At 40.9% G+C, this 128,652-nt stretch overlaps 6 protein-coding genes across 8 annotated transcripts; 5 read left to right on the top strand and 1 right to left on the bottom strand.

Moving 5' to 3' along the window:
- The first annotated feature begins 6,028 nt into the window (after window positions 1–6,028).
- LOC117259132 (zona pellucida-like domain-containing protein 1) lies at window positions 6,029–11,484 on the top strand. The gene is made up of 11 exons (XM_033630366.2): window positions 6,029–6,096; window positions 6,349–6,477; window positions 7,361–7,587; window positions 7,734–7,924; window positions 8,068–8,140; window positions 8,221–8,318; window positions 8,434–8,517; window positions 8,608–8,779; window positions 10,545–10,650; window positions 10,735–10,758; window positions 10,851–11,484. The coding sequence occupies exons 2-11, from the start codon at window positions 6,384–6,386 to the stop codon at window positions 11,006–11,008; spliced, it is 1,227 nt and encodes a 408-aa protein (XP_033486257.1). The 5' UTR covers window positions 6,029–6,096; window positions 6,349–6,383; the 3' UTR covers window positions 11,009–11,484.
- A 43-nt stretch (window positions 11,485–11,527) lies between these two features.
- LOC117259133 (uncharacterized) lies at window positions 11,528–13,274 on the bottom strand. Of its 2 annotated transcripts, none has more exons than XM_033630367.2 (4): window positions 13,182–13,274; window positions 12,942–13,000; window positions 12,762–12,855; window positions 11,528–12,656 (listed from the first exon to the last, which is right to left on the bottom strand). In XM_033630367.2, the coding sequence occupies exons 2-4, from the start codon at window positions 12,988–12,990 to the stop codon at window positions 11,801–11,803; spliced, it is 999 nt and encodes a 332-aa protein (XP_033486258.1). In that variant the 5' UTR covers window positions 12,991–13,000; window positions 13,182–13,274; the 3' UTR covers window positions 11,528–11,800. The 2 variants fall into 2 exon arrangements, with proteins under 2 accessions (XP_033486258.1, XP_078023222.1); XM_078167096.1 differs by having other exon boundaries at window positions 13,159–13,183.
- A 4,287-nt stretch (window positions 13,275–17,561) lies between these two features.
- Window positions 17,562–57,158, top strand: LOC117260235 (uncharacterized). Its single transcript, XM_033632177.2, has 34 exons — window positions 17,562–17,837; window positions 17,909–18,132; window positions 19,921–20,082; window positions 23,407–23,586; window positions 23,885–24,005; window positions 24,090–24,182; window positions 24,285–24,483; window positions 25,733–25,895; window positions 27,245–27,433; window positions 27,602–27,776; window positions 29,397–29,539; window positions 30,517–30,693; window positions 31,021–31,130; window positions 31,227–31,384; window positions 32,893–33,120; window positions 33,845–34,183; window positions 34,266–34,414; window positions 34,676–34,925; window positions 36,283–36,453; window positions 36,590–36,747; window positions 36,942–37,082; window positions 37,417–37,558; window positions 37,768–37,919; window positions 38,189–38,314; window positions 38,563–38,752; window positions 39,783–39,857; window positions 40,430–40,558; window positions 42,676–42,738; window positions 42,833–42,949; window positions 47,302–47,453; window positions 47,908–47,994; window positions 53,477–53,623; window positions 53,832–54,029; window positions 54,213–57,158. The coding sequence occupies exons 1-34, from the start codon at window positions 17,723–17,725 to the stop codon at window positions 54,300–54,302; spliced, it is 5,313 nt and encodes a 1,770-aa protein (XP_033488068.2). The 5' UTR covers window positions 17,562–17,722; the 3' UTR covers window positions 54,303–57,158.
- A 7,274-nt stretch (window positions 57,159–64,432) lies between these two features.
- Window positions 64,433–92,953, top strand: ttc12 (tetratricopeptide repeat domain 12). Of its 2 annotated transcripts, none has more exons than XM_033632179.2 (21): window positions 64,433–64,604; window positions 65,046–65,200; window positions 65,498–65,519; window positions 67,580–67,657; window positions 67,775–67,896; window positions 68,844–68,903; window positions 69,340–69,411; window positions 69,823–69,883; window positions 71,669–71,857; window positions 76,750–76,819; window positions 78,281–78,369; window positions 78,811–78,979; window positions 79,511–79,606; window positions 83,419–83,482; window positions 83,597–83,731; window positions 83,819–83,911; window positions 84,301–84,369; window positions 86,473–86,583; window positions 87,791–87,890; window positions 88,135–88,363; window positions 90,436–92,953. In XM_033632179.2, exons 1-21 carry the CDS (start codon window positions 64,553–64,555, stop codon window positions 90,503–90,505), a joined length of 2,106 nt encoding a protein of 701 aa, XP_033488070.1. In that variant the 5' UTR covers window positions 64,433–64,552; the 3' UTR covers window positions 90,506–92,953. The 2 variants fall into 2 exon arrangements, with proteins under 2 accessions (XP_033488070.1, XP_033488071.1); XM_033632180.2 differs by having other exon boundaries at window positions 86,473–86,574.
- Window positions 92,954–101,658: 8,705 nt separating this feature from the next.
- On the top strand, window positions 101,659–107,254 carry LOC144462684 (uncharacterized). Its single transcript, XM_078166800.1, has 5 exons — window positions 101,659–102,302; window positions 103,177–103,410; window positions 104,642–104,798; window positions 106,030–106,159; window positions 106,430–107,254. The coding sequence occupies exons 1-5, from the start codon at window positions 101,659–101,661 to the stop codon at window positions 106,618–106,620; spliced, it is 1,356 nt and encodes a 451-aa protein (XP_078022926.1). The 3' UTR covers window positions 106,621–107,254.
- Window positions 107,255–116,760: 9,506 nt separating this feature from the next.
- On the top strand, window positions 116,761–125,199 carry ankk1 (ankyrin repeat and kinase domain containing 1). Its single transcript, XM_033632178.2, has 9 exons — window positions 116,761–117,127; window positions 117,350–117,632; window positions 117,747–117,898; window positions 118,237–118,286; window positions 119,600–119,755; window positions 120,637–120,761; window positions 122,736–122,769; window positions 123,268–123,508; window positions 123,785–125,199. The coding sequence occupies exons 1-9, from the start codon at window positions 116,943–116,945 to the stop codon at window positions 124,815–124,817; spliced, it is 2,259 nt and encodes a 752-aa protein (XP_033488069.1). The 5' UTR covers window positions 116,761–116,942; the 3' UTR covers window positions 124,818–125,199.
- Window positions 125,200–128,652: the final 3,453 nt, after the last annotated feature.

Consider the following 128,652-nt stretch of genomic DNA (forward strand, 5'->3'; position numbering starts at 1 on the left):
GCTTTTCACAAAGATTATTTGTGCTAATTGCATTTGAAAAAGTGACTGATTTGTATATTTGAGGGAACATTTAAAAAAATCATAAAATAGACGTATGAACAGGCTTGTTTTAGTCCTCTTGGAAGGCCTTTGGTAGGCCACTGTCAGATTAACCTGCCAGGGGGCCGTAAAGCAAGAGCGACCTAATGGGCCCCATTAACTCCTGTGTCTCCTTTTCCGTGCCGTTTTCCTGTGCCAGAATACTACCTGGACCTATTTGCTACGTGGCAATGTAATTAAACACAGAATAATTAGGAATGTCATAAAACTTCAATTAAAAGCCTAGTGCCAGTTAAACGCCCAGTCCCTTTTACAAGTCTGGTGTGGCTACACATTATGACAAATAAATGTCTGTCTCAATTAGATGCCTGGTCTGGTCGCAAAACACTTAATTTTTTTTTTTTTTTTTTAAATATGAAATGCCTTAACTCTCTCTCTCTGATATTCTGTCTGTTGGAGCTAGATCAAATGATTCATTATCTAAAGCCCTTACACAAGTAATATTCATTCTGGTTTAAATAAATAATTTGACTGTATTTCCAGATACAACTGAGCAACAGTTTTGTGCGAAAGGAATTTAAGGCCTGTCCCATATTGACGCCTGCCCCAAATATAGGCCTATTGATTTCAATGATTTAAGCAAATAATAGCCCGGAAACCCCCAAAATAAAGCCTTTAAAAACTAGATTTTGACCCAAATACCTTCTGCCAAGACCTCCAGATCAGAGTCCTCCCTAAGGCCATTATCACGTTAGATGATGCTACATTTAAGAGGGGTATACTGCTGCACAAATTAAATAAGCAAAGAGTTAACATTCAGTACCCCCAGGGCTTTTTGGGCCCGGTAGTGGTTGCCCACTCTGCCCACTTGGTATTCCGACCCTGGTGGTGCAGAACAAAACATGTTTCTCTATTTACTGTTGATGACTTAATTTTTGTGTCTTTAGTAATTCCTGATTATTTGTCCTTCTTTTTTTTACAGGAATGTATGAATGGTGTTTTTCTGAGAACCAAGTGCACAACAGCTTTCACTGTGCTGCCTATTCATTGAGGGGGAAGTTGTGTCTCTTGGCTTGCACTCTTCGACACTGGTGAATCACAAGTCTGTCAGAGGCTGTCAACAAAGCATTAGAGCTGTATCTAACTTTGGCCAGCAGGTGACAGCAAACTACTGATGAAGTACTGAATCTGCTGCTGTCCAATGACACCAGCGGTGATGAGTAACTAAGTATATTTACTCAAGTACTTTAATTATGTAAAAATCTGAGGTTGAATGTTTCTGCTTTATGCTATTTCTATGCAAAGCTTCTACTCCATGACATTTCTTTTTCTTTTTTTTTTTTTAAAGATATTTTTAGGGGCATTTTTAGCCTTTATTTGATAGGACAGTCAAGCGTGAAAGGGGGAGAGAGAGAGGGAGTGACATGCAGCAAAGGGCCACAGGCTGGAGTCAAACCTGGGCCGCTGCGGCAACAGCCTTGTACATGGGGTGCCTGCTCTATCACTAAGCTAAATGATAAGTTTATAAAACACCAGAAAATATTAAAGATTAAACCAACAATTCCCAATCTTTCTGACTTGTAAATTTATAATTTTTGTCTGTCTTGTTGTCTTGTCTTCGCCAAAGACATATTTATTTTATTTTTATCTAAACTTCTCTGATGGTTTAATTTGTATAACTGCTCAAATGATCTAGTATTTTACAAGTATTATAAATATGAGTTGCACAACTTGTTTTTTTCTTTCTCCCATTAATCACCTCATAAGTCCTCTGATTTATCTTTTGACTCTTTGGTAGGACCTGACCCGCAGGTTGGAAACCACTGGACTAACACACCTAACTATGGGGTGCCGTTTGTAAAGTGGCTCCCGCTGAAAATAACATCAACATTTTGCCACATTTAGCTTCAAACAATGTTTAAAAAAGTGTTGTGAATTTTTTAACGTCACCTTTTACCACACTTACAGCAATATTTGTTAACTTAGAAATATATCAAATAGTTAAATCTAAATATTAAATGTGGCACTTAAATGTTAAATGTTAAATCTAAATCTAAATCTAAATCTAAATATTAAATCTAAATCTAAATGCTAAATCTAAATCTAAATCTAAATGTTAAATCTAAATATTAAATATAAATATAAATGTTAAATCTAAATGCTAAATATAAATATAAATATAAATGTTAAATCTAAATGCTAAATATAAATCTAAATGTTCTGGGTGAAACTAAATATTTGGCTAATATGCAAATTCACACTGCCGGTCACTGGAAGTACCAAAATACAAGCTAGAGATGGTCAGACTGTGTTTATAGAATCAAATAACGAATTAAAACCAACTTATCGGGGGAAATGGACACTTGAACATACATTAGCGTGATAATAACTACCTAAAATAACAAGAAACGTGTTTGGAGAAATTTGATGTGTACTTTGAGTTGTTAGTGTCCCTTCGGAGGGAATCACCTTGTTGTTTACAAATACTTCCGGGTAGAAAACCAACGTAGTTTAGCTACATATATATATGCATATCTCACATTTTTCATGTCACTATATCACCGTTTAGACTAATCTGGTGTTTGTAAAGTCTATAAACACAATGATTGAACAAACATTACTATCACGTTCTGAAATTAATAACATGGTTATTGTAGATTAGCCGGGCTAACCGTTAGCTGTTAGCCCCGTTAGCGGTGTCTGTAATGACTCATTAACTCTAAACGGTCCGTGAAAAAAAATATTTTTTTCCAGTAGATGTCTTAGTTACAACATGATTGAGCTAACTGGAGTAGTTTCACATTGTATCTGACAACGGGAGGCTTTTAACAGATGACGTCCTGATGTTAGCTTTGCTGCTGCTGCTGCCACTGATGCTTTCTAGACATCGTGATTTCCCAAAACTGAATAAATACCACACATCGCAACACAAGCACACTAGCTCAATCATGTTGTAACTAAGACATCCGCTGGAAAAAAATATTTTTTTCACGGACCGTTTAAGAGTTAATGAGTCATTACAGACACTGCTAACGGGGCTAAGAGCTAACGGTTGTTAGCTTAGCTTAGGTTGTTAGTCCCTCCGAAGGGACACTAACAACTCAAAGTACACATCAAATAAAATTTCTCCAAACATGTTTCTTGTTATTTTAGGTAGTTATTATCACGCTAATGTATGTTCAAGTGTTCATTTCCCCCGATAAGTTGGTTTTAATTCGTTATTTGATTCTATAAACACAGTCTGACCATCTTGAGCTTTTATTTTGGTACTTCCGGTGACCGGCAGTGTGAATTTGCATATTAGCTAAATATTTAGTTTCACCCAGAACATTTAGATCTAACATTTAACATTTAGATTTAGATTTAGCATTTAGATTTAGATTTAATATTTAGATTTAACATTTATATTTAGATTTATATTTAGCATTTAGATTTAACATTTAGATTTAGATTTAGATTTAATATTTAGATTTAACATTTAACATTTAGGTGCCACAATTAATATTTAGATTTAACTATTTAATATATTTCTAAGTTAACAAATATTGCTGTAAGTGTGGTAAAAGGTGACGTTAAAAAATTCACAACACTTTTTTAAACATTGTTTGAAGCTAAATGTGGCAAAATGTTGATGTTATTTTCAGCGTGAGCCACTTTACAAACGGCACCCCATACCTAACTTTATATAAAGGAGCCAAAAAAGCTACAGCAGTAAAAATGCTACTTATACATTAATGCGTCAGTGTTAACAGTCTTTATATTGTCATATATAATAAAATATTAGTTGCGGGGGACAATGTTCTGCCAAACAAATACTTTTACTTTTAATACTTTGAGTACATTTTGCTAATAATTCCTCTGCACTTTTACTTATAAAACTACTATATCAATAAGAATATGAATGCAGGCCATTTACTTGTAGTAGAGTATTATTACAGGGCTGTTTTGGTACTTTTACGAAAGGATCTGGATGCTTCTTTTAACACTGAATGACACTAATTATTGTTTCTTCAAGAACAAATATTGCTACACAATATTTAGAAGATTGTGATTTGGTCCCCCTGATTACAACATAAAATTGTAAAGGACTTTTGGCAAAGTTAAAGATAATTACACCATAAATTGATGAACAAGAGGCACAAATTGGTGCATAAAAATTCACCATTCATTAAGGGATCTACGCTGCCCTTTGCTTCACAGGTAAGCAATGTGCACTTAGACAAAAACTCTTCTGCAACTTCGGAGTGTTGCATCTATTTTTACACATTTTCACCCAGTTAGTTGTCAGTGTGATGTGCTTTATTCGCACTCTGGGGGTCATTAGCTGCTTTAATGATCTGCTTTACTGGAGATGCCCACAGAGTACAGTGCTGTGTCCTCACAAGCTTCCCAGTGTATCCTCTTTCTTCCATAACTAAAAATGTGTCCTGCCTTGGGCCTTGTTTTCATTGTTTTCTAGTGTGATTGTATATCAGTAACCATTCTCACACTTGGTGAAAGGACGCAGCAGAGATGCACACAAATCATTATCACAGTACACTGGCAGTCAGTCTAAATTTGAATCCCAAAGTAACCATATTTTCCTACCCATAAAGGTTCACTTAAAAGTGGAGATATATGGCTGTCTTTGGGGGGTGACAACATGTGATATGCAATACACTCCGTGACATTCACGTGACTATTTCATACATGGGTGATTTGTGGTTTATCCTGGCCTGTCAACCTATGGACAGGTGAGCAGGTGACAGGTGATTTTCCAGACATCTCCATCCAGACATTATCTCTGAGCATGTAGTCAGAGGGATTATACAAAATGAAATGGAGAATGTGATTAGAGTGCAGAAGAATGGCTGGCGACTTGTTGCCAAATAAGTGTCCTGGGAGGTAATCCTCAGACCCAGACGAAGACTGAGGAGATTGTAAAGGAGTGACGCATCTGTGGATAGTGTAACAAATGTCTCCTCTCACCATGGGCACTTTGGCAAAAACAAAAAAAAAGAACCCACTAGAACATTTCATACAGTGTTTCTGAGGAACAATGGGGCTTCTCGAGTGAACAGCAGCAGCTGTGGCCCATAGCTATGTAGACTATCTGCACTGCAGCTCGGTGGAGACAATAGAGGAGAGAGGGTTGACATGCAAGGGAAATTAACAAAGGTCAATCCTGGTTGGCTGAGGACTTCTTCGCTTGTGGCAAACATGATCACCTTTCAAGCATTCGAGGTGGTTCATTCTCAAGACACGAATCCCTTTAGTGAATCTCTGCACAAAGATTTTGAAAAAGGTGCTTCTTCCTTTTGAGAGTAAAGAGTTGATGATTCTGAATCAGTAGATTTGTATTTTATTTGTAATGCAGCATCTCAGTCATTAATCAAAGGGGCTGCAGTATAATCTTTTTTAAGCATAAAAAATGAATTTTATTCTGCAAGTTTTCAGTCACTGATTTACTGTAGCGTGCTAATAAATAACCTGCAGGTTTTTAGTAACGTTCCCTGAGTTTGGTGAGAAATTGCTGGTGAGAAATATATGAAATGTGGATGAAATCTGATCATGGCCAATAATTATGTTGATAGTTTCAAAATGCATCTCTTTAAAGACCTGAATTACATGTTTATTTACCAATAAATATGTACATTGCATCAAAGTTTGAACCTCATTTGTCTCAGCACAACCAGCTCACAACTTTCATCTTCCATAACTGTTTTGATGGAGGGAAACCTGAAACAGCAGCTGAAGTTAAATGGAGGGATCTGTGTCAAATCCCACTGACAGATTAATCTGCTGTGCTTAGATCTGACAGTGAACCCTGCCAGGAGCGGCTGCTGTCTGAACGACAAGTCACAGTAGAAACGTGGAGAAAGTGTGTTTACTTGTGTGTGTGTGTGTGTGTGTGTGTGTGTGTGTGTGTGTATATGTGTGTGTGTATTTGTGTGCATAGGGATCTATATTTAGTTGGAGGGAGGGCACACCTCTGTGGTTTTAGGTGTCTTGAGTCAAATTCTATAAAAGCCAATGTGCACGACTACTTCTGCAACACCTGCTCAGGTAACCGCTAAGGTAAGTCTCTTTTCAGGTTGTCTCATGGGGCTACTTGGAAATTTATTGATTTTAAATGACAACATTTTGGGGTCATTTTTAGTCTTGCAAAACAAAATTTACAGCACAATTTGATACTGAAAATAAGGATCACATCCAAAATCTACTTTCAAGAATTGTGTTTTTTCTAAACAATCACTTTTTGTGCATCTGCTCTGACTCAGTGCAAAAAGTCCTTAAACTGATTTCTTTTTTTCCTCCATCTAAATACAGGGTTCATCAATCTGACCGAGCCTCCTCCAGACAGCATGATGCTCCATCACTATCTCCCTCTGCTGGTGGTGCTCCTGCAGCCAGCTCTGTGTCTCTACAACTGCTCATCTGAATATGAGAGAACCCCAGGTTGGTCAGTATTACTTTCACTGAGTCAGATGGTTTTGTTTTATCTGAGCATTCTGCACAAATCAGAGCAGAGGGTATTTGGTGACAAATACAAATTGAGAAAATGACTTTTTTCCTCTAATGAAGGTTGTAGCTGGTAACGTTTGTGAGAAGTATCCTTTTGTCATACTTGCTGAAACACAGCAATTCTAATGACCTTTCCGCACATGAACAAAAACGACCAATCTGAGCCCAGGAGTTTCTAATGCAGCTATCAGTCATGCCAATCAGTGCATGTGAACTGCGCTCACACTGTCAAACTAGGCAGCAATGATGTTTTCAGAAACATATTTTTGTGTACTGTTTATCTGTAAAATGAGAAAGTTTGTTAGGCTGGTGGTTTCAACACAGTGGCCGGACCAACTTTCTTATTTTACAGCTAAACAGTGCACTAAAATTTATTTCAAAAGAACCTTTGAGGTGAAAAATAGGCAGAATCTTGACTCATATTTGATCAGCGCTGCTTAGTTTGACAGTTCACAAGCTGTAATTGACATAATTGACAGCTGCGTCAAAGACTTCTTGGCTCTGATAGGTTAGATTGGTAGATTCTCACAAATGCCATTAGAAACAGTAGAAAGAGGAGGAGGAAAATGATTTTTTTCACAGACTGTCTATATTATGTATTTCTTTTAGAATACAGTGACAGTTTCAGCAAATATGACAAGAAGGGAGAAGGCATAAAAGTTACCAATTGTAGCTTTAATGTTAGAAACTTTTCTTATCTGTGTCTCTGCAGCAGCAACTGGATCATCATATTAATTTTCCCTTTGAATCCAATAGGAAAAAAACTCTCACAATGTTAAAATCTCCTCCTTGGCTTCTCTTTTCCCGTCTCTTACAGACAGCTCAGACATGACAATTGACTGTGGCACCACGATGATCACGTTGGAGATCAACCTGTGCACGGCTCAGTGGGCAGGCTTCAACACCACTGACCTGGCTCTGAACGGGGAACACAACAATACAGACTGCCAGGGCTCTGCTGACACCAGCGTGGACCCTCCAATCATCCGTTACAAGCTTCCTGTTAACCACAGTCTGGATAACCCCTGCCGCCAGTCTCTGCAGGTCAGAGGATGTTGAATGATGTTGAAATACTAGACAAATAGTTCCAGGGATTTTACTGCAACAGGGATTCAGATAAACTTTATTTAGAGTTATTATGTGGCAATATAGAGTAAGCTCATGTGTTTTTTTTGTGTTGTCTTGTTCAGATTGTGGATGAGAACCCAGATCCCACAGGTCCCTTCAGCAGCTTCTCAAGTATCCAGTCAGTCATCATCACTGGGTACATTGACACACCCAGATCTGACCAGGGGATGATCAGCTACTCCACAGACCTCTACTACCATTTCTCTTGCCGCTACCCGCTGGAGTACCTCATCAACAATACAAAGATTGTGGCGTGAGTAACAGTTCATCTTAATAAAAACCTACATTGCGCAAAAAAGATTTGTCTGTGATGATTATTTAGTTGTAAATGTACCCTTTTGCATCTTGTCTGAGGCAACACATTACATGTGCATCCTGTTTTCCATGATTTTTTAGCTCTTCAGTTTCCGTGGCGACTGGCACTAATAATGGAACCTTTATTGACACACTGCAAATGAAGGTTTTCAATGTAAGTTGGCAGCCAGAGACACACTACACTGTAGAGCTATTTTTCTTGACTTATTTCGCCCTGACGTCTTGTTTCTCCAGGACTCTGACTATACCCACCCGTTAGAGGTTCCTTCAACAGGACTTGAGCTACGAACCAAGATCTATGTGGAGGTCAAGGCTGTTAACCTCACAGGAAAGTATGTAAAAGTCCGTTTGGATTAGTGGATGCTCATAGTGAATGTGCATAACTGAAAACAATATTGAAATGAAAGTGAGTGTTTTCTAAACTGTAACTTATTGTCCTCTTTTTAGTTTTTACGTACTGCTGGATCACTGCTTTGCCACTCCTACCCCTTACAACGTATCACACACTGAGAAGCACAACTTCTTCACCGGGTATGGACGCACACATTATTAGCGTAGCTTCGTACATCGGGGAAATATTATAACTTTAACTTCACTTTCTAAAATTCTGCTCTCCTCCAGCTGTAATGTGGAACAAAGGACATATGTGACAAGTAATGGCGTTTCCAAGATTGCCCAGTTTTACTTCGACGCCTTCCGCTTTGTTCAGCACCGCGACCAGGCCAAGTCCGTCATCTATCTACACTGCATACTGAGACTCTGTGAGCCCAGCAAATGTCAAGAGCTGCTCGCTGTAAGTTGAAAAGTCAAGAACAAATGAGTCTGTTTTAGAGGTCCAGTGTGTAGGATTTAGGGGGATATATTATGGCAGAAAATATTCATAATATATTAATATATTATAATATAATAAGTATGTTTTCTCTAGTGTATAATCACCTGGAAATATGAATTGTTGTATTTTCTTTACCTTGGAAAGAAACAGTTATATCTACATAGGGGGTGGGTCCTTGTCCACGAAGTCTGCCATGTTGCACCATCATGTTTCTACAGTGGCCCAGAATGGACAAACCAAACACTGGCTCTAGATAGGGCGATTTAGGTTTTCACATCAGCCACTGTAGTTAGCAGCTCCTCTACGACTGCAGTGTTGGAATGAGAAACTATTTTATTCAATGTTTTTACTGGTTTAAATCACCAGATCCATTTGTTTTAGAGAGGAAGAAACCTCTGGAGATAATTTGCCTCCCGATAAAAACCTCTGTCTGGATCTTAAGTTATCAGAGAAAAATTGCCTCTCTGCAATGTGCTAAACGGTGTTGAAGAAACACTGATTTGTAATGTGCAACTGCTTTATTGGGTAATTTTATGGGGTTTCATTACCTGATTAGTTTGTTTTGGAGAGTAGTAGCCTCTTGTGAAAACCTCCTGAACAATGAACACTGAAGGAATTCTAACACTAGATTTCCACTGGATGCGTGTCCGTTGCGGAACGGCAGTGCTGGTTATCCGCTGCGTGCGCCGCCGTCCGTCAATACCCACTGGCTGCGTTTGCTGTGCGGAGCAGTGCAGCTGCGCCGGAAGACATCTCTGTGCACTGCCGTGATTAACATCTCATCATCCATGGTGTTAACGGGGTGAAATGACGTCTGAAAACCTCTGACCTGTTGACTTCAGGCCTGCCTCTGCCCATTATGTAGTTTTCAAGGTGTAGTGCAGGGAAATATGATCCGTGTGAACACTGTGTGTTTTGTTTTGAAAATTAACCGACGTTTTATCGTGTTTCTGTGCACGACTTCCTGCCCCTGCTCTGTGCTGAATTGTTGCGTTGTGCTCCGGCGTCCAGCAAAAATAGAAGTCCTGCATATCTGTTGCGGAGGGCTCCGGACTGCCGGAGCTGTGATGGAGCCGGAATGCAGCACAGCCGCAGCCGGTGGAAACACACACATTGACTAGAATTGAATCCTATTGGCTCCACTGCCATGCCGGAGCGGAGCTGCAACCAACACGCATCTGGTGGAAATAGGCCGTAACCGGGAGAAGTTTAAGCTTGTTGCAATCTGCAATCCTTACCACTAGATGTCACTAAATCTCCCTAAATCTTACATTGCTCCTTTAAATACGTTTGAGAAAGTAATGCCAAAGCAACTTTCAAAAATAACCCACGGCAATGTTTCTTAGGACAAACATTGATAAAAATAGAAATCTACAGTTTAGACTTAGACATTGCATTGCTGCAAACTGTGGAGAAACAGCATCGTTGCAACATTTATTGCCTCATTAGATTGCTGACAGTATAGAGAGGTAACAGGAAATGTAGAGAGGAAGGTTTGAAACAACATGCAACACAGGTCCTTGAACAGATCTGTTCTGGGGACACTGTGGTTCATAGTTGCACCTTAAATGACAATCACCATTATGATTTCTTATTCTATCATAAAATATAACAAGTAAAGCACACATTATTTCTTACACATAAAACGTGTATTGAAAAGCAAGAGTTTTACATCATATAAATATATAAATCAAACCAAACCTGACAGGATGTTTGTTATTTTCAGGGTTGTAATAACCAAAAAAGAAGAAAAAGATCTGTGACTCCTTTTGGAGAGGAAGGCAACGACTCTGCCACTGTTACAGTTGGACCTCTTTACACTGCTGGAGAAGGTAAGATGCAGTAAAAACACTGCTGTAGTGAACTACAATAAAAACTTTTTCACTGACTCTCTTTCTTATCTTCCTCTATTAAAGACAGACCAAATGCTGCTGCCTACAGTGAGTATATTTTGATCACACTCCTCATTAGAAATACATTTTAATATCTTGAAGAAAAACGAATCTAAATTAATCTCCCCTACGTGTATCAGGTAATAACATGGCATCAGAGAGGGATGACGTGAACATGCCAGGCCTGGTGGTGGGGGTGGTGTTTGGCTCGGCTGCTGCTGTCATGCTGGTTCTGGGTGGCTGGTTTGCCGTGAAGAAGTTTTACTGGTCGGGAGGATTACCTCACGCCTTTGACTGACGGATCAACTGCCGAATGTCTTCACCTTGTTGCCTCATACCATATTGCAACTGTATGGTTGTTGCGAGAACATTACATCTGATAATGTTGTGATTTGTCAGGAAACCCTGGAAACCAAGCAAATACGCTTATATCTTATGTAACCTCTTCGGTCTATACTTGATTAATCTGCACTCAGATTTCATTTATCGGTTATGAAGGAACAGTCAAACCTGAGCTATGTGTAAAAAAAGAAACTTTAACTATGTAAGCTTTTGAAGAGCAGAGTCATTTTAATATTTCATGTTGTTTTAAATCTGCTCTGATAATGACCTGCAAGTCTGCCCACTGACAGTCTTACTGGTTTTTGGGTATCATGTACAGAATCTCATTGCTGATAGCACTTAAGATATATTTTTGAGCGCATAATATAGTTATAATCTGTAGTTTATTATTCAGATCTGGTTTGTACATAATAAAAATCAAGTTTAAAATTTGCTTGGCATTGTACTCTGTTGTTATATAATTAAGAAACAACAATTTGTATCATCAATAACTTTACTCACCACAAGCAACATCTTTTTACAGGGCTCAGTGAATGCATACTTTTTACATTTACACACTTATTCACAGACAGAATGAAACATAAATCAAAACCAAACACTCATAAATATTTACAGGCTACTTACTCTGTGAGTACAGTGGCAAACAACAAATGCATGGACAAGAATACAACTCAAATGATCCACTCTAAAGGGTCATGACAGCAGTTATTTGGTAGTTTCTTGTACAAATGAACCCCTGTCTTTGACACTACACTGAGTGCAGAATGTCTTGGATCAGAGCAGAGAGTTTAGCTGAGAAGTCCTCCTGCAAAGAGCCACCTGGCTGCATGGACGAGGAGGAGGAAGAAGAAGACAGAAGAAAGTCTCCCTGGATTTCCAGTTTGTCTTCCAGCCCCTGAAACAGCCTCTCCATCTGGGCCTGAAACACTTGGCTTTGCAGAGCTGCATTTTGGCAAAATCGCTCCATACTGGCCATCACTTCTGCCGCACCTGGCCATGCAGCTTCCAGCAGAGCAGCAAGCTCTGCTTTGAGAGCCCCTACCCTATTCTGTGCCTCCCCCCTCAGAGAGCTCACTTCCTGTCCCAACTTAGAGCTTATGTCCTGCCAGAGCTCAGACTTGGCTGCCTCTTGTTCACTAGCACTGATCTCTTTCAGATGTTCGATCACCCCGATGGTTTTAGTGTGGAAGTCGCTGATGAGGTCAGCCACCTTGGAGCTGCTGTGCTCCAGCGTCTGGCTCATCCATTTGAAGGCTTCTTGGTACAGAGCAGGACTGGCCTCTGCCTGAGCCTCTGCTGTCTCCAGCCCCTGCAGATAGAGGCTCAGCTGGCCACACAGGTCTTGAGTGTTGCTGCTGAGAGAGCTCTGGAGCTGCTGGGTAAGGGGAGCCAAGCGCTCTCTCATGCTGGCCAAGGTGGAGCTGAGGTGGGCTGGCGATGGAGACAACCTCTCCCGCAGCTCGGTCAGCTCTTGGCGCAGACGGGTACGCAGGCGCTCTGACTCCATGTTGAGTTTGTGTTGCATCTCCACCGCCACAGGGTTTGTGCTGTGATCGTCTGTGTCGTAAAGGTCACTGCTGTCGATGTGGCTCTTGTAGATTTTACTGAGCAAAGAGAGAAAGCAGCACTCCACTAAAATGTGTTTTGATATTGTTTCTCTTGGGTGGATGGATGCACATTCAGGTCTTAAAAGAGTTTACAATACTTACTCCACATCCTTTGTGAGCTCTGTCTTGTCATGAGCCTGGTTGGCCTTTGAATCAATCCAGGTTGCCTCCCTGGTGTTACGCTGGAGTGGGTATGCTACAGACGAAGAAAACATTAATGAAAAAAAGGAAATATGTTGCAAAATAAAGGGTATTAAACCACATTTAAGGAGGAATCTATACCTGAAGTTGTCAAGAATGACAGGGCGAAGATCACGACTTTTAGATGCATGATTACCGTTCTGCGGAGCGACAGATGAAAAGAAATACATAAGAATTTCACATTAGACCAAACAAATGAATCAATACTGAATATTTCCAAATTAATAAATGACATATTATTCCTTTGACATGCATTCCCTTCTCAGTCTAAGACGGAAAACAAGAAGAAGATCAATACGTGGAGAAGTGGCTGGCCTTTACCTGAGGATCAGGGGTCTGCAGAGAGACTTCTCCTCTCATCTGACTTATAAAGGTCCTTGTTATCAGAGCAGCTGCCCAAACTCTGCCTGTGTCAACAGTCAACACGTGGAGGGTCACACTGATGACAGAACACAACATGCATAATATACACACACATGCACACACACCCACACACACACACATACAGAGACCATGTTAACAGCGCCCACTGTTGAACCTTCATAAAACGTAACAACATTCTCGCAGCATTGATTCAAGGACATGCAGTCATGTCAATAAGGATACAGCACTTTAAGATAGTGTGTTAACAGAAGAAAGTACTATGGTGAAAAATAGGATAGATCAGTTTTATTTGTCACATATGATTTAAACATGTATAAACCAGTACAATATGCTGCAGTAAGATAAGAATACTGTCATAATAATGATAAAGAAAGACTCATCAAGGCCTTTGTGCTCTTAATCTGAAGAAAAATATGAAAACTAGGCAGAAGTTTATCAGAGAGACCTAAAAAGGTTCAACAAGTTCAAGTTTGTGTGTCCACAGCTAGATAAGAAAGGTGGCCGGATTTCGTTTTTACGTCAAAGCCCCACTTTGCCAAGAACCAGAATTGTACGAATGTTTACAACGGGGTCACTTGTTTGACCCACCGTGCCTGTTGTGGCTTTTTAAGCGTTGTGCAAGATTGGAAGTGGGTTTTTAATGTTTTGTATGTTTTAAAATTGTGTAAGAATTCAGTGTATCCAGTTTTGGAGCAGCTCATGGAGCATTGATTATGAAGGCTGGTTTTGGATGTTTGACAATCAACAGTTTACACATCAATGTTTGTGCTGCAAGTCAGGACGGAGCAGCTCAAAAACAGGACAAGTAAACACTGGTGAGTGTGCTAAATTCTGTGTTTTTCTCTGTTTTATCTTTTTATCAACAAAACAAGAAAGGAGTAAACCAAAAAGTCAACTTTAAGTGGATTAATGAGTCTTTGTGCTTATTTACAGTGCATAGTGTGACATTTCGGCATTTGTCTGCATTGTTCATAAAATGAATTTAAACAATTATTGATTTCTTGTTTATGATCTTATTAACCTGCACAGCATTTGTGAATGCGATGTGGAGGGTTTTTGCACCAGTGACATGGATATGTAGGTGAAAGTTGAATCCTCTTCAGTTAGGTAAGTTACGAGACGTCACTGCGGGGTCAAAGTCCATGGCTACCGTGATGAAATATGTAGGTTATGCCACTTATCCAAAGTCCAACATTTATTTCCATATAATAACAGAGTGAGTCAGAGTTAGTAAGACTTTGATTACTATACTGTACATAAAAATAGCACTGTTGGCTGCTTCTTGCAGAGGTACAGTTGGCTGTTGAACAGGGAGCAACATTAACACACAGCATGTGCTCACAGAAGGACTTGTTATGCACATACATGAATGCACACATAAGCAATTGGGGAAACTGTTGTTTTAAAATGACTGGACAGCTAAATACACTTTGTTTCATAATAAGCTTTGGCTGTATCGTGTCTTTCATTTGAATACGGAGCAGAATTTGGCCACTTGAGGCCGGCTCCAGAAGCCAGTCAATCCCAATTTACAGCAGAAATAAATGTTTACAGCCTGGTTCAAAAAAGGTTTAGGTCTACAGCTAATTTCAACATTCATGACAACTGTATGGAGGGTGAATTTTTATATAACTCACCCATTTACATTTTATTATGGTTTAAAGTTACACATACAGTACAGGCCAAAAGTTTGGACACACCTTCTCATTCAATGCGTTTTCTTTATTTTCATGACTATTTACATTGTAGATTCTCACTGAAGGCATCAAAACTATGAATGAACACATGTGGAGTTATGTACTTAACAAAAAAAGGTGAAATAACTGAAAACATGTTTTATATTCTAGTTTCTTCAAAATAGCCACCCTTTGCTCTGATTACTGCTTTGCACACTCTTGGCATTCTCTCCATGAGCTTCAAGAGGTAGTCACCTGAAATGGTTTTCCAACAGTCTTGAAGGAGTTCCCAGAGGTGTTTAGCACTTGTTGGCCCCTTTGCCTTCACTCTGCGGTCCAGCTCACCCCAAACCATCTCGATTGGGTTCAGGTCCGGTGACTGTGGAGGCCAGGTCATCTGCCGCAGCACTCCATCACTCTCCTTCTTGGTCAAATAGCCCTTACACAGCCTGGAGGTGTGTTTGGGGTCATTGTCCTGTTGAAAAATAAATGATCGTCTAACTAAACGCAAACCGGATGGGATGGCATGTCGCTGCAGGATGCTGTGGTAGCCATGCTGGTTCAGTGTACCTTCAATTTTGAATAAATCCCCAACAGTGTCACCAGCAAAACACCCCCACACCATCACACCTCCTCCTCCATGCTTCACAGAGGGAACCAGGCATGTGGAATCCATCCGTTCACCTTTTCTGCGTCTCACAAAGAAACGGCGGTTGGAACCAAAGATCTCAAATTTGGACTCATCAGACCAAAGCACAGATTTCCACTGGTCTAATGTCCATTCCTTGTGTTTCTTGGCCCAAACAAATCTCTTCTGCTTGTTGCCTCTCCTTAGCAGTGGTTTCCTAGCAGCTATTTGACCATGAAGGCCTGATTGGCGCAGTCTCCTCTTAACAGTTGTTCTAGAGATGGGTCTGCTGCTAGAACTCTGTGTGGCATTCATCTGGTCTCTGATCTGAGCTGCTGTTAACTTGCCATTTCTGAGGCTGGTGACTCAGATGAACTTATCCTCAGAAGCAGAGGTGACTCTTGGTCTTCCTTTCCTGGGTCGGTCCTCATGTGTGCCAGTTTGGTTGTAGCGCTTGATGGTTTTTGCGACTCCACTTGGGGACACATTTAAAGTTTTTGCAATTTTCCGGACTGACTGACCTTCATTTCTTAAAGTAATGATGGCCACTCGTTTTTCTTTAGTTAGCTGATTGGTTCTTGCCATAATATGAATTTTAACAGTTGTCCAATAGGGCTGTCGGCTGTGTATTAACCTGACTTCTGCACAACACAACTGATGGTCCCAACCCAATTGATAAAGCAAGAAATTCCACTAATTAACCCTGATAAGGCACACCTGTGAAGTGGAAACCATTTCAGGTGACTACCTCTTGAAGCTCATGGAGAGAATGCCAAGAGTGTGCAAAGCAGTAATCAGAGCAAAGGGTGGCTATTTTGAAGAAACTAGAATATAAAACATGTTTTCAGTTATTTCACCTTTTTTTGTTAAGTACATAACTCCACATGTGTTCATTCATAGTTTTGATGCCTTCAGTGAGAATCTACAATGTAAATAGTCATGAAAATAAAGAAAACGCATTGAATGAGAAGGTGTGTCCAAACTTTTGGCCTGTACTGTACTTAAGGACGTTTTGAGTGACAGGCTGTCTGCTGACAGTGTCCTCAGCTTCTCATTCAGATCTACCCCTTGCTCAGAGCCAGCCTCCTGCCTGAATATGATGCCTCCTGGCTCCAAAAAACCAAGAGTGGCGGCTGAAATGGTGAACTCGGGGCTTCATAATGGGAGTCCACAAACCAATGGGTGACATCACAGTAGCTACATCCATTATTTTTTTTTACAGTCTGTGGTCTTCACATGTAAAATGTCCCTCAAAAAGACATGTAACAGCCAAGAAGAGACTTGAAATGATCACATATGAATCACAAAGAGACACAAAACAACTACAAAAAGGATGCAAAACAGTTGCAAGACTTAGGGAAGGGGCAAAACAATGATAAAGAGACAAAAACGGACCACAAGGAAACACAAAATGACCACAAACAGATACAAAATGACCACTAAAAGAAACAGAACCACAGAGAGATGCGTTATGATTACAAAAAGACTCAAAATAATAACACAAAAAGACTCAAAATAATAACACAAAGAGGCTAAATAATCATAGAGTCTGTGTGTCCTGCTCCAGTGGGGGAAAAGTGGTGGGGTCCTCTGCATATCTGGGCCCATTATCTCATAATCCACCCACTGGGCAGATATCTGAGCATGAGTTTCAAAGGGAATTCAGCAGCTGCTGTGATGCACATAGTGCTTAATAGACCCCTCTAAAGCAAAGCTGTGTTGATGTACTTTGGGGGCCAAATCTTTAATCAGTTTCATGGCAGGATTGAGAAGAACAAATGCAGTAATGTGATCCGGCACCATCAGGCAGCCTTACACTCTGTTTACCCCGTCACTTTCCACCAGCACCCAGTCCCTCCACTGTCACTGTCACCTTACCCCACAGGCCTCATAAATCATTCAACAGGCCACTGAAAGTTATGCAGACTAACTAGCCCGCTGCTTACCTCGCAGCTCTATCTACCGTCAGACAGATCAGGTCATGTGTGCGGGACTGCAGCAGGCAGGAGAGGTTTATCAACAGGATGAGGCTGCCACAGCATCTTCGTAAAAACTTTGTTGGCTGTGACCAAAACAAGGCAGGCAACCAAGAGACTGTTGACAGATCTTGGATGAAGAATTGAAAATGTCTTGAGGCTGGAAAAGAGCTGGGTTTCTTGTGCACCATATTAACAATGCTCAGGAGATGCAGATGCGAGAGTTTCAGGTGGCTGAGTGCTGTGCTCCTTTCTCTGGTTCATGGAAACAACTTCAGTCAACAGTTCCAGGAGAGGCCACCCTGTCAGCCAGGTAGGCTGTCCCATCTGCACACAGTGATCGTTTAACAATATTTTTGTACCTATTTTATTTATTTCTAATAGGTTTCTACTGCCCTTTGGGGAGCTTTACCCCAATGCCTTGTCCCAAAGGAACCTATGGGCCAATTGCTGGTGCTGTGTCCACTGACAGCTGTCTGAAGTGTCCTCCTCACCACTACTGTCCTAGAACAGGCCTGTCTGCCTCCCTGCCCTGCGGCCCTGTGGCTCAGCAGCCTCTGTCTGGTCAGGAGGCCTGTGTCTGCCCAGGAGAGGGACAGAGTTTCCAGGTGACAAAGTGTTTTCACATGAGCATGTGTGTTCCCTCTGGTGTGTTTTATGTGACCATGTAGTCCTTGTTTTTGTATCACTACCACCTGTACTCTTACAAGCTCTTCCTTTCTTTCATAAACCCAAAGATCTGTATTTCTCATGCCAGTGTTTTTTATCGTGTCACACTTGAATCCTGGGATACATTGTGCACACTAATATGAGAAGAGCTTTCTCCCCGAGAGGAAACTTTAGACTGGACAATCTGTAACTTCACGCTGAAAGAGCTCAAGATCAATTTCGCTTGCAGTAGGGTCTTGTTTCCTAGTCTGTTGCAGCATGCATGGGTGTTGAGTTCTCCACTCATCAGCTCATAATAAAGAGAGTGAGATTTCTTTCTCTGACTGTTGTCTGGTTGTGCCCGGGCTAGTGTGAAAACTAGTTTTGAATGAATGACTGAATGAATGAATGATGGAAGAAAGGAAGGAGGGAAAAACAAATGAAGGAATGAATGAGGGAAAGGAGGAAGGAAGAAAGGAAGGACAGTAAACAGACAGAGGACTCAATGAAGGTAGAAGGAGAGAAAGGACAGAAAAATGGATGAGGGGACCAAGGGAGGAAGGAGGGAAGGAAGGAAAAACATGAGGGAATATACAGTATGTAGGATGGAAGGTAAAAAGGAGGGAAGGAAGCAAGGGATCACTGAAAGAAAAAAGAGGGAATTGAGAAAGGAAGGAAAAACAAGAGGGAACTGATGAAGGAAGGTAAGAAGGAGGGGAAGAAGGAAGGGATCACTGAAGGAAGGAAGGAAAAACACAAGGGAACTGATGAGGAAAGGTAAGGTAAGAAGGTGGAAAGGAAGGAAGGTAGGAAGTAATGAAGGAAGGGAGGAAAACAGATGGAGGAGTCAATGGGGAAAGAATGGGATAAAGGAAAGAAAAATGGATGAGGGAATCAAGGAGGGAAGAAAGGAGGGAAGGAAAAACATGAGGGAATATATGTAGGAAAGAAGATAAAAAGGAGGGGAAGAAGGAAGAGATCACTGAAGGAAGGCAGGAAAAACACGAGGGAACTGATGAGGAAAGGTAAGGTAAGAAGGTGGAAAGGAAGTAAGGAATGAAGGGAGGAAAACAGACGGAGGAGTCAATGAGGAAAGAATGGGAGAAAGGAAAGAAAAATGGATGAGGGAATCAAAGAAAAAGGAGGGAAGAAAGGGGGGAAGGAAAAACATGAGAGGCTCGATGAAGCAAGGAAGGTACAACCGTGGAAAGGAAGGAAGGAAGGAAAGAATAAGGAAGGAAGGTAGGAAAACAGCTGGAAGAGTCAATTAGGGACGAAGGGGAGAAAGGAAAGAAAAACAGAGGGAATCAAGGAAAGAGGAAGAAAGGAGAAAAGGAAAAACCCATGAGAATTGATGAGGGAAAGAAAGAAGGCAAGAAGAAGGGAAGGCAGGAAGGAATCGTTGAAGGGAGGATGGAAGGAAGAAAGGAAAACAAGCAGGGGAGTCAGTGAAGGAAGAGGGGGAGGAAGGAAAGACATTATGAGGGACTCAAAGAAAGAGGGGGGAGGAGAGAGGAGGGAAGGAAAAACATAAGGGACTCATGAAGGATGGAAGGAAGGAGGGAAAACCAGATGAAGGAATCCATTAAGGAAGGACAAAAGGACTGAAAAACAGTAGGGAACCAATAAAGACCTAAGGATGAAGGGGAGATATATTGATCAGGGTATTAGGTAACAGAGTGACCTCACTGTGACCTGCATGCAGTATTATACAACACAGTGCCTGAACCCTGCTGCTTTTTCTACAGACCAGTGATGGGCAGTGCCGCTGCACCATCGGCTACCAACCTGCCAACCAGGGAGATGCATGTGTACACAAACTGTACGATGTCTGTAGAGACGGGAAAACACGCACACAGTATGGAGACTGCCTGGACAGATATCAGTGGTCACTTCAGTGCAGGCAGCAGGTTAGACCTCGTGCAGTCATATCACGCATAGTCATGCACACGAGAGCAAAGGTAACAGGAAACTCATCTTGAACGTCAGTTTGAATGATGCTTTATGACTTTGATGGACTGTGACCTGTTTACAGAGCACACAGACAAAACATACTCCACAATGAAATACTACACAGTAAAAATATTTTGGTGCAAGTAAAATGCTGCTTGCAATTGACAGAAGTAAAAGTATGTAAGTTTAATCAGGAAAATGTACTTAAAGCATTAAAAGCAAAAAGTCTCAATGCAGAAAATAACCCCTGTGACAATGAGGTGTACTCTAAATGTTTATTAGAATCTTATTACTACTAATGTATTAATATTAAAGCATTATTTGTATTTTCCAACCAATAGTCAAAACCTCAAATCTATTAAAAATAAATTAAAATGTATTAAATATATATGTATATATTTGAGAAGCTGGAACGCTGAAATGTTTCACATCTGTTCTAAATTAACATTTAAATGTAAATCTAAATGTTAAATCTACATCTAAATGTTAAATCTAAATGTAAATGTAAATCTAAATGTTAAAGCCACAGTGTGTAGGAATTTCTCCCATCTAACGTTGAAATCATATAATGTATTCAAACAGATGGCGCACTCTAGCGCCTCACTGTTTCAAACACGTATTGCAACAACTGTAGCCGCTGTGTACCAAAAAGCTATGATAACACTGATGAAACCATGTCATCCGATACTACATGGAGTATTCATTCAGGCTCCTACACAGACACGCGACGCGAGTTGACAAACCCCCTCCTCACCATGTTGGCTGTGTTTACAACATAGGACTGTTGGGGCGGATGTAAATTGAAACCAACCAATCACGTCTTGTCCTTTGACAACTGACAAGTGGCTCAACCTCACACACCTCATCCCTCTCCTCGCATTACTGCGCCGCTAACAGCTGTTAGTGGCCAGCGGCACTACTGCCGCATAACAAAGTCCCACTCTTTGAGCATAATGCAGGATCATGTATTATGCAGCATCACGGGAGACGGAATCCTCGTCGCCAAGAAAGTGCAAAAGGGAATCAAAAAGGCAGCGTGACCGGCGAATTAAAAAAACAAGGGTCAGCATTGGGGTTGCCTTTCCCAGGTAGAGAGAGCTGCTGAAGGAGAAAGGTAATACAATCACAGGCCAGCGCTAACAGTGGCTAACAGCGGCTAACAGCGGCACAGTGATGCGAGGAGAGGGATGAGGCTGTTAGCGACTGGCCGCTAACGGCGGCTAACAGTGGCTAACAGCGACGCAGTAATGCGAGGAGAGGGATGAGGCTGTTAGCGACCGGCGAATTAAAAAAACGAAGGCCCACATCAGGGTAGCCTTTCCCAGGTAGAGAGAACTGCTGAGGGAGAATGGTAATGCAATCACAGGCCAGCGCCGCTGTTGGCTGTTAGCCGCTGTTAGTGGCCAGTCGCTAACATCCTCATCCCTCTCCTCGCATCACTGCGCCGCTGTTAGCGCTGGCCTGTGATTGCATTACCATTCTCCCTCAGCAGCTCTCTCTACCTGAGAAAGGCTACCCCGATGTGGGCCTTCGTTTTTTTAATTCGCTGGTCACGCTGCCTTTTCTATTCCCTTTTGCGCTTTCTTGGCGACAAGGATTCCGTCTCCCATGATGCTGCATATGCATGATCCTGCATTATGCTCAAAGAGTGGGACTTTGTTTCAAATTTGCCAGGGTAGTAGCGAAGCGCCTCTTGCTCCTCTCCTTCGGCTCCTCAGTCACGCAGTGCTGGTCTGGCTCTCAACGAAAACGCCGAAGGCGGTGCTGTATGTCCCTTGCTGGCGGGTGTATTCTCAAGATGGCGAAACGTAATGGAACCCCACAGACGACTTACCTGCACAATGTACAAACAAATCCGAAATTCTCCTTGTACGAGAATAAGTCAGATTATTGGTGGAGGTAATAGTACACCAGTGATGACATATTTATGAATGCAGACATCATTTTTTGCCAATAAACAACTGAAAATGTTACACAATGTCCCTTTAAGTCTAAATCTAAATGTAAATCTAAATGTTAAATCTCAATGTTAAATCTAAATGTAAATGTTAAATCTAAATGTAAGTCTAAATGTTAAGTCTAAATCTAAATGTAAATCTAAATGTTAAATCTAAATCTAAATATTAAATCTCAATGTTAAATCTAAATCTAAATGCTAAATGTTAAATTTAAATATACTTGGTGAAATATTTAGCTAATATGCAAATGCACACTGTCAGTCAAACCAAACTAATGGGAGAAAATTAACTTATTAATTTATTGAACATACATTAGCGTGATAAGAACTACCTAAAATGACAGAAACCATGTTTGGGGAAATTTTATTTGACGTGTACTTTGAGTTTAATATTTATATAATTTAGATTTAACATTTAACATTTAGATTTAGATTTAACATTTAGATTTAGATATACAGTAACATTTAACATTTAGATTTAGATTTAACATTTACATTTAGATTTACAGTGACATTCAACATTTAGATTTAGATTTAACATTTAGGTTTAACATTTGACATTTAGATTTAACTGTGACATTATATTTAACATATTTCAAATACTGCTGTAAATGTGGTAAAAAGTGACTTTCAAAAATTCACACCACTTTTTTAAACGTTGTTTGAAGCTAAATGTGGCAAAAAGTTGCTGTTAATTTCAGTGCAAGCCACTTTACAAATGGCACCCTATAGTTTAATTCATAAGAAAACACATTATATAAGCTCTTCATATGTTTTGTATGCAAAAATCTTCTTTTGTAAAGTAACTAGCAACTAAGGTTGCCAGATAATTTAAGTTGAGTAAAAAGGACAAGATTTCCCTATAAAATGCAGAGGAGTAAAAATATAAAGTGGCATGAATGTACAAGTACCTCAAATTTGTACTACAGATGGTGCGTGAGTAAATGTACTAGGTTATATTCCACGGCTGACAATCACAGACCGAGCTGATGAGTACAACCTCGATGTCTTTGCCCTTTTCCTCCATGAACTTGGCAACAGTTTATCTAGGAAAGGTTTGTATCAGCCCAACTTAATATTTAACCATACACTGCTTCCTTTGACTGTCGGTCAGCGAGGCCTTCACCACTCTCACCGCACAGTGTTTATTTTTGTCACTGCCCTCCATTGCGGCCTTTTGAACAAATGACCTTACACCTAGTTACACACTCCATCCGAGCATAAGAATGCTGCCAGTTTTTTAAATGATTTTAAAACACTCAGACAAAAGCTGGTCCAAGCAGAAAAAAGTATTTTCTTGATTTGTCTTGGTTGCTTTCTGCAGGTGTGTCAGTCTGCAGAGGACTACAGGGGTTATGATGGAGAGCTGGGTCTGTGTGTTTGCAGAGAGCCTCCTGGAAGAGCTGCGTGTGTGGGCCTGTGCAGGACAAGGCCAGCCTCTGAGCTGGAACTCCGCTGCCAGTCCAGTGGAGACATGGAGTTGATTTGGAGTTATGATGGTCAGGTGAGTGAAGGCAGCTGCGGATTTACATACACTAACAAATTAATGCACAAAAAAGGAAAGAAAGTGTTTTGGGTCAATAAAATTAAAGCTAACTGTACCCAGGAAGTGTTCCTCTCATGATATCCATGCAGTGTTTCTACTGAATAAACATAAAGAATAGTTTGTGTTACACTACCTGGTCAGACAATGCAGACAAAACACAATGTCGTCTTTATCGCACCAGCAGTGAAAGTGCAGGACGAGCGTCTCTTGTGTTGCAGTGACCTATAAATGCTGAACATCGCTATTGTGTGTGCAGGTGTTGAGCGTCTCAGGCAGCGTGCTGGAGACGTTTTTTAAACAGTGGGACTCCCCGGGGACTTCTCTGTGCGGCAGCTATCTTAACTCCTCACATGCTGTATACATTGTTCAGACAACAGGTATAGACATGCAAAGTAGCTGTCTGTCTGCCTCTGTCTCCTTTTGTCCGTCACATCTCTCTCTCTGTTGTTGTCTGATTGCAGAGGCAGGTTTCTTCGGCCTCCTCGACGGCCTCCCGAAGGAAGTGCAGCAACTGTTTCCTGTCACCACACAGCAGGACACTCAGAGCTCAGCGGGCATGTCATATCAAAACACCAACAGTGATGATGGTTTATTGTCCACGCAACATAACGAATTATTGCTTCAATGATGATGGTCCTGTGTTGTTTTTTTTTTAGAAGGAGATTCTGACGTTCTGTGGAAGGATGTCGAAGTTGCAAATATCAGTCTTGTAAGGAGAGAAATTAATTCCAGCAGAAGTAATGAAGAAGCGAGAGAAACAAGTCTAAATGGAGTTTTGAACCCCACAACATGTCTCCATTTGGGCGACATTCTACTGTTCACTGTTGACACACGTCACTATCCTCAGTATGATCTGTAAGTCAGATGCTAGCCCTACAAGTTTTCCATGTCCATTTTTACCTATGAATCTGTGCTTTGACCAGAGATGGGGACTTGAGTCATTGTGACTTGGACTCGAGTCGACTCGAGTCGCTGTTTTGATGACTTGTGACTTGACTTGACAAAAAATAAAAGACTTGAGACTTGACTCGGACTTGGAAGTTAAAGACTCGGGACTTGACTTGACTAGAGACACGATGACTTGAATGACTTGAGTGTTATTCACATCATGTTTTCGGTTAGAATATAAAATTAATAAATTAATTTAAAAAATAATGTCGATTACCCGGTAGGAGCACAGGCTGAGAATGGCGTTATCATGATTGGATCACTACCCTGTCAATCAGTCATCCCCTCTGTACGTACCTTACGTGTTTATTGGAGAAATAGGCCCTCTTATATCAGATAGGCATCAACATGTCAGCGGGAGGGGTACCGAGGGTCATCGTCTTCGGCTTTCGGAATTACCATTATTACGGCAAAAGACGAACAGCACAATGCAAGACATGCGGCATAAACATCTCGGACAGCCAGGCGACAACTTCAAACTTTGTTCGTCATTTGAAGAGCCATTCTGCCCAGTAAGTGCTTGTCAATTAGCTAATATTATCTGGTTAGTCGGTAGTTAGCTAACGTTAGCTTGATACGATACGGGGGTGGGGTGGGGTGGGGTGGGGGGGTGGATTGGTTTGGTGGAACTTGTTTTTTAATTTATTTGCTAACATTAACCCCAGAAAACGTGAGCGAACATTCCAACCAGTTCATCACAAGACCGGCTGTACGTTTTATGAATGAGCAACACAGGATTAAATGAGCTAAATGGGTGATTTTGGCCGCTGCCTTGGTTAGTGTGTGTGTGTGTGTGTGTGTGTGTGTGTGTGTGTGTGTGTGTCATCCCTGCAAAGTAAACATTGAAGCAATGAAGTCAATGTTTACTGACAGTTACTTATATCTTTTCTTTTCACTTTATTAAGATCAGATTCTGCAGGTAAAATTACAATAATAAGGTGACTTGACTTGGACTTGACTTGACCTATTACAGGACTTGACTTGACTTGACATAACCTGTGACTTGACTTGACTTGACTTGACCGAGAAAAAATGACTTGGGACTTACTTGAGACTTGAAGGTTAAGACTTGAGACTTACTTGAGACTTGCACATGTGTGACTTGGTCCCATCTCTGGCTTTGACTCTACCTTACACCTTACTTCATGTCTTTCAGTGACAACTTGTACAACACAAACAGGGATTTCGACTGGGGTGCATTCAGACAGCTCAAAGAAGAGCTGACTCTGTCTTGGACTCCTCCCAGCTTCTTTGCAGTGGTGTTTAGCCAGCCTGGAGTTTATGTTTTTACACTGAGCAGCCATCGGCACAAACACATGGTAACTAAATTTGAATAACATAAGCATTAAAGAAGTGTTTGGAAGTAGCTCAGTCCATAGGGACTTGGGTTGGGAACCGGAGGGTCGCCTGTTCAAGTCCCCGTCCGGACCAAAAATATGGAGCGTGGACTGGTAGCTGGAGAGGTGCCAGTTCACCTCCTGGGCACTGCCGAGGTGCCCCTGAGCAAGGCACCGAACCCCCCAACTGCTCAGAGCGCCTGTCATGGGCAGCCCACTCTGACATCTCTCCACTTAGTGCATGTATAGGTCCAGTTTGTGCATGTGTGTGTTCGGACCTGTGTGTAATTGACAACAGAGTGAAAAATTGAATTTCCCCTCGGGGATTAATAAAGTATATTAAATTAAAAAATTAAAAATAAAACGGGGCTGTCTGCAGTAGAAGGATGCAAATACTATTGATACTGGTGCTATATGACTAAAAAATCACAGAGGAAAAGGTCTGTGGTATTGCTTCTGCTCAAAAGGTAGAAAACCTACAACTACCAGAATGCACTGTGTGCAATAAAAGCTCCTGCTGGTGAGTGATGTAATGCGAGCTTGGCCATTGCCCACAGGAAACAAAATGGCAGCTAGCTGGTATCTATCAATCTTGAATTACAGTTTAACAGTGAGCCAAAATATGTTTCTGAAAACATTTTAGGTGAGAAGTAGGCAACACAGTAACAGAATCTTAATTCATATTTTCATCAGGATGGGGGTGATGTGGTCACGGGTGTGCGAGTGTGTGAGAAGACGAGCAACTGAATTGTGGATATATTGTAGTTTCTTGAGAGTTTTGGATGATGAACTGTAGAGGAGACTACTGCAGTAATCAAGTCTGGAAGTGATGAATACATGAATGAGGGTCTCTACAGCTGAAAAAGAAAAGGTTTGGACAGAGTTGGGCAATGTTTCTGAGATGAAAGAAGGCTGTTATGGTGATGTGTTTGATATGTTGGTCAAAGGAGAGGGTTTGATCGAGGATGATATCAAGGTTATGGACATAGGGGGAAGTCCGTCACCTTGCATCCAAAATTCCACACTAAATGCATTGAGTATTCCTTACTGCTTTCCTGAAGATAAAGTACTTGTACCAATGTACTTGTCTGCCAAGTCCTCCCTGTATTCTCTTTACATGGTTTGCAAGGGGTCAAACATGTCACAGGGTGTCTTTAAGTTTCCACATCTTGGTCTATTCTTGGTCCTTACATCACATCTTACATTACAAATTCCTTAATTTTGGTCTTTGTGAAGCAAATTCTAACATATATGTGAATTTACAACACCTGGATAATTAAACTACTGTCACATATCCCCCCTCTTATTGCTCTCTAACTCTTCTTACTCAGTATGTGCGGGTGATGCCTGCAGGCGGCCAGTGTTACGAGCCTGGTCCCTTCTTCCCCACCATACCTCGTCATGTTACCAGGGTGGGAATCAGCAGGAGACGCAACCTGTTACTGAGGCCAGATTGGCTGGTGACCGGATGGCTGCTATTTGGAGCTGTGGTCATCCTCTGTTTATGTGTTACACTGCTGGTTAGTGAACATACACAGAACACAAATACATTGCAAGGCTTTTGATCATGGAGAATTTCCATTACTTTTTAAGATTGATTCAAGATATCGGGATAATATTGGGAATCATCATTATTTAATTGTATTAATAAAATTTACATATCATCCCATGCCTAATCTCATGTGAAGATCCTGTTCCGTGAGTATGGATGGCCTGAGAAGGAGCCGATCAGAGCACGGTATCGCTTGTTGCAGTTGGCCTACCACATGGACGACTACTCATCCAAAGGATCAAGGGTGATCTCACATAGGAAGATTCACCGAAACCATCAAGCCAGAATGACACAAGACTCCATTCAACCAGGTCTACACACACTCTCGCAGAAACGCACACACACACACACACACACACACACATGCACATGACCTCTCAACTCATTCATTTGAAAGCCTAAAGGCCAATATGTTACGTAACTTGCATTCAAACATAATCTGCAGCACGTCAATGAATGCAGCCGCAGCGTGCACACATAACACACACACACATGCATGCAAGCACACTTACATATACACAGAAACACATTGATACATTGTTGGTCTTTGAAGACCCTTGTGGCTTCTTATGTAACGCTGACAGTGACCTGGGGGTGTTGCTCCCACCCGACCAATTACTGTTGAAAAGGCTCTTGTAACATTCCTGACATCACGTGCAGTGACAAACAATAAGAATGACAACAGTCCAAATGTCACAGGACTTAGGAAATCCCCTCAGATTACTGTATTTTGAGATGGCACATTTTATGCAATCGCCACTACAAACGTTTTTGGCCAAAAATAGGGCCTTCTTAAATGGCTTGGAGAGAAACAAGTGTTTGCTTGTAATGTAAAGAGTGAATTGATTTATTAAAGCTTCTGATGTGCATACATTAAGAAAAAATACACAACAAAAATTAGAGTGTATGTACCATGACATGCGGAACAGGTAGGCGAGGCGTTCCAAGCTCATTGATCTCTCTCAGGCAGCACATCATGCACGCTTTTAAAAGTTCTCCTCAAGAGATGTGCCATGTATGACTGCGCCAGCGATAGCTATGGCTGGAAGAATGATGCTTTTGGGTTGTCCTCAGGTCTCGTTCTCACATAGACGATTTCTTCACACAACATGACTGAATTGGTCAGATTTTGATCGTCAAAGGTCAAAGGTTGAGGTCAATATGACCCTGCATCCATCTCATTCTAGTGAATGAGATATCTCAAGAACCCCAGGAGCATTTTTTTTTCCTTCAAATTTGGCACAAATGTCCACTTGGACTCAAGGATGAATTGGTTAAAATTTGGTGGTCAAAGATCAAAGGTCAAGGTCACTGTGACCTTGTCTGTCTCATTATTGTGAATGGGACATCTCAAGGATCCCTTGAAGGAATTTCTTAAAATTTGGCACAAACATCTACTTGAACTTAAGAATGAACTGAATTTATTGGTCAAGGGTCAAAGGTCAAGGTCACTGAGACCTTACCTATATATGATATGGTATACATATATGTATGATTTCTGCCATAACTCAGAAATTCCTATGCCAATTACAGCACAATTTCAATGGTTAACAGGATGATAACATGATGAAGTGATGACATTGGACAAAAGGTCAAAGGTCAGCTTCACTGTGACATCATAATGTTCTGCAAAATCACTTTTTTGGCCATTACTCGTCATAAATCAGGAACACAAGGGAAGACATTTGGTCAGATACTGACTTGGTGACATTAATCTTGGGTGCTCACTTTGAAACTGTGCTGATTGTACAAATCTTCTGTGCTGCCAGGTTGAAGATGTGTGTGAAGCGTCCATGTTTTCACAGACATGGATGTAAACTCTAACTGCCACTTGACAGGTTTGTGGAGACATACAAACGTGAGGCAGTAACTCTAGTTATATTCTACTCATCTTTCTCCCTCGGTCTCTTTGTGTATCTCTCTCATGACAGCAGTCTGTGCAGACACCTTGGAGGAGTTCTGGGATTACGAGCACCAGGTGGATCTGGAGGCATTCAGCAGCAACACCTTCTATAGCCTGCTGCTCAAACAGAGTCTGTCTGTCACCACGCGGCTGGGACAGCTCACCACCGAGGCCTGTAGCTCTTAGTTTATATGCAAAAATAACACTATGTGAAAGAATTGACCCCCTCTTTTTCAGTACATGATGCATATAATCAGTCTCTGAAGTTTCTTCCCATGCCTGGGACACCAGAAACTCCCCTTTTGATTGTTTTACAAACAAACAAATTGATGTCTTAATATCCTATATTACACATTCCTCACATTACTGTTTTATGAATAGTTCATGCGTCTGTGCTACTCAAAGCCAGGTGTTTTTTAAAGCAACATCTGCGAACAAAGCCCCAAACCCTTTCGTACCACTGACCCCTTCTTTGTCAACATGCAACACTGCCCCTGGCATCATTTTAGTAATGCGTGAGGCTTCTGCCCAACCTGCAACATATGTTGAGTGGGAATGAAAAGGATCATGCTGTTTTATGCTAAGATAAGATAACCAGCTGCTGGCTGTAGCTTGTAATTATGGTAAAATATGACAGTGGTATTGATTTCTCATCCAGCCCATGTTATATTGTCTTGTCTTATTAAGTCTACTTCACATACCCTGATTTCTCTGAAGCACAGGCTCCATCCAATAACTCAGCTTTTATCTTTATCTCCTTTTCTTTTTCACCTGCTACTGTCCCTTCTTCACTCATAAGGTTATACTGTATTGAAACATATTGGATGTCACATTGGGATGCCTCTGTTCTTTGTCACACCGTTCTCTCTCCTGCGTCCTTCCTGTTTGTGCCACCAAATTGTTGGCTGCAGTGTAGTTGACAGGGGTTGTTGTTACAGCCCTCAGGACAGCTGAAGTGATAAAGATGTAAAAAGAGATGGCACACCTCACACCCATGATCATCCCACAAACGTGCACGTCTCACCAGTGTTACATGTGTGCTAGCCGCATGGGCGTGGGGTCGGATGTGCGATTTGATTACTGTGATTTTATGAAAACAATGTGGCAGTCATTTTTTTGTTTTCATATGTGTGTCTGTGTGTATCCAGGTGAAGGAGCTATATCAGGGAGTGCTTGGGAAACTGCAGCTCCTCCACCCACGCCTGATCACTGAGGAGAGGATGGGGGAGGGCTATGAGAGGGTGAAGAGGGAGGTGGAGAGGGAGGTGGTGCGGCGGAAGACTCTGGCCTCACAGCTGAGGACTCTGCTCGACAGCCAGCTGCAGGTTTTTATTACATTACATTCCCATCTGTGCATCTCCCATTATTACATTATTAAAAAATGAGGAAAAACTAAATCAATCTATTCTAATTACAAGGACAGTGGACAGTAAAGATGAAGAGACAGTGTATGTATGTGTTCGAGACAGACCTTAAAGACACAGGAATCTTTCTCAAGCTGCAACTAACGATTGTCAGTTAATCCTTTGGTCTACAGAATTTCCGAAAATCCTAAAGCCCGAAGTGATGCCATCAAATTGTTTGTTTTGTTCAAGTCACAATAACTAATCAATAAATTGACTGATCATAAACTGCTTTGCTGTTTTCTTCAGGTGCTGAGGCGAGAGCAGCAGGCCCAGCAGAGGGTTCACAGTGTGCTCACAGCCCAGCTCAGAGAATGTACCAGACTCCTGTCCAAGATTAACAGCAACCACCAGCAGAAGTAAAGCTCCCATTTACCCTTTGCAAAGTGTCACAAACAACAAGCAGAACAGAGTAAATACCCTTACATCTACAATCTCTCCTTTCCCATGTTCAGTTTGATCCAGAGGCTAACGTCCCTGGTGGATGAGATGGGAGAGCTGGTGTCAGCGGAGTGCCAGCGTCAGGGGGCCTGGGGGTTTCTGGGTGAGGGTATAGGGGCCAAGCTGCTCTGCCCTGACACTGGAACTGTGCTGACCAAGGACCACATCTTTGGTGAGTCCAACACCCCTGAGTTGGACATAGGTGGTAATGAGACAATGGGCCTCTGGCTGGGCACAGATATGTAAAGGCCTCAACACCTGTCCCAACCTAGAGATCCCAACTGCCAGTAGGGGTCGCCAAAGCTTCACATGGGGACATGAGGCCTTCTTGATTTTAAAGGGTGTAACAAAACTTTTTTAACATATATATTATTGGTCTGTATCTCAGCATTTCATTCATTTATGTGAAGAAAACTATATGAGACTGTTGTTTTTAAAGCATCAGTAAAGTAGGCAGTTAAAATACCCAAAGAGCCAACAGAAAAATGACCAAGCTTTAGAGAGAAGGAAACACTGAGTCTGTCGAAAAAGAAGCATATTAAGCATTAATAATTGTTAGTAATACAACAAAAAAAATAAATAAAATAAATAAATGTGTAGAGAATGGTATAAAAAGTTTCAAAAAATACCAGGAAAATTAATCTCTGATGCAATATTCACAGGAAATCATCTGCTTCAAAGCACTCATTTTACACAAACTTCCCACAGCTATTGCATCCACTATTTGGGTTAATTGTAAAGTTTACCAGCTGTTCTGCATTGTTATTGTAATGCATTGAATATGATATGAAATATCATCTTTCACTCAGTCAGGGGTTGTCAGTTTACTCAAAGTGGTTGGGAACCACTGCTATATAGGAGCCAGACGTTATAGTTGGTCCTCTTTTTGTTGTTGTGTTGCAATATCTTTGTGGTCAGCGTGAGTCTCTTCTTGATTGACACGTGTTAAGGCCTTCACCTGTCTCAGCCTGGCCTTCATCCTTCAAAAGCTCCATCCATAAATCTTAGAGAAACAGCACCATCTTTTGCTAAAAATGTGCACAACAACAAGGTGGCCTAAGTGAAAAAAAAAGAAAAAAAGAGGCACACATTTGGTTTGTATCCTCCATACAAGTAGTACACCTACACTTTCCCAGCATTACTTTACACCCACACAAGTCCATATATTGAGTTTTCTCTAGTGTAACACCTACCTTAAATAATGTAAATTAAATGTCAATCAGCGCTTTGCCTTTCCTCTGCCACTACACCTGGACTGTTAGGACCCAGGCAAGCATGTCTACAGGAGTGATCACAGATCATGAATGAGGCTGACACACCTGTGCTCCATGAGCCTCTTAACAGCTCAGGTGCTCTCACCTTGACTGGCCAAATTTTGCCTGGGTCGTATAGTGTCCCCCTGCTACACTAGGTACATTATTTCTCCTGTAACAGTTAGCTCATAAAATGGAATATAGGTATTTTAAACAAAGCTATCGCACCAGTTGGAGGGTTAGAGGTGTACCAAAATGATGGAGACACATGCTTTTCTTCTTGATCCAAGTTTTTACACTGCAGTGATCCATTTAAGCAGAAATCAGTGTGGCAAGCTGTCCACCCAGCATGTGACTAGACTCACATTCAAAACATCTTAAATCATCAGCTTAATAATTAACAGTCTGTCTTTCTGCCTCTCTCCAGGTCCTGATGGGTCTCTGCGTGTCAGTCGGGCACTTCACTGTGATTCAGTCACAGGCCTCATAAGGCCAAATGCTCACAGCCATATGCTGCTGAGCAGCGGCCACACCATGGCGGTGCCACCTGATTTCTTCGTCCACCCACAGACCAGCAGAGTTATGCCCATAGCTGGCAACGTGGCCTACGATCCTGCAAGCTCTACTCTAGTGTTCACAACTGACTCATGCACAGGTGATATGATGAGTGCTTGTGGGGTTTGAGGGATGATTGAACCAGATAAAGAGGAAAAAGGGATGCACTGATACTTTACACTGGATAACTGGTCAAATATACACAATATAAAATAACACTTAGGTGTGCAGTTTGATGGCAGCTAAAATTCAAACCACCTACACCTTTAAATAATATCCATTAGTTAATACTTTGATATCAGCCCCATAAAAACACATTAGCTCCTTTCTAGACTCTTGGCTTTGCAACACCAAAAACTTTTTTCTCTGCAGTTGTGGTCTCATCTTAGGAAGCAGATGTTTCCTTCTTTTCCGCTTTTTGCTCAATTCAGGACTTTTTTTTTGTTATTTTTGACACTGCTCACTTGTGCTTTCCTCAAAAAAATTGGAAACAAAAAAAAAAGTATGCAGGTGATGGACTGGCCTGTGTTTAGTATTGGGAAGTGCATGTGTCGTGGGAAATTGAATACTGCCAGAATACAGTTTCGTGAAAAATATTTCTATCATCTGTGTTTTAGATTTCTTTTTTCTTAAAACTGATTATGCATACCAAATGATCACAAGTAATTTAATATTATCATGCCCATTCTCTGTGGTTTCCTAAAAGGCATTTGTAAAAGTGGAAGAAATCAATAATTGAAATGGAAAGTGGTTAAGTTTGCAACACTCAGATCATTGACATTTTCAAGAGTCTTTTTTTACAGATTAAACTGTGCTTTTCTCAGGAGACAGCAGGAAGTGGGACAGTCCTCTTCTTCCTTTCATTCCCTACCCAACCTCCTGCCACTCAGACCAGCCTCTGCCCAGCACCCGGCTCAGAGGCCTCAAACCGGGCCAGAGACTGCAGCTGGGTGTCCCCATGGCAGACCCAGACACAGGGGTCCCAGTGCCCATTCTGGCTGTAACCATCCACCCCCAGACAGGACTAGTCTACCCATTGGGAGGGGTGCATGTCTGTCCCCTCACCCGCCTCCCTCAGCCGATACAGATTGGCTACCCCATGCTGGACTCCAGGACAGGGAATGTTGTGCTCACTGTTGGGGTCAGTCTAGATCCAGTCACAGGTCAGTGCTGCGGTTGAGTCTTCAGCACAGCCCATGTCGAGTTTATTTTATCTTCAGTAATTTGTTCTGTGTGTTTGTGTAGGAGCTGTGCTGCCAGTAGGTGGAGTTCTGTTGGCCGAGTCCTTCATCGAACCTCTGAGTGGGCGGATGGTGAGAGTAGGGGGGGCCAGCATACGCGCTGGGCAAGCGGTGCCTAACGCAGGAGGATACCAGGCCCTTCTAGACAGCAAGGTGCTCGATTAGATTAGATGCTTTTGACTGTGTCAAGTAAGAGGAAACAGCAGATGTTTAAATTTCCAGTTTTTCCTAAGCACCTAAAAATCTTCCCATGTTCACAAAAATAGTTTTTGATCTTGAAAGTAGCGGTGGAGAAAGTAATCAAACCACAAGGTCTGTTCAGGAGCTGTTTCTAGAGGCTTACTATTACTGTAATAAATGAATACTATGAAAAAGAAAAAAGAACTTGAGTGAATTTAAACTTTTCTCGATTAGGTTCTGGCGGTGATGTTCAAAGTATTGGAGCTCCTAAAGCCACTAACTGAGGAGTGGGGGTCGGACCAAACTTTGCAGCACCACCAGGGCAGCGAGAGAGGGAGCGGTCGACAAGATAATTTCCTCAGTGTAGCTAAGGAGCTCCAGCAGGCCTGGGGAAGGAGCCTGCACTGTCAGCTGCAGCTGCAGACTAGGTTGGGTATCCTGCTGAACTGGGCTGTAGGTCTGCAGCAGGATGGAGGCATTCTGGGTGAGGAAATGCGAGTGAAAGGGAGTGTGGATTTGAATTGTCCCCCGAGGGCAATACATCACAAAGTCACTTTTTAAAAATATCCCCCTTCTGTGCTCTGTGCTAATGTGGTCCTTTCCTGCTCCTCCTTTCCGTACTGTAAATGAAGTGCTCTCTTTTATTTCCTGTGCCACTGACTAATCCATCTTCTGCTTTTCTCTAAACTATTGTGTTTAAGGGAGCAAACACCCCCCACTTTTCCACTTATACCTTTTCATTTTAATCTTTGCTTGGCTTTACTGCCATAAATCTGCACATTGCTGTGAAAAGAACGTGCTACTTTGTGTTTGTTGTACTGGTTATCTGTTTCTTTTTCATACCTTTGGTTGTGATTGATAATATGTTAGATAAAGTACTCTAGATTTTCAAAATGGTGTCCTTACGTGCCTTCTTCTACAGAGAACAAAAAGGCTTTTAGGCATAAAATTACATATGTATGTTAACTTTTAAAAGGTTTCATGAGCCTGAAGGGTGACATTTTCTTACCTCAAACACTTTTTGTATGACCTTTAGTTGTCATAAGTCCACCCTCCACAGTTACTCAGCATGTGGCCTGCTCCTCCCACATAATCTTATTATAATGGCACATATATTACACTTATATATAGCCCATATCCATATTTTCTTCTGTTTCAAACATAGATACCGTGAACTCAAAAAGATAAAGACATTTAAATTCATCACACTGCCATGACATACAGTACATCAGATTACCCACAATGCTGTTTGACCATGAGTTTGACAAATCTGTTTCATCCCACGAAACTGGCTAGTTTAATATGAGTCTATGAGTCTTTTTTTAGTTGTTTGAGCTCCTGACACATCAATAATCAAATTATGTCAGCACTGAAACATTGTCGCTCTGCTCGAGGCCGATGCCAATCTGTCCTTCATGACAGGCTTATCTTGTTCTCTGCATAATTTCAGCTGCTGTGTTCTTGTGGTCATGTGTGCTCTGCTCGATAATCTGCTTCTTAGTTTTGCTCCTTTTAGTGTTCAATATGCTTTGCCAGATGTGCCGTGAAGTCACAATCATGTCTGTAACATGTGCCTTGCTCTGTCTGTATTTATTTTTGCAGTTACTTTTGTTAAGAGGTTGTTATATCTTAGCTAAATAAACAGCACTATAGTAAAGTAAAGTTAATGTAAAAACTGTAAGTAGAACTACATATGTACCTCTGTGCCTCTCTTACTTGCTAGAAACATGTTGGCCATACAAACTTGCAGGAATGCTTTGGGAAATAAATATTTGAGTACTGTATCGTATTTTGTTTCCTCCACTCTAACCTTCTGACCTCTCCTGTATCATTCACACCAGGAGAGATGCCTCTTCCAGGTTCAGATATGTGTGTGCCAGCTCTGCTGGGGCTGGAGTACCCTGACCCTATGGGGTCTGGTCTCTGTGTACCTGTGCTGGGGTATCAGACTGACCTTGTCTCTGGGACTATTATACCATTGGCAGGGACTATGGAGGACCCTGGAGGTAAAGGTACTGTACTGTGAAACTCAAGCTATTGCACAAGTCACCCGACACAGTTTATCGAATTCACTTTTAAATTCTATTAAGGAGTACGGAATCAAACAAGTTGTACCATTTTCGTTGTCTATGCTGTTGCACTTCACAGGCCTGGTGGCCGTCCGTTATGGATCACAGACTGTTGACCCAGTGACAGGTGTGTTGGCCACAGTGGTTGGAGCCAGGCTGGATGTGTCCAGGAAAACCATTGTACCTGTAACAGCTTCCTACTGGCTAACAATGGCAGACCAAACTGATAGTGTGCAGGTGGGGAAGTAACTGAGAGAAGTGTGTGACCGCAGAGAACAAAAGCCATGCAACTTTCTACCTGATTATTCAAGTTTGCAAACTTGATCAAACTTATTCAAGTCTTTACTTGTTTAAACATTTTATTTTGCAGCACACTGAATTCATTTATATTGAATCTGTACACCTGATGCACTTCCTTTTGTTGCTGGCAGGTAGAGGCGCTACAGAGAGAAGTGTGTGTGCGAAACACTTACTGGCAGCAACAGAGGCAGCGGGAGGAAGATATTGTCTCTGACCTGGACTCAGCTCTATTCCAGTGTCTCTTTAGAGGCACAGAAGCAAACTCTTATCAGGTCAGTGGAGGGGAGTTTCCTGTTTTGGTTGTACATATCATCTATAGCCTGGCCTCTGAGTATAGGAGGGGGAATTCAAAGTGGATCAGCCTTTTGAACATTTGGAAATGAATAAAGGGATGTATGAATGCTGGGGCAAACAGCGTTAGAAAGTAATTCTAGAGAAGCTTTTCATATCCTGCTGTGAACTGCAAGTTTATGCATCGGTTTAGGGCAAACTGCAAAGTCACTATATCGCTGTGTGAGTGTGTGCATGTGTGTTTCCCATATTTCAGTATGCAAATATGTGCCTCTACTTTTCATATTCCAAGAATAGGTGTGTACTCTACTGCAGGTCCAGTGGTCAGGGAGACAGCTGAAGGAAGCAGCCGTGGAGCTGCAGGATTCAGCACAGACCGAGGCGCAGAGGAGAGCAGCTCAGCGCTCCCACTTGGCTCTGATCTTGCCTCCGCATGTATTACACATACTCACACAGGGTAAATTGTCTGGCAAGCTGGCAGAATGAAGAGCATGAGGGAAATTACACTCATGACCCGCACTGCGGTTATATTCATCACTTGCCAAAAGAGAGACACTTCATGCCAGCGTCTCATATCGCACCCTTCAGTTGTGTAGTAATTAACATAATTTGAATGTTCAGTATTTTATTTGGGTTGGCTCTGTGCATTGCTGTCTGTGTGTTTAGGTGACGAGCAGGAGTGGGATCAGCAGTGTGTCTGGCACTCAGAGCTCGTGTCGGGCCTTGATAAGGTGGACGTTTGTATGGAGCAGCTGCAACAAGACAAAGAAAAATGGACAACACATGGAGGAGACTGGGCCACAACCCTCCATGCTCTGGTTAGAGTAATCCATTCCTGGTTTGTTTTTTTTTTGGCCCTGTAGCTTAATTGATGACTGATACACTTTGGTCAGATGTTCAGCTCCCTCTCATGTCACCAGTGCCAATTGCATGTGACTCATAATACTATAGGGAGCTCTAAAGAGTCCGGTAATTGAACTTTGACGCCAGCCCGGTGCTATGAGATGCACTCTGTAACACTGTCATCTAAATGTAAATAAGACTTCATGCTTCTTCTCAGACAAGCCTGTGTTTATTCCTCCTCCAGGACAGAGAGCTGAGACAGAGAGAGTTGTGGGAGCAGTGTTGTTCCAGACAGACAGAGTTGGAGGCTGCTCTTAACGCACTGCACTTTGTCAGACACCTTTCGCAGCTCCATGCCGACACTACTCAGGTCAAAACACACACAGACACACCACATAAATAACACTGAATATAAACAAACTTAAATATGTAATGCAGGGAATTGTATGTGTGACTTTTTACACCATTCACTCTGTTTATCTAAACCTGGGATGAACAATCAAAGCCAATTGGGCCCAATTATATAATCACTGAGAGTTATCAAGAAGTTGAGAAATGTTTGTTTTGATTATCTTTGCTGTGTTACTCTGAGCCACCTCCCTCTTCTTGTTTATCTAGGCAGTACTGTGTGGGAACTTTTGGTACAAGGAATATGGTCTGCTCCAGTGCTGTGGACACAGACCTTCTGCGGAGGTCGTAGGTTCGCTCCAGCAGATGGCTTTGCCTCTGCTAGAGAGACTGAACCAACTCCTGGAAGACAAACAGCCTGCCAGCTTCTCCCCCAACACCTGCAATCAGCACATTTCTGGTACCCAATCAGTATCAGATAGGAGTACTATATTTACTACATGATGGGGGTGCTAATATGTAACTAGAGGCAAACATTTCGATATTTAGTACATGCAGTTCTGGAGAAAGCACACATTCTTGTTGAATAATGGCATTCTTTGGAGGTCAGACTAATTTTCTGCTTCACTCTGTGTCATGGATCCGAGGAAGTGAAGTGTTTTGATACACAATCTCTGAAAGTGCTATGCTGCAACCAAACCTTCCTCGTGCTTTTGCACACATTTTGCTATGGTAGCCAAAGGATAAGGCTGGTGTTAGTCTATATTTTTCTTATTGCCAACAATTCCCATGAAAAGACCAAACCAAGCCCAATGGTTTTTCAAAATACTTTAATTTTTATAAAGGATTCAAAGATCACATTAAACAGGATCAAATGATACATTTGTTGGGGACTATTTTCAGCTGTGTATTAATACACATTTAGTGCTTCAGTGAGTATTTACAACAGCGGGATAGTGGGTGTGGGACTGACTCTTAACAAACTACAGCACCCATGTTTACTGTAGTAAAGACTTATGTCACCCAGTGGGGCTTGTTTATGTGTTTTTAATAGTTTTAAAAAATCAAAGGAGCTCTTTGGCGCAGAGTAATTAACCACCGTATATCAGACTTTGACTAAACAGACAATACTTGTTGGTACTGCAGGAACAAGTCAGCTCTTTTCATGGGATTCTTAAAATAAGAGAGGCTCAAACATAGAGTTCCACATTTGAGGTTTTAATCTCAAGCACAAGCCAAGGAATTGGTGCGTCATGACAATTTACAGCGTCTGACAAACAATCATTGTAGGCACTGTAGATATTTACCATCACTTGAGCTACTGTTTCCTGTTATTCAGATAACAGGAATTGTTCTGGGAGCAATCACTTCCCCTCACATGTCTCATGTCAGGGCCTCTGGCTGAAGTCACATCACGTCATATTGACAATAAGAAAAATAAAGACTATTGGCACGTTTATCCTTTAAGAATGATTTCTGACATGTTTCAGGTTTGTCCACAAAGCAGGCATATGGGCTGGAGATAGCCTCCAGAGTCTGGACAGCCTCTGTGCCTGTGGTGAAAGGTAAGTGCTTCTCAAGCTGCTCTGTGATAACATTTTGGTATATGTGTGTGGACGGAGTGTACGAGGGGAGAATGCGAGGAAATATTGTTAGGCATACTCATTGTCAAAATGCAACAGGATAGAGCAGCGAGATGAAAAACAGCCACTGCGTCATTAAAGTGAACCCTGTCGATGTGTGCTGGAGTAAGAAATCAATAGCTCCATTGTGTTGTTCTGTTTTTTTTAATGTCTCTGGAGATGAGAGATAGTGTAGAAGGAAGTAAGAGAACAGTGAGGAATCGGGTGATTATGAATTTGACAAGTGTAAGACCTTATATTTATGGTTTATGGCAGGTACAAAAACCCCTCAGGTGGGTTTTACAGTGAGGAAGAACATCAATACTATATGTTTCTATCAAAACTAGCACTCTAACATAAAGTGTGTTGTCTTAATAAAACATGTCTGAAGTCTATAGAGAACTAAAGTTGCACAACAAAGCCTCACATCTGCTTGACAAGATACTTTGACCATCTTGGCTTGATTTCTGGCTTGCAGTGGTTTCCAAGGTCTGTGATTGTTTATGTTTCTAAAGGAATCTCCACCCAGTCTTTGAGGGAGCCTGCCAATTTGGCTCAACCCCAGGACGCTGATTTGCAGGCCAGTTCGGCACCGACACACACCTCACAAAGACACACCACATCCTCTGGCATTCACTCCCAGGGTGAGACAGAGCACGAATTATACAGCAGTAGCCTACTGACTGTAAAACCCCTTTGACCCGTGTTGACCTGTGCTGTGCTCTACTTCAGTGTTGTTTATATACCTGTTGCAAGTTTTCTGCCAGGCTCAGGTAACTCCCTACTGTTCCCTAACCACCTCATTTTTTATCATCCAAATTATGCCCTATGCCCAGCATCAGAGACAGCACTTCCATAACTGAATTAAAGTTAGGGTTTAGGGGTTAGAGCCAGGTGTTAGGGTTACCCATATAAAATCTGTCTACTTGAGATACTGTGCTTAACAATATTGATAACAGGTAGACAGTCAAATAGGGGTGAGACATTACCTTACTGGTGGAGGTACTGATCTGAGGGAACATGGCTGACAGTGAGATGAGAAGATAGATATCACTCTCAAATCTGGGACTGACAGGGGAGAATAGCTCGTCCAAATCTGATCAGAGGTAACAAAACCCAGAAGCACTCAAACCAGTGGAAACTGTGGAGAGTCACCTCACCTGCTTGAGAAACAGTCCACTACGTATTGCTGAAAAGATTCTAATCTGATCGAAAATGACAATTTAGACAAATCTTCCAAAAAACCTTTCTCACTATCAAAGACCATAAATACTCACATCACATTGACCTCGTTTGATCCTTAGCTTCAAATTTCCCTCCACTAAATCTTTCTTTTCCTATGTTCATCATACATATTCATAAACTGATGTCTCTCTTCTGGATAGTAGACTATTGTCTGGGGTCACCTCATCTCTGACGATGCCTCTAATTCTGTCGATGTAGACTTTAGACAATATGGTAAACCCTTCAGACATTGGCAGTTCAGCACAGGTATGTGAGCTAACGAAGCATTAAATCAGTTTCTTGCAAGACAGATATCTTTTATCTTTCAAAGTTAATGATACCCCTGACATCTCTCGGGGCCTTTGGGAGGCTCTCAAAGCATACTTATGAGGGCAAACTACTTCATAATGCTTTCTTATGAGGGAAACTGAGAAAGCCAGGGCTACAGAGGAACTTTTTAGATTGCATAGCAGCCCAGTCTCCAGTCTCTATAAAAAATGGTTGCAGCTTCATATGGAATTTGACTTATTATTGACAAACAAAGCTGAACTTCAACTACTTAGGTCTAAGCAACACGTTTTTTTTGAGATGGGGCACAAGGCAGGTAAAAGTTGAGGAGAATCATTTGGTTAATTCCTCTTCTATTTGGGTAACACATGGTGTTCTGCAATGCAGGATTCTTCACAGAATTCATTACACAAATGCTACATTGGCCAATATGTTTCACAACAGAAGCGATGTCTGTTACAGATTTAAACAGTTACCTGCCAATCTTATTCATGTGCTTTGGTCCTGCCTTGAGTTAACTGAGAGTTGAACAGATATATTCCAAACTTATCAAACCGTAATCCATATACCTCTGGACCCTTACCACCCGACAGCTATATTTAGAACTGGCAGGAGGACAGCCTTCCTGTAGCCATGCATAGGGTCATCGCTTTCACTACACTGATAGCCAGATGCCTTATCCTCCCGAAATGGAAACATGTTTTCCCTCGCAGCAATAGTAGATGCATTGTGGAGGTCCTGCATTGCGTCAAGCATGAGAAAATTAGATTTTCCTTAAAAGGCTCCCTACGCTGCCATTTTTTTTCCTTAACTCATTTATTCATTTCATTTCATTTCGTGTCCTCTGCTCATGTTGTGCTCTTTGTTTTGCCGCTCACTTCCTTGCATGCAAGGTCTCATGGGTGGGAGATGTTGGAAGGAAGTTTGACTGGAGGGGTTATTGGAAGTATGAAGTATGAAGGAAATGATGGTGGAGTCCCGAGGGATATGGCAGCTGGGGTTGTATTTAAAACAATAATGTGAACAAACAGTTTTCTTAAAAAAAAAATTTAAAACCTGCAAAAACACTGCTGTATATTGTCTTGATTTGCATGCTTTAGATATGCTGGTAGGTGACTTTTGTTGTTGGAAAGAGTCAGGCTATGGTTTTCCTCTTTTATGGTAATTGTGTTAAACTATGCTAACCTTCTCAAAGAATTAATAATCAATAATTAAATAATCAATCATTTTAATCTTGATTTCCTAACAGAGAGCCAGCCGATGAAAGAGTCTGCTCAGCCGACACACGGTATCACAGTCCCCACGATTCCAGGTGACATCATGATGTAAAATAATACATAGTTTAAATGTGTAACATGTGGTGTGACACATTAACATTGTCCATCCATGTTGCTTTGATTCCCCAGAAGAGGAATGGGCCAAGCTGCTGGAACTCTCGCCTCTCTTCCAGCTGCTGAAGAGGATGGAGCTGCAGCTAAAGGGTTGGGCCTGTGGGGCAGGGCTTCTTAGAGGAGAGCTTGCTGGTAGGTTGGATACAGTTAGGGTTTTTCACCGAGTAATGGGCCTACAGGCACCAACTGTATACAGAAAGTCACATTTATGTGTGCGCACAGCACACATGCAACACCTGTAGCCAGCATAATCATCAATTATTCATACACAATTGTTACCCTGGCACTCCTGTACAAGAGTCCAGACCAGCCTTCACATTAAAGTGGATGAGATTAGCCTGCCTGTTCACATACACAGCAAGTTTCTAATCAAATAGACTGGTGCAAAGGTGATTCATCCAGCTATTAACTGTCTTCTTCCTAAAGCCTGTCTCACTGCCTTCTCACTAGCACCCTTAGTGGACTTTCCACGTGCAGATACGACGTAAAAGGGACCCTGGGTGTGTTAGATGTTGACATTCTGGGATGCCGTGTCAAGTTCTGCCTGTTTCATGCATTGTCCTCTTTCAAACTACACATCCATTTTCACAGGAAATTTACCATTTACATAGGCTACAGAAATAAACACACTACGTCAGTACAACAATGCAAATTGACGTTTTTTTTTGTTTGTTTTTTTTCCCTCCAGCAACTAACGCATGTGGTTAGGTTTGGGAAAAAAGAACAGGGCTTGGCTTTGTGACCTTGTGTTGAAGTGAAGTGAATGAATTTGGGAATTGAACTGAAATACAGAATGAAAACACATTGGAAGTAACTTGTGGATGGATTGATAAACAAAAATACATATCTGAAAAATATTTACAGCAAAGATGGGAAGAATGCACAGGGACTGAAGTAATGGGGTGGATCTAGTGAATCTGTTGGAAAATGTTGCCATTTTGATAAATTGTTTTTGTAAGGTATGGATACAGTTGAGGTTGCTCTTGAAAGTACTTGCCTACATAATATTACAGTATGAAATGAAAGGATAAATCATAGTATAATATAAATTGATCAGGATTTTTCTAGACAGTAAATGACGTATTCTTCTGATATTTTTTGCAATCTTGTTTGAAATGAATGTAATATGACTTTTCCAAGTGAGATTTTCATCAATAAGAATACCTAGAAGTTTAGTTACAATGACCCTTTCCAAGATGTTATTGTCAATATGAACATTAGGAAGAGTGTTTATTACATGTTGATTTCTAGGGGTAAATAACTGAGCTTTTCTTTATATTAAGTGACAATTTGTTTGCTTTGACCCAGGTGTCAACTTTGCACAATTCAGTGTTCATTTCTGATATTAATGTGGGTCCATTCTTACCAGATAAAAAATAGTGGAGTCATCTGCAAAGAGAATAAAAGATGCTTTTGATGATGTCATGTATAGATCATTTACATAGATAAGAAACAGTAACGGGCCCAAAATCGATCTTTGGGGGACACCACAAGAAATCGACTTATAATCAGATGAGGTATTGTTCCAAGAAACAAACTGCATTCTATCAGACAAATAGCTTTTGAACCATGACAGATTTGAACTGCATAAACCATAGAGAGAAAGTTTCTGGAATAAAATGTCATGATTGACAGTATCAAATGCCTTTGATAGGTCGACAAATACTCCAAGTGTTATTTCTTTATTATCAGTTTTATTTCATTATTATCATGCTTTCATAGTTATGCATGAGTCAAGCCGGGGGAGCTACAGATGGGGTGATCTTCGCAGCTGCAAACAAGTGTTACATGATAAAGCCGTCCCCTTTCCCGAAAGTTGAGCACATTAGGTCAAGCTCCTATGCAATCTCAGTCATGAACTAATCTGTGCTTATTCAGGCACTTCCCATTTTCAACGACTATCTGTGGCTACATGAAAGTCTTTGTACTTTCCCTCAGTCCTTCCATTTCCGCTTTCACTCATTTCACACACACACACATGTCGTAAGGTCATAGCACATTTGCTCGTAGTAAACTTTATAATCATGATAGTACTTATTTATAATCATTTCTTTATAAGATCATTAATAGTTTGACTTTCATCAAACTTCAGTTGATTAAACATTTATTTTGTTATAATATGATCACTGACAATCAATGACCAGTTTTGGTCCTCTTTCTCTTCTTCTGGACCTTCAGTGGTAGCATGGGCTTGCTGTTGTTCTTCTTTTTTTGTTTTCTGGGTTTTGCTTGTTCTGTGTTTGTGGTCCACTGGGCCTAATATCTGGCCTTTTTCTCTTATGCAGGCTGTAAAGCCTTCGATAAGACCTCTTGGGATAAGCATTGATGTACATCTTTTGAGCAGCTTTTGACACAATCAAGCATAACGCAAACATGAGAGATACTTTCTCCCTAAATCAAACCCACCTGGAGAAAACTGGAATACAGGCTTGATCTTTCTGAAAGTATTTTTTATATATATATTCATGCATACTAAATAAGGGTCCCATTATAGGCCTATTATGGTGCACTTGTGAAAAGGGCACTGCCTGCATGTTTGTTTAACCTGTCTTATTTTTACACTCTCCAGAGCATTGATGAAGCCCAGATGGTAGTCATTTTCTGAACATCAAGTGTTCAGGCTTTTATTAGCTTGTTTGGCTTCAGGGACCCAGGGTTTAATTTATTCAGCTCTGTTTTACTGAGGCGCTGTTACACGATGTAGTAAAAATAGATCTTGGTGTAACTCCAAAGAAATAGTGTGTTTTTATTAGACCTAGTGGTGGCATGACTCTAGGGATCGCAGTGTACATCTGTCTGTCCACCACTTTGGCCCAGACTGAAATATCTCAACCAATATTGGATGGTTTGCCATGAGACCTTCTTTCACCTTCATTCTTCTCATCTCTCCTCTCATGATGGCATTTTTATGTTTAGGCCATACACAGACATACCATTAACCTCTACTGAACCTCCACACTCAACAACACACTATTCGTGATCTCTTTATTATCTGAAAGATGGGACCACCTTAGACTAGGCCCCGGTAAATGGGGACTAGTTTGGGATGGCTTGTAGTCAGAGGACCTGATCCCCACTATGCCCCTCTCCAGAAAGCTGCTCCCCAGACCCTGTTGAACAGACTCCTCCTGTAGGGGGCAAGGGCTGCTCTAGAGGGGATCTGACCTGCAACAGGCCAGCCACCTTCTACGGGTCTGGTTGCGACCTTAAAGGCGAGAGTAAAGACATTGAGGAAGAGGAGAAAGGGAAAAGAGCTCCTGACAAGATCCACCCTGGCACCTCTTTGTCCTTAGGGCTCAACCAGAGATTGCATTATAATTACATTGTAGGTATGTTTTTCTGTCTTTCTTTTCTTTCTCTCTTTCTTTCTTTTTTCATTCTTTTCATATTATCCCCCCCTCAAGTTTATGGCTGTTAACATTCTCTTCATCAACAAAAGAGTTTTTCCATCAGTTCAGAAACTGTCAGTAGGGGAGTAAATGGAAAAGTGTGAGTCTATACAACACTATACTGAGAAACTCAGAGTTGTTGTTGGTGGTTTGGAAACCCTGCAGAGGAGGGGACACAACAGCAGGTGAGGGAATGTGGTCACAGAATTTCTAGCACATTATTTTCTGTGCTGAGAAATGACGAAGGTAAAACCCTCCACTTTAACCAACATCCGGCCCACAGAGCTAACTTGCATCTCTGCATCAACAGTCTCCCACTCAAATACAACCACTACAATGTCCACACAAACCTACTCATGAGAAAGAATCTAAGCCAAACATCATGCACCTGCCTCCTCATATGTGTATACAATGAACAAAAGTTTTTTCCAAATTTGTGCAGGCCCTTAGACGATGAATCCTTTTGACTTTGGTGATCACTTGATTTTTACTCTAACACCACTATATAGTTCACTTTTGTGGTTTTAAGTGAAATGTCTTGCAAAGTTTTCAATGGATTTTCAAGTTTTTGATAAAATTTGATACAAACATTCATGTTCCCACAGGATTAATTGTAATATCTTTGATGATCCCCCGACTATTCATCTTGGTCATCATCAGGATCATCATCAAATTTTAATGTGTCCAATATTTTGGTTTATAATCAACACATGTGAAACTAGGCCATTCAGTTGAACTTTATGTTTACTTCAGTGCCAATGTGTGCCAAGTAAAGATATTACTTCCAAGCATTTATCAGTTCTTAAGCAGATGTGTGATTTTTGGACCAGGCCAACAACCAGAAAAATCTGAAAGCATATCAAACCCAGAAATCTCTAAGCTCTCACAAAACGAGATTTTAAAGATTTGTGTTTGTATGTTTAAAAACCTCCGAATCTTACCTTTTATGTTTCGTCACTCTGTCTTGCAGAGTAACCGTTTACAGGTCATTTGTTGAAAGAAAACAGTTAAGCTGCAAACTCAGGTGGGCATAAAAAGGTGACAGTAACGCTTTGCTTCTACTTGAAACACTCTTTTGCCAAATATTTTGTCCAGACAGAGGCAAGAGTTTCATAGACGTCCTCGATGCTCAGTGGGAATGTGAGGGAGAGCTGATCCCTTTGGACCTGTCGGTGCTTAACCCCAGAGAGTTCCTGGTCTACCAGCACGGACTGTACCTGATACACACATTGCATAATCTAAAACTGGTTAGTGCTGCAGTTTCACTCTTACTTTCAACCTAGTTGCCTATTCATTTTTAAACTGCTTTTACTCTTTAATTTTGAGGCTGTGAGTAGTCTGGCCCTGAGCTATTTTTAAAATTTTAATTTCTTATGAGCCTTAGTGTGGCCTGAAGTACTCAGGCAGGAAACCTTCTATCTCTGTATCCCAGTTAAAGACCAAAGGTGACTTGGCTTTTGGTGTGAGGGCTCAGGGGCTTTACACTGACCTTCCTTAAGAATTCAGGCTGATTGCGTCCATAATATCTCATCTTTATTTCACTTTTATTCTTCATATTGTGTTTTCTTGATGCTGTTTCCTGTCACACATGTATTTATTCATTCATTGCATGCATATTTTTTTCCATTTTTACTGTGGACTGAGCCTCAGTAAGAATATCAAAATAACAAACGATTGGGTTGTTGTTCTCTTTTTCAACAGACTCCAGCCATTTCACTTCAGATAGCAGCTAGTCTCCCAAACAACAACTATTTCAACAACGCCTTCAGAAACTCCTTCTTTTATCAGGTAATCTTAAATCTTTTTTTCTGTGAAAGTGATTTTCTTTGTGTTTTTCTGTATGTATTGTGTGTGGCATAGCTTGCATCAACAAAGTATCAACCAATAGAGTCTCAAGCAAAGCACCCCAAAACGTGACCAATAAATAGATGATGCACTTGAAATGAAACCCTCAAAATACCTTCGAGATGGATGTAAAATACTTATCACTGTTTTTTAAAAGATGACTTATTGCCTGGCTGTACTTCATGTGATTGTGTGAAGGGGAATAATACTACAGAGTGTCTGCTCTGCTCAGTGTCAATCTCAAGCATCGAGGCATTTCACTCGCTGAAGCTGCAGGATTCCTGAAGATCATTCTCTCAAGCATCGAGAATATTTGCACTGTAAACGTGCAGATCTTTAACAGTGCTCCAACAAAGAATCTGTCCAAGTGAAACAAACTGAAACAACTCTGTAAAAGTTGTGTGGAGCAGTGCTGGAATCAAATCCCAGGATTTACATCAGATTTGCCCCTCCTACTGAAGTCCATATAGAGAACACTGTGTTCTTGGCTAACACTATTGTTTGTATGGAACCTCTGGCTCCATTATAACGCATGTTAGTAATATTCTCCAGTACAGCTCTGGAGGGCCTTTGTGATTTTGTGGTTTTCCCTTTCTCTGCTGAAATGGTATTGTGCATTAGAAAACAAACAAACCCAGTATGGCATGCAGATGCTGACATGCTTGGATTTCGCCCTGTCATAGTCATAGAAATAAAAGGAAAAAAATCTAAAAATAATAAATATCTGTGGTATTTGTAGCCATATAGTTGGGTGACTAGTTCATAGCCTCACTGGAGAGAATGTTGAGAGGCAACATTGAAGTTGGTGAATATGAATATTAATCTATTCAACACCATCCAACATCAGAAAAAACCCTTAGCTTTTGAAAGTTGAGTTGTGGGTAACAGACCCCTAATAACTATGAAACTGTCAGTGGTGGGAAGTAACGACATACAGTACAGGCCAAAAGTTTGGACACACCTTCTCATTCAATGCGTTTTCTTTATTTTCATGACTATTTACATTGTAGATTCTCACTGAAGGCATCAAAACTATGAATGAACACATATGGAGTTATGTACTTAACAAAAAAAGGTGAAATAACTGAAAACATGTTTTATATTCTAGTTTCTTCAAAATAGCCACCCTTTGCTCTGATTACTGCTTTGCACACTCTTGGCATTCTCTCCATGAGCTTCAAGAGGTAGTCACCTGAAATGGTTTTCCAACAGTCTTGAAGGAGTTCCCAGAGGTGTTTAGCACTTGTTGGCCCCTTTGCCTTCACTCTGCGGTCCAGCTCACCCCAAACCATCTCGATTGGGTTCAGGTCCGGTGACTGTGGAGGCCAGGTCATCTGCCGCAGCACTCCATCACTCTCCTTCTTGGTCAAATAGCCCTTACACAGCCTGGAGGTGTGTTTGGGGTCATTGTCCTGTTGAAAAATAAATGATCGTCTAACTAAACGCAAACCGGATGGGATGGCATGTCGCTGCAGGATGCTGTGGTAGCCATGCTGGTTCAGTGTGCCTTCAATTTTGAATAAATCCCCAACAGTGTCACCAGCAAAACACCCCCACACCATCACACCTCCTCCTCCATGCTTCACAGTGGGAACCAGGCATGTGGAATCCATCCGTTCACCTTTTCTGCGTCTCACAAAGACACGGCGGTTGGAACCAAAGATCTCAAATTTGGACTCATCAGACCAAAGCACAGATTTCCACTGGTCTAATGTCCATTCCTTGTGTTTCTTGGCCCAAACAAATCTCTTCTGCTTGTTGCCTCTCCTTAGCAGTGGTTTCCTAGCAGCTATTTGACCATGAAGGCCTGATTGGCGCAGTCTCCTCTTAACAGTTGTTCTAGAGATGGGTCTGCTGCTAGAACTCTGTGTGGCATTCATCTGGTCTCTGATCTGAGCTGCTGTTAACTTGCCATTTCTGAGGCTGGTGACTCGGATGAACTTATCCTCAGAAGCAGAGGTGACTCTTGGTCTTCCTTTCCTGGGTCGGTCCTCATGTGTGCCAGTTTGGTTGTAGCGCTTGATGGTTTTTGCGACTTCACTTGGGGACACATTTAAAGTTTTTGCAATTTTCCGGACTGACTGACCTTCATTTCTTAAAGTAATGATGGCCACTCGTTTTTCTTTAGTTAGCTGATTGGTTCTTGCCATAATATGAATTTTAACAGTTGTCCAATAGGGCTGTCGGCTGTGTATTAACCTGACTTCTGCACAACACAACTGATGGTCCCAACCCCATTGATAAAGCAAGAAATTCCACTAATTAACCCTGATAAGGCACACCTGTGAAGTGGAAACCATTTCAGGTGACTACCTCTTGAAGCTCATGGAGAGAATGCCAAGAGTGTGCAAAGCAGTAATCAGAGCAAAGGGTGGCTATTTTGAAGAAACTAGAATATAAAACATGTTTTCAGTTATTTCACCTTTTTTTGTTAAGTACATAACTCCACGTGTTCATTCATAGTTTTGATGCCTTCAGTGAGAATCTACAATGTAAATAGTCATGAAAATAAAGAAAACGCATTGAATGAGAAGGTGTGTCCAAACTTTTGGCCTGTACTGTACATTTACTCAGTCACATTATTTTCTATGTGTCATAACAATGTGGGAAGTATGTGTAAATTAACTTTGGTAAATTTCCCATCATCCTACCAGAACTAAGATCTCCCTGCTCACCTCAGCTTAAATTTTTGCTGGCTCCAGGGTTGTTGCTATAAATATAGGTTGTACTTCTGCTTTTTCGTATGCTTCCCACCACTGATGCAAAGAGTATAGAAGCAGACTGTAAGAAAAAGCTTACCATCTCTTTCTTGTTTTTAAATTCAAACCAAACTCAGATCAAACGGGAAGACTAGGCAGCACTGGTCAAACATAAACCAAGATTCTGTTAATGTTTTGCCCATTTTTCGCCTTAATTTGTCTTCAAAAATATATTTTATTGCACTAAGAAGCAGGCACCCTACTGTTTCCTGTATTGTAAAAATGAAGCCTGAAAGATGAGATCAAACAGTAAAATTAAGCAGTGCTGATAAAATAAACACATTTTAATTCACTGTCTATAATTCAAGATCGCCGCCATATTGTTTCCTGTGGAAAAAATCTCTAAACTCGCATTACATTACTCACCAGTGGGTGTTTTTTTGGTCTAGTGTGGCGCAGTGAATTCTAGTAGTTGTTGTTTTTTTCTTACCTCTTAAGCATAGACTGTATAAAAAGATGGTTGACGTGTCTCCATTCACCCCCACTGTACAAAATTGAAGCCAAAATATCCATGATAATGCTGCTGCCATCTTGTGCTGGTGATGTCATTTGGAGCCAGAGTTTGCGCAGTAGCATGGCGCGTTCCAGGCAACCGGTAACTTGTGTTTTTACAACCTTCTACCCGTGAAAGTGCACTGGAACGGCAGTCAAACCCACAACTTACAACCCCTGAACTCGTACCAGATCGATGTACTCCCAGTTACGCTCTCTGATGTCACACAGCCTTCTAAACCAATTACCTTACTCCTCTAAACAACAATGGCAGCCCCATAGATACAGTGTTGATGCAGGTGAAACACGGTGAGAAATAGACAAAAAATAACCCTAATGTTGACGCATTAGGGTGACTTCAAGTGGTGACTTACACGCTCAGAAACGTGCTTGGAATGCAGCAGCAATATCCGTGGTGTCAAGTTCCCGCCCATACACTCGTCTGACCAATGGCAAGCAGCACCATTGTTAGCGAGCACACCAATTGGCACACATAGCTGTCAATCAAGTCTCCTTCTTATTGCATCAAATGAGCGAACATGTGAACATACAGCAGTGTGATAAGACCTAAAATGACAATAATAATGTACTTTTACTCCACTACATTTATCTGACAGATGTAGGTTACCTTACAAATTATTGTTTCATGTATACTACACACTGTAGCATCAGCTTATAAAATGATTTAACCACTGAACAGAAGGTAAAATGGTAAAATAAGCTTTGTCTTGACCATGGTACATGGATCAGTGATCATAATTCAATATTATGTTAAAGCATATATATTTTATCATTATAATGTCTGCTTTATGATAAGTACCATAACATTTTATACTATAGGTTAATTTACTTTTAATACTTCCTTACTTTAACTTTTTTTTTTTTTTTAATTTTATTTTTATTTAGAAAGGGCAGGTATAAAATGAGACAAAAACATACACAGAAAATATATTGATTATTTTCCTTTCCTTTTTTAGGCCTTATTTTACCTTAAGTACCATTCTGAGTGCAGGACTTTTTGTTGTAATGGAGTATTTTTATTTTTTGTTCCGCTACTTTTACTGAAGTAAATCATCTGAACACTTCTTCCATCACTGTATATACTATCTTGACAATTGTAAATGACACTTTCTGTGGCAATAACAACGAAAAATGAGGGAATTGCATTAAACACAGTAGAAAATGAAGAAAAGTGAAACAAGCCAGCAGCACCTTCATTTGCATTCTGATCAGCCTTTCCCAGTACCTGAAAACAGCTCAGACGACACCACAACAGCAGCTTGCTGTGGCTTTCTGCTGCTACTACATCTTTTCGGAACCCTCACTTTGCTGAAGGGGCAATTCAGCGTGCAGTCCCAACAGTGAAAGTCTTTATAGAACATCCTGTTCAGCCCTGCTGATCTCTGAACACACAAGACTCTGTCTCTATTCACACAACTCTGACAGAGGAGATGGGTCAGACTGAAAGACCCCTCAAATCAGTAAATAAACAGCAATTCCACAGCCTTTAGGTTCCTGTCTGTGCTCAGGGTTGTAGAGTTTGTTTCTGCGGCAGGTTTCAGATTCTATTAGAGTCTGCACAGCTGCAGACTGGGGCAGCCATTCAATGCCATGACCTTGCAACCACAGGCTCTACATTAACAGTTTGCAATATCTGAAGTGTATCCTGTCTATGCGGGTTTCATTTGCACAACACACAACTCCAGCTGCCATCTAGAATTTAGTGTGTTTAATAGGAGTCATTACAGCTACCCTTGTTACGTGCAAACAAGAATTCCAGCACACGTTAGAGACATTTGTATTGGTGAAGTAGGCTCTCCCTCTTCTTGTCATCTTATCAGCCATTTGTTGCATTCCTGGTTGATACATTCTATGTAATCATGAAACTTTAATGCAAAGCCAAACAACTCCAGCTGCCATCTAGAATTTACAGCATTTATAGGAAATGTTACAGTCTAAGTGCTAATTTAAAGACGTGTGTATTGGTGAAGAAGGCACTTCCCCTTCTCGCTCCGTTAATGGCTGTTAATGCCATTTGTCATTTGTGTGTTCCATTTAATCATAAAACTTTAATGCCAGCCAAATGCTTTAATTCCGTGTTGTAAATGGATTGCAATGCAATGTGTTCTTGACTATAACTCTTGGATGCATGTGAACGACTCCTCTGTTGACAGGAGGCAGAAGAGGCACTCTTTGTCCGTCGCCAGAGGCTCCAGTCAGTTGGAGGTTTCTCTCTGCTGCTGCTTCACTGTCTGTCCCATGTTAAGATGAAAGACATGAGCTCTGACTCTGGTCCTGCCTTCCAGAGGCTTTTTTTCAAGGTACAGACAAACAATTCAAAGTGTGCATTAAATGTTAACAGTGTGGGAAACTGTTTAACCTCTGACAGTACTTTTTTGATTTCAAATATAGCTTCAAATAAGGCTGATGTTGATAATCTGGCTGTTTCTTAATGGGTGTACTGTTCAATGTCTTTCCCATGTGTGACATTAATTTGAATTTTGCATTCTGTTTAATTGTATTTCATAGATACTGCAGGCATGTCTGGGGGAGCTGTTTCAAGCCAGACTGGGTATGCCGTCATCTGGACAGGAAGCCAATGTGTGCGTGTGGCTTAAGGACCAAGAGGCCCCTTCAGGAGTCCTAAAGGGGACTCTTTCTGACCCTCATGCTGCCTCCCTGCTTTATAGGTTGCACAAACCAAGCAGAGGATTGCTGTCTGAAGACGTAAGAGCAGAATATTTCCTCTAACTGTGATCATTTGCTGCAGATTGTTCAGATAGAAGCATGATTGATCTTTCATTTATTAGTCTGACGGTGTTGTGCAAGGATACTTTCTGTGTGTGGGAGAGTAACCACAGCTGTCTTGGACGTCTCTTGTTGTGTGTCTGTTTGTGATTATGGGAACAGGACGTTGAGGAACTTCAGAGGAAGCACAGGGAAACATCTCTACTCTCCCATCTTGAGGGACTTTTAAAGGAGAAGAGCTCTGAAGCGTAAGGGAAATTCTTCTATTTGAAAGAGAAAAAACACACCCAACATAGAACCAGTTCTTTATTGCAAGAAGCATGGGAGGAGCAAACGTCATAGATGAACTACAGTTTCTCTGTGAGGCTGAGAAAATGCAGGCGTTTAATCCAGAGAGACAAACAAGGGTGAAGGATGGGCAGATGCTTTGCAGAGGAAATTATCTCCCGGAAGACAGAATCAACATCCCTTTCTTTTGGTAACAGGAACTTCTTTTCTTCCAGGGAATAAGCATACCACTGTAAGCTCTGTGCGATAAGAACTTGTTTTCCACAAGACGCCTTGTCTCGCCCTCAGTAACTCCCTCTTTGTCCTAAGACATTTTGATACATTACAGAGCATATAGTGCATTGACTGCAAAAATGCAATTAATGCAAAACAGTTTGTCCCACAGAAGCCGCAGAGAAACCTTTACGCTCTAATGTAATTTGTTTACTATTTTTATATTGCCTGTTTTGATAAGATGATATCAGTTCGAAGAAGTCCTGCAATCAGAGTGGAAATGACAGCTATGGCAAGGCAAGGCAATGAACTGAAGGATAATGTATACAGAAGGCTGTACGTACTCACTCTGTTTTTCATTGTTTTGGATTTCAGTGAGTAACCATTACTTTAATCTTAATGTGATCCATAAATCAAACCCTTAACCTACTCCTCATGTTCCACTGTCAACGTTACCTTTAACCATTTCACAATTGGCACAGTTTCGTCAAATATACTAGGATCATCTTACTAAATTACTTTAATAAATTCTGAGTCAAAGGGTGAGGCTTTAATGCTTTGCTGTCGTTTATATTGAGGTAGGATAAATTTTCAATGATGTAACTTTGATCCAAATAAAAAAAAACAACAGCTCAGGTCTTATACCTTTAAACTGAGTGGTGTTATTGAAATATGATAAAGTATTGGTCTAAACATCTAAAAATACTTTAAATGAAGAGTTTCAAAAAGAAGTAGGATAAAGTAAATGTAATTGTGAGACAAAAATGGCAATTAACAGCATTTTTAGATGATTTTAAGAAATGGGTGTGTCTCATTATGAAAAGTTACTTTGCTTTGTCTCTTACCGTATCATTATCTCTGACCTTACTTCAATCCCGGTAATCACTGATCACAAAAACATTCATGTTGCACTGTTTATTATTTTTTTGTTTTAAACAACACAACATTTCTTCTTATACAAATCATACATGTTTTTGGCTTTTACCATCACAAGCTGTGTATTATAATGGCATTCCTGGGACGCTTATATAGGCGCCTGGTTAAAAGATATACAAAGACAAACATGTGTGCAACCTGTGTGTGCACACATATAGAGACATCTGTTTGTATTTAGTGGTCCTGTGTGGGGAGGAGGGGAAGTCTATAGCATGACAAAAGCTTTGCTGAGACTCCAACACGTCTCCGGGCAAATACTGGCACCGTCAGTGTTGTCTTCACTGCTTCTGAGTGGCTTTGAGAGCGATGAATATGATGATCAAAATTATTCCACAGACAAGTCCAATGATATTTAGGGTCTTGGCTGTCCTTGATGCCTCCGCAGCTCGAGCTGAGTCTCCAAGAGCATTGGCATTCTGTGCCTTTAAGAAGCAAGCAGCAAAATTAATTTGCTAGAAAAAAGGTGTTTGACTGAGAAAGAAAGAAAAAAACACACTGAAAAGGAGATTAATTGAATCTTGTGCATCTGAGCAGGAACATACTGTACAGTTTCACCATATACATGCGAAATTAATCTGACTGGTTACATAATGAGCACAAGTCAGCCAATATTCAGTCACAATGAAGCAGCCTCCTAATGCCTCCAACATTAAAGTTCATGCAAAAACACTGCAAAACACTAACAATACTTTGTGTAGTTTTTGATATTTGCACATTTCTTAGAAGGTGAAGAGTGAAAAACGTTTGATGCTCAGGAAAGGTTACCCACCTTACAGGAGCAGATGATAGCAGCAATCCCTAAAGGCAGACAACAGCACAAAGTGTTAAAGATGGACCATCCTAGGTAGGATGGAGCCACATCACGGTTCTGGCCTCCTTCCATTGTGGTGCTCTGTCTTTTTTTAAATGGATGAAAGTTATGCTTTGTTGGCCAGTGTTTAGGTCCAATGGCTGGTGGGGGTTGCAACCCACACCCTTTTATTCTTCATGGGTGTGGTTTATGGGGTTGTGCAAGCGTAAGGCTAACAGCTATATGAGTGGCCAATAGAGAGAGAGGGAGAGAGAGAGAGGGAAAAAAAACACTGTCTGGATTGCAAGGAAATGGGGGCTTTTTGGGCACCCCATGCAACTTGGGCTCTTCTGGCTGGAGTAACTTCTGTATTTAAATGGGGAGAACCCAAGCCAGGAAACAACTTTGAAGAGCCTTATCTCTGGTTTTCTTCAGTGCCTGCTTTCACATTCAGTCTGACACATGGTAGCTGAGTTAATTCTGCTTGCATAATTGTGAGGCATAGCAACAGTTTCATCCAATGCATACTGTGATCAGCTAGTTAGGTATGTTCTTTATTGTGTCAAAACTTACAAGTATAATCACATAAGACACCAGAAGCAGTGTTGCAGCTGTGAAAAACTCAAACAAGCACATGACTTTTTGCAAGTAACATTGCATTGCAAACAAATGGCTTTGTTGTCAACGCATTCTCACTCCGACCTTGTTGCATATCGATGTTTGGTCATGGATCTTCCACATCCAGATACAACGTGAAAGGTACCCTGGATGTGTTAGATGTTGACATTCTGGGATGCCATGTCAAGTTCTCCCTGTTACATGCATTGTCTTCTTTCAAAATACACTTCTGTTTTCACAGGAAATTTACTGTTTACGTACAGTCTCTTTAAAAATAAATGCACTATGTTGGTAAATGCAAATTGACGTTTTTTTTTTTTTTCCTCCAACACCTAACGCACGTGGTTGGGTTTAGGCAGCAAAAACATGTGGTTAGGTTTAGGAAAAAACAACAGAGTTTGGCTTTATTATCATACAGGACGTGAGCACCGCTCTCCAGGGTGAAGGTTGGTGTTTGTTGGACCCATCCATCATCCCTTCCACGTGCCCTACGCAGACTTACACCGCCTTAACTTTCATTCTTTTCGCACCACGTTTCCTCCTGATGCTGCCAAGTGCTGTTAAAGTATAACAGCGACTGGCCATGTATCATCCCGACGTTAAAGGACGACTTTTTGTCAGTGTCTGACACTGCAAGTAACTGCTCATGCACCGGATTTCAGTGATTTCAGAGTGAGACCGGGTTGCTTCTGTACAAACTTGACAAATGACACAAAAAGGTTTCCTTTTAAAAACCAGCTCAGGTTTTTAATAATCATCTCACCAGAAGAACTCATAAGAAGTTAAGGACATTTTATTTAAAAGTACAGCTCTTCAGGTTCAGTAGGTAACTTACATAAAAAATAACTTTTTGTAACTATTTGCCGAAGCTGTCACTACATCCTGACAGCAGTACATGAGACAGGTAATCTGAAAAAAGGCAGGTTCTTCTGGCTCCTTCTAGTGTGTCTAATGGCATTTGCAAGAACCCATTGCTCGGGTGTTTGTTCTTGTTTAAGCTGTTACTTTTTAGCCTGCTGTTTGTAGCTTTTAGCTTTTACTTTGTTTATAGTCTTCTGTTCATTTGTCTTTGCCACATAGGCTGTTGTGCGCAAGAGCAGCGTGTGCAAGAGCAGTGATTGACACATGTTAGAAACTCTTCCTGGCTCTGACTGGTTGGCGTGGTGGATTCTTGCAACATCCGTCATGAGCACTAGCAGCTGATTTTTTTCTCAGATTCACTAACAAGACCACACCAATAGTATTTTCAGAGTGATTTATTACATGTTATGGATGATGAGTAGTCATGACTGAGGAGGAGAGGGAAGAGGGATGAAGGGACGAGGGGTTGAGGAATGAAGGGATGAGGGTCGAGGGATGAAGGGATAAGAGATGAGGGTCGAGGGATGAAGGGATGAGGGGATGAGGATGAAGGGATGAGAGATGAGGGTCGAGGGATGAAGGGATGAGGGGATGAGGATGAAGGGATAATGGGATGAGGGTTGAGGGAAGGAGGGATGAGGGGGAGAAGGGGTGAAGGTATGGGAGGAGGAAAGAGGGTTATGGGTGGATGGACGGATGGATGGACGGATGCTTGGTGGTCGGAACCAGGAAGTTGAGACTCTGGGTGGGGGAGCCGTCTCTTCAATCTCTATAGCCCCCGGTTCCTGTAATAACACAAAAGAGAGAAAAGGAAACAAAAAAGAAAGGGGGTTTGGGGGGGAGAGATGTGGAAACTGAGTCAGAGGAGTAGGAAACAGATGAGGTGTGCTTAAATACTTATTGAATGGAAATGGGATGTGTTCAAGGCGTGGTCTTGTTCCCGAATTTAGGTATAAAACTTAATTTAGTCTCATGTACATAAGCCAGGATACAGCAGCAGTTTCAGCAAATGTGACAAAAATTATTTTTAAAGAAAGTTACCTCTTGCACCTTTAAATCATCCTATATTGAACAATAAAACATGAAATTCACATCTATAGCTTATGGTAATATCACTGTGTGCACACAGATCTTTGACATTTAAACTCTACTCTACATATGTACACTGTAATTGTTCTTCATCTTTTCATATTCAAATTCAAAACTTGAACAGACCATCTTTCTACATACACAAGGAACAATTTACGCCGAGCATCATGAATGTAACACTGATTAAAAGAAACTACATGCCACCAGCACCATTCAGCCACAACATTAAGCATCTTCTGCAGATCTTTTCCTTTCTCCGCAAGTCAGGTCGTCGTCTCATCACCAACATACAGTCTGATTAGTTGTGGCAGCGCAGTTTAAATTATAATCACTCATTTAGCTGGGTTTGTCATCAGTAATGATAGATTGCCACTTCTTTGCTCTTGGTAAACATACTGTACGTCAGAGCTAAAGAGAAATAACTGCAGTCATTATCATGTGTTTCATGGTAAATCCAATCATATCATTTCCAGTAACATTTCCCGGGCAGTCGCAGTGCAACTGCTATCTGACAAATAAATGATAATTTTTCAACTTTGCAGGTTTGAGATCTCACTTTTGATCCGTGGACATTCAAGTATTGGTGTTTCTTTTATCTGCTTTTTTTGTTTTTGGAATTGATCCAAATTGAATCATCTTCATGGCTGATTACTCAACAGCAAACTACCATAATCAGTGTTAATTCGATTCATTCTCGTCTTAATTGAAAAGCAGATTTGCTCTTTTCCAACACAATAGATTCACATTATTCTCAACAGCAATCAAGAATAGTTTGATAAATCAACCGTCTTGCAAATTAATGTTTGAGTGTGTAGCAATAGATAGGCTGCCTGCTGGAGCACACTACAGCAGCATTCCCCTGAGGGAGGACAGCTGACTGACTGTGCAGCAGGCTCAATGGCAGCGAAACTGCCTCCAGTCATCACGTCTCAGTTATTGTGCCAGTAAATCAGATGTGCAAGGTATAATGTCTGAACCATATACAGACGTTATCTGTTCCAGTAATAGCATGGTAGCAGTTTATCCAGGGAGAAGATGCAGTAGCTGTAGTGGGCAGTGACAGTGGGCTTTCAGAGTCAAGTTTACATCACCTGGTCGTGGTGTGATGCATTTGATTTTGAGAAGACTCCTTGGTAAACCCATTTTACACATAGGGGACAAGATGTATGGTGTTTAATCATAAAATACAATACACAAAACACAATACACCTGAGTAATTTCCATGTCTTTAAACTGAATTTGCACTAATACCAAAACAGTTCATTTTGTGTTTTCATCTTATTTTTATCACCCTTCATTCCTTGTTCTCACTTGCATCTGTCATTTAAGTTTTGATTTTCCTGGTAAAACACTGTGTAACTTTGTTAGGGAAAGTGCCAGAGATGTCTTCCCGTATCGGCGTCATTGATTGCCTACACACAGGAACAAAAGGACAGGAAGAATAAGATGAGTCATTAAATATGGATGAACAAGGGGAAACAGAAGGATGGACTGCTTCATTTTTATTGTCCATTAAGTCCTGTTGGACTTACTGTACATTCTAGCATAAAACCACATAATAGAGATTGTTATGGGGACAGTGCATCCAGTATATGTTAGTGGCTTTTCATGTTTTCTGTACCGGCGTAAAAAGTTTTAAAACAGAATAGCCAAACTAATTTTAGCTTGCAGTGCAGTTGTGAAGTGGGGTTCATCTTTTGAGATAACCTCAGAAGACCGGAGCTGTGGGCCGATAAAATGTGCAAAGGCAGATAAAGAGGAAAGCATTTTTAATCAGTGACAGCATTGTGCTGCCTGTATCTGTTATCCTCTGAAACACGACACTGTGGAATCCACTGTGGTTGGCGTCTGGCCATAGAAAGCCCCTGTCTGCAGGCTCTTACAGAAATAGCTATACATTCCACCCTGCTTCAGTCTAAACATGCTGCAGTGTTGCAGCTGTTATCAGTCTTTTAAAGATGACACTTACAGTGACGTTTCCAAGCTCTGGTTGTTAATCTGACACACAATGAATAAACAGCAGCTGGATGATGAATTCTCCACGCTAGCTTTATTTTAACTTTATTAATTATGCATTTCTCATCAAATTCTGCATCATTGTTAAAGGGACAGTTCACCCCCAAATCAAAATCCATGTTTTCCTCTTACCTGTCGTGCTATTTGTAAATCTAGAGTGATTTGGTGTGAGTTGCCAAGTGTTGGAGATTTGTCTGCTTTCTCTCCAATAAAATGGAACTAGATGGCACTTGACTTGTGGTGCTCAAAGCGCCAAAAATGAATACATTTGAAAAACTAAACAGCAATGTCTCCTTCCAGAAATCATGACCCGGTTACGCAAGATAATCCACAGACCACAGACCTTGATGTGAGCAGTTTCATTTAGCAACTGTTTTATTTCTACCGAGCTACGCCCGCCAAACATAGCACTATGCAGAAGGCAGTGTGCATCTACCTGTGCTTGTGACAGCGTGAGATGTGATGAGCTGAAACATTGGTTAGCTCTGTGGTGCAAGCTGAGCTTGCAGTAGATGCACACTTCCCTCTGCGCTGTGATGCGGTTGGCAGGTGCAGTTCAGTAGAAAGACAATATTTTCTACATGAAGCTGCTCACAACAAGGACGGTGGATTATCTTGAGTAACCTTTTATTTGTTGAAGGACACAGTATTTTAAATGTATGTTTTTTGGTGCTTTGAGCGCCGAGTGCCATCTAGTTCTATTATATTCAAGAGAAGGCAGACATCTCTATGATCAATATCTTCAACACTCAGCAACTCACACCAAAACAATATAGATTGATAAATAGCACTACAGGTAAGAGGAGAAATATGTAGTTTTGATCTGAGGTCGAACTATCCCTTTAAGTACTTTCTATCTGTCTAAGTGTTGCCTGTGATCTCTCTTGACCCACAGCTTAATATTTCAACCACAGGATGTGAATGCAAGGGAGGATGCTCAGTGTCATTGTTGTAGTACTAGAGATTGCCCTTGGTCTCAAGAACACTTTTGGTTTCACTTTGCACTCGAAAGCATTTTAACTCTTATCTCGGTCTCAGACAAAGAGGATTTGGGACTTTATTTAAAGACTGGTCAAGACCACAACAGGGATATCACCAAAGTGCTTGTTGAATAAAAATTAAGTTGATATCAGCTCCTTAGTGTTTTTTTGTTGCTTGCTCATAGACAACAAAGTAAAAATGACCATACACAACCCCCCCTCTACAATGCCCTTTCATTTTATTAAGACATTTCTTATGGCACACTTACATATCACACTCATATATAGGCCTACAGCATGACAGTAAAATGAATTTTTATTTATTTTCTGTGGGTGTTTTTATGGGAATGTGGAGCTTTCAGGTCAATTTGAGGAGCTCCTATGCTTTTCATGTTCTTTGTTTAATCAAAGTGTGTCATGCAGTGTGGGACTCTGGTCTGGTTTGTGTCTTGTATTCAACCCTTCAAAGTCTTGATACACTGGTCTCGGTCATGACTTGGTCTCAGTTTAGGAAGTCTTGACTACAACACTGCTCTGTGTGTTGTGTCTCTGGAATGTTGTTATCCTCATTTGCTGTGTGTAAATCAGGATAAAGAGCTTCACTGTCTGTGACTGTGTTTTTGACTGGGGTCTTGCTGTGAGCTCAGCGGCCCTTGAGGGATGAGGTCAACTCTCCCATTGCTGTTTAGGACACTTCAAGAAGTCTAACTGTTCCAAATGATGTTGCCCATTGTTAATTTTCTTCTGTGTTTTTGAGAGCTCTCATTTTTCATACAAGAAATTACACGGTGTGATGTTTTTTCTGAAAAATACCAGCTGGACACAGCTTTAATTCATGAGATACCCTCTAACTGCTTCAATAGGAAATATCAAATCTAAATGACATTTGTGAGGGAAATTCTCCTCTCTGAAGAAGTGACGGACTCAGTATGAGGAATCAGGTCTCTTTAATACATGCAGCATGGAGAGAAGACCTAAGTGTTCCCTTGGGTACAGACTTTAATACCCCACTGAAGCTCCAACCCCCAATTCACAACCAAGAGCTGCCCTCGTAAAGATTGCCCCCAATAAAACAGCTTCACCAATACAGGAAGCTTCCCCCCACCAGACAAAAATGCATGCCTGGATGTTGTTTGTGGTGGGCACTAACATTGAGTTCATGATTTAAAACTAGAACGTTTTAAAGTCATTTTGTAATTTTGTAGCATATATCACACAGAAATAATAATGTATTTACATTGCCCCTTTCATACAAGAAATGCAGCACAAAGATGCTTTATAATAAGGGAATTATAAGCACTGAGTGCTTCACATGAAAATAGACAGTGGGTATAAAACAGAACTGATTCATAAAATCATGAGTTGTAAAACTATAAGCCATGAAATCAAGTAAGATTTTAAGAGTTGCAGCAGCATGACACCTAAATAGAAAGTAAAAGTGTAAAAAGAAAGAGTAAATATATTGGGTTTTTTTCTGGTCACATTGCACAATTTAATTGACTACCTTGGCTTTCAGAATCAACTTCATGTATATCAAACAGGCCCCTCCTTTATTGCTTTAATGTTACTGTCTTCTCCTTCCCATATCTTGTAATGGGCACAGTATGAAGAAATGCAGTACCTGTAAGAAGGTGCTGCAACTGTTTCCTGACAGTTGGAATAAGAGGAAGGACAATGGAAAACAAAATGTGATGCAATACAACACGATAACAACCTACAGAATTTGGTTCACTCTTCAGCTGATGAGGGGTTTTTTTCTCTGCTCATTTTGAGGCCATATTCAACTCTTTGTTAATTTACTGTATATATTAACATTTCTATGTAGATAGGTCACCTCTTACTCCTTCCTGAAGTTATGACAACATCAAATGTTCATCTACTATAATGACAATCAACTGCTTTTAGAGAAGTGACTGCAAAGCTGTCACTTTATGTGTCTTTGCCACAAGGAGGCAGTGTTGATCTGTTGCTGAGAAGAAAGAGAAGGCTTAAGATGATCACTCTGAAAGGGGGGTCATTATGTGTAGAGGAGGTATACAGCGCCTTTGGCCACTCAGAACCAGACTGTCAGCACTATGGACACTATGTGTAGGCCTATATACACAGAAAAAAGGGCCTGAGGCACTATATAGTCTAATTAAACGAAATATCAGAAAGTAAAAGCAGCCCAATTCTTAATTATTTATTTACTAGAAAAATTAGTTTTACAGCTCTGCTGGTTTTTAATGGGAAAATGGGACTATTTATATCTAATATTCAGGGTGAGAGGTGCTGCCTTCAAGTACTTTCATGACGACCATGTAAACATAAGTTCAGACTTTTGTAACACAATGCACTAATAGCAATATTATAAATTGTGTTGATAACACCACGACATATAGGGAGCAACAGTTGACAGATCACAATCACAAACCTCTGTTTAAAATAACAGGGCCATTCATTAGGCTCTCTGCATATATAACTCACCTGGCTTCAGCTATTTTTCTTTCATACGAAGTAACTGTGGCGTAATGACAGTGTGTGCAGCTCCACGTTTAGTGCAGGAGTTTACGAGCGGCCGGGAAGGCATCACGTTTCCATGGTGACCCGACGCAGAGACTTGAAACCACTTGAAACTGAAAGTTAGTGTGAAGTAAATTCAGCGTTATCCGAGATAAAATAGAGCCACCTCGCTCATTAAATAATAAAAACACGTTGAAAGGGCAGAAGTGATGGACAAACTTGAAGACTGTGAAAGTTTTTTGGAGAATGTGGACAAAATAAGTGAGTTATATAGCGGCGAACCTAGCTAACGTTACTAGCTCATTCAAGTTATTGTGGCTAACATGGTTTTTACGAAACCAGATATTAGACGGTGCCACTTTACGCTAACGTTACCTAACAGGTATTTTGTCATTAACCCCATATGAGAAATAAAAGTACGTATATTGTACGTATATGTAACGTTGACAGCATTAGTTGGGGAAGGGCTATATTGTGGTCCACCTTAATGGAGACAAGTAACGTTTCTCTATATGGTAATTTGTGTTGTAACATAATGCAAGTACATTACAGTATAGAGACTATGTATGAATTGTATAGAACTTTAATCAGGTCTTTATGAACAACGTGTGCTATAACACACACATTTTACAACGTGGTTATTTTATATTGTATATTATGTGAGTAAAGGCTAAAGCAAACTATGTTATGAATTATTTCCAGGTGAGCTAGTGAAGGATCTGAAGTCCTCTGAGGTTAAAGTCCAGCAAGAAGCAATGGAGAAAGCAGATCGTTACATTGCTGCCTTGGATGAACCCTGCAGGACAAAAGTCAGCAAGACTACAATCAACACAAACCCACCACTTCAGCCTTCCTCAGTAAAGACATGCACACAGTCAGCCAGTTGCACTCCTTCTCTCACTCTCCACTTGTCTCAGTCCTTCTCATCCTGTCTGTGCCTCTGTCTGTCTGTCTCTCTCTGTCTCTCTCTCTCCTTCTCTTGCTGTCTCTATTTCTCCAACACAACACACAAATGCACAGAGGATATACACAGTACACAACCTACAACAACTTGTTGTGTTGTCTACTTTCTCTTTTCTTGTCATGTAAGAAGGGTCAAGGCTCTGTAGGTAGGTTTTTGTTAACTTTCTTTTAATGGTTCTCCTGTTTTACAGAGTCTGCCCAATGAAAGTCCAGGTGAGTGGGTTATTTGGCTATCTCTTGCACTCGTTTAAAGCATTGTTTAAGCACACTATATGTCCTCATTGTGCAACGCAAGAAAAGTTTCCTTGAGCCAAACAAAATTTAACAATGAATGTACCCATATACCCTTTATGTATCTGTTTCTGTGTTAAGCAGACATGACATTTTCCCTAGGCACAGTGAGATTTTTTAATCAACTGCATCTGTTAGACAGGTTGGTGACTCACCATGTGCCATATTAGGAAGAGAGATGTGGTGCGGTACAAGGTGTGTCCTCAACACTGGATTTTAGTTTCAAGAGGGACCATATTATCCACCACTTGCCTGCTCATACCAGTTTAGACAGCCCCACGAATTGCTCTAATTTTGTCAATTTAGTTGGCAGAGGTTTAATAAGGATGTGAAGTGAACTCTTCCCTCCCTTATCAAACTGTCTTGTCAACCTCACTTGTCATGATGAGGACAGTGCTGCTGTGGATTAGAGGAAATGAATAATTTGACATGATTGATATGTTTTTGTGGGTTTGTTTGTCTAGAGGCCTCTTACAATAATTAGTGGAAAGGTGACATGTAATATTGACTATTTAGGCCACCAAGGCCCTACGCTATAGAAATACTTATGCAACGGACAATGTGGGAAGAGCCACACGAAGAGGAGCTAGCTCAAGGTTAGCGTGCAGCACATCAAGTATGTGCTGAGAAGTTGTTGTGATGATCTTAAAAGCTGGCATTACTTTTTTCATCATGTCTTTTGTATACAGATCCATTTCATTCCAGCTCCTTGAATGTGGTATACCATATAAAATGACTTCATCACATTAACACTTCTTTTTAATTCTCCGTTTGGTAAAACTCATCAATCACAGTAAAGCTGCAAAAAATTTGAACCTTTCAAATCTCTGTGTATGAAGCCACTGATACTGAAATCAAAGGGAGACTTTGGTGTTTTTAAACCTAGACCCTATTTTCTCATGTTATTGTGTCTAAGTGACTAATGGAGACAACAGTTTTTGAATTTGGTCCAAATTTGAGAGAGACCACTCCTGCCGCAGCAGAGAAAGGGGCTTCAGTGTAATTCCTACAGGCAATTGGGCACTGTCAATTTACGTCCATTATAAGAGAAATTCAACGCTTTTACTTACCTTTTGCTGTTTTGGTCTGTTTGTTAGTGTGTGTAACCAAGTCTCTGTAATGGGCAAGTCTCCATCTGAAATCTTGGGGACTTTTTCACCTGGTCAAAATCAGCTAAATAATCAGTCATGACACTAAATATCTCTTAGATAACGCAAACTTATTCCTTTCTTCAGCTCTCACTAACGTTTCCACCGTTGCTTTTCCTGCAACAAGTCACTCTTGCAAGATTTTAGAACAAGACTTCTTCTTGAGTTAGAATTAAATACAATAACAGATAAGTGAAAGGTAAAGAAGAACATTTAATTTCTCTGCAGGGTCTTTTGTAATGTTGTCAGTCACCTCTAATAACAAACCGAGCCTGTCAGTATGGACATAAATTGAAGATGCACAATTGCCCATAGATTTAACATTGCAGCCTGTTTTGCCCCTGTGGTTGCAGCATTCTCCCTCAGTACTAGACCAGTTTTAAGACATTGTTGTCTACATTAGTCACTTAGACATGAAAACATGGGAAAACAGTGTGCAGGTTGGAAAATACTGAAGTATTCCATCAACACATCATACATTCAATTCACATGAGGACGAAAAAGTAATTCTGTTTTTAAATTACATCCAACTGATATTTATTATATTGGGCTGTCTTTAGGAGAACATTCTTAGCATTAACAATCACACACAGTAAGGACCCTGTGGGATAGTCACAAAAGATCTTTTTTTTTTTTCTTTGACTGGGACTTCACTTTTGATTAGACTGGTATGCTGATGATTGGATTTTTCTCATTTAAAATGTGTGGCAAAACTCTGACTGGGAGACGGTAAAGTTAAAAACTGCATGCAATCCAAAGTACTGCCTAATGACAGATGTCTTTACTCTCTCTGATCTAGCATGAATGCTTAAGAGCTTTTCTTTTTTTGACCAGATAATTTCATGAAGATTATGGAGAGAGATGCAGAAGACCGGAGAGTAAGGAGGATTGCAAAAGCAAAAAAGGCCACTGGTGTGTTATTCTGTGTTCCTTAAAGATGTTGTTGGAGGTAAACAGTTGGCTCTACTTGCTGCTCTGTTGGGCCAACAATTCATCCTTTTAAATGTTTTACTGTTTGTGTCACTGCAGCGCTCAAAGAAAAGGGGAATGAAGCTTTTGCTCAAGAAGACTATGAAACTGCTGTGAAGTATTACAGCGATGGCTTGGCTGAACTACGGGACATGCAGCCATTGTACACCAACCGAGCACAAGTGAATATCTTCAGCTATGTTTTTCATGTTTTTAAGGAACAGTGTAAGATTTAGGGTGATTTAGTGGCACCTAGTGGTGAGGATTGTAGATTGCAATCAGCTGAAACTTCTCCCAGTTAGGATTCTTTCATTGTTCAGATAGTTTTCCCCAGGAGCTGAATTATCCACAGAGGTCTTGTCCTCTCCAAAACAAGTATTTTCATGTTACAAATCAGTATTTCTCTGATACTGTTCGGCTTGTTGGAGACAGGCCTCTAGCTCAGCACCTGCTAATGTGTGCTCACCTTTTTCTCTGATAACTTAAGAAATATCGACAGAGGTTTCTTCCTCTCCAAATCAAATGACCTAGTGATTTAAACAAACACACAAAAAAAGCCTGAATAAAGCAGTTTAGAGATAGGGTCTCTATGTGTTAGCCCTGCGATATTCTGGCAACCTGTCCAGGGTGTACCCTACCTCTCGCCCAATGTCAGCTGGGACACGCTATAGCCCCCCCCCCCCGCGACTACCAATAGGATAAGCGGCTACGAAAAATGGATGGGTATCTTGTTCCATTTCTGCCAATAAAAAAATGTTTAAGGCAAAAGTGACTAAAAACATTTTTGTTCCTCAGACAAAATTGAAAAAGAGCTGCTTTTGTGTGCCTATCACTGTTTTCTATAATAAATGAACCTTTGGTTTCACAGAGGTATTAAAGCAACTTGAGGGATGTCAGCTATTTTAATTCAAGTATGTTTGTAGCCACATGCAATTAAGTTAATTGTACAAACATGTTCCCATCCAAAGATCCCATCATCCCCAGCATCTTAGAGGTCTGCTCTGTGGGTATATTAAAAACCAAACAATGCTACACAACTAATCACATTCTTTACTTTGTGAGGCCATGTTTTTATTTTGTCTGTTTTTGATGCTCACCTACCACCCGTTCAATATTTAAATCTACTTAGGCCTACATCAAGCTGGGGAGGTACACAGAGGCCATCAGTGACTGTGAATGGGCCCTGAAGGTAAGACTCAGAGGAGATGTGTTTGGTAGGAAATGGGTTGGACGGGTTAACGATGGGCTCTGCTCTGTTCTGCAGGATACAGGTCACCAGCAGCTCAGAAATGTTCTCAAGAGAGAACACTGTTTGAAATAGTGAAGAAAAATTAAAATGAATTTTTAGGAGTTCCTATAAATTTGGTAGTTTGTTTGGCGTTATGCTTTCTTCAGGTTACTTAATCAAATGCAGTTTACAGTGAAAAAAAATCTTGAATGTTGAATAGTTGATTTTTGAATTACTGGAACTGTGCTGAAGTGGAGAGTGTCCCTGAAATTCAGTTTGAACATTTCTCTTTTGCTGTGCTAGTGTTAAGCAGAAACATTAAATCACCATTATGTAGGTGTGTTGATGATGAAGTGCTTTAACTAATACACTCCCATGATCATTTTCTCTCTTTCAGTGTGATGAGAGGTGCATAAAAGCTTATCTACACATGGGGAAAGCATACCAGGCATTAAAGAAATATAATGAGGTGAGAATTAGTACCTATCATTACATCTAATAACTCCTTTTTTTCTTTTTTAGACATTGCTTGTGTATGCAGATAACATCTCATCTAACTATAGCAGAAACACTGCTGTATAATGAAAGTTGTATTTCTGGAATAGAGAATGAACATACAAGCAGTCCTAATCTCAGCAATCCTCTGTAAAATCATATTTTCTAAATGGCATTTCAGCCCATTCGGAGGCTTACATGATATCTGGCAAAAATCTTGTTTAATACCAGTATTAATAAAGTTCATCATGGTTTTCTATCTACAACACCCTTGTGTTAAGACACTGCAGTCCTTTGGAGTGACCACATCATATTGATTTTCATTGGTTTTAGAGGTGAATCTCATCATATAACCAGTGATGAACTAAATTCTTCTCTTTTTCAGGCTAGAAACTGCTTTGAAAAGATTGTGGAAATTGAACCTGCGAGGGAGAAGATGGTGACAGGTAAAGAAAATTGATGTTTTTTTTCCAGGGGTAAGGTTTGAAAAAATCTAATGTATTCATGTCCTTAAGTGATAACTGCCCTTTTTGACTATGTCTCATGTCAAACCATTTTCAGGTTTGGTCCACATCTTTTTTCACACCATTCTGTTTTGTGGTTATTTCATGAAATCATTTACACATTGTTGAGAATGGTCTAGTCACATATGCCCCAAATTACAGTTAGAGTGAAGCCCATCAAAGTAAAGAGAAGATTCTCGGTTGTTGTACAGTTGGTTGTCCATGATGTGGTCTCACTGACTTCAGCCCATTTAATTGCAAGGCTTTCATGACAATGTTACGCTCAAAGATATATTATGCAGAAGTTTCCTGAAAAACAATCTATAGAAGTAATTACACTCAATCATCACTTATGACCCAGTGGAAGTTTGTGGCCTGTATTTTCTGTAGAGACTCTGCCCTCTGCCTGTATTTTCTCATTTTCGTTTTTCACTGTGTTCTGGATATTTATGGGCATACACTCTCCTCAGCGCTCAGGTGGGGTCAAGGCTTTATAAAAAGATAACGACTAGGTGACAGACTGGAAGCAGCGGGCATCCAAGAAAGAAAGTGCCAAAAACATATAGTGAGATGAAATATCAAACGAGAGTAAATCCTGGGTTGGCTTTGCCTCTCACTTTCGCTGGCGAGTTTGTTTACAAACAATAACTGACAATCCCTTTAGTGTCCCTCTGTTATTGCCCAGCCAAAGACAAAAGACAATCTTGGTTTCTTCCCAATAACTGGAATTGTGTTTTGCACTACAATTATTGTATTTAAAGTCATCCATCCATACATACATCCATTGCTGGGTCGCAGGGGCAGCAGGCCAAACAAAGCACCCCAGATGTCCCTCTCCCCACCAACGCTTTCCAGCTCCTCCTGGGGGATCCTGAGGCGTTCCCAGGCCAGATGAGATATGTAATCCCTCTAGCATGTTCTGGGTCTGCTCCAGGGCCTCCTATCAGTGGGCTGTGCCTGGAACACCTTCAACGGGAGGCGCCCAGGAGGCATCCTAAAAACATGCCTGAACTTCCTAAACTGACCCCTTTAGATGCAAAGGAGCAGCGGCTCAAATCCGAGCTCCCTGCGGATGTCTGAGCTCCTCACCCTATCTCTAAGGCTGAGCCCAGACCCCCTTCTGGGGAATCTCTTTACGGCTACTTGTATCCAAGACCTCACCCTTTCAGTAATTACCTATAGCTCATGACCATAGGTGAGGGTTGGGACGTAGATGGACCAGTAAATTGAAAGCTTTGCCTTCTGGCTCAGCTCTCTCTTCACCACGATGGTCTGGCACAGTGGTGGCATCACTGCAGATGCTGCGCCAAACCACCAATCCATCTCACGTTCCATTCTACCCTCACTCATGAACAATACCCTTGAAATCCCTTGATTAAGCCAGCTATAAACTTGCTAGCCCGCTTAAAGTTGCTCTGTACCAAGATAAATGTTTGGTCAGAACTGAACCTTCTGTTACCTTGTGGCTTTCATGCATATCTACATAATTATGCAGTCTCTTTGCTATTGTCACATGTGATGTGACATTACATTTCAAATACTTAGGCAGCAGACCTAATTACCTAAGGTACTCAGGTAGTTCATGCTTGTGGCAATACTACTATAAGAATTTCAGTTCACTCTTCTGTGAAAGTTAAACTTCCATTACTGCTGTGGAATAGCTTTCTGTCAGATCACAGTCTGCTTTCTCCTCTTCCCTCCTTTATCTCCTTTGTTTTCTCCCCGCAGAATACCTGACCCAGGTAGATTTGGAAGAGGCAAGAGAGAGTCAGGAAATGAATGCGATGCAAGAGTTTGACAAGGGAGAGGGGAATGCCACAAGAGTGCCCCAAGTGCTGGGGAAGCTGTCAAAGCCCGACCAGATTCCCTTGTACTACTGTGGAGGATTGGAGATTCTGTCACGAGCAGTTACTGACTGTGAGTGTTCTTTTGGGAGAAGTTTTGCACAATTATCTTTCTCTTTTAATCTCTTTGTGCCCACTCTGACTTCAATAACTTGCTTCACTGGTCCACCGACTGCATTTCTCGGTTCTATGGCTAAAGTGATCAGAAAAAGATCAGCCTTCAAAATAGGAAGATCATAAAGACTTGAAGGAAAAAAAGGAGTGTTTACTCACAGTGAACATTTTAGAACACAGGTGGAGCAGGACTGTAAAAGCTGCTTGTTTCATGTCTTGTCCTATGACAAAGGAAGAGAGTGTTGAGACCTAACGCTGTCTATCACTGATCATTATCTCTTTATGCTGCATTTGCTTGTCACAGCGAGCAAATTTGCAATATTGAGTATAAAACCACACTGAAAGAGCGAAACATCATTGCTGCACGGTGTGGTTAGCCATTGTGGAGAGCATAGGTATATATACCATAACACTACATACAGTGTTGGGTAAGGGTTACTTTAAATCAAAGTACTTTACTGCGTTACTTTCTAAAAAAGTAACCAGTTACTTTACTGCGTTACTCCCTGAGTAAAGTAACTAAATTACTTTAAAAGTACTTCCAACGTTACTCCCTGAGAAAAGTATCTCAAGCACTTTTAAAGTACTTTTGAGTGTTCTACATTTCCTATTGGGTAATGGACCACAGGGCGCTAAGCCTACATTTTTTTGTCGCCAAAATTAAAGTTATGGACCAGTTGCCCTTCAATGAGATCCAATTCTTCCATCGCAGCCGTCACTTTGACCAGTAGAAACACAGAACGATCTGCTGCCGTAGACAACTGTATGACAACAACACCCCAGCGTTTTTAATATTTCCTCTAGGGATGTTACCACACAGAGTAAAAGGGGGAAATGATGGTGTGAAACAGCAGAGACACTTTGTCAACCCGCTGAGTTAATGTTACTGTCATTAGCATCAAGCTAGCAAACAATGGTACATCCTCACGGTTGGACATAAAGTAATAACATTAATAAATAGCAGCTGGGCTTTTACTCACCACAACTGCAGAGGCTCCCAGCTTCATTTGAAACAAACTACATTATAGACGGTCCGTTATTTATTAATCCCTCTGTGTGTTTATATATTTATTTTTTATCCGAGCCGTTGTCTTTATAAAGTTAACATATCGCACCGTCATTTCAAACTCAACACTTGTTTCAAATTAAAAGCCCCTTATAACCTCAGCTGAGAGAATTCCTCCATTTTCTAAGTAGACTTTTATTCTGAAACATTTGTCAGAACTTCCTGTGGAAGATACAGTAGCTTGATAGTTTACATATGCACTTCAAATGTAGCTCCTGCCATCTGCTGACGCTTTTAGGTGACTACAACAACATGTCGGCTGGCACATGAACAGTCGCAGTTCTGGCAGTGACTCAAATAATAGTCAAAGTAATAAAAACAGGACAAGAATAACCCGATGACATCACACACTCCGTGAAAGACGACCGGGGATAATTGGTGAGTACCAGCATGTAGCGTGTACCAGGCATAATGCAAGTCCTGAGTCTGAAATATGTCTGTCAGCGAGTCCTACTCCACCTACTTAGACTCCACCGTAGACAACGGCAGCATTTCTCCGACCACGTAGCAAGCCACAAGCTCTGTGGCTTCTTTCAGACTGATAGGTTTAACGTTATCTCCGTTATTAGAACCAAATGACAGCCGTTGCTGTTTCGGAGCTAAAGGACCAGCGTCCTAAAAGTAACGGAAGTAACTAATTTCTTGTTTGAAACAGCAAACTAACGCGTTAGGTTACTTGTTACTGCAACGAGTTACTTTGTAACGCGTTATACCCAACTCTGACTACGTATGTAACACTAGGAAATGACAAACATCATAAAAATTGCTGTGCAAAACAACTTTTTTAAATTTTTATTCCCTTATCAAATCAATAAAAACAAGTTGTCTGGGGCATTCGTGGCTTAGAGGTAGAGCAGGCGCCCCATGTACAGGGCTGCTGCCGCAGCGGCCCGGGCTCGACTCCAGCCTGTGGCCCTTTGCTGCATGTCACTCCCTCTCTCTCTCCCCCTTTCACACTTGTCTGTTCTATCAAATAAAGGCTAAAAATGCCCAAAAAATATCTTAAAAAAAAAAAAAAACAAGTTGTCTGTTATTTGCCAATGCCTGCAGATGAGTGAAACCTCCAGTGCAGATGTGATTTGATTTGTGATCTGTCTTTGATCATATCAAGATCACAGATTAGCAGAATTAGTCATTTCCCTGATGTGTCAGTGATGATGTAATTTGGTTTGCTGAACCACTGAATGGGCTGTTCCAAGCCAGCAGTGTCAGCTGTTCCGTGATGTTGTAATGAATAATGTAATTTTAAAATGAAATTAATTACATCAAGACGTTGCAAGGTAGGGTTCGTCGAGGGTTCTTTGTAAGATTAAGAGTTGTATTAAGGAACCCCTTTCACCCAAAGATGCCTTTTTTGAAGAAAGGGTTACTTAATGGTTCTATGTAAGACTAAAGCCCAGTCCAGACCAAAGATTTGCGACGAGACCAGTTGAAATAGACAACTACTTGCAATGCACTGTTCTGCAATGTTCAAAAAACCTGCCGGTTCGCACAAATGCAACTACATGAGACAATGTATCATTACTATGCAACAACTCTCTGTGCTTTAGCTTTTCAGGCTTATCTTGTGGCTTAATATAATTTGGAGCCTCTTAAAATATGAATGAGGATAGTGATTGTGAGATACTGGCAACACCTGCATTTGTAGTAGTGATGAAACGACGAAAACCATAAAACGAGAGCACATACAACGAGGAGCAGCAGCGACCCATCGTCCAACACTGGCACACCAAACTCCTTTGTCTCTGTTTCCAACTCAGCTGCACTATTGCAATAGTAAAGGCTATTCACAACATCTAAAAACCCTAAAAACTTGTTTGTGAACCATGATTGTAGTAGGTCACACTGGCCTCAGAACGTTAGGAGCCTCATAAAGCCCAATGCTGCTGAATGTGGTTCTCATGGCCCCAGGCTAACCTGTTCACCTAAGACCATGAGTACCATGACTATTTTTAGCCCTCCTGGTGGGTTCTAGGTGAAACCCTTAAAGTTTAAAAGGGTTCTTGGTACATCACCTTTATAAAACGTTCTAGCAGGAACCAAAAAGGGTTCTTTTTTGCCAACAAGCCGAAGATTCCTTTTTGGTTCTTATCAGCACAGTTATTTCTTCAGGTGTACAGTACTGGGTAGGCAGTGTTAGTTGTTTGTGGTGTTGAGAGGAGGTTTAGAGGGGCGTTGATATGGGATGACAGCAAACACTATTAAGCCTTCTGGGGCTGTCTTGGGTGCAATTTAATGAAACACCTGTGATGGCAGGTGTCTGTTCCATAACCTCAGTGGCATACCTGCACACATCCCTGTCAGATTTAGAGTAGGTAGCTAGTGATTGGTGGTACCTGTCTGTTGGCTTTATAGATTTATGACAGCGTAGCTTAAGGTCCTCTAGATGGACAGGGGCCCTGGAGCATACCAGGTGTTACCGATAATTATATATATTTTAGGGTGTTAGAGAGTTGTTGTCAGGGGTTCCAGAATATTTGGCAACATCCCTGATCAAGAAAATCAGCAAATAAAACTTAGCTGAAAAAGAGCATTCGTCTGCTTTACAGCTGTTTTTCAAAGTACCGCTAAAAACAAGAAACCACAAATCTGATACTGCAACATGATGAAATAAATTGTTCCAAGTGACAAATTATATCAAGCTTTGGCTTAGATCAAGCACAATGCTTGTTGCTCAGCATTTCAGATGAATGGAACCAAACAGGTGAGGCAGAAACATGCCCTTACAGCCTTTTCTTCTTAGCATGGAAAAGATCATTGTAATCTTGTGCTTTTGGAAAACTTGTTGGGCATAAGATATTGCAAAATATTTGTTTACCAAGTCCTCCACTGTATGAAAAAGGGCCATTGTCTACAAGCAGCAGCTGCTCTCCACCAGGTTGTTCACCCCTCCTCTGTCAGCTGTTGATATTTTTGTAATGTTTTTGACCCAAGAAATGACTTTGAAACTCCACTCTACTGATATAACTCTTTTTAGCTATTGCCAAAAGGCTGAAATTGCTGCTTTTGTAAAACAACCTAGCAGCACAATTCATCAAGGTCAATGGCTCTCTCAGGAGTATTTATTTTGTTATATTTCAGCTAAAAAAAGAAGCTGTAAAAAAAAGTAGTTCTGACATGTCCCTCCTCATCGCTGCTCTCATTCAGGCCTTGTGTAACATCAGGTACTTTGATCACACAGCCAAGACTGATGGAATCGACTGAGTGAAACTTTAAGCTTGTCCTTCAGTAAACTATAAAACTATAGAAAGCCAGCATCACTGTGTAATGCTAACTCCCTATTATTGTTTTAACTGGTACCACTGTTTGTAACACACCATATTCTCTTGGACTGGTTGTCCACTGCACAATCATGGCAAATATAATATATAATATCTTATCCACTCACTCTTTTTTCTTCATCTAGATGAACAAAAGTGTTCTGTCAAATGATATAATGCCTGTCCCACAGTGCCATTCAACGGAAAAGGGCAAAACTTACATAACTCACAACTGAAAGGATCTCAGCAGGGCTGACATTACAGGCTTTCTTCCCTCACTACCCTGCTCTACTTTCTGTATACTGCGTCTCATTATAAGTGGAAAATAGACCATTCCTCACTGTACCTTCCTCTGTCAACATATTTTATTTATTCTTTTCTCTTGTGCCCTTGACGATAAACCAGTGAACAAGGAAAGCTAAACTAAAAGCGAGAGGTGTTGTGTTTCTCTGAAAGCCTGCAGCTACCTGGTGATGATATGTAGTTTTCTGTCTTCTTACACTATCTAATGTTCTCCTCTAACAGGTACAGGCCAGACCCTTTTCAGACTGAACAATGGCTTTAGTATCATCAGCAGCAATGACATGGTGAGGAGGTAAGGAGACCAGAGGGAGAGTTAGCTGTCAGCCCTCAGTGGAGCTTTGACAGATGGACCCAGAGACAGGGGCATACAGAGACAATGACGGACTAAACTAGAGAGATCATTCTCCGCCCTCTCTCTCCCTCTCTCTGGTTGTTTGTGTGATAGCCCAAAGAGGAAAAAGATGATCGCACTGAGGATTGAGATGAGCAAAGGCCTTGTGTTTTGTCCCTGAAAGAGGGGTGTTTAGTACAAGATACAAATTATGACTCCCTCATGTCAGATCAGTAAGGTTATTATTAACTTGTCATGCACTTTCCATATTGTCCATTGTTAGCACTGTCATTATTGAAGTCAGAACACAGTGTCCTGAAAATAGAGTGTGAAGAAATTGCAGTCTGAGCTTGATGAGAATAGCCAACAAGGATAATGTTATGAGCCAGATGCAACCAACTGAAACCTATGTGAGCCATGTCACTGTTGCCTGCTATAGAAAATCCCAAATTAATAGTTAAAGAAAAAAGTGGAAAAGGGTCTGAGAAAATAAAAGTTTTTCATGGCGCTCCCTGGTATTAGACCCACACGTTGCCAAACAAGAGAAAGAAACTATTCTATTGAAGAATAAAAAACATGACTGTAACCTTCAGCCTGCAAGTAGCAGCACATACAAGCTTCTTCAGGGCAGAAACTACAGTGATATGTCAGTTGCAAACACCATAGTGGAAAAAGGGAGGACTTCTATAATGACACTGATGGCCAAGTGGCTGTTCAACACATCTCTCAATGCTCAATCACACACTCGCTGCAGCAAACTATGGAATGTGTAAACATGTGGATTGCACATACATACTGTATGTTATGTGGAATGTAGGGCAGTGCAGGTGAAGCCCATGGGGTTTCTGTCTTGGTTGTTTTTCTTTTGCTACTTGAAAATTGTTGCCTCAAAATGTCAGTTTGAATTTGATTGATCATTCAGATCTACGCGTAAGGTACCTACATTAAATGTAGATAAATGGAAGGGCACTGTTCATTATGATGATTAAGTGTAGTATCAGTATGCTCACAAAACATTTGTTATGCCTATTGCACCTAATTTTCTTGCTGTAGCTATACTGAAATGCATTTTCTTCGTTCATTAGAGTGCACTTTGGTAACTCAAAATGGGGCCTTGCTGCTGCACTAAGTTTGCTTAATATCCATATTAAATGAAATGGCATCTTGCTTTTGTGAAATGCATTGAATTGCTTCCTGTGTCTGGTATAATCACCAAATATTTGACCACACCTAAATCTTTGAGATTTGTCACGTCTTATATTCTCTGTGTAGTTTTAATTTTGTTTCCATTCTTTGTGTTTTGTGGAGACACACTTTTGTTAACAAATTTAATTAATTGAAAGAAATATTTTGAATTTGATTTGTATTATGTCAGCTAAAAGAGAACAGAGCTAATTCTATTGTGTTTTATCTTCTCTACAGTTACCTGTTGCAGGAAACAAAGGATCCAGACAGCCAGGAGTTGTGTGTCTCTGTGCTGAAATTATGGAGGATTATTTGTATTGGAAACGGTATGTAGTTAACTGAGTTACTCTTCATTTTCTGTCTGTGTTGATGTAGTAATTTGCTCTCAGTTAGCAGGAAACAGGGAAAAAATTAAATAACATGCTAATATAATCCTCTGTTGCGCTGTGTCATTACTGGGCAGCTTTTCAATGTGACACTTAAGCCATCCCTTTGTCAAGCCTTTATTTGCCTTTGAATCGCACAAGCTGTGCGAGCTCCAGCACGTCAACTGTTTGCACCAACTGTGATCGTTTGTTTACTCAACTATTTACATGTCTGTGTGTGTTAATGCCACATGAACATCAAGCATTTCTTCAGTATCAACGCTAGTATAGCAGCTTAGTGTTCATGTAATGTTGTTTACAGACAAGGTTGTTGTGATTTGGGGGCACAACAGGGTACTGTGTCAGGTGAGCTCACATAAAGTGTTTTCCTTTTGCTTTCAGATGAAAACCAGAAAATGTTGATGGCATGCCCAGTCGCCAGAGAGTCCACTGTTTCCTTGTTAACATCAGGGCACGTTGCAGTGCGGAAAGAATGCCTGTTGTTACTATCTTTATACTCACAGACGCTACATGGCAGGAGCTTGGCCATTGACAACCTGAATGTGCACATGTAAGACATTTTTTTTTATGTTGCCATTAGATGCAATTGATGAGAGCAACAGCATAGCTTGAGGCAAAATATGCTCATGTGTAGACAGAGATGGCATGTTCAAATGAATCAAATTGTTTATAATACTTTTCCCTTTACCTTCGCCCATCCCCAGTAAGTATTAAAATAATTTTGCATTTCACATTCTCCCCTTAATGAAATCAGAATGGGACTTTAGGCCAACCTTGGGCCACATGTTTGTGATTGTCAGTGCAATTGCCATTTCTATTTAATGAGATTTCAAGGAAGTTGTATTCCATTGCTCTGGGACACAGTATTAAAAATTATAGTGGGCCAAGTGATTTCTCAGGCAGGTCTGATAATATCTGAGCTGCAGCTGATTGGATTTCTAGAAAATTAGGAAGAAATATTTTTGCTCTTCTTTGGCATTATTATCACACCGATATGTTTTTTTTTAATCTCTGTCTCTCTTTCTCTACTTTCCCCCTCTCTCTTTCTTTATCTTGCCCTCCTCGAAATCTGGATCTAAAGGTTAGTGAGGAACCTCATGGCATGCATCTCAAAGCCAAAGCAGCAGCAGGAGAACACAGTGGTCAAGATTCTGGAGAACTTCGCAGCAGAAAACAAGTATTACTGATACGCAGCTGAACAGAAACACCAGAGTTATTCTCCTCACATCATAGAAAGTGATTCATTTTATCTCTGGATGAGGAAATACACATTTTGATATACACTGCAGAATTCAGAATACGACTCAACAGACAATCTATTATCCTCCCATATATCATATCCATATATATGTTAAAGGCACTTCAAAATCCATTGTCGCATTATGTCAGAAGGGATCCTGTGAGGAATGGAAAGTGTGGCATCTTTAATAATTCAACATGTGCTATCTAAGTGTTAATGTCACTTGAAGTCAAAAGGCAGTTCTCAACCTGTTTTCCTTTCCGGCACCTCATGAAAACAAGACATGAAAGGACAACCCAGGCTCGCCAACACAGCGGGAAATAAGTCGAGGTGTCAAGCAGTGAAATGGGGAGATCAATTTTCCCCTGTCTATAGCTCAAAGAGAGTTACTCTACAAAAATGTGTTATATCCTACAGAGGTTTTCTCTTCAGCTGAGAAGCTCAGACGGTTCAATGTTGGGCTTTCAAAAGTATTTTTGTCGAAAAAATTAATATACAGCTGCTCCAAAAAATTCCATACTTATTTGAAATCTCACTAATTGCTCCTGGTAGAATATTTACAAATGGTATAGACATTTGCACACAAGCTTTTATGTATTTTACACTACTTATACATGACATACAGCATATTTAATTATTAGGGTCCAGGAAACTAAACTGCCAGGACACTTTTCCTAATCCTAGGTATTCTTACTTCCGAGGAAATCATACTTCCCGTGGGTGAAAACTCACCAAACTTTGCACAAAGGTCCAGTCTCATGCCAGATATCCTCAGCTGTAAACTCAAGCCAATAGTCCTGATGGTGGCACTACAGCAAGTGTCTAAAGTTCAAAAATTTGAAAATTCATAACAAATCAATCATACGTGCTACAACTTCACAACTTTCATCAAACTGTAGCCCCAATACTGAAGAAACTTTTGTACATTTAAACCTATTAAACATTATGAAGTTCATCACTCTGGTTTTTTTTTTTTTTTTTTTCCAAAAACTGTAAAACTTCTTAAACCTATCTCCTCCCACAATTTTTGCTCAGTTGACACAGAACTTGCTACAGAGCATCTTCAGACTGTCCTACAAAAACTATGTTTCTCAGATTTTTGATTTATCAAAAATTGAGCCTACAGTGCATCAAAATGTTTGACTGTAAACGGTACTGTAAACATATATACATGCAAATTCTTGCTAAATAAATCTTCAATGTTCATGAAAAAAATGACAAAATTCTAGAGTCATGGTAGATGGTGTGTGGCAAATTTCAGAATTTTATCTCAAAAACTAAATTTTTGACAGCATTTTGAATTTTGGTCTAATGTGAACAATTGGAGTCAATATAAAAATGGCAATTTTAAACATCAGTTTTTCACTTATGGAGCAAATCAATCATTGTTACAAACAAATTACCAACATCTCCATGCTGTCTAGATACAATGTGTAATTTCAGATTTTTGTCTTAGTAACTGAATTTTTTACAGTGGTTTCAAATCTGCCTTTCCATGCATGGATGGCTGCTTTCCTACACAACAGTGAATGGTTTACTCAATTTGTGAAGCCACTGTTGAGTTGCTACTTGCCAGTTAGCTCAGAGCGGTAGATGACCGTCATAGGTTCCAGAGGTTGCGGGTTTGAGCCTCAACTGATGCAGAATCCACATTGTAATGTAATCATCTTCCTGTGCTCCAGTTTATTGCTTAGAATTGCCTGAGCCTGACTCATCGATGTTCAGCATCTTCAAGTCTTCTCCCTGCTAGAAAATCTGCCTTCTCATGCTTGAAAATAAACCAAACTTTGCACAGAGATCCAGTGTCAATACTTTAGTGTGAAACCATCTGAGGCTTCTCACTTTGCACATAGCTCAACTAGTTAAACATCAGTTTTTCACTTATGAAGCAAATCAATCATTGTTAAAATAAATTACCAACATCTCCATTAGGGCTGGGACGCCGCGTCGACGTCATCGATGACGTCGACGCAAAAAATACATCGACGCAAAAACTGCACGTCGATGCGTCGTCACTCAGAATCAAAAAATGGAGGCGGCCGCGGCATCGAGTAGCAGCGAGTCGGGGGAGAAGAAAAGATCTCGTAATAGGATGTCAAAAGTATGGGAGTACTTTACACCTAAAGGTAACGATTCGGTGGTCTGTGACCTGTGCAAAATAGAGATGGCATACCATAAAAGCACTACCGCGATGCACCAGCACCCGGGAGCTGCTTGTGTGGAGGAGAAGACACTGTAAGTTTTCAACTTTTTTTTCTTTCCTTGTTTGCAATGATTAACCCCGTCATTCATCCAAACCGCACCACGTGACTTGTGCATTCATCCAAACCGCACCACGTAACTTGTGCTCCAGCCTCGCACACACAGAACATGTGCCCACTTAAATACACACACACACACACACACACACACACACACACACACAGACACAGCTGCTGTTATTTTTTATTTATTTTATGTTTATATTTTGATTCAGATTGTGTTTTTTGCACAACAGTTTTATTTATTGAAAGAAATTTTTATTTATTTTATTATTCTTTGTAAAGTCCTGGGAGCTCCAGTAACTACTAAAGGTTAAACTACTGTTCACTTAACTGTAATAGGCCTAATACTTGAATTTATTTGTTATTTATTTCACAGATTTAAATGATTAGGCTAAGAAAGTTTTATTTTATTATTTTTTTATTATAGGATTCCATTGCACTACAACTGTGTGCACTTTATTGTTGTGTTGTTCAATACAATTCATTTTTGAACTTGATAATAAAAATATATTGGAAAGAAGAAATTTGTGTTTTATTCATGGAGATAAATTAGCATTAATTGCTATATACGTCAAATTATGGGGAGATAATCGATAATGGAATCGAAATCGAATCGAATCGGATTTAAAAATGAATCGTTAGATTAATCGATGCATCGAAAAACTATTTTCTAGATTAATCGATTACAAAAATAATCGTTTAACCCAGCCCTAATCTCCATGCTGTCTAGATGCAGTATGTGTATTTTCAGATTTTTATTTTGATAACTGAATTTATTTACAGTGGTTTGAAATCTGCTTTTCCATGCATGGACGGCTGCTAAACCTGCACCTCTGGCTTAGTCAATTTGTGAAGCTACGCATGAATTGTCACTGACTAATTAGTTCAGTGAGATAGAACTTGATCCTTAGTCTCAGAGGTTGTGAGTTCAAGCCTCAGCTGATGCAAAAGGCAGATTGTGTTGCTAAATTCCTAAATGTTTTCCAATTCTTCTGCTTGTTGCTCAGAATTGCCCAAAAATGCCCGGACCCGACCCATCGCTGCGCAGCAGCTATAATTGTTTTTAGTCCTTCTGCCTTTTACTGCCTTTGATGTGCATAACTGTGAATCTTCAGAGAAATGACAATCAATGCTGTTTTGAAGTGCAATAACCAATTAGCCTTTATGACTCAGACAGTAAATGGATTTTTCAGAAGTAGATATGAGTATGCGGTGGTTTTTGATGCAGTTGGCAGTGATTCTTATTCTGGTAGTTTTGCTGAGTTGTGTCATGCTCGACTGTGAAGAACTTAAATGGAGGCTCAAATTTGACTTTACTCACTTCCTCCTCACTCTTGCATGTTTATTGTAATACAACGAGTGTGATGTTGTAGTGCTACTTCTCTTTAATAGTGGAACTATTGTGTGTATTTATACATATATACTGATATACATATTATGTTTATTTTACATGTACAGTAGAAAAATTTTCATATTTTCCTACAGATTTTGCATTCAGTTAAGGGACGTGGTCACAGACTCTGTCATTGTGCCATTTACAACAATACTGGTAAGTTATGTACATACAAAGTTTTATACTAAACAGCATGCATTGAGTATGTATAGATATGTTTATGTGCATGTTTCTAGGCAAATGTACACATTTGTTTTCTTCATTTTCCAGAGAAATATCAGCGAGTCCAATCAGCTTCTTCTTGCGTCACTGATATCAGCTGTTGGCTGCCTGGCTCAAGATGATGCCATCCGTAACAGTTTTGCTCATGATCCGGAATGCTGGAAGGCCTTTGTGGTTGCCATTGTAAGTATGATATATGTATGTATATATATGTGTAAAACTCGTACGTATGCAGATTATGAGTGTAGAATTTATTGGCTGTCATTACAGAGGCAATGCAGTGCATTTGAATACAAAGAGGTCATTTACCGCATGCTCGGTTTGATCATCAACCTTTCAGCTCTTCCATCTCCAGTCATTCAGGTAAAACATGTGATGTGTGATATTTAATGTGTGATGTTTACTTTACCTGGAGTGGAGGTTCAGTTATGCATGAATATGTTAGGAGTACAAAAATGATCTTCTACCTTATCTCTTCTTATCTTCAGAGTGGGCACTGTACCAACTGATAATATGATAATATTGTACCTTGAGCTGAGTTGTTGTTCAGTGTGGGGGCCACTGTGACAGATTTATATGTTTTTAGAGAAAATTTGCTTCATAGCACTTTATAATATGCATTGGAAAGATATTATAAGCCAACGGACAAGGGAATAAGAGGGGACAATTGTGTGAACTATGATGTGCCACCTATCCAGAGGTGAAATGCATGTGAAAATTGGTTTGGCTACATTTCCATCTTCTTATTCTAGGAACAAGCTGTTTCACTCAGCGACTGCTGCCTGGGCCTGCTGAGGGATAGTGACGGAGGAATCATAACTGTGAGAGACCCTTACTTGAGCACTACACTACAGTACTCAGGAGGGTTGAAAAACCCCAACACATCATACATGTAGCTGCTTTACTGTATAATAACTAACCATTAGGTTTTCATGTTTGGCTGTGTTGGATCAAGACCGGTTTGAAAAATATTAGTACGCTTGTTAAAAACTTTGTTTTGTTTGTTTTCCACACTTTCATACATCCTATGTAGTATAAAACCATCTTTTCAGGTAACTAGATGAAAATGTAAGGCGTTCGTCTTGGATAATGCGCCTTTTCTAGGGCTTGTGAGCTCACTCTCAATGAGCCTCATAAGGTGGTAACAGCAATTTACAATGTTCAGAGGATCCTATATATGTGTCATTACCGTTGATTAAAACTCCAGCTCCAGGTGCTGTTGTCTGTGCTAATGGCTGTTATAGCAGTTTCACACTGATTATGCAATGCCCTCAGAGTCACACACTTCCACCCATCTGTCTCCTTACTCTGTTTTAGTGCTCACTCACTACATGGCTGGAACTTTTTCTTCATTGTCACCTTTGTCAACATCCTTTTTCTTTTCAATTTCTGCTCTGTTTTTTCTTTTCTTGTGTTGACCTCACTTCACTTGTGTCTTTAATGCATCATAATGGTTACACCAAAGCCCTGAAGCCCTAATTATTTCTGCTGGGCTGATTTTAACCAGCCAATACATACATCTGCATGTTTCATACATATCATGTTAACGTTTCTGAAGTGACATCATATATGAGCTAAGGTAGAGGCGACAGTGGATGGTGTGTATCCCTGGTGAGACAGCTGCCAAGCTGCAGACTACTGTTTGAGACCAGCAAACAGCAAAACTGGTTGATTTTTTTAGCAAGTCATTGCTGTTTTACCATCAGCTTTTTAGGCTCCATTTAGTGAGGATAGTGCCACGGAAAGCCATTGTTTTTTTATCGAGACATTGCTGCTTTTCCTGTTGGCATTATGCACTCAAATAGGTTATTTTAAGCTAAAACATTTTTTTCAAACCATAACCAAGTAGTTTTTGTGCCTAAATGTAAACACACGTTATCCACAGCACTGTTGAAACTTAAATTTTCAATGTATTCAAATGTTAAATGCCAACTTTTTTTTTTTCTTGCAATTTCTCTCGCTGGTACTGAGGTTTGGAGAGTCTCTTAGCTCTGAGCTTTAGCTTTGCTCTCCACTAACTCCTGAGAAAAATATCTTTATTTTCAGCTCAATTTGTCTGTCTTCCATTTGGTTCTGGGGATGCAGTGCGCAGTGGGTTAATCAGAGCTTATTTTGTGAAAATGGCTGCCTGCTGCTGCTATGAATGTGGCTGATGAGGGCCACAAATAATTCTTTGAAATAACTAATTTGCTCACTAAACGTACTTACTTTGCCATCTTTATTGACTATTTCATACCCTGAAATTACTTTATTTGTGCCCTTGAATGTATGTAAATGGTGGGCATCAAGAGATCCCCCTGCAAGACAACGCAAGCATTCATGTGACCTCTAATTCTTGTTTGCTTCTGTTTTTTTTAAAAGCTATTTTTTGGGCTCTTTTGCCTTTAATGGACAGGACAGGTAAGTGTGAAGGGGGGGGGGAGAGAGAGAGAGGGGATGACATGCAGCAAAGGGCCACAGGCTGGATTCGAGCCTGGGCCGCTGCGGCAACAGCCTTGTACATGGGGCGCCTGCTCTACCCACTAAGCCACCGACGCCCCACTTTGCTTCTATTCTTAAGCTTGTTCTTCTTATCTTTCTTTGTATTATCCTGTCCTTGAAAGGTTCACTATAATTATATGTTCAGTCAGGCATGTTTTCAAGCAACGCCCTCACCATCTTTATAATGGACTTTCTGCACTTTTGCAGCAAGCACCTCACATAACACTGACGGATTTCACGTTTTCTCCTTTTCTCCACCTTCTTCCAACTACACTCTCCCATTCTCTTTGTCTCTGGTAGGAGCTGTTTTTCTTTGGTTTTCTGTCTCCTAACTTTCCTTCCCCCACAGAAGTTTTCTCTTGATACTTTGCTATCCTGTTTCTGCTCTTCTCTATCTTCTGTTATCTCCCTTTCTAATGCCAACATTCTTCTTTGTCCTCCAGAGAGCCACAGGCGTGCTAAGCACTGTTCTCCCTCAGTCCCTTGAGGCTGTTCAGCATGTTATTCAGGGGGATGTGGTCTGTGCCATGTGCCGACTGCTGAAGGTACATACTGTAAGTGTACAAACAGCCAAGTATCTATGAATACATTAACTCTTGTATTTTACTCATGGAATGCTCTTTTGTTTGCCAAACATCCTAATTATTCCTGAACAGCCCATGAAGACATATACCCTTACACATTAACTATCATCATGATGTGGAGACATGATGAAAACATGCTCATGAAAAAGCAACTTATTTGTAAAAAGTATTAATCTCTCTAATTTGGATCTATATTTGAGGTAATAGTGTATGTGTTCTATTACTAATTTGTCAAAATCAAAGAAAAACAACAAATCAGAAACATACAAAAAGATGACTGTAACCTGGGAGTCATCTTTGACTCAGCACTGTCTTTCGGTGTCCAGGTGGATAAAGTTGTGCAGTCCTGTTTTACCGAACTGAGACATTTAACAAAAATCAAGTCATTTCTTTCCCTTGCAGATTTAGAATAGGTGATCCGTGCTTTAAGATAAGATAAGACTTGACTAGACTTTATTAATGCAATGCCCTCTACTCTGGCATCAACAGACATAACGTCTGAGACTCTAACTCATACAAAATACTTTGTACTAAGCTGGTACTAAGACAGTTTACCACATCTCACCAATCCTTGCCCTTCACTGATCACCTGTGAGTTTAAGAACTGATATTAAGATTTTACTGCTTGTTTTTAAAGCCTTGAATGGTCAAGCTCCTGCCTACATCTGTGATCTGTTAATTTCCCATGAGTCTGACCACTGCCTGAAATCCTACCACGAGGCTCTTCTCATGGTTCCAAAATCTTGAATTGTCACTAAAGATGACGGAGCTTTTACTGTCCGAGCCCCTCAGCTGTGAGACTCCTTGCCAGAGGACCTTAGGCAGACAAACTCACTGACCTCTTTCAACTCTCTTCTTAAAATTCACTGTTACCATTTGGCTTTTTTTAATGGATGGTATTTATTGTTACTTCTTATACCATTTATCCTGTTTTATATGTTGTACATGTTTCTTAGATTTATTATTGCAAAGTACTTTGTAACTCTGTTTGAAAGGTGGCAAAACAATGTGATGACGATGATGATAATAATGATGACGATTATTATTATTATTAATTCCACTACAGGTCAGTCTTTCTGACCACTACAGTAAGTGTTGTCATAAAGTTGGAGTTTACAGATGTTTGTTCAACTTGTCTCACATCATTTTTGATTTATTTCTGTGTCTGCGTACACAGGGAACAGGGCAGACTGCCACTAAGTATGCCATTAAGACTCTAACAGTGTGCACTGCTGCCAGTCACTCAGCACGGGAGAAGCTGGTGAAGTCTGATAAAAGTAAGAAATGATTGACATGTTAGCATTACTTTAAGATGCTCTTTCATTAGTTTATGAATAATATTTTAGGCTTGACCTAATATGCAAATTAAGTGTGTGTATGTGTCTACATTTGTATGCATACTGCATGTATGAGTGCAGTGTGAAGTATATCTGTTGATTTTCATGTCGTTATGTGTTTGTTTGTTCATATATAAGAATGCTATTCTCTTCTTATTTGCTGTTCATTTATCATTCCTCACAGAACTGTCTATTTTACGTCATTTGCTGGGTTCCAGCTGTGATGAGATGGTGTCAGGAAATGCAGCCCTCTGCTTGGCCCACTGCCTTAAATTGGAAGGAATTGCCAGCACCCTGCTGGGCACTGATATTGTGCTGCTGCTGCTGCGCCACGCTGCAGGGGACACTAAGAGGACAGCTGTGCGGCAAAATGCAGCGATTGCTCTGGGGAAGCTGTGTCGATCTGAACCCAGGTGCCCTCTCACCCCGCTCTATAAACCACATGCTGCTGATTACAGTCTAGAAACTAGCCTGAAGGAGCGTTGATAGATGAGATGAAATGCATCAGCAGAATGAGATAATGTGATATTCTGGCTTTGGTTAAAGATATTGGTCAAATGCTCGGGAAATTTATGACTTCTGGTTCACACTGACATGACTATATACATTATATGTTATTAATATATCACACTAATGTGTGACTAACTACACTAATACGCAGTGATAGCCATAACACACCACTTTCTCCCAATAGTTGTGGTTGATTTACTGCTTAGTCATTATTTGATAAGTTGATTGCATTTGTCCATCAAAATTGCTGTCTGTTGGATATATTTTAGGGCTACAAGTGATGTTTTCTTGTTCTTAATATCCAATAATCTGCCAACTAGTTTTTAAAATCTTAAGTTTGTCGTAAAACAAATATTTGAATGTTATTTTGGCCACACCAGGAATTGCAGGAAAGTCCTTCAGGCAGTTGTTCTGACCTCATGGCTTGGCTTTTGCTGACATGCATTGTTAGCTGAGTGATCATTTTTAGAAAGGTGTGCCCTTCCAGATCACATCCAGTCAGTTGAATTAACCACAGGTAGACTTCAATCAAGGTGTAGAAACATCTCAGAGATCATAAAGGGAAATGGGAGGTGCCTTAGCTAAATTCTGTCATAGCAAAGGGTTTGAAAATTTTATACAACAACATAACAAAATTTGAAAGAGGTGATTGGGTTTGAATATTTTCGCGTACTCGTACTTGTCGTCCTCCGCTTATCCGGGTCACGGGGGCAGCAGCCTTAGCAAAGAAGCCCAGACAGTCCTCTCCCCAGCCACTTCCGTCAGCTCTTCCACGGGAACCCCGAGGCATTCCCAGGCCAGCCGAGTGATGTAGTCCTTCCAGCGTGTCCTGGGGCAGCCCTGAGGTCTCGTCCCGGTTGGACATGCCCGAAACACCTCCCAAGGGAGGCGTCCGGAAGGCATCCTTACCAGATGCCTGAACCACCTCAACTGGCTCCTCTCGATGTGGAGGAGCAGCGGCTCTACTCTGAGTCCCTCCTGGATGTCCGAGTTCCTCACCCTATCCCTAAGGCTGAGCCTAGCCACCCTGCGGAGGAAACTCATTTCGGCCGCTTGTACTTGCGATCTCGTTCTTTCGGTCGCTACCCAGAGCTCGTGACCATAGGTGAGGGTTGGAACCTAGATCGACCGGTAAATCGAGAGCAATATTTTCTGAGTTTACCATATACACCTAGGACATTTGGTATCTAAGCCATCTCTCCAGCATCTTATACAAAAACAAAAACTTATACAAAAACTACTACTACGTATTATAGTGCTTTATGTAAGCCACAAGTGTACATTACCTACAGGTTTACAATAACTCCTCTTACATTGAAGGTCCACTGTGAAAGAATTTGGGGCATCTATTGGCACAAATGGCATTATTTCATTATTTTATAATCACCTGAATGTAAGAATTGTATTTTTGTTACCCTAGAATGAGCTGTTTATATCTACATACGGAGCAGGTCCTCTTTAGTCCATCAAGGCCCAGGATGGACAAACCAAACACCGGCTTTAGATAGGGGCATTTGTGTTTTTTCGTTGGCCACCATAATTTTCTTACAAGTTTGGCACACAGGAGATGTTTCAGTTCTGCAACCTACACACCAGACCTTGAACTTCCATAGTGTTTTCATTTAGAAAGGGTTTCATTTTGTACTGCAGTGTAAGATTTAAGTGTGAACAGCTTGTTATTTCTACACTCAAAGATGGGTTAAATAAAATGTGATCACTGAACAACGATGTGGTACTGTAGGCCATCTTCATATAATGTTGCACTGTCCTCAATAATGGAAGAGGGCAGCACCAAACATGTCTATTTGTTCCTAGGAACATTTTCACAGTACCTCCAGGCTACAGAGCTCCGCTGTGACTGTGCTGAAGATGTCTTGATCTTTGGTTCACACTACTGTTGTTTCTATTCAGTGCCAACCCACTGAACACCCTGTCACTGTGTTTTCTTTTAATGAGCTGCTCTCTTCAATTCCAGACATATGAACAAACTTCGAGAACTTCACGGCCTTGAGATCCTGCACTCCTGTATGAAGCTCATCACATGAACCCAGTAACACATTCTGCTTGTCATCAGTTTGGTTCTCCTCTGTGTTCTGTTTTGGGCTTAGACACCTTCCCACCTTTCAGGGAGAACAAAAATTCACTCAAAAACACCAATCCTGGTAGTTACGTTATTCCTTTCCTTTCAAATTCTTTTTTAAAACTTTGAGCATAATTGCTTTTCCAATCGATACCTGTCTTTTTTTAAGTAGTATAGATTTTTTTGCTGTCTTGAGAGTATAAAACTCAAGAATAAGATTCTCCTCTTAATTGCTTCATCTACATAAACAAGGTCGTAAACATTTGAGATGTTCTTGGCTGTCCTTGTTTTTCAAACTCATATGAATTTATGTGGTCAGTTACCATACATAGGTGTGAATGGAGGTGCATGTTCAGTTCATTTTTACCATCTTTAATTGTCTATTATTAGATGAAAACATCAGTAATATTTAATAGCACATTCTCATTTTACAAAGCAAATGAATATATGACAATCCATCCAAGATCACGTATGCAGTGAAACAGAATGTATTTGTTTGGTTCTGAAGGGCGGATATTGATCAGACAGCATTTACATATTGATGTGAGACACAGATCAGAACAATGTATCCCTGTGGTGTTAGGGTTCACAGAGGCTCTTACTCATCCATCTCGAAGGGCATTCATTAATTTACAATAAAGAGGTGTGTTACAGGCAAAGAACTGAATACACTGCTTGCTTAACACTTAGTGTCACTGGCACTTCTGTCCATCATTTATGTGACTATAATCACAAGTTTAAACTAGAAGGGCACTTGAAGACCTCGGCCGTGGCCAATAGTTCAGTCTTTTATTAAAAAGCTTTGTTATCATGTACATACTTTATGTACAAATAACAAATGCTGAGGCTGGAATAATATCATGCACATGGCAGCATGTTCAAGAACAGTTATGAAAACTGTATGTTCGCAAGGATGAAATGTTTTCTTGAGCCAAATTCAAATTTGTGTATAGAAAAAAAATCCTTGTTATGCAAAGCAGTATGATTTGGTGACATAACACTTACACATGTGATGATACAGTTGTACCAGTTCTCCCATGAAACCACCGTGCCTGAGTGCTGCATAATGACTGCACATGAAAGTTACCCAACTGGTATCGTACCTGTGCATGTGGACTGTGATATTGAGTCATCATTTTTGGATGTTTGTCACTTTTAAACTTTGCTTTCAACTACTGGATTTGAAGATGTATGGCATCTACTTTGTCAAGGCCAAATGCCCTATCTCATGACGTAAACGAAAGTAAAAAACAAAAAAGTGTACGTGCCTTGTGGTTCAGATCTGCTCCAAAATGTAATGGGTTCTTCCTTGGCCCGTGCTTCACCTTCCACCAAGTTTCATGAAAAACAGACCAGCAGTTTTTCCTGCGGGCCAAAGACAAACAAACTGATCAGAAAACACAACCTCCTTGGCAGAAGTAATAAAGTGTGTGTCCTAAAGGGTCATTTTACTTCACACCAGCCTTTGGTATATCTCTTATTTTATGGTTCTTCAGGTGTGTGGTTTGTTTATTTTTGGATTTAATATCCAGAATGGGACAGCTGAGTGTATTTATCACTGATTAAAAAAACAAAAAAACAAAAAAAAACAACTTTTAGCTATGTTTGGATTCTCTGGATAGAAATACCAAAAGGACAGTCATCTCAAAATAAATTTGCATTTTAAATACTTAACAGTTTGGGACCTGCTTGATTTGCATGTCTCACAGAGGTGGCTGTGCCCAGGAATTTAATGCAGCTGTGTGACAACAGCTCGAAACACTCCTTGAATGCTGAGCACAGCCACTATGAGAAGGTCAGAGTTATAACTCTGCTAGCAAAATGTTTGCACACCCACTGTTATGTGGAGTCTAAACTTGGAGAGACAAGTGGAACTGGAATGATGTTTGCTGTTATCTTAGCTACTCTATATTACGAAAAGGTCTGATGGTAGAGGTTGTGGTTTTAGGTGAGTGAGTGTTTTTTGGGGGGTATGTGCATGTATTGTATTGTATTGCCTGCCATAAAAGTTGTTACAGATATCTCAACATCTACAGGAGGACTTAGTGTAAAGAGGACAAAAAGAAAACAAAAGTGTAGACATTCATGATCCTCAAAGGATAAATCCTAATCCTGATAACTTTGGTGATCTCCTGACTCCTACTGGTGCAACCATTAAATTTGGTACAAACGATCATGCTCCCCTCAGAACGAATACAATATAACTTCCGGACGCCGAATACAACTCCTCATCTTGCACCATCTTCAGATGAAAATTTTAATGTGTCCATTACTTTAATTGAGACATAATACTAAAGACCCTCTCATTAGCTTTAGCTGTACTTCATGTTTGGTGTTACTTAGAAACTGGTGTATGCTAAACTAAGATGGTTAACAAATGGTCTCATTAGTGTTAAGCACACAGGTGTGAATGACAGGAAGTGTATTTAATTGCAATTAAATTTAAGCAGAAATGAATTTCAGGTTCTACAAAGTTTCTGTTCCCTACTAATGACTTTGTGATCACTTAAAGAGTAAAAGGATAACTTCAGTAATTTTCACCCTGGACCCTATTTTCTTATTTTTTGTGTGTAAGTGACTCATTAAGGCAAATTTTTGGTCCAGTACCCTGGTGGCACGGTGGTGCAGTGGTTAACGTTATCACCTCACAGCAAGAGGGTTCCTAGTTTGAACCCAGCGTGGGGGAACCCCTCTGTGTGGAGTTTGCATGTTCTTTTCGTGTCTGCGGGTACTCCAAAGACATTCCAAAGACATGCAGGTTAATTGGTGACTCTAAATTGTCCGTAGGTGTGAATGTGAATGGTTGTCTGTCTGTATGTGTCAGCCCTGCCATAGTCTGGTGACCTGTCCAGGGTGTACCCTGCCTCTCGCCCAATATCAGCTGGGATAGGCTCCAGCCTCTCGCGACCCCCAACAGGATAAGTTGTTACAGAAATTAAAGAATGAATGTCCAGCACCAAGTGATAGTGGTGCAGCCGGCAGCTGTGAAACAGGCTGCAGTGTTATCACTTGGAGCAAATATGCCAGTCAATTTACATCCACTGAAAGTTGTTGTTTTTGCCACTGACAGGCTCTGATTGTTATTGTGACATTATGAAGCAGATCCCTACAGGGATAGACTTTTTTTGTTAAACAGTAAGATCCTTTTTGTTTAACCAGAAACAGCCCTGAAATTGCTATCAGCAGTCCCACCAACCTGCATTTAAATAAACAGTAATTTTGTCATTGTAAAGCACACTTTATTCAGAGTTGACAGAAACAAAGCAAAACTCGAAAAACCTTCTTGGTTATTTCAATTTTCCCAACAATTGTAAGCGCTGGTTTGATTAAAATAAACCTTAAATTCGCCCAAATGTAAAAATGTGCTCTCTCTAAGCATGTTAAAATGACATTGTATTTAAATAGATTTAAAAAGCATCTTACTCTTTTACAAAAGTATTGACCTCTGATCCTTTCTATAATGTTGTCAGACACATAATGACAATCTGAGCCTGTCAGTGACAAAAATGAGCATGTTTAGTGGACGTAAATTGGCAGTGCACGATCATCTGCAGTGATTACACTGCAGTCTGTTTTGCCACTGCTGGCTGCAGCCCTGTCATTCAATACTGGACCAGTTTCAAAAATAGTTGTTCTTATTAGTGACTTGGACACACAAACATAGGGGAATAGGTTTCAGTTTGAAGTTACCCTTCAAAGAACAGATGAGAAGGTGTATCCTAATTATTTAGCAATGACATCAGTAATGTTCAATGGTTTATTAATATCATAGTAACATCATAAATGAATAAATCAAACAGAGGCGTTATCCAATATAGATTTACTGCTCCTAACATCTTTCTACCTGTTGGCTACGAGGTACCTGCAGTGGCTGTTAAAGGAACGGTTTCTGAGAAATTTAATCCATGTATAAATGAACTGCAGAGGACAAAAGCTCCCTGTAAGGGATCACACCATCTGTGTGTGTCTGCAAACTACTGATACCTTCTGCTCAGTTGGATTAAACAGTAATAAGAGCACTTATTCACTGGGGCTTGAGTGATTGTAAACAAGACGGAACAGAAATGGGGAGGCTTTACTGTTTCACAGTAGGATTTTTCCTGCTTTCAGGTATGTGCTCATTTTTTGTGTTTATTGTTTTAGGTACAGCACACTACTGGTAAATATTGATCCTTGATAGATAGATAGACAGATAGATAGATAGATAGATAGATAGATAGATAGATCGATTAATTTCTGGAATTTTTTAATATTTCTCAGTCTGTTATGAAGTACACAGCCCTGCAGATAAATGTTGTATTTATCTGCAGTGACACAAAGTGCTGAGGACATTTTTCTGAATTCTCTTTGATTTCTTTTTCACTTGCATCTTAAAGTTAAAATAGTTTAATAGCTATCATGTTCACTTCAAAAGTAAGGCATGCAAGCAGAAATATTTCCAACAAATTTCTACTAATTTTGTGGGATGTCAAAAGAACAGAAATAAACAGCTCCACTAAGTGACAAAGTAAATCTAAGTCTTCTTCCCAGTGTGGCAGACTACTACCTTGTCTCTTTAGTATGTAACATAAAGAAAAAACTAACCGCATACTGCTCTGTTATTATAATTGGTTTCTTTTGCCTACCACGCTGTCTTTGATCATTTCTTTTATGTTTTAATATCCTGCACATTACAGGTGTTGTCATCATCTAAATTGATAACTGACACGATGAGACGTGAAATCACCTTCACAGAGTCATTTAAGTGGCAAACCGAAACCGTAAAAACATCTGACTCAAACATTTTATATCTCAGCCATCAGTCACACACTAAGGGGTGTCAACACCATTAACTTTCCCCCCTCGACTTTGTATCTGCCACAACAGGGTTCAAATTATTACAGGAACCCTGTGGAGGCTTGAATGTAAAGCATCAATTTTGCTTGCGTTTAACTTACTGTCAGAGACATTACAGGGAACATTTGCAAAATGTTTATGCAAATACAACATTGATTATTGGTGCATCACTGAATTACTGTGCTTCCGCCCCCCAACAGCACATGTTGAGTCTGGGGGTGCGTTATATTTGGTACAAATAAGTAACAACCAGCACTGAACTATTTTTTGTCTCCATCATATTGTTACTCCTTCTATCTGCAAATAGACTGTACTTTTTGTACTGTGGCTGAAACACTTGATGCAAATACAGACATCCAAAAATAGTATCTAATTAGTAAGCATCCTAATTTATCAGCTAACAACGCTCTTTCCAAGTTTCCACAATCACTGACAGAGATGAGCACAAATGAAGTGCCGGCAAGACTGCTCCCTTCCATCACCACAACAGTGTTAGAAATGCATCCGGTCTCTTTAATGTGAGTTTGTGGAGTAACCCGACTCTTATATGTGTTGAATTTTAATTGACCTCCTGATAAACTGTTTATTTGGAATAATAACCTCCCATCCCCCACATTCTCAGTCTTGCAATACAGCAAACAGCAAGAGCAATCTGGCAATCATTTTATAATACTGTGACTAAAGTGAGTAAATATCTGAAATAGTGCAGAATTTTAATTTGAATGAACTCTTGAAATGTAGTAAATGTGACAGTGCAGCATGGATCTAATGAATCTCAGTTGTGCTCTATGCTACATGATCATTTTGGAAAGGACAGCTTGTGGGGAAGAAATCTGAGTGACATGATGTTTTTTCTTTGTAGTCCAGGCAGAAAAAGAAGATTTTCAAGGTTACCACGCAGAACAAACAAAAGGCACGACTGTCACAAAAGATCTGCTTTTGAAAGAGGAAAACACAATTGGTCAGGGCATAGAAGCAGTACCTACAGAGAATACACATCATCACACTGCAGTGGCAGTGGCTGCCAAGTTTCCAGAGGCGGTCTTGTTTGACACCAGACCAACGCCATCATATGAGAGAACACAAATCACAAAAGCATCAGATATATTTGGCTCAATGAGCAGTTTTGTTTCCAGAAATGGGCAAACCTCTCTCACATCAACACGAGATAATCCATCAGCTACGAGGTTTCACAATGAATCAGAACCCCCATTGATTTCTGATTATGACAAAATCGTTTTCTCTTCTACACGAGCTGCATTTGAATCAAAGATGAATGGGACCTTCGAGCCAGGGGTCTATTTGTCCACAGATGCAGTGAAAGCGTCCCTTTGGCTTCACACTCTGCTTGATAACAGGAATCAGAGAAACACTGACTCTATTACTCTCACATCTGCTGACAGAGGGCCGGGAGTTCCAATCCTATCTGCATCTCATCCTCGTGTAATTGATAACCTGACTGTGCTGCGTAATAACAATGATGACAAACGATCTCAAGACAAGGATAATAAGGGGATTTCAAACCTGGATAGAAACGGGTATCCGCTCAGTACTGTGCAATCCATCTTCCGAAGCAATACAGCAGAAGATTCAGTGAGAGGAAACACTGTAACAAACTTGTGTTTGACCTGCCAGAGAGATCGAAGAGAAGTGTCCACTGAGAAATCTGTGACTCTGCCTGCACTGTCACCTGATGGCTCCTCAGACTCTCCTCGTATAGAGGGGCTCACTTTCGATTTCAGTCAATTTACAACCTCATTACCCAGTTTACATCAGCAGTCGGTAGGAGAACAACAAGAAGAAATGCTGAACAAAGACATCATTCAGAAAAGCATTACCAAGCACTTCAGTTCTGAAGTGAGGGAACAACCAGTTTACAACCTGACTTTTCTCCCTTCACCCCCCAATAAAACTGTGAATCATGGTCAAAACATTTTCAATAACTCCCAAATCAAATCCTTTCCCTCAGATACTGAAACAGATGCGTTTGACACGTTATCTCTTGCTGAGATGCCATCAGCAACACAACAAAACACCATGAAACAATTGAGGCTGATTTCAACAACCGCAGAGTTTTATCGCTCATCAAAGTCAGACTATACTCTGGGGAAACAAGAGACGTTCAGAAAAAAGGTGAGCATCTGGGACCCACAGTCAAAACTGATACATTTCAGTAAGCATAACAACACTTCCCACAGTCTCTCAACAAACTTCAAAACTGCATTTGTCCAAAACCAACCTTTGGACTTCAAAAGCGGGTCAGTAGGCAAACCAGCTGACATCACTGAAGCTCCACACAGCAGTCAGAAAAGTGTTTTTCCAGAAGGTAGTGATCACAGCACTGCATCACATCCAACTGCAAGAATGAGGTTGATTGAAGCTCGTAGCACAATAGCATCCTTCAGTCTTAGTAGGCCAACCACTTCTGAAGTCAAAAATCCGGAGTCTCACTCTCTGACAGGAAGGGGTGATTCATTGTTCACTGTGTTGAAGAGCCAAACGCCAGCTCAACAAAGCTCTAAGACCAAAGACCCCATATTGACTTTGTTACTAAAGGATTCTGGATTCAAGTTTACATCTGTAACAACAAAGAGACACCTGACAGATGAGCAGGATTCTCAGACAGTTAACACTGTAAACAGCATTGTTAAACAGTACTTTGTTGATCCCTCAGGGCCAGCGAGTGAACCAGTTGTGAAGGAACCACAAACTCCAACCTTGACAATGACAAAGGTTGTTGTGCCTGTGAAGTTGTTTCTGTCTGAACCAAAACAAGACTTGGATGATGACGTGTCCACTTCGACTCTGACAACAATATCAAGCAAGACATTCTTTGAGAGAATGACAGCAAGCAGACTTTCAGGAAGTCAATCAAAAATCACTCAGGAGAGATTGTTTGATGTTAGCAATGATATCCATGTGGCACCGACACGCCAATCTTTTCTAAAATATAGCAGAGATTCACTAATAGTCCACAATCTGAAGCCAGGAGATAAAAATGAGCAGGTGTTGACGGTAGTTGCAGAAGATGAGGACAAAGAGATAATCAAGTTGGAGGGCGAGCAAGGCAAAGAAATTAAAGAGACAGAAGAGATAGTAAAGTTGCAGGACGAAGGCGAGAGCAGGGATAATGAAAAGTTGGGGAACAAAAGAGAAGAGCTATTTAGATCAGATAAGATGGAGAGCGGAAAACAAGAAAAAATAATTAGCACTGGCGCAGAGATAAATCAAAACAGAGAGCGGGAGGAGGTTAAAATGGAAGTGCATGAGGCCGAAACAAGTAGAGAGGGAGGTGGAGGGACCATAGGAGAGGAAGATATAACTTTGAGACAAGAGAAACATCCAAGACATGGGGAAGTTAGAGATGAGGAAGGTGCTGGAAAAGGTGTGACTAAAAAAAATACAAAGAATTTCACAGAGGATTTAGCTGAGAAGCAGAGAGCACCTTTGACAAAAGAGGGAGCAGAGGCTAGAAGACAGGAAGCAGCAAGCAAGCAAGACACCAAATGTAACAGGGAAATTGGGAGAGAGGACATGACAAATGTTCCCCTTGGACCTACTACTAATTCGAAAGATCTTATGAGAGACAAAGGGCACACTGTTACAAACCTGTCTTCTTGCCATAGTTTGATTAAACAGTTGAGAGTCCCTGAACACAAGGGCATTCATCCAGGTGAACATGTTGCACAAATTGTGGAAATGAAAAATAAGCCATTTTCCTACAAAGTGACAAGCAATCACAGACCACTGCACTCAACTCTGAGATTTCAAAGCCCGAAACTATCAAGAGTGACATCTTTCCCCAAAGAGACAAGCACACGGATTAAACTGTCCACCCATATGTTTACAAAGCACAGCCCTACGTCTTCACTTACCAAAGGAAGCACTCAGGTCAAAGTTGTCGAGGCTCCGTTTTCTGTGACTGCCATACCAAAACTGGCCCCAAAACTCTCTCTGGTGTTTGGAGTTAGCACCTCAAAGATCAGCGATGCACTGGAGCCAACAAGTTCCCCGCACAGCAGTGCAACTACATCAACTGTACTAAAAAGTAATATGCTGCCACCCACCACCCCACGATTGGCAATCACGGCAGAGCTCCTCAGAGCCAAGCCCCACATTACAGTAAATAGCTCTACTCTCAGTCTATCAATTCTTTACACCATCTCAGATCATAGGAATAAATTCAGTACTTTGGATTCAGAGGCAAATTCACTTTTACAGAATCTGAATGAGAATGAGCGAGCATACATTATGCCAGCACATATATCTGAATCTAATGTCAAGGACCCTTTAACCTCTGTGATGATTGAAAAAGTAAATACATCCACTTCAATGAATTCCACACCGACCCAGTGGATGTATAATGACTCATCTACCAAGCCACGCACAGCCAAAGCCTTATCATCTGTGGCCCACACCTCCATAGACCTGCCTCACCAAAGGCAATCTGCCCCTCAGACAAATCAGCCCGCCTCCTCCGCCTCTGGCATGACTTCAGGCCAGCCACGCTCATTTAAACTGTCAGCGCAGACAGCCCACTCAGATGCTTTGCATGGTCCTGTTGATGATAACGAGCAGAGATCTGTGCAGACCCTAATGGCATCGATGAGCCCTAAAGCGGAGAACAATCAATTTCCTCTCAGCAGCATGTCACTGCTGCCAAATCTCATGCTGTTTGGAGATGACAGTTTACCTGGCACCTATACCCTGACAGGACTAACAAGATCAGCCTCTGACAAAGAGATACTGAGGGCCAACTCCGATGCAGGATATGCAAATAGTGAAAGTGGCCATGCTGAGATCTTGTTAGGAACTGCTGATGAGACAAATCAAACTGAGAATGGCAGCATGCAAAATATGGTGACCTCGGGAGTAAAACATTCATATGTAGTCACAAAGCAAATGGCAGAGAGCAGAGATGAAATGAGCGGTTTCCCTTTAAAAGAACAAACCACTGGCAGGGGTGAACGCTATGCTAGTAACACTGAGGGATTCAACTCTTTGTCTGCTAAGAAACTTGCAGTATTAAGCACTAATGAGGACAAACACAATGACCTTTTCAGTGTAGATGGCGATGATGTTTCAAACAAGACAGTGAAAGCGACCCTTGACAGTAATCATTCTCAGTTAGGAGGTTATAAAAAAACAAGCGCTCAGCTTATCATGCTTGCAATTCAGACCACCCACAAGATGGAGGAGGCAATAAATGAAGATTTTTGGTCTGTTACAAATGATTCTGCTGTCCCTGTGCTTGACACAAACGATCCAACTGGCACCACTGCATTTGTCGAGTCAGATAGTCTGCCAGAAATACCCCAAATTCAGGCTAATGATGTGACTAACAATGCTATTTCTGATATAGAGCGTCACACAGCAAAAACAATTGAAAAGCAGCATGATCCCTCCACACCACAAGGCACTGCAGGTAACAGCGCTGTCTCTCTTCCACAAATCCATTCTGAAAATGACCTTAAGGTCCCTATTATAACCACACAGCAGATTGCTGACCACATAATGAATGTTACTTCCGAAATTCAGATAACCACAACTAAAACCAATGATTTTGTGTCACTTGGACCAACTGCCAGCGTAAGCAGTCTTATTGTCTCCAGAGAAGCTCATGAATCAGCACAGACTATTCCTGAGAGTGTACAAATTGTTACTGAGAGATCATCTCAGGCTGCACATACTGACCTTATGGTACAGCCCAATAGTCATATTGGGCCTTTGCCCCTGAGGGAGCCTCTCGTAACCAGCAATACTGGCAAACTCATGCCTGCTGTGAAAAGAAGAAACACAACAGAGCGTGAAATTTCTGTAAGAGCAATCGAACAGAGCCAGCATGCCCAACCTGGTATGATTGCAATAACACGTGCTATCAAGGACCCGGCACAGAGCGTCCAAACAGGTTTGTTAAAAGCTGCCCACAGAGATGGAGGGATATATAACACAACATCTACTTTGGCTGAAAAATTTGAATCTTCACCATTTGATGAGATCAAAGCATTGACAACAAAGAGCGCTTCTGAAGCTGAACGTCCTCCACATGAGAAGACTCCTACAGTACTGGTCAGAGGAGACCAACAAGAGCTGCATGCATTACCTGAAAAGACCTCAATAAGTCAAAGAATACTTCGGGCTGTGACTGATTCTGCAAAACCCACAGGGATCACACCTAGAGAGAATAAAACCAGCTGTAGGAGAACTGGCTGCGCTAACTCAGGCGTGACAAGTGAAACAACAATTGGAGCAGGCGAGATTGATCATACCGCTCTAGAGAAAATGTATAAAACGAAGGCCGGAAACACAGAGGGAGATCGTTTTAATGCGGCACACGCTCCTGTCACAAAACTAGAAAATGGCAGCTGTGGCGCTGACTGTCGTGTACCTGAAGAAGCCACACCACAGGCCATCTACCATGACTATGCAGCTCTTTCACCAGCCACCAGTAAATCTGATAATGACCACGCCACTGTTGATGAGACTACGCCACAAAATGCCAAGAGTATGACAAATGAAACTTCAACAAGAACAGAAACGGATCATTTAGAGAGACGTGAGGAACTTGAGCAGGCTCAGATTGTAGAAAAAACAACACACCCTCACAGACAGACCTCTAAAGCCCAGGAGGCAGTGGCAACAGAGGTCACACTATCTGAACCTGCACCAACTACTGTGCAGACCACAGAAAAGACAACTGAGCGGATACTGCTCGCTGAAAAACATATAAAAACTCAATTAAATAGAGGAGCAGCCAAAGCTGAGATATTCGAGGCACAAAATGCCACCAGGTCAGCACGTGCTGTGGCTAAAGGAGACACAGCAGTACAGGAGTTGGGGCGCAGGCTGTTACTGCTGGAGCCACAGTCTGAGTCAGAGCTGCTGAAACACAGGAGACGGACCTCACCTCATCTGTATCTCTCTGGGTAATCTTATTGTATAACCCTATTATTCTAGTGTTATCTATTAATCATGCATTAAATTAAAGAAGCATACTGGTGATTTGGCATGAGTTATGCTATTAAGTAGATAATCCATCAGAGAGAACTGCTTTATACTTTCCCTAAATTAATATTGTCACATGGTAATGCAGTTATGAGCAGGTACAGTTCTGAAAATGCTTCCTGATGATGCATTTAGGCCACTCCGAAATCCAATTTTTGGGAGTCTGCAAAGCATTGCAGTTATGAGATATGGTGCTGGAGGATCAATCCTAGAAGGGAAACAATAAGCAAACATGGATGAGGTGACACACAGTCGAAAAATATGGGACTTTGGTCATGACTAAAGACCTCCAAAAATGAATGACATCCCCATCAGCCCCAAGTGTACTTTGTGTTATTACTAATTAGAAAATGTTAGCATGCCGACATTAGCATTTAGCATTTAGCTCAAAGCACCACTGTGCATATGTGCAGCCTCACAGAGCCGACTGTTTACTTTGGATATGATGTTTGGCAGCTGTTCTTTATTGTCAGAAGTCAGAGCGTCCTCAAATGTACCAAGACTGAATAGGAAGGCAGTTTTCAAAACAGTACCTGCTCAACTTTGACAAAAGATGCAAGCAGTGAAATTGTTTACCGTGATGGATTAAGAGTCTGTAGCAAATTACAGTTGATTTTTGCTGCACAGCAAAATAGATGGAAACAAATTGCTGCCTGGGAGATATGAAATCAATCTCAGAACTTTAAAATTTGACTGAAACATGTTCTTGCCAGCAGTTATATAACGTGCGATTTGTAGTAAAATTACTAGCATGGTTTTATCACTCAGTTTCCCTTTACAAATCGCTATTGCCAGTGTAACAGAAGTTTCAGATGACCTGTGTGGCAGTGGGAACTACACAGCAGAGATGAGTCTGAACCTGGGAAGAGGTGTAGAGCCTGGTGATGCTGTGCCTGCCCTGGGGAACCTCAGAGTGGTTATCAACCTGAAGACAAACAACAGTCGGATAAACCTCGGGGTCACCTCCTGTTGCTTGTCCCCAACCACTAAGCCTGACCTCATCAACTCCACCTGCTGCCTTTTCTCCAGGTACACAAGAAAGTATGAAATAAAGTGACTGGTAAGAGGTTTTCTTTTTCATGTTCAGACGGGTAGAGTTTGCTGTGTTGTTCATTTCAGTGTGTGAAAGGCTTAATTCAGGCAAAGTAATAGGAGAAAGAGCAGTTCAGAAAATGTGTACTATAAAAACTAAATATAGATGAGCAGAGGCAGCAACTACAGGATGTACACAGTGGGAAATTTACAGTACATTTACTGATTTATGAGCAGCCATCTGGACTGCATATCATGAAAAGAAATGCAAGCACTCAGTCTTTTATTGTAGGCTTTTTTATTTCATATGCAGCCCTATATGGTAGAAATTGGACTGAGGTTCTCAAAATAAATAGTCGAAACCTGACTTTTGCTTTTTCTAAACATATATTAGAAATACATCCATGAATAATGCAACTTTTCAACCTCCATAAAAGCCTTAACACATCCTGGCTCAACTGCCATTGCTCACAAACATATTTACTAGAGAAACAGTTGTTGTAATTCATATCAATCCAGTGAGTTGCAGATTCATTTTTAAAAGCTGAATACTCTCTGCTCAGTAAACAGAGGACTGCCAAAGGTTGATGGTGTTATCTCTCCGAGCCAGCATCACTCTGATAGATAGAAATTCAGCACGGTCCTGCACACTCAGAGAGGGAGCAGTGTAAACGCACAACCCCTAAAATATATCAGACTGTGAAAAGGCTGGCTGTTTGAGTTTTACTGTGTATCTGAACACAACACTCGTTTAAAAGGTGGGAACACCTGGGACAAATCTTTTCAATATGTATGTCTGTGAGGTGGAATGAAAGAGACGAGAAAACGCTCAACGTCACCCTGAAATCGTAAAAGTATACTGGCAGAACATCAGCATACTGGTGAATAGATTCTCGATGATGATGCTTTACATTATGCACAGTGAGTAATGATACTCATCTGACAGCAACATTAAATAAAAGCTGACCTTTACCTAACATGACTTCTTTCTCTTAAGCCTCCAACTCAATTCAATATAAGAGATTAATGGCACGCTACTTTTTTCCCTGTTGTCGTTGTTATTGATGAATACAGCTTTAACGGCTTTAGGCAGCTGTACTGTATGGAGACTTTTTTCTCCTGCAGGATAGTCTCAGTTTTACCATTTTTGCTTAGAAATTTCACTATTTCTTTCAAGGCAAACATGACTGTGCTAAGGTTATACTGTGTGTTCTTTTTGGTGCCTCAGGTTAGCAGCAGAGCCAGCGGGGATCACGCTGCTGCCCAGTGCCCTGTCAACCAGTGCCAGCTTCACCATCAGTCTCTTCCAAATGATTAATTACTCAGTAGTGTACCTACACTGTGATCTCAGTGTCTGCCTGAGAAACCGCTCTGACTGTGAAAGGGTAAGACTGCAGTGGGTGTAATAAATGCGAGAGCATGAGAGAATGAGCGGCTGAGAGTGATTTAAATTTAGTGACACGGGGTGTGACACTGTGAAAACAGGGAGGCAGACGAGAAGCGAGCAGGCTGATGTAAATGGGCTGGGGAGAGGAGCAAGAAGGGAGACCAAGGTGAGTGAGGGACTGGGGAGAAGGTAAATGAGGACATGGCTGAATATGATAGGAAAACTAGGAGAGGAAGGATTATTTGCGAGCAAGAATTAGAAGTGAAAGGGAAGGGTGTTGTGTGATTGAAAGATCCTGCCATAGGTGTGGGACCGCTTTCTAAATGTGACAAGAGTGACTGAGGCTGAGTCTGACAGACAAAGACACGCAACCTAAAACATCTGTCATGTCATTATGCACTCCGAGGGTCAGATAAGGTCTTTGCAAAGTTATAGAACACACTGGCAGAGCAGCAAAGGACGCCGTCTCCTGCTGTTGTGGGAACAAGGTCTCTGATTTAATGGGAAAACTGAATCATCTGACAAGTACCCGTTAGAGGGCAGAGGTGAAACAGAGGGTAAACTCAGGAGACTCATTTTGATGTCTGCCTTTGTGGAGCACTTCTACAGCTCTCTTATGATGTGTCTGCTTGTGTTTTCTTGTATTGCAAAGCCTCTCTGTTTTGCTGTGTGTAATGGTCAGTTTAAATTCGTAGTAGGTGTTTGCATTGGTTTACTTGTGTTTGTAATGTCTAACTAGACTACAACACCTGTTTACCCAGAGTGTTCACGTTCTTCCACATAATCTGCAACTTCCTTTGTGTGCATCTTTTGATCGTTTGTCCCCTTTGCTCTTGGATATGGTGTTTCTTTCTTGGCACTTGATGTCAGGCTACATATTTTTTCTTGACACATTAAAAGCTATACAATAAAAGTGTACTGCCGTGTTTGAACTACTCCAGCTCAGAGTGGGCCCGTTTAGATTAAAAGAAAGAGTGTTGCTTTCAAGTGAGATCCTACTTCCAGATCCCTGTTTGAAATAGATGTTTCCACTGCTGCCCTTTTATACAAATAAAAAGGATACCACACAGGAAAACAGCGTTTAGACATACTTATCATAGAGGTATTATTTCAACGACTATTTCTGTGCATTGTCCTTGCTATTTCTGATGATAAACAGGAACACCATCCGTCTTCCAAAAAAAGTTAATCACCTGTTAGCCACTCACGTTTCCCTTGTCTTTTTATAGCAATGCCTCCAGCAGAGGAGTGCATTTCCCTCAGAGGATCCAGAGGCTGTTGTCACCAATCTCAGGAATCGCATATCCTTCGGTCCCATGTTGAAAGAAGTTAAGAATTCGACCTCCTTGGAGGAGATAGGTAATTATTTGCTGTGCCTTAAAACACAAATAATCAATCTGAGATAACAGAGCGCATACGGGAGATGCTGCAAGACAGGAAATGAGCGATGACCATGCCATTTATCTTTAGCATGTGACGAGATGAGACATGTAAGTGTCTCTTTGTGTGTCCTTGGGTTTATCATGGGAAGCAATACTCTAGTGTGCAAAACAACACACTTTTGTAATAGTGCACAAACAAATCATGGCTGCAGCCTCATGGCCGATGATTTCTCTGTTTGACTTTCAGACCCCCCAGAGCTGGACCTGGTTCTGGTCATCGTCAGCCTGGTGGTTGGCTCCTCTCTTGTCACAGTGACGCTGCTGCTGGTGTGGCTGGCCTACCGTCGCCGTGGAATCTGGTTGCTCCACTCCGCAGCTCCGCCACGAGCCTGCTGCGGCTGCCTGCACCCAGGAGGAGGTGACCTGGTCCTACCGTGACCAAGGAGGATCCACTGCCAATTACACTGATCATGTCCCCACCAAAATAGCTGCCGACAATTGCATTAGTCAACAGACAGTGGAGCAGTCAATCGTATTAACCGTAGAGCAGAGGCGGACGGTCGCATCAGCCGGTACAGGCCAGACTAGATGATGAGGTGCAATCCAATTCACACCTCCTCTCGTAGGTGACACAGCTGTTGCAGTCGAATTCACTCTTAGCCGTGGACAGTCTATTATCATTCACTGAAAATAAACACCATCCTCAAATAGAAAAGCTGCTCTGATCCCTTTATTTTCCCTCAGTGGCAACAAATCGATACACTTTGTCTCCCACTTTGAGATTGATAGCTCGTTAATACTGGTTTAATATAATGTATGCATTCGTGGCTTGACAGTTATATTGAGCCGCTGTGATCGACTGTTTAGGGAGAATGTCTCCCATCGGGTTAGGAAAATTCAAGCGCATCTATTATCACAAGAGAATGTACATGAACCCCCTGCAATGGTGGCTATCTATTTAAATGTCCAATCAAAATGACAAATCATATTGCATCAGTATGTCATAATATGATTTGACAAGCAATGTAACTTGATCATTAATCATTGTCCACCATTTAATAACTGAATGAATATATAGATATAGCAGTTCTCTTGGGAGGAATTCTTGATCATTACTAACTTTGCCTTTAATCCATGCTCTGTATCTCTGACTTGGATCCTTGAGCAGTGCAATGAAAGTATATATAATGAGAAAAGATGTCTGTTTCTGTTATTTCTCACATCATATACCTTTATCCATTACTACATGTAAGTTATCAGTGAAAGAACATGATTAACTTATGACACTGCCATTCTTCTTCCCTCACTATGTGTGGGCACACAACTATGCAGCTGACAGCAGAGATTGGATACAGCAGTTCCTGGTAGTGATTGTGAAACTATGACAACAGTCTCTGACAACAAATTCAGCGATAGTGATAACAAATCAGACAACAATGACATTCCCTTAAAAAGACTTACACTGAAGGTGTTGTAAAAATCAGTTACAAGGAAACTGAGTTAAAGAAATATAGACCAAAGGCACCTGTGTTATACATGGTTTAAGAAACCCTGTCCCTTCACACCTTTCCCACGTTAGAGGATCGACATTAAGTTCCATGGGAGCAGCAACACATTCATCATTCTAGTAATTAAAGCAGTCTCCAGAAGTAAATCATAACATACATTACATTCGTTAGCCTGACTATCATTTTATTTTACGTCAAGAAGACAGTATTGATGTTAAATAAAGTTGAATGGAGCAATAAATCAGTGCATGATATATTGACAGAGAAAGCTTGAGTTCTCCTGCTAGCATGTGAGTTTCTGACGCCCACAGCTATTACTTTGTTGACCAAATAGTGTTAGGTGACAAAAACACTCATTCAGATGGCCATCTGCCCTCTTTACCAGTTTATCTTCAGGACCCTGAAGAAGGTCTCCAGCACCCATTTGTCCAAGTGAGGGGTAAAACTTTCACGCATAGTTAATTTACACACACAGGCTCTCTCTGGGTGCTCTAGGTGTCTGTACCAACATCCAATAAAAACTGTATTGCAGCAGAATGATTCAGGTTTTTTTGCATTGAAGGGCAAGTTTAGCCAAGGCACTAACAGTTGCTGTTTACTCTCAGCAGCTCAGATTCTGCAGGGTCCTCACCACCTATATCCTTTTTCACCATTGCAGCAGCCTCAGCCTCAGCCTCAGCCTCAGCCTCTCTCTACTGCATTTCTTCACCTGTATCCTATTGCTCAAATAAATATGGTTGAATATCTGAGCCAGCCAAAACACTATAAAATGCATTTTCGCTGTTGAAAACTAAGCTAGTTTGCAATACAAGCAAAGAGAACAAGGAAGTTCTGTTTTTCTAGAGCAACCCCCCCCCACCCCCACCCCCGCTATGGGAAGGTGAAATCCAACCATAGATTTATAATATGATAACTAGATACTGGATGCCAAGATGGTATCTCTTCATTGCAGTGGAGTTGGTCACCTAGTGCAAACACCAAAAAGAGATTTTAGCCTCCAGGTTTACTTCTGTGGTATGCAGCCCTCTGAATATACACATTAGTGTTTCTCCTGCTGGCCCCACCCATGAGTTCCTGCTCTGCTTATAGACTTTACAATGTAATGATGTCATGGATTTTTTTAGTCACTTTTCATGGCTCCAGGAAGGCTTTACAAATATAAAACCTCCATGGATAAAACAATGATAATAGAAAGAGTCATAACTGACCCTCTCTGCAGTTCGAGGTGTCCTGCCAACAGTTTTACAGACGTGTCTCTTGTAATGTTGGTCTATGAGGAAAATGCTTTTTGGGCTGCAGGGGATTTTTTTAGCTGCAATCCCGCGAGTTTCCACTGGGAAAAAAATACTGCAAGGCTGAGCGTTCCTGGCGTCCTGAATCCAACCTGTAGTTCTTCCTGCTTCCAACTATGTCACTGTCACATTAAATGATGTCACTGGATGCAGGAAGAACAACAGAACAAGAATTTACTGCTTCAGTTGGCTACACTTACTTTCAACACTGATTGGACATCCACAATAAAGGTGGTGAATTTTGCTTTTAACAAGTTAGTAAAAATGTTATATTTGCAACACATTAGCCTATCGTTAGATAGCTAACATAATGGCTAGCTTGGTTAGCAGTAAAGTCATCTTCTAATCTATAGCACTGTGCTAGTAGATAAGATAAGATGCCTTTATTGTCACTATATACAGTGATAGAGTGAAACTTCAAGTGCCCTCACAGTGCCATTTAAAACTTTACATACATTATGTGAATTCATACATACTCACCCATACACACCCCCACTCATACAACAACTAACACAAGATAAAATAAAATATATATGAAATTGCACTGATGCATGACAGTCATTCCACAGACCCGATGTATAAAATATATAAATAAGTAATAAATAAATATTGCACGTGTTGAGGATTGTGGGATGGGTTACAGAATTACTGAGTGATTATTTTTGTTTATTGAGAGATTGGATGGCTCTGGGGAAAAAACTGTCTTTAAAAGTCTGTTGGTGTGCGACCCGATTGACCTGTACCTCCTCCCTGAGGGCAGAAGGTCAAAGAGGTGATGGCCGGGGTGAGAACTGTCTTCAGTGATTCTTTTTGCACTGGAGAGGTATCGGGAGTCAGCAATGTCTTCAAGTGAGGGGAGAGGGGAGAGGGCAGCCGATGATTTTTGAGGCTGAATTTATGACCCTTTGTAGGGCTTTTCTGTCCGCTGCTGGGCAGCCCGCGTACCATCCTGTGAGGCAGTAAGACAGCACACTTTCTATGACTGTGCGGTAGAAGAAGTAGGGGTTGCTACCAGCACCAGAATGTTTAACTTGAATGAACTACTTGTGGCAGAATAATAATTCAGAGATATTTTACATCATGACCACAGAAATGAATAAATCTACTCTAAATCAGAGTCCATAAAGTGTGAGAAATATTTACTCATTTTCTATTGATTAGAAGTAATAAACATATAATCATTGCTAATCATAAATATTTTTTATTACTGTAGATATGAGTTAAAAGAAAATGGTGTATGTATTTGCCATCTGTCCTCAGGTGGTGTGATGATGTTCAGAGGAGAGTGTTTGTGTGTTAGAGTGTGTTTCAAGTCCATGAAACAATGGTGGCAAGAGTAGAGAGTAGAAATCAAAGCAAACAAAACATTAGGAGGACATTTTCAACTAAAGCCTAGTTCACATTACACGATTTTCACCCTGATTTTGCGTCATGGAGACTATCGTAATCTTTTGAGTGTTCATACCTGGCGACGTGTGTTTCTGTCAGCAGGAGTCTCGCCAACTGCGTTACGACGTATGCACACCACAATATTTCTCCACCGAGCCCTCGCCGACAGAGCCCCAGATAATGCGTTGACATCACCAAACTTGGAAACGACACATCGTAAAGGCATGGATATTCTTTATTATCCTGTGTCCAAACACAATGCGCTCCCCGTGATCCTGTGGACGCCGCCATTGTTGTTGTTGCTTGCCGGCCGGCTTGTCAGTCTTGCCAGATCTTGGGAAAGAAACAAGCAACCAGGGCTATGGAAACAAGCCCAAAAGAAGCGACTATCATGCGTTCAAATAACTTATTAGATGGATATATATAGAGGAAGATGATGTTTAGAGAGCAAGCCCAAATAAGCAACTCCACTTTAGAAACAAGCCCAAAGTCGCAGCTAATAAGCAGACTTGGCAAGTGGCAACCCTGCGGCTTGTCCTCCTCACATTTCTTCTGTCCTCCTGCGTGCTGACGTGGGACATATCCCGCTGATGCTCTTTGTCAGTCGTGTCAGACTTCTCCAGTTTTCTAGCATGCCAGATATCCAGTCCCAGTCACAGACGAGGGGGCGACTTGCTCGTAGGCTTGTTTACTCACGAGGACTAGTCGTGGCAGACTATCTAGCGACTCACCTCCAATCCAAGGTGGCTCTCAAGATCCTCTGCGTCGTCAGAATCGTGGTGAAAATCGTGTAATGTGAACTAGGCTTAAGCCCACAACAGGAGGTGAATGTGAACAACAAAAAAGGTGAATGCAGTACTGAGACAGGTTAGTTGCTCCTGGTGCCTATTTCATTTTCAATTCTGGAGATTGCTGCTGTCATTAATTGGGAATTACAAACACTGTGGGTGAGAGTCTAAGAACAAGTGAGTGAAGATTTTCATCCCACAACAGCAGCAAAAAATTTGTCGAAAAATATTTATATCAAGGGAAATCAAAACAGACACTGCTGTAGGCTGTATTAAGTTAGGTTTACATTTCAAAGGTTTTAAAATTAGATGACATAGATTTGAAGTAGCGCATAACATAGGAATACATTACAATTCCTCCCTCTCAGAAGTAAATCCTAGACATCCTGTTCCTCTACTGACTAGATCATGATTCACTGTGTTACTGGGCTCTCACGTACCTCGCATGTACATAATTCTGGGGAAATACAAGTGGTAAAATATTTGCATAAGATAAGGATTTGATTAGAAAAACATTCAATGCTCTTGAGAGATACACAGAAAGCAATTAATGTTCTAGTCTGAAACACACAGTGTAGATACACAGGCATTTACCACAGTACAGATTACAAGGCAATCCGTTCTCCTCAGTGCCCCCCGATCTTTCGTTCTGTTGGGTTACGTTTAGCGCCTTCTATGCTCACAGAATATGGATCAGAGACACTGGAGTTAAGCTTGTTAGTTATTAGAGGACATGAGGGGCAATGGAAAAGCCTTTGGCTCCAGCAAGTCAACTCGCCAAGTGTGGTGGAGCCTGCTAATGCGACTGGCTAAGCTGTGAGATGCGGGTTCCATCAATGAAGACGGACTTCTCCCCTCAGGTAACCTATCAGGAATCTGCTCACGAGTGCCTGGGTTTCATTGGAACATCAATCCATGAGTCTGTCTTAAATAATACTGTGAGTTAGCGAAGCATGAAACTATGGCTGCCAGTGAATGTGAAATTACTGCGCCTGCATGCATACAGTAGAGAGAGACAGAGAGAGCTGAAGGGTAAGGAGGTGTGGGAAAACATTGTATTGCAAGGAGGTGACAATGAAACTAGAGAAATCTAATGCGTATCACCCGTTAGAAATACCAGACAGTGCAGATTCAGTGCATATGTTGCTGTGTAAAGCCTGTGTGGAGAAAAGCATTTAAAAAAACACTGTCTAATGATGAAGCTGTTTCATATTTGTGAGATAGGGTATTCTGCTCACCTATTAGCTAAAATCTTATGACAGCCCATCGTAATGATCCAGAGAGTAGCGGTGTGCTGCAAACTAATTAAATGTGTTCACAGCATTTTCTATTTAGGGCGCGTGCAGGTGGATCACATCACCAACATACAGAACACTGGAAATGTCTAAATGCAAATCATTCTACAGATGTGCATCCTCTCTTTACTACAGTCCTGCACGGTGAGCCAGCAGGCTTAAAAGGAGCAATGAGAGTGGAAAATCCCACTGAAGTAGAATTATTAATACATTCTCCTCAAGGTCTGTTTGAAATGAAAGCCTGAACACAGAGTCACCTCGGAGCAAAGAAGGAGAGAAGATATGACTGCAGAATCCTGACCAGTGGTTTCCCTCTCATGAGACATATATTATGGACCGAATTCCTAATGAATTGCTTTTGCTTTTATGTTTTAGAAAAGTGAGAGAAAGACAGAGACAACAGAAGATGGACAGCTGCCTGGTGAGAGTTGCACACATTTGAGAGTTTATGATGGAGATTTGCGTCATGCTCTCGGCAGGGACCATATTGAATCTAAATGTGCTATCTGCCAGGAATCAAAAACACAAGGGAGATGGCCCAAATATTTATATAAATATGTGTGTGTGTGTGTGTGTCTATAAATGTGCCTATCAGAGTTCATCTCCTTCTTTACTTTTGCAGCAAAACACCTCATGTCCCCAGATAAATTCAGCTGTAAAAGGCGATGAGTTGTGGTAGAATATAACTGAGGAGCCTATAAAACAGAACAGCAGGTGGGAATAAGAGGGGAGGTGGTAAAGGACATCTTTGTTTCCTCATCTTCTTGTATGAGCTCCCTGTTACTGTAATCCTCTCACATAAGCCAGGCAGTTTAAATCTTTTCCCACCCTGCTTTAATGATGCAGAAAGATGAAATCTGCGATTTCGAGGTCCAGTGTCAAGGTAGAAGGCAATAAATGTCTTGACACATTGGGAATTGAAATGGGTGCCGTTCACACATCACAGTCCCTATGCCATCAGAAAAGACACTCAAAGTCAGCTTGCAGCAATGCTAGATTTACTATTCATCTGAATTAATTATTGATCAGTTTACAGTGCTCTAAATGAATCACGTGATCAGCTGCGGCAGAGAATGACGCATAGCTAATTTTAACTAAAAACAAAAAGTTTTTTTTTCCAAACACAGGGACAAAAGAAAATAATTCCCCTCTTGTTTTCTGTTGCAAACAACAAGCCTCCAAACACAACTCAGTTTGAAAGCTGTTAATCTCATTGTGTTTTCTCTGTGTCTTAGACAGAGCAGGGACAACCAGCCAGACTGACTGTAAGTGATTAATATGAGAGAAATGCAGCTCAGTTCCGGCGAGTGTCACAGCAGATACTTTTTGTGCGCATAATGAATGCAGGAGCTCTGCCAGCAAAGTGTTAAAATTGATTTCCAACACAATTTGAGGCAATTTACACTCAGTTAAGAGCTGTAAATGATGAACATTAATATTTTGACTTGGTCTAGATTTTTGTTGATTGGTTAAAGTGAATTGTTTTGGTATTGTCGCCACACAGTGGACAATAACACTCCAAATCTGTTTGCATATTGGTTTTGAAAGTTTTATTGAGAAAACTCTTCTCTGAATAAGTCTGATACCATGTCCAATCACAGAGAAACCAGCTGGCAGTGGTGGGTTGTAACTGACACGTTCTCATTCCGTTGTTGTAAAATACCAACAGAATATTAAATATTCCAGAATATAATAATTAAGTAGTAGTTCATATATTTTGTAGCAAGTGCACTCGAGTAAGAGTAAAACTTATTCTGCAAAACAACGACTGTTAGAGGCACAATTTATAAAAAAAACCCAAGTACATGTAATGGAATAATGTAACATGCTACTAAAGCCAATTTTCATTCCCAGGTCGACAAATACTAGCGCTTTTTCACTCCCCTCAGTGTATGATACCAATGGTGAAGGCACCCTTTGGAGTCTCTATGATACGCACAGCTGTCTCCTGGGTGAGACTCATTGTAACATGTGATATAGTTGTCAAATGGTCGTGGTTGAGACAACATAACCACTTGGTTAGGTATATTCAAAACGTCATGTTACGGGTTAAAATAAGTACGTAAAGTGATGTAAATATGTGTGATGGACAGACCTTACGCCATGGTTTCAACAGCACTCGCCAGATAGATTCCCCTCAACAACGAAGGGGTAGTGTTGAGTGGTAGGGAATTTTACCTACGAATTGGAACGCCACTTCATGCAAATTAACGTAACAGACGTGTTCATCACGTGTATCGTCGACGTAGGCTTCTTGCACAGAGAACTCTGTAGATACTCATGTTGGCTACATCATGAATAAGCGTTTTTCAAGCATATATATTCCAACTCAACATTACAGATATGCGGAAACATGACACATTCCGACATATTTTGGAATTTTTGCGTGCTTATTTGCGAAAATAGTACTTAAATTGTGCGATGATGATGATGCGATTGTGCGAATTTCCCTTCACACGCAAAAACAAGGGCTAGGGACAATTTTGAGGGGAAGTGTGAGTATTGGGACGGACCCTTGGTGTCATATGGCACATCAAAAGTGGATTTCCTGGATGAAATTCTATGTTTGTTTGATCCACTCATCCTATGCGGACTTTCTCGCTCTATACTATGTCAGTTGCTCTAAGTGTCAAATGTTACAGCAGATGGGTTTACCTTGAAATTAGCTCAGTACAAGGCAAACCAACTACTTAAAATTTCTAATACTGTAATCCAGTGTGGTCGGACCACTCTGGATTACAGTATTAGAAATTTTAAGTTGCTGATTTGGTTCAGAAATCCCTTTAAGTCCTAAGCTGTGTTTACTGGGGGATCCGTCACAAATACCAAACTTATCCAAATGTGCATTTTCTGTTATTATTTTGGGTCTGATAACTGTCTGTGGAGTTATTCTAAGACACTGGATGGCGAAATTGGGTTGATGCAATGGTGAAAATAGCATATTATGAATGTATACTTAGTAGAATAAATGGCGATCAGGAGAAAGAAGTTTCTCCTTGGGATCGGTTCTGGACTCATATCAAAATGGATGATAAGCCTACATAATTATGAAATTGCTCTGTGATTATGTGACCCTGTAGGGTGATGTATGAGGATGTAGGTGTGACATGTTTTTTTTTGTTTGCTTGTTTTCTTCTCTTTCCTTCTAGACTTATGTGTTCATTTTTCTTTATGCTCTGGAGTCCAAATCCATATTATAAAAAAATATGTGCCTTGTATTCTTGTATGCCCTGATATAATAATATATGTATGCCGTGTACCGAGCCTTTCAAACCAATAAAATTTGCAAAAAAGGAAAAATAAAACATAAAAAGCCTGGCGTGTCTTAGAGAGACACCAAGGGTGTCTTTGCTGTCGGTATTGCACACCAAGGGGTGTGATGGAGTTACATTTACTCCGTTACATGTTGTGGATATTTTTGTTTAAACAAATTATACTGCAGGGTAGTTGTTTTGCAAAACATTTTTTACTCTAACTTGAGTACATTTGTTTTAAAATAGACTTACTTCTACTCAGTTACATTGGACTACATGATTTTCTGACAGCCTTTGCACACGCATACACACATGCACTCACACACAAGCTTGTACTTCATACTTGTGAGGACATTATTCGATGCAGTACATTTCCTTGCCCCTAACCCTAACCTTAACCATCATAACTAAATGTCTAACCCCAAACCCTAACCCAAATATGAACCTAATTATAACCTTAACCCTAAAACCAAGTCTGAAGCCTCCAACAGGTCTGAGGGTCTGTACAAAAGTGAATACCAGCCAAAATGCCCTCACTCTCAAGGTCTTATACTGAAATTGGTTCTTACAAAGATAGATGTACAAGTGCACACACACACACACACACACACACCACCCAGACCCAGTGCCCTGGAGAATTGCCATATTCTCAAACTCAAACTGCCGACTACTGAGGCGTTTCTTTGGAGCTGCTGGGGGTTAAGTGCCTTGTTAACGTGTAGTTTGATAGAGTTGGATGGTTCATTAGGCTGTTTGTTTTCTGTGTACAGACCCAAAATACAACGGGCATATAGAGTATATCATATCATCTATCATAACTGATACTCTGCTGAATCGAAGTGTTTCTTAGGAACTGTTTAGTTTTCATTTCAGATACGTGTGGGTTAAACTGAAGGGAAAAGAGAAGAAGTCACAGTTTCTCTGGAACACAGAAAGCTCAGTCAAGAGTCCTGCAAGCTAAAAACCGGCTTTGCAACATTGTAGTGCAAACAAGTTCTGCGTCCCTGCTCCTCCCCCGAGTGAACAGAGCTGTCTAGTATCTATGTGACTCCACATGCCTTTCACACAGCTAGCTGCCACTCATTTTAATGTGTAGCCATGTACTACGACTTTCTCTTTCCCTGCATGAGACACAAGCTCCTGCGGTGCAACTGATCAATGCTGATCTGAGGGATAAACCCTGTTTTATGTGTAGGATTAAACAGTGAGTGTGTCAGAGAGGATCTCTGTGCTCATGGATTGCATTGGCGGATCCCCTGGGCTGTTGAGGAGCTTCAAGAGGGACGACTTTGAGGCTGACTGGATTAAATTGGCAGAATGCAGATTTGGTCAAGTGTACCAGGTCAAACTGAAGCTCCAGCAGGAAAAATATGCCTTGAAGAGCTTTGACACAGCCTTGTGTGCAACTAACTTTTACAGGTGGGAACCTAAATTGTGAAAACTAGCACAAATTGTATATCAACCTGCTGTTAAGAACAACAACTGTCTGGAGTTACAATGATTTCTCAGTTTATTGGCTAAATTGTGTCTCTTAAATTAATTAGTACTCTTTGCACCTCTACAATGTTTGACAAAGGATTGAATGTTTCTTGGTTCAAGTTACAAAGTAACCTTCACTGACCATTATGTTTTCCATCACAGGAGACTAATAGACGAGGCATCCATCATAGCAAAAGTGAATTCCAAGTACATCGTGTCCATCTACGGACTGTGCAGTGAGCCGACTGCTGTGGTGATGGAGCACATGAGTAATGGATCACTGAACAATCTCCTAGCCAGTCACACTTTAATGTGGCCAAAGAAGTTCCAGATGATTCACGAGGCCTCTATGGGAATGAATTTCCTTCACAGCATGAAACCTCCACTTCTCCATCTCAACCTCAAGACATCCAACGTCCTGCTAGATGCACACCTCCACGTCAAGGTCAGTAAAGCTCAGTGACAACTGCATGATGACACTGTAGATTATTACAGCGATCTCTTGACATTTCTGTACTCTGAAGAGCACTTCTGTACTGCTTCTTGTTTTTCTACCAAGATTTCAGATTTTGCTTTAGTCCACTGGGAAGAGGGCATGAGCAAGAAGTTGTTCATGGAGCATCTGACAGTGAGAGGAAACATAAGTTACATTCCTCCAGAGACATTCACTCAGTGCCCCGATCCTCCAGGAACTACCTTTGATGTTTACAGGTGACTTGCCAAGGGCATTTTTGAAATTGCACCATCAGAGTCACTGCCCCCCCCCAACCTCTTGATTTAGTGCACAACAGTGTAACCTTGCTCTCTACTGTATATATTTTTTCTCCATTTCAAGTCAGTGGGACATATTCTATATATTTTGCTCATGTCTGACTCAGTCTTTCCTGCCCTTTAATATTCATTGGTTTTATTCTATCTTAAAAAACATTGCCTTTTTTACAGAGCTATTTTTTATATAAAAGAGGAACTGCTACAAAGTTCACTGAATGCAGGGTGTGCAAAAATGTGGAAGTTAGGACTGAAGTGCCTCTTTCTTCTTTGATCTACAGCTTTGGCATAGTAATGTGGGAGATCCTGACTCAGCAGAAACCACACGCAGGTAGGGACGAGTTCATTTGAAATGCATCACATCGTCATATCAAATAGATTTTTAGGTGTTACTTCAGCAAGGAGTCATGTAACACTCAATATGATCACTTAGACTGCATGAGGAGGGGAAGGCATTTTTATCTCAGCTTTTCACAGTTGCTTTTGATAATGATGTAAGAAAAATTTCACCATTCATATCTCATTTTAACCCTCTTGATATTTTTTTGCATTGTAGTAAAGTGAACATGATACTAGTCAAGCCGAGGCTTTCTTTGATGAAGTACATAGCGCAAATCTGGTAATGTCCAGCAACAGTCATACAGTCTTCCAGCTTCCTCCCACAGCCCAAAGACATGCAGGTTAATTGGTGACTCTAAATTGTCCGTAGGTGTGAATGTGAGTGTGAATGGTTTTCTGTCTCTATGTGTCAGCCCTGTGATAGTCTGGCAACCTGTCCAGGGTGTACGCTGCCTCTCGCCCAATGTCAGCTGGGATAGGCTCCAGCCCCCCTGCAACACTCAAGAGGATAAGCGGTTATGATAATGGATGGATGAATAGTCATGGCTAGTTTTTTCCCTGGAAGCAAATAACCCTTTACTTAAAAATAATGAAAACCTTGATCTTAAATTAAGCATTTGTGAACCTTTTTATGTCATCACCCTTGTCATGTATTAATTATCAAAACCTAAACTGCTAATCCAATCTAAAATTTTGTTTTATTTACTTACACATAACTGCACTTAACTCTTTTACAGAAAAAGTTTGACATTTTGGGAAATGGCTTATTGTCTCTCTTGCAGAGTATAACATATAACATCGATACCACGGTCATGTTTGTCCATTAGTCATGAAGTTACAGCCAGGAGATGGCATGGTAATAGAATAGACCTACCAGCATCGCTAATGATGACAACACACCAAGCAACATTACCCCACAAATTACATTTTTTCTGTGGCTGTGAGGTGTGTTCATGTGTTTCAGGCAGGAAGAAATTCTTTGAAACAAGAGTTATCACGTTACAGGAGTCACAGGACTTGACTGGCTGCAAAAATTCTTTGGCTGCAATTCACTGCTAAAAGTTAAATCGTCCCCTGCTTTTAGTTTGGCCACACTTTGCTGCTGCTTGGTGTGATTTGGCATTATGTTTTTGGCATTAAGCTCACCGATTAACACGTTGCATTTTGGTACAGAAAACAGTGTTAAAAAACACCCTGAAGCTATTCCCTTTAATAGAACAAACAGGCAAACATAGTGTGTTACTGTCATATCATTTTGTTGATCTACATTGAACCTTGTGTCTGACTTCTGTTTCTTGGACCCAGGGTGCAGCATGACCACAGTGCTCTTACAGGTTTCACACGGTAAGAGACCCTGTGTGGAGATGATACCCGAACAGAGGCCCCGCGAGTGTGATCAGATGATCAGCATCATGAAGCAGTGCTGGGACCAGGATCACGGGAGGAGGCCACAGTTCTCAGGTGCAGAAGTCAAAAGCTGACTTTCTAATTTTGGATTTAAAGCTTTTAATGGAACTGCAGCACTTTGTGTCAGGACAAAGACTGGTTAATGGCCAGCCTGCATTTAAGAAAGGATCATAGCATGAACTATAGCTCGGTGTCATTGACTGAAGATGATGTGTGACTTGTCAAATTTGTCTGATGGTGTGTGTAATTGCTTTTGTCATTTTCATGTCTCGTTAAAAGCAATATTTGAGTGTAAAATGATGCCAGTTTGTTTTCCCTTAATGAGATTGTCAGCAGAAAAGAGAAATGTTATCAAACACAGTATTAATATGCAACACACAGATTCCAACACACTGAAAGATGATGAGTGCCAAGTTAAAAAACAGACATTTTAAGGTCATGTTGAAACATCAGTGTTTTAATCTGCTGCTATTAAAGCCATTTGGCACTTGTCCTTCTTTTGATCCACATTCTTTGAATGTACCAAATTAAGTAACCATATTGTCCCCTTCGAACTTGTATGTAATCATTAAGTCAGCGGTGAGTTATGACGCGCTCATAGAGAACACATTCTCCTGCATGTAGTGCTTGAGTGAAACGCGTAAGTGGGTCACCTTTGTCTAGACATGCACCTGTGACTTGAGGAGACATGTTAATACAAATGAGTGTCATGCATATTCATAAACAGCAGTAATTCCAATTTGACACGTTCACAAAACTCACCGCTGGTTGCATATGTGTGAAAGAATGTACCTGTAATTCACACATGATTCACTCTCTGTAGGTGCAATCATGAGAGGATCCCACTGAGTTTCTGAGTTGCGAGTCTAAGAATACATTTGTTTAAACAGGCAAATGAATAACAGTTCTTTTCTTGACTGCTGTTTTGTTTGCAGACACTGTGAGGAAAATTGAGACTCTTAGTGGAGTCTTGAAGATCCCAGGACCAACCCAAGGCCAGGAAAATGGTGACGAGGGACAGGAATCATATTACCCTCAGCTGGTTTCCCCAAAACATAAAGTTAGTTTTGCTTGATACTCTGCTCGAATGGAATTGTAGTGTCTACTGTCATTAATCCACCTTTTGCACTCTGAGTAGCTCAGATTAATGGTATTAAAATGAAGAGTGTGGGAAGTGGTAATGCTCTGTGAGGGTGTAATTAGGACCAGTGTTAACTTTAAGCCTGCAACAACTGATTTGTTGGCCAATTAGGGGCAGTATAAGTTGTGAGCTCAACATTAATGTATAATCACTTTATAATTTATATGTGGCAAACTTATTCGCAAACAGTTGCTTGTTTACACATCCAACATTTACAGAGCAACATTATCATTGATTAGAAATTGTGTTTTTGGCCTCCTGGTGAATGTAAGTTCAATATTAACTCTCTTTTTAGCTCTGTTTTTGGGCGCCACCATCTCCAAAGGGAAATACCTGGTTCTTTAGCTGCAAAATACCCACTGTGTTAACCAGCTTATCTGTCACTGTGTCTGTCAGCTGTCTGGTGCTGGGCAAGTAGTGTATAGTGGTTTTATAGAACTTTTTTTTAATCTATTTATTCATCTTCTAACCGCTTCATCCTCTTGAGGGTCGCGGGGGGGCTGGAGCCTATCCCAGCTGACATCGGGCGAGAGGCAGGGTACACCCTGGACAGGTCGCCAGACTATCGCAGGGCTGACACATAGAGACAAACAACCATTCACGCTCACATTCACACCTACGGACAATTTAGAGTTATCAATTAACCTAGTCCCCAATCTGCATGTCTTTGGGCTGTGGGAGGAAGCCGGAGTGCCCGGAGAGAACCCACGCTGACACGGGGAGAACATGCAAACTCCGCACAGAAGGGCTCCCACGCCCGGGATCGAACCAGCAACCCTCTTGCTGTGAGGCGACAGTGCTAACCACCACGCCACCGTGCCGCCCTTAATCTATTTAATTTTATTTTTTTTTTTTCAACTGAAAATAGCCTGATTATAGAGTGGTGCAGGAACGAACTGGATATAAGTTAGCATTTTAGCACTCCTGATTCCTTCGTCCTGATGTCAATACATTTTTTAATAGGTTTTATGTTAGAAATAGGGTATGCGGTCAACACAAATTAAGAGGCTTTCTTGAGGTTCGAAACCCAGGGTGGGGAGCTCTGTGTGGAGTTTGCATATTCTACCTGTGTCAGCGTGGGTTTTCGCTGGGTACTCCAGCTTCCTCCTGCAGTCCAAATACATGGAGGTTAGGTTATTTGGCGACTCTAAAATGCCTGTAGGTGTGAATGTGAGCGTGAATAGTTGTCTGTCTCTATGTGTTAGCGATAGTCTGGCAGCTCTGCCCTGCCCTCGCCTAATGTCAGCTGGGATAGGCTCCAACCCTAAAAATGCAGTCTCGCTAACAAGTGAATAAATGAGACATGGGAACCAGAGCGATGTTAACTTCCGTGCCTCTATAGACCCTTGTATATACGTGTGCTAACAATGGTATGCTAACATGGTCGATATGCCAATGCCAGCAGGTATAAAGTTTATCATGTTTACCACCTTAGTTTGGCATGTTAGCATGCAAACATTTGCTAATTACAGCTAAACACAAAGTACAGCTGAGGCTGATGGGAGCGTCATTGGTTTTGCGCTAGATCACCAACATTATTGGGATTTATACTCTATACATTGTGCGTCTCTGTACCAAATTTCATGGCTAATGGTGGTGCTAGAATAAAATTCAGGTATCACCAATGCGATAGCCTCTTTATCCTGTGCCATGCATGGCATATTAAGCTGCTAATGTGGTTTAAGACACAACAGAACACATACTTTACAAATTATAGCTGTTATAGCTGTATAACTGTTGAGTGGTCCATACCCTTGAACACCCATGCTCACATATTGATTGATACATATACTGTGTATATATATATATATAGGTGCTTATTAACCTCTTGTGAAGATTGATGTCACAGCAAATAACTTTTGTACTATTTATTTCCTTTCTTTTCCATTTTAGATTGCTCTGCCTGAGATGGCTGACCTTCCCTCAGGTAAACACATAGGTAGAGTAGGATGGAAAGTCATGTTCAACGCAGTACAAAGCCTGGAGGGCTGACATTTAAAATGTGCTATTTGCAGTGCTCACACATCTTTAATATTACTTTACTACTGAATAGCAGAGTCAACTACTGTATTAGTGGAATGAAGAATAAAAGAATTTACATAGCCTTTTCAATCCTGTTCCTCTGAAATGTTGACTAGATTATTGAATAGATCATTCAGAATACTTTTTTATCGATCCTTTTATTTCCACTCTCCAATCTATAGGCACGTGCTGTATGTTCAAATACTAATGCACACAGTATTGACTGAGCTCCACAGCATCCAGAAAGCCTCACCTCTGCCATTATGTACACGGGCACATAAAACGAGGAGACTCAATTTTAATACAGCAAAATTCACAGAAATCAAAGTTACCCGGAGACACTATTTTGAACATTCATGCAGCTCTCTTTTCTCATGTAATACCCTTTGCTTTTATTTAACAGATGACCATCATGGCAAGGACAGCATTCTCTCTCTGCTGTGCAAAAAGGACTTTGGCAGTTTCAGAGAGTCTGTGAAAAGAGAACATGTATACACAAAGTTTTCAGGTGAAAAGAGCCTCCTACACTACACAGTTGCCAGCGGGGATGCGGAGAGTGTTGAGCATGTCTTGAGCCTGGGTGCTGAAGTCAACTGTTCGACTGCCGGAGGTTACACTCCTCTTATTATGGCTGTCCTTCACAGGTCTGTATAAAATATATTAAAAACCAGTTTTTCAAGTGACACAGGGAAAAGTCTGCAGTTCTAAGGTTAACCAGAGGCTTTCTGCTCCTCTATTTAAAGTTAAAGTTACAAGATGGTGTTTCAGCGAACTCTCTTATTCACTTTCTTGTGTTCCATGTGTTCAGGCTTAATAGGAGGCTAGACCCAGAGAATGGAGTCTCCGCAGGTTGCCTGGCAACCTCACGATGATGACAAGAGTCATTTTCATTGTACCCTAATGAAACTTCCTTTCAACAGGCTACATGACATCATCCCTTTGTTGATGGAACATGGTGCAGCTGCCACCCAGGGAGATGCGGACCAGTGGACACCACTCCATTTTGCTGCTCAGAACGGCGATGACAGGACTGTGCGTCTCCTGTTGGACAAAGGAGCTGTGGCGGATGCCCGGGAAAAAACCGGTTGGATGCCCCTCCACCTGGCCTGCCAGAATGGCCATGAAGCAGTGGTGCGCCTGCTGCTTTCACGGCTGTCAGAGGAAGCAGTCAGAGAACAGGAGGCACAAGGGAGGACACCGCTCCACCTTGCCTCCGCTTACGGGCATCAGAATATTGCCAAGCTCCTCCTCTCTCAGGGAGCAGATCCCAACGCTACCGACTGCTCTCTCTCCACTGCTCTTCACTTATCAGCTGAAGATGGCCATAACAGAGTAGTCAGACAGTTGCTGAAGAGTGGGGTGAATACTGACAGTGCAGACAGCAGAGGCTACACTCCACTCCACCTGGCTGCTATGAGGGGTCACACAGGCATATGCAGGCAGCTGTTGTCGAACGGGGCCAACCCAGACTCCAGAAGCCTCCAAGGTTGGACTCCCATCCACCTGGCTGCTCTACGGGGACATGAAGCCACGGTGGTCCAGCTGGAGAGTCAGGGTTCTTGTGTTAATGCGGGAGGTAAGAATGGATGGACCCCACTCCACCTCGCCTGCCACCAGGGTGAGCCAGAAGTCGTGGCAAAGCTTCTGGAAGCCAAAGCTGACCCAAATGTGTCAGAGGACAGTGAAGGATGGACACCGCTACATGTAGCTTGTTCCAGTGCCAGTTTACCAAGTGTCCTCCACTTGATATCGCATCATGCAGATGTCAACTCAGTAAACTCTGGAAAGTTAACACCTTTACACATGGCTGCCCAGAATGGCTACATGCCCATTGTAAAGGCTCTGCTGGTGAATGGAGCCGACAGGACTCTGAGGGACTCTTCGGGATCCACAGCTCTGAATATCGCCCAGAAGTGTGAAAAATGGGAAATAGTTCAACTACTGGAGGAGTGATTTTGGTGAAATATAATCCTGCTGTTGAGTGCGGATTTTACTAAAGCAGTTTCAAGCCAGATTTAGATTTTTTAAAAATGTTTTACCATTTTTTTTGAATAGACAGATTTTCATTATTAAATTATAAAAAAATATAAGTAAAATGCATATCAACTTCTTACAGTATTTAATAATGATAATAATACACAAGATTCCAGTTTATTGTTTACAAACAAATAAAGTTTTTGTTACATCAGATGTACCACATAAGGTCTTGCCATTTTCTGCTGCCAAATCACATTTACACAGGATTCCAATGGTGATGAAATTCCTGGAAAGGTTCTGAAATTAAAGAAACTGTTTTCAAGGCCTGGGGATAATAAAAAATGTTATGCAAATCCAAGCATGGATGTGAAATAGGTTAATTGTACGACTAATTAAAATCTTGTGCTGCGCCATGTGACCATTTCAGTGTCTCTTTTAACCAGTAAAGAAACCAGCCAGTGTGTTTTGTCATTGATCCACATGGACTGGGGAAATCTGAAGGGACATGATGGCGATCAGCCTTAATTCATTAAGGTATCTTGAATGCTCAGGTTCAGGTGAGGTTGCAGTTATTCCATGTCTTTAAAATATAGATTTGGTCAAGGAACAAATACATACAGATTTGTCACAATTATAATCTAAACACACTTCAGATTGCATTGACATCTATCTGTAGCAGTGGTTCCCAACTGATGGGGCAAAGTCCAAAAGTGGGTTGCAGGTCCATGGACCGCAAGTGACTCTCGAATGTGTCAAGTTTGTAAAAAAACACACACTATTTCCTGCAGATAGCGACATGGCAAGGACATGGACCTTGAACAAATGACTAAGGAGAGATCTGGACCTGTGGCTGGACCAATTGACCTATGGCTAAGTCCCGCCCTCAAACGCGATGAGCCAATCACAGTGCGTATAGCCATTCCCATGCACTGACATTCTCTGCCTGGACGTTCATTGAAATGCATTACAGAAAGTCAGTTTTGTTCGGTTTTATGAGCTTTTTCAGAGATTAGAAGTTTAAAAATGGTCAAATGGTGCGCATGGGGTACATGCAACTCCGACACAAGGTATCCTGAGAGGTTGGGCGACGTGTATTTTTTACACTTTAAACCACATCTCAACGGAGAAAAATGTCTCTTTTGGATAAAGTTGCATAGTAGACCACAACATCAGCTCAACGTGAATAAGATTAACAATGATGTCTACATCTGTTCTAAGGTAAGTCAACATCGTGTTTGAGGCAACATATTGTCACTTTGCTGGAAAGAAATATAAAGTTATCTTTAACATCTCTAGCTAACGTTAGCTAAAGTTAGCCTAACGTTAGCTTTTAGCTGCGTTGTTCATCGTGTTACCTCGTTTGCTGGGAGTTCATTAGCCTGTTTTGTTCTAGTTTTGTACTTTGGTGATCGTACATCATTGTTAGCTGTTGTCCAAAGGGCTCTAGTTAAGCTAACGTTAACTTCTGGACCTTAGCTTCATTAATTTATCTGTAATCACAGAGATAACAAAGGTTGGCAAACGTTATGCTGAATGATTCAGTGTAAATACTGTAGTACCAAACTAACAGAGAGACACTCTTGGTAAAGATGGTAAAAAGGCCGTTATCCTTTTCTCATATTCTGAGCCAAAAAGCTTAACTTCAGTGGCACTTTAACTTGTTGCCTTTGATGGCGACGGCAGCCAGATGCGGTTCACAACCGTACACTGTGACCTGTAAATTTTGGCTTGTAATTTAAGCTTTTCATCGACCTTCTCAACAATAAAATGATTAATATATCCCTCCAATGCACATTTTAGGCCCTTTTGATTACTTCTCAATGACATCTGATTGTTATGTCCCCAAAAATCATCAATTGCCTCCTGCGAAATGCCGTGTACCGTGACACCCGCCATAGCGCCGGTCACTGAATGTTGATAGTTTGTCCGAGTGAGTGGAGGGGGCGTGGCTTAGCCATAGGTCAATTGGGAACTACTTATCTAAAGAATCTGTGGTTCTATATCACCAAAAAAATAAGGGCTGAGTCTCGATGTTGTGAGATGCCTTTATGTGCCGGTCTGGTCTATTGCTAGTTGGCGGTGGAAAACACTAATGAGCGAATAAAATTATTAAGCATTAGAAGTTTGCTTACCTGAAAATGCCTGCAAAATGAATGCTTAACAACGTATGGCTGTAGCACTATGCCTACCTAATTTAAAATAATTAAAAAAGGTGGGGTAAAATATTATGGAGAAGTTTTGAAAATTCATTGCCAGAAATTTGTAGGAACCCTATTGATCTTAAACTTAGTGACACAAAAGTCTGTAAAATCCTACAGGGGTTATAATGGAAAATAGGAAGGAACCAACACATGGGGTCAGAGTCAGGTGAAGTACCCTATAATGACAAAACACATATCGATCCTCCTCTCTGAATCACCTTGTTGCTTGCTTATGTTTTCCTGGTGATTGCAGCCAATGCTGCTGTCACATATGGATGAAAATGAAAATATAAAAGAGCTGCTGTTATAATGACTTACAAAGTCGTTCACTTGATTACACCTGTCAGACTTTATGAAGGGGTGTCTAATAATGGTAAGAGAACTAGTAGATCACTGTCACTGGCATCACTTAGATGTGTGTATTAAACTTTTACAACTATAAATACATCATGTATTTATAGTTGCACAGTTGTATAGAGTATTATATTGTGAGAATATTGTATAATGCGAGTATGCTTTATGACAAGGCAAGGTAACGCTGATTATCAGCCATTCCCTGCAGGCTGATAGAAGCGCTGCCCAGCTTATGCCACACTCATTTAACACAGTGACACCTTATTAAACTGAAATGAAATGCATGGATTCAGGAGCTGTATTGACCTGCACTTTCACAGGGTTTTCACTGGAACCACAAGAGACAGACTCTGATGGAGGGGTGGGAGATGAGCTGAATCAAATGACTGTAAATGAGCAGAGCAGGGTAAAGTCAGACTAAGACTGATCTTAGATTTTCTTCTTTCTCTTTTTCATTGCTAAGTGTGTCTTCGCCGTGTCTTTTTTTGTCTCCATGATGTCTGACCCTGAGAATATTACCGTAGGTGCTGTCTGCTAGCTTGTTTGTGTTGTCTGAATATTTGTATGTCAACACTGAATCATCCATCCATCCTCTTCTAATCCTAGGGGGATTAGATGAACTGGAAAAGGCATACTGTGCATGTTAGAGATTTAAGGCTCGCACAATTACAGTTGCCTGTGGCTGTTCAGCTGACCCACTGGTGTGTAAAACCACTCACTGACAAAAGAAAACAAACACTGACCTCTAACCTCAACTAAAACCTACACTAAGATGGGTGTGGCTACTTTAAAAGCCACACAATAAAAAGCGTTTTTCATCTGGCTGCATTCAATCCCTGTGATACTTGTGTTCGATTCATTCTTGACTCATTTTTCGACAGTTATCAGGAGGCAGCACTCACTTGGCCCGCCTAAGATTTAGATAAGCAGAACCCTGATTTATAGCGTCACATGGCTCATATCGGGAGCCTGACAAAGTAAAGTATCTGCTGACCCTGCTCTCACTGTAATTCATCCACTAGAGTTTGAAATGCAGCTATCGCATTATGAAAAGGGGCTCTCCGGAGAGGGCTGTGCATTGCAGATTGGGTAGTATGATATATGGTTCAAAATGGACTTTTTACTGCAGCAACTCCCATCAGAAATTTATGAGGCCTTCAGTGTCTCAAAAATTGGAGGCAAACCACGTTCATGTGATTGTTATCTACAGTAAACAGTCTGGTGACAGTTTCACAGATGGGACTGACACACATCTG

Source organism: Epinephelus lanceolatus, chromosome 4, assembly GCF_041903045.1.
Source record: "Epinephelus lanceolatus isolate andai-2023 chromosome 4, ASM4190304v1, whole genome shotgun sequence".
NCBI lineage: Eukaryota > Metazoa > Chordata > Actinopteri > Perciformes > Serranidae > Epinephelus > Epinephelus lanceolatus.

Coding starts and splice junctions, on each gene's coding strand:
- LOC117260235 (XM_033632177.2), top strand. CDS start 17,723: ATGCTCAGGAGATGCAGATGCGAGAGTTTCAGGTGGCTGAGTGCTGTG. Junction 24,006..24,089: donor ATACATTGTTCAGACAACAG/GTATAGACATGC, acceptor GTCTGATTGCAG/AGGCAGGTTTCTTCGGCCTC. Junction 34,184..34,265: donor CAGTCTAGATCCAGTCACAG/GTCAGTGCTGCG, acceptor GTGTTTGTGTAG/GAGCTGTGCTGCCAGTAGGT.
- LOC117259132 (XM_033630366.2), top strand. CDS start 6,384: ATGATGCTCCATCACTATCTCCCTCTGCTGGTGGTGCTCCTGCAGCCA. Junction 6,478..7,360: donor TGAATATGAGAGAACCCCAG/GTTGGTCAGTAT, acceptor CGTCTCTTACAG/ACAGCTCAGACATGACAATT. Junction 7,588..7,733: donor CCTGCCGCCAGTCTCTGCAG/GTCAGAGGATGT, acceptor TGTCTTGTTCAG/ATTGTGGATGAGAACCCAGA.
- LOC144462684 (XM_078166800.1), top strand. CDS start 101,659: ATGTATAAAACGAAGGCCGGAAACACAGAGGGAGATCGTTTTAATGCG. Junction 102,303..103,176: donor CCTCATCTGTATCTCTCTGG/GTAATCTTATTG, acceptor CGCTATTGCCAG/TGTAACAGAAGTTTCAGATG. Junction 103,411..104,641: donor ACCTGCTGCCTTTTCTCCAG/GTACACAAGAAA, acceptor TTGGTGCCTCAG/GTTAGCAGCAGAGCCAGCGG.
- ttc12 (XM_033632179.2), top strand. CDS start 64,553: ATGGACAAACTTGAAGACTGTGAAAGTTTTTTGGAGAATGTGGACAAA. Junction 79,607..83,418: donor AACTTCGCAGCAGAAAACAA/GTATTACTGATA, acceptor ATTTTCCTACAG/ATTTTGCATTCAGTTAAGGG. Junction 88,364..90,435: donor CTGTGTCGATCTGAACCCAG/GTGCCCTCTCAC, acceptor CTTCAATTCCAG/ACATATGAACAAACTTCGAG.
- ankk1 (XM_033632178.2), top strand. CDS start 116,943: ATGGATTGCATTGGCGGATCCCCTGGGCTGTTGAGGAGCTTCAAGAGG. Junction 119,756..120,636: donor GAGGAGGCCACAGTTCTCAG/GTGCAGAAGTCA, acceptor TTTTGTTTGCAG/ACACTGTGAGGAAAATTGAG. Junction 122,770..123,267: donor GATGGCTGACCTTCCCTCAG/GTAAACACATAG, acceptor TTTATTTAACAG/ATGACCATCATGGCAAGGAC.
- LOC117259133 (XM_033630367.2), bottom strand. CDS start 12,990: ATGCATCTAAAAGTCGTGATCTTCGCCCTGTCATTCTTGACAACTTCA. Junction 12,856..12,941: donor GTCATTCTTGACAACTTCAG/GTATAGATTCCT, acceptor CTTCGTCTGTAG/CATACCCACTCCAGCGTAAC. Junction 12,657..12,761: donor GAGCTCACAAAGGATGTGGA/GTAAGTATTGTA, acceptor CTCTTTGCTCAG/TAAAATCTACAAGAGCCACA.